A 144179-nucleotide genomic window follows, 5' to 3' on the forward strand; every position below is an offset into this window, starting at 1 on the left:
GTGAGAGTGTGTGCATCATCTGAGTGTATGGAGGCTTATTCTAGGTTCTTCTACTGCTTCTATACATGTCAAGGCCATTGCCGCCTATATGGCAATTCCCAGGAAAGACTTCCAAGTACCCGTCTAAATCCCAGCTTCATTTGATGTGGTTCCCTCTCCTGTTAGAAAAAGGCTTACATCTCTTCAATATTAATGGTGGGTGAAGGGAGGAACCATGGCACTTAATAGAAATATTAATTATTCAAGACCCACATCCTCTGCTAGGCACATGTACTAATATCTATGTATGTATACAAACCAGCTTGTGATTGGAGCTTTGGTGCATGCAGTCACAACACAATGTATGAATACATTCTGGCCACAGGGGAAAAACACATTTTTGAAGAAATTCTCGTAACTTGGGATAGAAGGTTGGGGGGCAGGGCATGCAGGCTAATAGATGCAGAAGAGTACCCAGCAAAGTCAAATAAATGCCAGGAATGCTCTGATTGTATTCTTGCCTCGGGATCTCTCTCTTCCTTGGTATGTGTGCGTAATGCATGTGAGTGCGTGCGTGCGAGTTTGTATGTGTGCGCGTGTGCGCTTGTGTGTTGCACTGGTGCCTCTCTTCTACCCCAGTGGTAAATCAATGCTGTGGGTTTCCAGTGCCAGCTGTGTTGTGTAACAGGCCTGAGCTCTGACACCCCACAGCGGCTTCACGCTCCTCTCCTCCGCTCCTCCTCCACGCTCTCTTCCTCTTCCTCCACTTGGCATTCTCTTCTTCCCCTCCCTTCCCTTCTCCTCCGCCCACCTCACTTCACCTCTCCAAACCTCTCCAAACTTCCCCATCTCGACGTTCCCTCTGTAGCTTCTTTTAGCCGTTTTCATCCCCCTTTCTCTCTCTCCTGCTCTCTGGATGTGTGGAGAGAGGGATGGATGGCTGGACTGACTGTGGCCTGAGTAATCTCATACACTGCTCTCAGCCTTAATGAAAACACTGGACCGAGCGAGATACGGGGCTCAGGATTGCTTGTCAGATATAATGCAACACACACACAAAGACACACACATATACACACACAGACACACACACATACACACACAGACACACACACACCATCCACTGGTTCTCATACCACTAAATGACAAGCCAAAAGAGTAATAGAGTTAAAGAACAACCTAACTCAATTTTCATGGATGACTCAGAGAGTGTAAGGAGAGGGGAGGGAGGGGGGGTAGGAGAGAGAGGAAGAGAGGGAGAGAGAGAGAACAAAAGATAAGAAAGAGTAAAGAAAGAGGACAACCAAGATCCCCAGACTCATCACACCTCCCTTTGTCGGACTAATCAGTGTACAGTCGAGCAAATCAATTAGGCAGGCCGTTAACTTCACTTTTTAATTGGCTGGAGTTAGATTGTGATCAGTGGTGGGGGCACAGGGCCAAATGAATCAATAGTGAGGTAGGATTCTCTGGGAGTTTATTTAGAGAGCACTGGTGCGTTACCCAAGCTAATTACATCCCATGTCCAGGCCTCTCTCCCCAGTGACCCAACACCAGCCAAGCCATGCAGAGAGAACATACCAGGAAAACAAACAAACACTTCCAGGTCTTGACCTCTCTGGGGCCGGCCAGAGGTTTGGTGGCTGTCCATGAGTGTGGTGGCTGTCCATGAGTGTGGTCGCTGCTATGGCAGGAATCAATGAACGCGTATTCCTCTGATGCAGAAATAGGCATGTCGATAAACTGGCCATAATGAGATCACAACTGTCGAGGAACAGCAGGTTGGTCAGTCTGCTACGGGGGGAGGCAGAGCAGTCACACTGTAAACTGTAGGACATGTCCGTCAAAGCTTCATACGTTAGGGATACGACCACTCAATGAGTACAAACACCCCCAGGCATGTGGTGTAGTGAGACAGAGGCAGGGAAGGCCGGTTGCTGTGAAAGGGACATCTATACAGGATGTGTGTGTTACTGTATGTGAATGTGTGTCAGGTCCGTCACCCTTGCAGAGGCCCTGAAGGTGAGCAAAGCTCTCATTGCAAACACACACACGCACTTGCATGGACACATTAGTAAACAAATACCATATGCTCTTCCCTTACATACTGTAGACTCAAATAAAAAGAGAGAGAGAGAGAGAGAGAGAGAAAGAGAGAGAGAGAGAGAGAGAGAGAGAGAGAGAGAGAGAGAGAGAGAGAGAGAGAGAGAGAGAGAGAGACAGAGAGAAAGAGAGAGAGAGAATGTGCATGGCCTGAGTAAGTGGGGTCAGGGCCCAGCGGAGTCTCCTCCTTCTCCATCCTCATTCTTATTCACCCTGCAGGCTCTAGAGGAGCCAAAGCAGATTTTCATGCTAATACCAGCTCTCCCCTCACTCTCAAACACCTAGCTTCTCATGCTAACACCAACTAGCATCAAGATTTCCCATGCTAAAACTATACTGTACGTCCTCTAGTGCAACAAGCACCTCGCGTCTCCATGGCGTGCTACTGCAAAACTAGATCTCTCATGCTCAACTAGCATCCAGCTTCATCTCATGCAAAATATCCTTTCATGCTGAACCAGCATTCAACTTAGCTATGCTAACACCTCTCCTATGACTCTCACCTAGAACATCTTCATCCTGGTATAAACACTGGTGTATACAGGGTCTTCCAAATGTAACTGATGAGCTATGAAAACTGATACCAGCTACTGATTCGGTTTACTTCTTCCCTGCCTGTGTTTATCCATGTACATGTACTGTATACTCAGTAGTTCAGCCATGTATTCTCTGTCATGGTAAGGTAATGTGAAATGAGTGATGAATGATTATTTTGTTGTATGTGGTGGGTGTGAAAGAGAGAGGTAGGGAGGGAAGGAGGGAGGGAGGGAGAGAGAGAAAGAGAGAGTCAATACTGACCTCAGAGATGCGTGGGTTGGTACACTTGACGTTCTTGCTGGACAGGTCAAGCCAGCGTGTGGTGTAGGGGTTGAGGGGGGGGCAGTGGTGGCGCAGGGTGCAGCGACCCTCCCCGGAGCACCACCCACACTGGAACTTCCTCTCCGCCTTCAGGCACACCCCACAGCTGTCCCGCTGTGCTGCACACTTGTACAGGTGCACTGTGGGATAGACATCAGGTGAGTCAGACTCACATAACTACTGATCTCCACACGCTTGGAAGAGCACATTTTCTTCTTTTTTGGGGGTCCGGGAGCAGAACACGTCTGGTTTGTGCTCCTACAGGTGTTGTCTTGATAAATTCAGACAGATGCAGCTGTGTTCTTCATACTCAGTCTGTTTCAGTGAAAGGAAAGGTGAGATACTGTGTGTGTGTGTCGACCACCTGAGATCAGACATTATTAGACAGAAAAGAAGAGCGCGCGCATGAGAGAGACAGCAAGCGAGAGACGGAGTGAGGGAAAGTAAGAGGGAGAGAGAGGGAGAGAGAGAGAGAGAGAGAGAGAGAGAGAGATAAAGAGACAGAGAGAGAGATAGAGAGACAGAGAGAGAGAGCGCAGGGCCCCATCTGCTGAATGTTAGACACCCAGAGTGGAGGGTGTTGACAGGGCCTGGTCTTACCTTGGATGTTCTCAGGGTTATCAATAATGAAGTTGCCGTTCCACACCACTGAGAAATCTACCGGCAGCTCGCTGATCTTCATCCCCTCGTACAGATACTGCAGGCCAGGTAGGGTGAGGAGATGAAAACACGTGAATGGACAGAGAGAGAGCAAGAGAGAGACAGAGCATGGACGAGAAAACGAGAGGGAGGTTCGAATTTCACCAAAAGGCCTAGGAGTCTAAACCCTCCTGGGGGCTGGTGCAGCATGTAAATGTTCCAGAATGTTGCAACAACCTTGCATCAGCTCATGGGAGATGGCTGATCCAGGCAGCAGTCAGTTCACTAGAGAGCTGATTTGACTTTCCTCTCCTTGTCCCAGGGTTGTCTTAAGCCTTATCCCCTGCCCCCAGCTTCCTCCTGACCATGTGTGCATGTGTGTGTAGGGTGTGTATCTGTGTGTGTGCGTGTGTGTATAGCTTCTGGGTTCGGGAATGAAGTCTGGCAGGCTGGAGGACAGAACACCACTGCAGCAGTCCTCTCCTGTGTAATTACTCTGGCTGGTGGAAATAGGCTCCCTAGTTTCCCCGCTGACACCCTCTCATACACACACACACACACACACACACACACGCACGCATAGTAACACATACGCTTACACGCACGGGTTGTAGATTCTCCCGAGTTGACACGCATCTTTCCCAGCGACCCAGACTCACCGAGCTGTTCTGACACTGGACGCTGGAGGAGTTGAAGCGCAGGGCGGTGACACGGTGGCTGACCCCCTGGATGTGGAGCACGCACTCGTAGCCACGCTGGCCAGACTGGGGCTGGGGCAGGTTCCTGGCCTTCATGGTGATGGGCTTCACCTCCCCTGCTGGGATCAGGATCTCCTGGGAGCGCACCAGCTGGGGGCAGTCCTGCAGGGTCGGGGAGAGGGCACCGAGATAAACAACCACAACAGCAGCAACAGCAGTAGTATCAAAATCGACGTATCATACCAGAGATAGCTCGGGGAAAATGCTGCAGTGTATGTTGTGTGTGTGTGTGTGTGTTAGTGTTGCTCCAGCTCCCAGGCCTGATTCCCAGCCTTCCTCATATAATAGGATCACCTCCTGGGGTGAACTGGCTGCCGGTGCTACTCTGTCACTGATGACAGCTGATGCTGATGGGGGGGGTTACAGGATGACATTGCTTTGAGAGGGAGGGGCGGTAATAGAGCTTTGGAGTTTGTGTGTGTCTCTGTGTGTCTCTGTGTGTGTGTGTGTGTGTGTGTGTGTGTGAGTGATCGGGTGTGTGACTGTGTGTGCGCTACTGTGAGTCCCTCAGGAGTGTGTGTATGGGAGTGTGTGGGCACGCTCTGTCCTCTGCAGTAGTGTCTCAGGTGCCTGGCTGGATCAATGTGTTACTTGACACCCTGATAGGCGGCAAACACACTACTTACTGCCTCAAACACCACCTAACAGGATGGGAACAGTCAATATCAGATACACACACATACAATATGCACCCAGCATATAGATCCGACTAGATCTGACAATGCCGTTGTTAACAGGAGCAGCTTCAGCGCTAAACTGAGAGAGATTTGTGTCTTAATTGCTGGTGCAAACTACAATAGGTATGAATAGAGGCTGTCAATACAGAGGATCTTAGGTCTCTTTTCCTGGAGAACAGCCCTGGGGCTAGGAGCAACACACTGACTGGGAGGCAGAGAGAACAAAAGGTGAGTGTGTGTGTGTGTGTGTGTGTGAGCGATAGAGAGTGAGTGTGTACTTGGTGTGTGTGTGTGACCTACCTCGGAGGCGTTGACGCGTCCTTCCTGGAAGGAGCAGCTGGAGGGATCGTGGGTACACAGGTTGCGGTACTTGCACCAGTGGCAGCGGAAGGCACTGTTCACACAGGAGAGACACCTGGACAGGCAGACAGATGGACAGGACACACTCAGGAAAAGGCTGCAGTCCAGTAACGGAGGGGGGGGAGTGGGGGGCTAGAGCCAAGGAGGAAACAAGTTTACGTCCCAAGTGGGCACCTGCTGTTGTGCCCTTGTGGTTGGCACAGCACCTCAGCACTATACTGTGAGCGTGCCAAGATAGACTTGACACACACTAAGACACACACGCACACACAGACACTTTCTAGTGTGCATGTTCTGCACGTATGAGCTGAGGCCGTACAGGCTGAGAGTAGAACGAGAGATAAAAAGAGAGAGAAAGAGAAAGATACACTCAGAGAAAGAGAGAAACGGGAAGAGGGAGAGAGACAGAACAACATTTAGTGAGAGAGAGAGAGAGAGAGAGAGAGAGAGAGAGAGAGAGAGAGAGAGAGAGAGAGAGAGAGAGAGAGATAGAGAGACAGGCAGACAGACAGACAGACAGACAGACAGACAGACAGAGAGAGAGAGAGAGAGAGAGAGAGAGAGAGAGAGAGAGAGAGAGAGAGAGAGAGAGAGAGAGAGAGAGAGAGAGAGAGAGAGAGAGAGAGGTGAGAGTAGGTAACATGAGTAATGAGGACCAATAAGACATTGGCACAGCATGATCCTGCAATTACCATTAGCCCGGTATTGTTGGAGAGCTGCTGTAATTACCGTCTGGTATGGTAGGGGTGTGAGGAAGGGAGGGAGGGAGGGAGATGGGGGGAGGAGGGGGGATGAGGGGGGAGATAAGCACCTCCTGTGCATGTGCCTCCAAATAACCACCCTCTGTGCTTTGTGAGCAGAGAAGATGTCCTCTCAGTAACACACGTCCAGAGACAGCAGCACCATCACACACACACTCACACACACTCACACACACACACACACACACACTCACACACACTCACACACACACACACACTCACTCACTCATTCATTCATTCATACTGATGGACTTCCTGTGTGTTGAGGACACATCAGAGTGGGACAGATATAACATCCAGGGCTTTACTCTCTCTCTCTCTCTCTCTCTCTCTCTCTCTCTCTCTCTCTCTATCTATCTCTCTCTCTCTCTCTCTCTCTCTCTCTCTCTCTAACTCACTCTTTCACGCCAAGAGGCTGAATTATGCACAGTTGTTTGTGCTGAAATATTCATCAGTGCAAAAGCACAGGAGAGATCCTTGGCAAGCACATGGTAATTCAGAAGAATTGAAGCTGATTCACCCATCGGCACACTGGTGTTTGTGTGTACAGTATGTGTTTGTGAGCGTGTGTACAAAAGTGTGCACATGTGTTTTCGTTTGTGTGTGTGTTTGTGTAGGGAGTGTCTCTGTTTACATGTGTGTTTTATTTGTGCATTTCAACAGTATGTGTGCGTTCTCTACATGTCAGCTCAGCTTCGTGATCAGCAGACATGACAACAGCCTGATGAGTTGACTCCTTAATCCTCTAATACACACTCTACACAGTCAACACACACAACCAGTCACCATACACACAAACAGTCATCATGCACGCTGAGGATGACAGAAGGAAGATGAGAAGAAATAGCTGAGGGCAGAAAAAGGGGTGAAAAGGGAGACCTCTAAAAGCTAGGTTTACCCAATCTCCTACTATGACATCATCCCTCATTTGACCTAATCTACCCCAAACCTGGCAACCCTGCATGTTCTTTCAGACTCTGACTGGCCCACATCTGAGAAGCCTCGGCGCCAGACTCTGAGACAGCTCCTCTGCTGCATCGCCTGATCACACACCCCAACGCTGAGATCTGCGCTCCGAGGGATTCAATTCAAGATCACTCAATCAGCACCGACAGGCGTGAAAACAGGGCTGAAATCCCACTCCACTGCGCTCGGTGGGAGCGAGCGTCGGAGAGAGAGCGTGCGTGCGTTACTGTGCGAGCGGCGCAGCGCAGCAGAATTCATTACAACGCTAGGCAGACATTTCCGTTATGCAGCTCTGGGAGTAGGGAGCGATCAGATTGCATTAGTCTTTGTGGGGCTATTTTGGGCTGAGGAGGAGAGACTGGGCAAGGTTAAGGACAAATTGTAACCAATTCCCACAGCATTGATTCAGTGTTGTAGCCTGGCAGGAGGGAGGAGAGGGGAGGTCAAAGATGAGGGATGAGGAGAGGAGGGATGAGAAAGGAGAGATGGAGAAGAGAGGAGAGGAGGGACACTCACAGCTGGTGGACGCTGCAGTTGTAGAATTTGACCTCTGTGCTGATCAACATCTGACCCGTCTCCTTGGAGTTCAGCCTCAGCTCTACCCCCGACCAGTCTGCGAGAGAGAGAGAGAGAGTGAGAGAGAGAGAAAAAGGGGGGAGAGAAGGACAGTGGGAGGGAAGGGAGGGAGAGAGGGAGAGAAAGAGAGAGATGTGAGATTTTCCACATATTCAACATTCCAAAGCGTATGCTAAGCCCTGCGGAAATACCCAAGCTTTTCTTTGTCTCTATCCCTCTGTCCCTCCATCGACCCTGCTCCCCTGTCCCCCTGTTCACCCTCTCTCTCCACCGGTGTCGTGGAAGCGGCCCAGAGAGCAGGCCCTGCCAGCGTGTCCATCCTCCAAAGGTGCCAGTCTCTGTCCTGGGACAGGTGGGTGGGCTGGTGACCAGGATCCTACTGAGTTGACTCATCCGGCACCACCCCAACACAGCCCTGAGTCCTTCTCACATGTGCCTACAGTAGCTCCTCTCTGCTATGGCCTCCAGCATTCTAGAAAACCTCTGAGGTGTTTCTGCAGTTCATGTTGTTTTAATTTGTAACTTGTATAACTGCATGCTCTTATGGGTCTTCCCTTTTGGCACTTGTTTAGCTTTTTCACAATGTATGCTTCATGTTTTTGGCTACTCGCAATGTTTGGGACAATCTCGTTGTTATGTTCAGTGACCTATGCTCTTTTGTAAAGCTCTCTCTTGGAAGTCGCTTTGGATAAAAGCGTCTGCTAAATGAATAAATGTAAATGTAAAATGCAGCCCTTCGCCATGACAGCAACCACTGAAATTACCCATGTAAGTCTATGCATTCTAGACAAAGCTGGGTTATGTATTTTCTTGAGGTGTTCACTGACTGTGGGATCACATAATTATGCCTGCAAGGACCATCGTCATCTCTCAGCACTGTGTGTGTGTGTGTGTGTGTCTGAGAGAGTGAGTGATCGAGTGTGACTGTGTGTAGCGTAGTGCAGGCTTCTGCTCAGATGGCTGGCGGTGCGTGGGAGAGTAGAGTGACCCTGAGCGTCGTGTTCTGCGGGCAGCACCTGTTGGGCGTCAGGCAGCCTTCTCCAGCAGAGTGAACACCACATGGTGAAGAGCAGCTTAGACCACACTCACACACTCCTCCGCCATTTTCCCCTCTTTCCGGACAGATAAAATGGACCTAGACATTTGCCAGTATGTGTATGTGTGTATGTGTGTGTGTGTGTGTGTGTGTGTGTGTGTGTAAGGCTTCTGTGCTTGGGGGAGGACGCAGGGTGGGTTTAGGGGGATGAGCTGACATTTACCTGGGGGGAAATACATATATCAGCCCCCAGACAAGCCCTGTACCAGGAGACTGCTGTGTAAACATGGCTGTCATTTACTATCAGAAGAGGGAGTCAAAAACAGACAGACACACACACACACCGAAACCCTCTATAAACTTATATCTGTGAGTGTGGGAAGGGCGGATCTGTACCAGTCTTTGTCTGACAAACAACAATATTCCAGTTTTGTAAAAAAAAAAGCCAGCCCTCCAGACAGCCGGACCAGGCAGCTGTCCATTAGCCCCATGCAGCCAGCCAGTAATGTGGTCAGTTGTGGGCCAGCCACAGGCCACGGGGGCCTGGGCGCCTCCTCCATCAGGCCTAATAGAGCCAGGCCTGCCGTGGAGCACATCCCCTGTCCTGGGGCCCGGCCTGGGGCAGTGGGAGCTTGTTACAGACCCGGCCTACACCAACCAGGGTGGATCAATGGTTCCTTGAGTGAATGTGAGTGTGTATGTGAGTGAGAGAGTGACTGAGAGTATGTGTATGTGAGTGTGTGTGTGTTGTGTAGATGGACATGGAGAGCAGCTCATTAACTCGGCTCAACGGGGGGGTATAAATAGGAGAGAGAGAAGCGGAGAAACAAAGAGAGGTGTAATGAAGTCGGTGGTGCCAAACACAGCTGCTGGAGGGCTGGGCACTGTGGGGTTCCTCTCCTGCCTCGGCCTGGGCCAGGGCTCAGCCTAACACTCTGCCTGTCAGAGCCTCTCATCTGCAGGGAGATTCACCGAGCACCGCGCCCGGGAGTGGGCATGCTCGTTGTGTGAGCCTGTGTTTGTGTTTGCATGATGATGTGAGTGTGTGCTTGCCGGATGTGTGTGTGTGTGTGTGTGTGTGTGTGTCAGCGTGCTGTTGTGTGTGTGCGTGTGTGTCAGCGTGCTGTTGTGTGTGTGTGTGTTTACCTTGGTCCGTGGGGATGAGGGGGACATCCTTCGCAGCAGGAGACACACAGAGGATCTGGTTCCCGCTGACCTGGCCCTCCACCTCCGTCAGGTTGCCGAAGGAGCAGGTGATCCCAGCGGAAAGGTCCGGCACGTCACTCACCTTCACCAGCAGCTGCACACACAGGGGAGGACACACACGGGCACACATCACAGCTCACACACACAGTGTGCTGACAACACTTTCTTAGCATACGTGTACCTTTTAAGCAAGCTACTCAACATGTTACAGGGTTTGTCGTGGTCTCCTACAACATGCTCCAGCAACTCATGGACACATGAGAACTACTTCAACATGCAGATGATGTTGGGATCTGACTTTTTAGAGGGAAATTGGAAAAATGGCCTCTTGACAAATTCTATTTGTTGTTTCCTCTGTCTCTTCAGTTCATTGGAACACAAACATGAAATACAAACACACACAGACACACGCACACAGACACACACACAGACACACCCACGCAGGCGTTTGAAGTCATTCTCTGGAGAGTGGTGACACAGAGGCTAGAAAGGAGCAGAGCGCTCAGCAGCTCAGCCTATAAATAAATGTATTCTGCACACCAGGGTGTGTGATCTGCCTCTCAAGCCAAGTGAGGGAGTCTGGGTAATAATCAACGTGGCATTTCACAGCCTGGTTCTATTAGCTGTTATTTTGGGCTGGGTCCTTTGAAGTCTCCCTTTGTTTTATCTGCCTAGCGCTAAACACCGTAGTGCTGTAGGGACAGGGAGAGAACAGCGCTGTAGGGACCGGGAGAGACAAGCGTTGCGGCTAAACTGTATATCTTCCCAGAGCTGTTGTCTTACTGATGCTAGTCAGGTTGCAGCCCATGTATTCCCATCCCCAAGCTAAGACTCCCAAAATAGAAGAGAATGATGTTTCCTGTTCAATCTCTGGGTATCAACTCCCCCATACACTCCCTGAAGTTAATTAGCCCCCATATTTCTTGCAAAGAACACACACACTCACTTAATGACCGAGACTTTATGAGTGTAACACATACAAGGGCAAACACAAACACACACACACACAGATGTGCAAGGACAGAGAGTAATGTTTGTTTTTCCGGTTTTCTTCATGCTCTTTTCTCCCCTCTGAGAGACAGAGAGTGATGCGGAGGGTGTTTCAGTAATGGCTGCCCTAATTGGTGCCATTTTTTTATAAAGGTAATTTGATTGTTTTCCTGCTTTTCATGCTCTCCTGGCGCCTGTGCAAGGAAGCACGGTTGTCATGGCGATGGCTCCCGTTATGTGTTTCAGTGCGGGGATGAGGTGACCCTGTTGCTGTCATGATGTCTGCAGAGACGGCCAGCACTGTCATGAGCTAGCACATGGCGTACCTCTTACTTAGGCACACTGTCACCTGTGTGTGTGTGTGTGTGTTATGTAGAAAAATATAGATCTGTCACTTCAACTCTGCCTGAGCTGACAGATCTTCAACATCTGCACCATCATGGACAGCCACACACACACATACTCACAGCTACACACACACACACACACGCACACACTTCTTGGCACACATTTCAAGGCTAAGCACAGAGCAAGCATATGCACACAAACACACCCACTCAGAGCACTTCTTGCACCCCCCAGATGGTTCTGGATGTGTGCACCCCCAGAGTACATGCACTGTAGAGTTGGAAACAGTTTAGAAGTGTGCTCTGCCTTTAAGTGGATTGCAGATAATGGATATCAGTGGGGTGTATTTGTGGAAATGGCAGAATAATGTCAGTCTGTGTGTGTATGTGTCTGTGTGTGTGTGTATGTGTATGTGTGTGTGTGTGTGACACTCACAGGTACGCTGGGTTCTGAAACAGCGATGCTGTCAGGGTACACGGTGGCCTTCACACACTGGGGGAGAGCAGCAGCAAAGCGGTACGGCTCATCCGCCCGCTCGCAACGGTCTCTCTGGGAACACCTACACACACACACACACACACACACACACACACACACACGCACAGGGCAAAGGAAGAAGACGGGAGAGAGACGGGGTTAATCGATGATGAAACAGCAGCCATCAGAACCGTGACTCATCCAGGGTCCCCGGTGCTGAGCACAGCGGTCCAGACGGTCCACAGCGGTCCAGACGGTCCACAGCGGTCCAGACGGTCCACAGCGGTCCAGCGTGGAGCCCACAGCTCCAGCACCTCCAGCACCACAAGAGAGGCACGGCATGGGGATCGTCCCTGCTGCAGCCTCCGCTTGCTCGTTTACAGACCCGGTCTCTCACACTGCCCTGTCACCGGCACAGTGATGTAGACACACTGGGGTTCTGTGTGTGTGTATATATATATATATATATATATATATACATACACACAGAGACATCATGCTAACAAATCGCAGCATGTCTGCTAATAAGGGATCTTAATGGTCAGACTCTGGATGTTGCGCCCGGTGCCCTCCTCCTCCTCCTTCCGATATTTTCTTACTCATTAAAAGCCGCCTCCCTCCTCCCTCACCCTCCATTAGGACTCTTCCTCCTCTGTCCCCTCCACCCTATTACAATCCTGTCTTCTCCTCCTCTGTCTAGTACCTAATGTATGGGTTGTATGTCTTAGTGATGTGTGTGTGTGTGTGTGGCTAGTCCATTGTATTGGGGTTGGCTGTCTAGTCACAGTGCCTCTAATTGGAATCCTGCAGGTCAGGAGCTGTCCGAGGTGCTGAGACAGGCCACCACTATCAGCCAACTGTGAGGGTGGTGTGTGTGTGTGTGTCAGGTGCAGAACATGTTAGAAGCCCGACCCAGCTCCGTAACCACACACTTTCTCATATCAACTCTCAAACTTCGACCACCTCCTCCATACCCTCCCTCATCCTCCACACTAAGACTGCTGTGCAATTATGCTGTCAGGGCTAGGGCTATCTGACTCACAGTATCACACACACGCAAACACAGTCCAGTCCCCGGGCACAGAGTGTGGCACAGAGAGTGTACCTCCCCCCACTAGGCTAGCAGGATTACTGTAGCTCCAATGTGGACCAGGCAGCATCCTGCAGCTCCTCTAACAGACTGGCAGACGCCTACATACAGCCTCTGACATTCTTTTTCTTTCTCCTGTTTCTTTCACTCCTTTTCTCCGCTTGGCACATCTACTCTGCATTTTCTCCCTCCGCCTCTCACTATGCCTCCCTCTCTCTCTCTCTCTCTCTCTCTCTCTCTCTCTCTGTCTCTCTCTCTCTCTCTCCCTCTCTCTCTCTCTCTCTTGCCCGCTCGCCCGCTCACTACCCGACGCTCACAGACAAAATCATCCGGCGCTAGTCTTTCGGCAATTTTGGCGCATCTCTTTTACATCCATAATAGTGGAAGAAAATGATACTGAATGTGCTATCAGATGTGCACGGCTGTGGGGGGAGGGGAGGGGGGGTGAGGGACGTTACTGAACTGAGCGGTCATTAAACTGACAACCCCCCCCCCCCCACACCTAGCCCAGCCCCCCCCCCACCCCCTCCATCCCCATTGATTTTGGGTTTTTGTCAGAGGGGATAAATGGGAAGGTAGGCTGGCGGGGAGGGGGGTGTTCCTGTTGCCATGGTTTCGGGAGACAGCCATTATCAGTGTGTAGGTAGAGTAGCTGACCTCCTGGCTCCCTCATTAGCTGAAGTGCATGCCTCTGAATGTTGACTACCTTCCTGCACCACCCCCCCCCCCCCCCCCCTGCTCCAGGACTGTCACTCAGAGTCTCTCCAAGGCTTTGTGTCAGACCACTCAAATTCCTGGAGGGGCTTGGAAAGATTTCTGGGAGGTGGGGTGGAGGTGGGGTTGAAGCATCGACAAGCATGCAGACACACACGCACACACACACTTCCAGCCCCACACGTAGTAATGAGGTATTGGAAGTGGCTCCCTCGAGGCAGATAGGCAGCCGGTACATAGTTGCCTCTAGACGCTGTCCAAGGTGCTGAAGAAGCGCTGAGCCCAGTCCCTCCTCCCTCCTCAGCTACCCAGAGACAGCTACACTGCAGCGACAGGCACCCCACTTTACAACCACAGAGTGGGATGATGGAAATGAGGGGAGGCTCATTAGACCCAGGCCGTGTGCTTCTCCAGTGTGCGGTGTGGTGATGTCTGTGGTGATGTGTGTGGTGTGTGTGTGTGCTGAAGTGTGTAGTGGGTGGGGTGATGTGTGTGGCATTTGTGGTGATGTGTGTGGTGTGTGTGGTTGTTCAATCAATAAACAAAACAAGACAGAAACACAATACAAGTTGAGAGCACACTTGTTAACAGTGGTGATGTGTGTGGTATTTGTTGTGATGTGTATGGTGATGTGTATGGTATTTGTGGGGAAGTGTGTGATGTGTGTGGTGGTGTGTGTGTGGTATTTGTGGTGAAGTGTGTGGTATTTGTGGGGAAGTGTGTGATGTGTGTGGTGGTGTGTGTGTGGTATTTGTGGTGAAGTGTGTGGTGTGTGTGGTGGTGTGTGTGTGGTATTTGTGGGGAAGTGTGTGATGTGTGTGGTGGTGTGTGTGTGGCATTTGTGGGGAAGTGTGTGATGTGTGTGGTGGTGTGTGTGTGGCATTTGTGGGGAAGTGTGTGATGTGTGTGGTGGTGTGTGTGTGGCATTTGTGGGGAAGTGTGTGGTGATGTGAGCAGATGTTGGGGTGCAGCAGAGCACAGGCAGCGCTCTGTGTGAGAGGACCAGAGGTAACAGGAGCAGCAAGCTAACCTCCGGGTCCCCTACTCAACCATCTCCCTCTCTGATCCACGCTCTAGACAGGCAATTACACTGTCCTCTCTCCTCTGAGGCAGGCTCTGAGGCACACACACACAGACACACACACACACACACACACACACACACAGACACACTAGTCTTGACAGGAGAGACAGGCGACAGCAGAAGATTTCCTCCCTGTAGCCCTCATCCCAGGGGTGTGGTGGAGGTGTGAGGGGAGGATGGTTGATTGCAGTTTCAGCCCTGAACAGCTAACAGGCACAAATTCAGCAGGATGGAGGAGAGGATAGGAGAGGAGAGGAAAGGAGAGAAGAGGAAAAGACAGGAGAGGAGACAATGCCTCCATCCTCACTCTCGAAAGCAAACAAAGAATCAGCTCCTTCAATATGAAAGACTGAATGAAAGAAAAAGAAGGATAGAGAGAAAGTAACAGAGAGAGAGAGAGAGAGAGAGAGAGAGAGAGAAAGAGAGAGAGAGAGAGAGAGGAAGGGAGAGAGAGACAGAGAGAGAGAGAGAGAGAGAGAGAGAGAGAGAGAGAGAGAGAGAGAGAGAGAGAGAGAGAGAGAGAGAGAGAGAGAGAGAGAGAGAGAGAGAGAGAGAGAGAGAGAGAGAGAGAGAGAGAGAGAGAGAGAGAGAGAATGAAGATCTGTGTGTTGCATATCTGATGATGCTTGACAAAGCAGTGTTGAACAGCAGCATGTGGACATGGTATTGGTGTGTAGGGGAGGTTTACGTGGCTGTATGGACACCTGTTAGGGCCCTACGGGCGCTGGTGCAACACATGTTCATGTTAATATGCATAGAGACATTAACCTATATCCTGGAGCAGAACAGCTCTGTACCATACTGCACAGTGGTGTTCTGTACTCCATACTGTTCTATGCTGTTGTCTTGTGTTTTACTATGTTGTGGTGTGGTGTACTGTGGTATCCTGTGCTGTGAGATAAACCACAGTGCTATGGTGTAGTGTAGGATCTTGTACTCTGGCGTATATACATATGTATACTGTCACGCGAGTGGAGTGTCGTACATCAGCGGTCCCCAACCCCCGGGCCGCGGACCGGTACCGGTCCGTGGGTCATTTGGTACCGGTCCGCAGAGAAATAATAAATAATTACATTATTTCAGTTTTATAAAAAAAAAAAGCACTTTAAATATTTGTTTTTGTGTTGCGTCTTATTTTGAAGGCATGTTTAAATGTTACCATAGCGACCAGAGAGTGTTTGGGGCAGAGCGGGGCAGAGCCGCAGAGACATGGACATAATAAGGGCAGAGAGGTTATGTTATGTTATGTTGTTGGCACGATGTTACGAGGCCGCTGCTAATAAAGTTGCATAAGAGTACACAGTGGATTCACGTTTATTATTGTATTTAGAAAATGCCACCGTTTGTATGCCGGTCGTATCATTTTATTTTATGTATTTATGCGCCACGCCTTAAAGGCCGGTCCGTGAAAATATTGCAACATTAAACCGGTCCGTGGCGAAAAAAAGGTTGGGGACCGCTGTCGTACATGGCAAAATGTCTTGTAGTGTAGTATATGATGTCGACCTGGGGTGTCTGTGGAACATTCTAGTGCTGTGGGGTGTGAGTTGTGCTAGGTGTTGTGCTCATTATAGCCGAGTGTTCTACAGCGTGTTGGGCTGTGGTTCCTCACTGCAGTCCTGGTAGTGAGGTGTTTGCTCTCATAGAGAGTTATAGCTGCTTGGCTGCGTGCTGCTGCGCGTCTGATGAGTGAGCACATCCACGGCGACAGCAGGAGAGAGGAAACGAGGCCCTGCCCTGTGTGGCAGAGCCCAGGCTCAAGCTGCTGTGAGGGTTGCTGCTGACGTGAGCGGGAGCACTGAAATCCCGGGGTCAACCTCGGGGGTCAACCGCCGTGTCTCTGAGACCTGCTCCGCTGGCTGGGGGCTTCTGTAGTGTCACCACAGGACAAGCCTCAAAGAGTGCACATACATATCATACACACGTATCATACACACACACACACATCACACACACTCAGACAAACTCAAGTACAGAGAAAAACTAAAAGCACTCATATTCCTGCACACACACACAACCACACAGCCAGGGGAGACTGAGCTTGGCTTCAATGGTAAAATGGCCGATACTAATGTTCTACACTGGGAGCTCGCTTTTGCTCCTTTTCAAAAGATGTGGATGTAGAAAAGAAAAAGAAATAGAGAAAGGGAGAGGGAGGAGGAGAGAGAGAGGGTTCACCTGAGGCCCATGGCTTTTCACTAGCACACACTTTGCTTGTGTGGGCTGAGACATAAAGAGAGAGGTGGAGAGGAAGGGAGAGAAGAACGGAAAGAGAGAGGGGGGTGAGGCTGGGGGAGTGATGGTGGGCTCTCTAACAGGATCCACTAATAGGGAACCAAATGGCTTTCTTATTAATTGGCTTATGAGTAATACAATAATTGCATCCCCTTGCCCTCCCCCCCTCTCTGTCTTCTCCTCCCTCCCCTGTCTGTGGTTTTAAATTAGATGTCAGAGTCAGACTCCACTGGAGGTGAAACCGAGACTATCCACCCCTTCCATATCGAACTCACACAACACACACACACACACACACACACACACACACACACACACGCACACACACACTTAGTATACAAGTTTGTAGTAATAACTGTAGCAGAAGATGGCACAGATACACAGGGCATTGATACACATGCATGTTCCTGATCAATATCTCATTAGAGCTGCCTTACTGGCTGACTGCCTTACTGGCTGACTGACTGGCTGGCTGGCTGACAGACTGGCTGTGTAGAGGGCTCAGGACTAGACCATTAGACACACACAGTGACACGCTAAATGAGAAAACAAGCTATAATCATCCTTAGTCTAATCATTGTTGGTCTTGGCAAATTAGTGGACATTTTATGGTTGGGGCTATCACCTCATTCAGACTACAGTGCTACCTATAGCACCAGCTAAGACTCTAGAGTGGGAAGGTCTGCATTTAAACCATAATGAGACAATTCTAGAATAGGACTTAGCTTGTCTTTGTTGGTTCATTGTATTTTATTTTTTTACTACCTGACTAGGTCCAGGCATGTCTGGATCACCCAGCCTGGCCAGGCCCTGCAGCAGATGGAGCTCATTCACAGCCCCCTCTGGTCTAGGTGATGTAGGGAGGCAGCTTTGTTGGCTTTGCAGAGGCCAGACAAATCATTTGACAGCATTTAAGCTAATCACATTGATTTGTGTGAGTGGAAGTCTGTCCCATTCCTTCTAGCTGCCAGAGCTCAGCGAAGCCACACAAAGTGTGGAGGGGGAGAGGGATGGAGGGGGAGAGGGATGGAGGGGGGAGGGATGGAGGGGGAGAGGGATGGAGGGGGAGAGGGATGGAGGGGGAGAGGGATGGAGGGGGAGAGGGATGGAGGGGGAAAGGGAAAACAAAGAGGAGGGGAGGCCTGCTCTTTGTCCCGCACCCCTGTGGCACCTCGGCTGCGATAGAGAGGCAATTGGTGCCAACTGCTGTGGAGCTGCAGGTCTGTGGTGAGGTGCTGCTGCAAGTTCATCCACTACAACCACACACACACACACGCACACACACACACACACACACACACATGCACACACACGCACACACACACACACGCACACACACACACACACACACACACACACACACACACACTTGGAGGACTAGGAGCATCCACACTAGCCTACAGTTTACTAGTAGCAACACACTCACCCCACCATCTGCAGACGTTAGTTCTGCCTCTTCTCTACAGAAAGCCCTAATGATGGTTGCACACCCTCTCACATGCAGTCATAAAGCTCTTAATGTTCTCAGCCAGTATGACCCCTGACCTCTGATTCCTGGGATTATGCCTATCAGATCAGGTCTCTGGATCAAATGTTGTCGATCCCCAGCTTGGGGCTAATCCTGATCTGGATCTGAGCTGGAGCCTTCACCCAGGAACAAGCTGGTCTTAGAACACACTGAGGTGTGATTAGACAGCTAATCTGGCTGGCAAGGAGAGAGAGAGATACTGATGGAGGGATAGAGTGCTAGAGGAATGGAGGACTCCAGCTTGCAGGGCTTAGTAAGGTGGTGGTCAGTCAGCAGCCAACCACAGTACTGCATTCATGGCTGCAGCTCAAGAGTGCTAGAGATGATGAGCTTCCTTTGAACCGCAATCAAAACGACGCTCGCTTTTGTGGGTCTGAGTATGCGCCATCAAACGCTCTCACTCTTTCTCTCCCTCTCTTCCAATCTCTCTCTCCCTCTCTCTATTCCTCTCTCTCTTCCTCTCTCTTTCTTTCTCTCTCTCTCTCTCTCTCTCTCTCTCTCTCTTCCTCTCTCTCTCTTTCTCTTCCTCTCTCTCTTTCTCTTCCTCTCTCTCTTCCTCTCTCTCTCTTTCTGTTCCTCTCTCTCTTCCTCTCTCTCTCTTTCTCTTCCTCTCTCTCTGCCTCTCTGTTGTTCCCTCCTCCTTGGTGCTTTCAGGAAACGCCTAGCAGCTGCTGGTAATTAAGGGACTTCAGAGGCTTAACTACAGAGATGGGAGGCAGAAGGAACATAAGTTGTCACCTCTGACCAGAATGGTCCAGTTTATCCCAGCCCTAGCCCTAGCCCCAGCCCCAGCCTAGTTCAGAGTAGTCTAGCCCCTCCGTCGAATCTAAATTAGACCAGCCTAGCCTGGTCAAGTATAGACCAGGCCAGCCCAGCCCTGTGTAGTCCAGTCCAGCCCAGCCCAGTCTAGTCCAGTCCAGCCCAGCCCAGTCTAGTCCAGTCTAGTCCAGTCTAGCCCAGCCCAGTGTAGTCCAGTCTAGTGGCCCAGCCCAGTCTAGCCCAATCCCGGTCTAGCCCAGTCTAGCTCAGCCCAGCCCAGCCCTGTGTAGTCCAGTCCAGCCAAGCCCAGCCCAGCCCAGTATAGCCCAGCCCAGCCCAGCCAAGTATAGTCTAGTCTAGTCCAGTCTAGCCCAGCCCAGCCCAGCCCAGCCCAGCCCTGTGTAGTCCAGCCCAGCCCAGTCTAGTCCAGCCCAGCCCAGTCTAGCCCAGCCCAGCCCAGCCAAGTATAGTCTAGTCCAGTCTAGCCCAGCCCAGCCCAGCCCAGCCCAGCCCTGTGTAGTCCAGCCCAGCCCAGTCTAGTCCAGCCCAGCCCAGTCTAGCCCAGCCCAGCCCAGCCCAGCCCAGCCCAGTGTAGCCCAGCCCAGTGTAGTCCAGCCCAGCCCAGCCCAGTCTAGCCCAGCCCAGTGTAGTCCAGCCCAGCCCAGCCCCGCCCAGTCCAGTCCAGTCTAGTCCAGTGTAGCCCAGCTCAGCCCAGCCCAGCTCAGCCCAGTGCCCAGCCTTTTCTCTCCTCACAAGCAACTCAGACAGCGGTGTGCTAATGTCCTGCCATGTTCCTCATTAGGAGCCGTAGCATGCAGAACTTCAATCACCACACACACACACACACACACACACAAACAGAGGGAAGAGGAGAGGACAGTGTTTGTAGGAGACGAAAGGAGAGAGGGAGATTGTAGATGGCAGCAGTGGGAGGAATAGAGAAGGAGGAGGTGATCAAAGACAGGAGTGTTTACGTGTGGCAAGCCAACCATCTCTGATATCTGGAGGAGACGAGAGAGAAGAGAGCCTTCACAAGTGTGTCTGGGAGACTGTGTTTGAGTGTGTATATGTGAGGAGCAGACTAGTGTAGCAGAGATACTTGCCTTGCAGGGAGAAAATCAGGAGGAAGAGAGAGGAGAAAGGGAGAGAAGAAGAGAAGCTAATTACATCAAGTCAACAGTGATGTGTGGATGGGGCCTGTGGTGGACAGCTGTAGACCAGGCAGACAGTAGGCTGTGTGGGGGTCTGGACGTGGGATGCTTCAGTGTAGCTGAGGGGAACCAGCTGCCTTCATCTGGCAGTATTCAAGGGAACCATCATGGTCCCTCTTGGCATATGTGTTCTCTCTCTCTCTCTCTCTCTCTCTCTCTCTGTCTCTCTCTCTCTCTCTCTCTGTATCTCTCTCTCTCTCTCTCTCTCTCACTCTCTCTTTATTCATCCCTCACCATCTTTCTCTCCATGTATCTCACTCCTCCAGGACCCTTCAGATCGCCACCTTTACCTCTATCCATCTCTTAGGAACATCGCCCTTCCACTTTATCTATCTATGTCTTTCTCCCCTGGGTGTCAGGCTGGTTGGACAAGGGGTGCCCCCTGCCGCAGGGCCCCTGCAGAGCTGGGTCCTAGAGGGAGCAGGGTTAACGGCAGGGACAGGTGGCACCGGGGGCCCTGGTGTCAGGCAGCAGATAGATGATCTGACGGGATGCTTCATACATTTACAACTGACCTCTCCAACCCATATACAGTTTAGCTGTCCACACACACTCTCCCGAAACAGCTGCTCATGTTCAGCTGCTTTCCACGTCACAGCAATTAAATCTACCCGTCTTTAAAACAAAATGACGGTATGTAATGTAACAAACACACATACACACACCAGAAGAATGTCATAAGGAACCAGCCAGTCTAGGATTCCACACGGAGCATGTGATCATCACACTAGGACAGAGGCTAGGTAAATGATCTCTGCGGAGGTATGCTCGCGTACAATATAGAGCAGTACTGTCCCAGAATCTCCTGCAAGGACACAAATAATTACCATGTTGGAAGGCAATTATTTGCCCTGTCCCAGCACTGGAGTGATGTAAATTACTTTAAGTGCACTTTGCAGTGGCTGCCATTACAATAATGATGATTGCAGCTAAAATGTGGGTATATGCTCAGAGAGAAGGCTGTGTTTAACAGGTCGAAGCTGGGGATGCAGAAACACACTGGCAGCAAACAAAGCTGCAGGCGGCAAGAGAGAAAAGAAAGAGAGAGAGAGAGAGAGAGAGAGAGAGAGAGAGAGAGAGAGAGAGAGAGAGAGAGAGAAATAAAAGGGCCCCTTGTCTGTACCTCACTCCATCTTTTCACTTGAAACAGACTGAAATACTTTACCTCAAATACTCTTTTGGGAATGTATACGGAATATGTAAGCATGTATCATTAAATATAAAGCTACCTATAAAGGCTCTGCTGTGTGTCGTTGCATTTCACTAAACTCAGCCGATCTTGACGGAGGGGTAGTAAAAGGACACGCAGTACCTGCATGTCACCAGCAGGTGCCACTCACGGCCTCCACGGCTGCTACATGAGGTCTGTGTGTGGGTGAATCAGAGGTCAGGGGCTACGGCCACTCATTTCACAGCAGGACAGCCGTCAGTCAACCCAGCGGGCAGGAGGCGAGAGCCTAGAGAGAGACAGCTCTGTAGCCACGATGCTGGGACGCTCGCTTCCAGGAGTCACTCACATGCCAGCAGATTTCAACTGGCATGTGAAAAGCTGAAATCCCTGGAAAATCTTGACCAGAACATTGGTTCTGTTATAGCTGCGCTCACTGTGGTGGTTATGCAAAAGCTCTGCGTTAGGAGAGTGTTGTTAGAGGGTTGTTAGGGGGTTGGCATTGTATTGGTGGTGTGGTGGCTGTGTGAAGGTTGTATGAAGGTTGTGCGAAGGTTGTGTGCTTGCTGGTTGTAGGTTGTAAGGTGGTTACATGGTGGTTGCGTGGTGTGCTGGTTGTGTGTAGGTTGTCAGGTGGTTACATGGTGGTTGTGTGGTGTGCTGGTTGTGTGTAGGTTGTCAGGTGGTTACATGGTGGTTGCGTGGTGTGCTGGTTGTGTGTAGGTTGTCAGGTGGTTACATGGTGGTTGCGTGGTGTGCTGGTTGTGTGTAGGTTGTCAGGTGGTTACATGGTGGTTGCGTGGTGTGCTGGTTGTGTGTAGGTTGTCAGGTGGTTACATGGTGGTTGCGTGGTGTGCTGGTTGTGTGTAGGTTGTAAGGTGGTTACATGGTGGTTGCGTGGTGTGCTGGTTGTGTGTAGGTTGTAAGGTGGTTACATGGTGGTTGCGTGGTGTGCTGGTGGATACTCACATGTTGTGCAGGACACACCAGCCACAGTGGGGGTCTCCAGAACTCAGACACTCTCCACATGTCCCATACTGCTCACAAGACTCAATGGGGACCTGTGTCACCTGTGAACATATAGAACAAAGTCACTCAGCAGGCCTTTCTAACACCTTAGACAACACACAGGGAACAAACAAATGAACACTTATGTCAGAGGTAAACAGATGTATACTGCAGGGAGCGCAAGACAGACATAGGGAGAGAGAGAGAGATAGGGAGAGAGAGAGAGAGAGAGAGAGAGAGAGAGAGAGAGAGAGAGAGAGAGAGATAGAGAGAGAGAGAGAGAGAGAGAGAGAGAGAGAGAGAGAGAGAGAGAGAGAGAGAGAGAGAGAGAGAGAGAGAGAGAGAGAGAGAGAGAGAGAGAGGGAGAGAGCAGCTGGGAGAGTCTGGTCTTAGAGAACTCTTTAGTGTTGTCATCACTGGCTCTTTGTCTGTCTCTACGCACCTGTCTGGGTAGAGCCTGGTTAAACACACACACACATTTATATTTGCATACAGAACCAAAAGTTCACAAAATAACAATGGCACTAAAGATTTGCATTCAGTATACTGGAGACAGAAACCCTAAAAAAAGAATTAACATGCACACAAATTAACTTAACACGTTTCAGGTGGTGAAATAGTGGTCAATAGTCTGGCCAGTGGCACCCTGGGTGAATTTGCTGCTACACACTCCTGGGCTGGACTATAGAAAACAACTCAGAAGCCTGTGTGTTTGTGTGCTGTTGTGTGTGTGTGTGTGTGTGTGTGAATGCATGCGTGTGTGTATTCAGCTATGGCCCAGAGGATTACTCCTTTCACACCTGCATCTCCCCGGCTCCTGGTGAGCATTAAATGCCTCAGACTTCAAATGGCCCACTCCGGCTCCCACACAGGGGGAGTGGGGAGGGACCTCAGTCCCTCTCTGCTCAGTGTGGATGCAGTATTTAGACCAACAGTAATGGTCTTTTGTTTGACCACTGCAGGCCCAGGTGGAGAATGAGAGAGAGTGGTTCTGACAGGGAGAGCCCGCCTCCCTCTATTCATCCCTCTCTCCGCAGATCGAAGCCCAGTGTGACATAAACCCACTAGGAGGGGGACAATAATAATCTCTATTTGGTGTATTTAAGGGCCCTCTGTGTTCCTCCAACACAGACCTGTTTAATGACATTATCACCACGGTAAGAGCAGAGGCTGGGCTGGGACCCTGATATGCTTACTGGGCTAACGCTAAAGACTTGTTCTGGGTCGAGGAGTCCGGGGTCTGTGTATTTGGGCAGCTTCCCACCTGTCTCAAGCAGAGAGGGGGGGTGCCGGGGAGGGGGGCACAGACAAAGGCAGCCATTGACACGGTGGGGCGTCAACAACTCCTGAGCTGTGAGTAGAGTTCTCCACGGTCACTCCTGCTGAATTATCCCCCCCCCCCGTGCCTAAACACACACACACAACAGTCTCAGATGTGTGTGTGTGTGTGTCAGTGTGTCGGTGTTATTAAATGAGCCCCTATCCCCTGGCTCCCATGCTGCAGGACAAACAGGTGGTAGGCAGTAATGAGTTCCAGACTGGCCAGCCACATCAGCAGGACGGCCCAGCCCGATGACAAACAAGCCCACCAGGAGTGAGCCTCCCCTGGGGAGCAGGGGCCACTGGCAGCCCTGGACCAGGACCGAGCCCTCCAGTTCCAACAAAATACCCCCCCCCCCCCCCAAACTATGGGCAGACAGTGAAACTGGTCTGTCCAACTTTCCCTGAGACAGATCCATTTCTAGGCTGTAAAACTGTTAGAGTGAGACAGCTGTCAAGTGGGGAGGGGCTGTGTGTGTGTGTGTGTGTGTGTGTGGGGGGGGGGGGGTCCCTCATGGACTGATGTCTACATACATGTTTCCCTGCCAGCTGACAGTCAGACAGAACACAGAGAGGGGGTAGAACGGAGGGGGGCAGTATTGATGGTGGGGCAGTGAGGGGATGTGGTGGAGGTGAGTGGGGGTTCAGGGGGAGGGGGGGGCAGTGTTGATGCTGGGGCAGTGAGGGGATGTGGTGGAGGTGAGTGGGGGTTCAGGAGGAGGGGGGGGCAGTATTGATGCTGGGGCAGTGAGGGGATGTGGTGGAGGTGAGTGGGGGTTCAGGAGGAGGGGGGGGCAGGGTTCAGGGGATCACGGCAGCTGTTGCCCAGCACACGCTACAGTCACTCAACACAGCAGGCTTGCACAATGAGGCCCCTTCTCCCACTGAGATGTGTGTGTGTGTGTGTGTGTGTGTACAGTAAGGCAGCATGTCTCCCTCTGCTTGGAGGAAGAAAAGACACAAAGAAGACCCAGAATGTGATCTAATACAGCTCCACTCTTCCAGGTTACCCTCCTTTACCCTGTGCGATTGAGGGCTGAGGCCAGTGTTAAACACACACACACACACACACACACACACACACACACACACACACACACACACACAGTGGGGCTTTGCTCCAGCACCCTGGAGAGAATGACAATGTATGGACATGGGGGAGCAGTAGGACTGCTGGTGTGTTTCTGGAGGTGCAGGATGAATGGTGTCTTCATGTCAGGCCTCGGCCACGCCGGCCTGAGCCCAGCCAAGCACAGCTCTGTGACAGATGGACCCGGGCCGGCAGAGGAAAGAGACAGAGAAGAGGGATAAAGAGAGACAGAGTGGGGTTGAAATGCCCCATCGCTCCGTGTTGCTGAGATCCTGTTTGCTGCCAGATGTGCTTTGGCTCTCTCGCGCCATTCGCAAACGCCGGGGAAATTGTGTTCCACCCGCCTGTCGTCATGGCAACAGGTCAGGCTTTGACCTCAGAGCCCCCCTTCCTGTCTCCTACCCCCCCCCCCCCCCCACACACACACACCCCTCCCCCAGAGTGTACGGTAAACAGCTGGCACCTCTGGGACAGCCTGCCACCTACACTCGACCACACACACATACACACACACACACACACACTCACACACACACCAACTCCCCAACCTCCATACATTTTTAATGAGAGCCAGCCTACCCACACGTCATTGGAATGAGGCCCATCGATCATGTCCACAATATCATTCCCATAGAGAGCGAGAGAGAGAGAGAGAGAGAGAGAGAGAGAGAGAGAGAGAGAGAGAGAGAGAGAGAGAGAGACAGATACAGAGACACAGAGAAAGAGAGACAGATACAGAGACACAGAGAAAGAGAGACAGATACAGAGACACAGAGAAAGAGAGACAGATACAGAGACACAGAGAAAGAGAGACAGATACAGAGACACAGAGAAAGAGAGAAAGAGAGAAAGAGAGACAGAGAGAGAGAGAGAGAGAGATACAGAGACAGAGACACAGAGAAAGAGAGAGAGAGAGATACAGAGACACAGAGAAAGAGAGAGAGAGAGAGAGAGAGAGAGAGAGGGGGGGGGGGGGATGTTGTTAAAACACTGTCTGAATGTCCGAGGGTCCCCTGTGTTCTCTGGCCCTGCCCTCATCCAGAGTCACTCTCTAATCTGCTGTGGTAATCCCACTGAGATTGGCCCTCAAAGCCAGAGGCCTCAGCTCTCACTCTCTCCTCACTCACTAAGACCCCACAAAGTAGATCTGTGCAGCATGCCCTAGTACACCACACACACAAGCACAAAAACATTCTCTTTTGATCATTATACTGCATGTCAGACTAGCTGCAGTTTGCAAGACTGCATATTTGGTCAAATGTTTCAATACATTCAGGAGATTGACCAGTATCTGAACTCCAAGGTAAAATAACAAGTATTTATTACTGTGGGGCTGAGAGGCCAAACCACTTCTGTAGGTCATGCCCCCCCCCCCCATACAGACACGAGTGCAGAGTAACAAACAAACAAACAAAAGGTAGCATTTTTGTTCATGAAAGCATTTGTCATTGTACCCTTTTGCCAATTGCCACATTGTTACACACATGGCAGAGGATTACAACATGTGTTCTCTGGATGCTTTGCCAACTGCTTAGATTAGAGACAAACAGGAGCAGCGGGCTGCAGTGGAAGTGTGTGTGTGTGTGTGTGGGGGGGGGGGGGGGTGGTGGTGGGGATTGGGGGATGGAGGGCACAGACGACGGAGGAGGAGGGGGGGTCTGTTGTCTGTTGCTGTGGTGTGGAGCCAGACTAGCAGTTGTGCTAAACTGGTGAATGAAGCAGGACTGTGTGTGTGTGTATGTGTGTGTGTGTGCGTGTTTGTCAGAGAGGAGAGGGTCTGGCTGCACCGGGGGAATGCTGGAATAATGGAGAGAGGGAATCGACCTGAGAAACAGGATGAAAAATACAAGCAGTCGATAGAGCTGGGAGTCTATCAATTATGTATGACTGAAATCCTCTTTCTGGACAGGAGGACTAGGAGATCCACGGCAGAGGAGCAGAAGGGGAGAGAAGGAGAGGTGGAGAAGGAGAGAAGGAGAGGGAGAAGTGGAGAGGTCGAGAAGGAGAGGTGGAGAGGGAGAGGGGGAGAGAGGGAGAGAGGGAGAGAGGGAGAGAGGGAGAGAAGGAGAGGTGGAGAGGTGGAGAGGGAGAGGGAGAGAGGGAGAGAGGGAGAGAGGGAGAGAAGGAGAGGTGGAGAGGTGGAGAGGTGGAGAGGTGGAGAGGTGGAGAGGGAGATGTAGAGGTAGAGAGGGAGAGAAGGAAAGGGAGAAGTGGAGAGGTGGAGAAGGAGAGGTGGAGAGGTGGAGAGGTGGAGAGGAAGAGGTGGAGAGGTGGAGAGGGAGTGGTGGAGAGGGAGGGTATTGAGGGGGGGAAGTTAGAGTACAGATGGCCTCAGTGTCAGAGTGTGTGTAGGCTGTTGTGCAGCCAGCCTAAAGGCATAGTCACATACATGTTCAATAACTACTAGCGGCAATAGAGACAAACTCACCACATCTATCATTTAAAAAGATGTGGTTACGTTTGCTCTGACTCTCCCCCTCTACTCTCTCTGTACCCCTTGCTTTCATTCATCCGATCTTCCTCTCTCTTTCTCTCTCTCTCTCTCTCTCTCTCTCTCTCTCTCTCTCTCTCTCTCTCTCTCTCTCTCTCTCTCTCTCTCTCTTCTCTTTCTCTCTCCCTCTCTCTTTCTCTCTCTCTCTCTCTCTCTCTCTCTCTCTCTCTCTCTCTCTCTATCTCTATCTCTCTTCCTCTCTCCCTCTCTCTTTCTTTCTCTCTCTCTCTCTCCCCCCTCTCTCTCTCTCTCTCTCTATGCTCTTACCTCACATTCTGTTTGAACGCAACACTGAACCTTAATAAGCTTACAAAAACGCTGACATAAAAACACATTTTCATTTATTTATACATGGATGATTTTGTTTGAATAATGCAGCGGTGCTATTGGTCGATGGCACAGCAAGGTGGAGAGGAGAGCAGTACCACTGCTTGTCAACCTTACAGAGTAACTCTCCTCTTCTTCCTCCTCTCATCCTTTCACTTATACTCCTCGCTCCTCTCCATGAAAAAGGCTAAGAGGAGCAAGTGACATCTCCACGCCCCCTTGTCACTGTGAGCTCCCTCCTCCCTAGACCCCCCCCCCCTCCTTCCTCCATCCCTCCATCCCTCCTCCTCTCTTAGTGGAAACTGGCTTGCAGGCTGCAGCTGACATTTAAGAGGTGGAGAACAAAGAATGGTGTGCATATAGATTCGAGTATCCGCTAGTATGTGTGTCTGGCGTGTGTGTGTGTCTGTGTGTGTGTGTGTATGTGCGTGTGTGTGTGTGTGCGTACGTGTGTGTGTGTGCGTGTGTGTGCGCACACATGTGCATGCTCCTCTGCCACGCTGTGGCCAGTGACAGCAATAGTAGTCTAGTAGCCGTCCCACTGTGTGTAATTGATAGCTGCTGACACACATACGCGCACACACACACACACACACACCTGGTCATAAAGGCCTGTGGCAGGGCTGGCCATGTCTAGTGATTGTAGAAGGAGATCAAGCCAATAGGAATGTTCAGGTGATCCTTGGAGCTGGCTTCAGAGCCTCCGTGCAGTGGGAGTAAGATAGATGGGAGACAGGATTAAAGACTAGGATGCAGGCTAGCAGTGCTACCCAGGGAATGGGATTTAAGACACACATGCCTTGTCTGCTCCTACCAGCTATCCTTTGTCTCTCTGTGGGTCTGTCAGTCGGATTCCCTTCCATTCACTCGTGTGTGTAGTGTGTGTGTGTAGTGTGTGTGTGTAGTGTGTGTGTGTAGTGTGTGTGTGTAGTGTGTGGGTCAGTGGAGTGTGTGTTTCTCTGCGTGAGACCTAGCCTGTCACTGCAGCCAGTAATGAGCCGTTCGCTCCAGTCAGCATGTGAGGAGTTAATAAAGTAGCCACTACACTCCAACAGGCGGTGTGTGTGTGTGTGTGTGTGTGTGTGTGTGTGTGTGTGTGAATGGTCGGCACACTCTGTCTGGCAGCGAGGGGGGTATTGATTTCGAAAAACAACCCAGACAGAGGGGCATTCTGTCCCTCAGAGACACACATCACTGTCTCATAACTGTATGTGTGGATTTCCATAAATTGTATGGCTTTGTTTTCTCCTGTCCATGGTGTAGAAACAGAGGGAGGGTGGACTGGCTACACCCCACTGCTCTGGTGGCTGATCATTGGTGTGTGTGTGTGTGTGTGTGTGTGTGTGAAGGAGGGGAGTAAAGGGGGATTCATAACCAGGCTCAGGTGGCAGAGGGAAGCTTCACTTCTATCCCAAACAATCTCCAGTGTGTCTGTGTGTGTGTGTGTGTATGTGTGTGTATGTATCTGTGTGTGTCTTTGAGCATGTATGTGTTTGCTGGCGGCTAACTGGATGTGTGAAACACTTAATTATCCGGTCTCCATCCAGCACCTGTGTGAGGAGTCACCTGGTCCCTGTCTAGAGGCCTGGGCTTCTACCAGGAGCAGACGAGCACCTTGCCCTGAGCAGGCTCAGGAACACTACCACAGGACCCACCTGAGATTCTGTGCTTGAGGAAAAGACAACACTGATTCAATCTGCAGAGCAGTAATAGCTGGCATGAGAGAGAGGGGAGAGAGGAGGAGAGAGAGTGAGAGACAAACAGGCAAAAAAGAGATTGATAGAAACAGAGAAAGAGAGTCCACTTACTGTGACAGTGGCTCAGTGACTTTGTTTGGCGAGAGAGAGAGAGAGAGAGAGAGAGAGAGAGAGAGAGAGAGAGAGAGAGAGAGAGAGAGAGAGAGATAGAGAGAGAGAGAGAGAGGGAGAGAGAGAGAGAGAGGGAGAGCATAACAAGCTGAAACAGCCTTAGTGTCTCCTCCATCCTCCTCACACAGCGAGCCTTACTACCTGTCCCCTCCATCTTTCATGTTTCCTACTTCACTATAGACCACGCAGAAGGTGGAAACCATTCTGCCGGTTACTAGTATCACATAAATCTGCTCCTGCTCTCCTCTGAATCCATGTCTATCTGATCTGTCTTATGTTAGCCACACTCTTCCTTATAATGATGAATGCTGTGTTTACTTATACTATATACCATACATCCCCTGACAATAGAAGATAATCAGCATTATCCACTTGTGATTGTGAAAGAGAGAGAGAGCGAGCGAAAAGGTGAGAGAAAGTGATCGTGAAAGAGAGCGAGCAAGAGAGAGAGAGCAAGCTCATTATCCATACTCTAGTGCTCCTCTCTTCTCTCAGACAAACTGTGTCTGAGCCCAGAAAGAGCCAAACTACTGTCTCCACCAATTACACCCTCACACTCCCTCTCTTCGCCCTTGACAGAACTCACCCTGATTCCTTCAACTGGCAGTCACTTCTCCCCGACACTCTTTCTGCTTTAATTAGGCTTGTAAATAATTATTGCAATTAAAGCCTACAATTAGGATGGCCTAGTGCTGCCATTAGAGCAACAAAGGATGGTGCAGTGTTCATTGGGAGAGAGAGACAAAGCCAGTGACATTATACTGTCATAGGAAGCCATACGAGGACAGTTGATGAGCTGCTAGGTGCTAATCACAGTGTTGGTTCCTTAGCCTGTCTCAGCTGCCTTGCTCTGCTCATCACACATCCCTCAAACCACACCAGGCACCACATCAAGCCCTCCCCCTAGATCCCAGGTCACAGTTTGTGGTCCCTAAATGCCGCTGTCGGTCCTAGCCCTTGGGCCTATCCCCAATGCCCTAAATCCTAGTCATAGTCCCTTGGTTGTAGCTCAAAAGCCCAAGTATCATCTAGAAACATCACATGGCTGAAACTTGGCCCTGTCCTCTCAGGCTTCTAAAACGGCATTGTGGGTAGGAGAAAGAACTTGGTTTAGAATTCAGTATATTCCATCTCACCAAGAGAGCTAAACTGAAGGAACACTTCAAGCACTTCTAACTCACTCTGCATTCTAATAAACACCAGATGAATACCAAGTACAACAGTAGTCTAGGCTCTTCATCAGAGATAAGGATCTGTTTGCTGAGTAATTGGAGTCTTTTAACACGTTCAAGGACAGTTTGAGTTCAGATGCCTGTGATAGCAGAGTAGCGATGTGACTGAGCGAGAACAGAAGGCCAGTCTCAGTGATCTGTTTCTAATCAGGGTGCTGGACAACAGCATGAATATGCAGAGACAAGCTCGAAACCAATGCAGCATTCATGTTCGGAGGGATTGGCTGAGTAAGGGTAACCTTGAAGCCCTCTGTGTGTGTGTGTGTGTGTGTGTGTGTACGTGTGTGTGGGGGTGTGTGGGAGGTGTTGGAGGGGGCAGCAGGCACAGTAGCGGGCACAGCAGCGGGCACAATAGCGGGCACAGTAGCGGGCAAAGTAGTGGGCACAGCAGCGGGCACAGTAGCGGGCACAGTAGCGGGCACAGCAGCGGGCACAGTAGCGGGCACAGCAGCGGGCACAGTAGCGGGAACAGTAGCGGGCACAGCAGCGGGCACAGTAGCGGGCACAGCAGCGGGCACAGTAGCGGGCACAGTAGCGGGCACAGTAGCGGAAACAGTAGCGGGCACAGTAGCGGAAACAGCAGCGGGAACAGTAGCGGGCACAGTAGCGGGCACAGTAGCGGGCACAGTAGCGGGCACAGCAGCGGGCACAGTAGCGGGCACAGCAGCGGGCACAGTAGCGGGCACAGTAGCGGGCACAGTAGCGGGCACAGCAGCGGGCACAGTAGCGGGCACAGTAGCGGGCACAGCAGCGGGCACAGCAGCGGGCACAGCAGCGGGCACAGTAGCGGGCACAGCAGCGGGCACAGTAGCGGGCACAGTAGCGGGCATGGTGGTGAGGGTGTCAGAGAGAGTGTGAGGATCAGGTATCCTGCTGCTCATTAGGACACATTAAGTCAGCCTGGTGCTGAGGACTCCCAAGGGGCAGGTATACACACACACACATTCACACACACACACACACACACACACACACACACATATACACACACACACACACACAGTAAGTCATCGATTTAGCTCAGTGTAATCCAGGGTCATTCAAGACTAGGACTGTGTACTAACATGACCACCTAATTGTCCTCTCTCCTCCTTCCTTCCCTCTATCTTCCTTCTTTCTATCTGTCCTCAGCCCTCCCTCTTCCTCCCTCCTCCATCTTCAGCCCTCCTTCCCCCTACCCTCCTACAACCCTGCAGCTTCAACTCAGCTGACCAGGAACTGTGCCCTCCTCTGACCTGGGCTGGGGTGATAAAGAAGACTGAGGGGTGGAGGGCGAGAGAGAGAGAGGGGGATACGGAGAGAGGGAGGGGGGGGGAGGGCAGTAGGGACCCCCGTGAGCCTGCTTCTATTAATTAACGACTTGATGAGGACTGACAGGATGTGCGCTATCAAATAATGAGGTTAAGGATTGGCCAACGGTTCCAGGGCACAGAACCTGATTACTTCTAATCCTGGATTAAGTCAATTAACAATAGATGTTCAGGGCCGGATGCAAATGAGGGGTTTTGTTAGCGGGCGAACGCGGTATGACTTCAGACCTCCACATTCATGTGGGACACCCCAGGCTGATGACGCGTGCAGGCCAGGCCTGGGGAGGAGGGTCTCCCCTGACCTCAGAACAGGCTGGTCTGCCAGATGGACCCTGGGTCATCCTCCCTACTGACCAAATAATCTGCCGTATTCAGATGACCTCTGACCCCTCTGTGGTCCGATCTACAACCTCTGACCTTCGACCCTCTATACAGCACACACACACACACGCACACACGTGAAAGCATACACACACGCACACGCGCAGGTCTTGTGTAGCAGAGCAGGAGTGTAGGATTGAGTGGTTTCTCCAGAATGAAAAGCTAAATGGCTCCATCAATAACAATAGACGTGTGTATTGACAGGGGCATTTATCCTGATTTGTCCAAGAGTCAATATCAAGTGAAGCTGTCAGGGACGGGCAGGGGCTCGAGCCAACACACTGAGGGACAGGAAGCAGACAACCTAAGACTGAATCCCTCGCACCCCCCCCCCAATGTTAACATGGCAGATAAAGGATGATGGTCCATCTATCTCCTGTCTCTCTTCTCCTCATCTGTTCTCAGCTCTCCTGGTCTGTCCTCCCTTATCCTCCTTTCCTCCTCTCCCAAAGGGCCCCCACCCCCAGAGTTAGTGGTAAACAGAGGTGACACCAACCCCCTCTCGCTCTTTCCTGTAGGTGGGGGGGTGGGGGAGGGGGGGGTGGCAGATGTGGGGCCTGTACGTTAGCGCGTGGCGTGCGCCATCGCCGCCTCGCGCCTCGCCCGTTGTCCTTGCCTCCTCTTCCATGCACATGCCGCCTGTGTGGATTTCATGGTTGCATGGGATTGTATATATACACGCCGCCGCATCGCCAAATGTGCCGTGTAGCGGAAACCTCATTTGACCCGGATCCAGGCCAGTGACTGCCTGATCCCCCCAGCCCAACCCGGGAGACAATGAGCCATAAGGAGCCCTTCATGGAGCCATCAGAGGAGGAGAGACCCAGAATACCCCCACGGAACACACCGGAACACACTTGACATTCAGAAGAGCACCATAACTGGCTAACGAGTGCATTATTTAGAGTGCAGTCTGAGGAGAACAGAGTTTGAAAAGACTGTGAGTTTAGGGATTTGGTGAGAACACACATTCCAGCAGGTCTAAAGATGTCCTCCTGGGAACTGTGGCCACTAATACCTCCTTCACCCCCACCCCTACCAGCACCCCCACCAGCACCCTCCACCACAACCCCATAAGCTGCCCTGCCGGAGAGAAAGACTCAAGTTAATGGGAGTCTTTGTCCTGGCCGGAAAGGGTGACAGTGATTGGTGGGAACCTCAGAGGTGAGGGTCAAGGGTCAAAGCTCTCAAACTTGTTCCCGTCGTGGAAGGGAGCAGCTACGAGCTAACGGGGCTATTCTGGACGACCAGGGGATCACGAGGGGGGTCGGAGCACCTCCAAGACCAAGGGGGAGGGGTGCGTGGCAGCAGGGAACCCCTCCGCTTAGCAGGGCGGAGACGGATGCAGGGTTAAGCCATACATCACCCCTCTGCTGTGCCTCTGCCATCCTGACTTTGGGCTAGTCATTATTTTTGTTCTGAACTTAAGCTGCACTTCCTCCCTCCAGGTCTTTGGAGTCCTTTGTCTGGGTTTAGAAAGTCCTCCTAGGCCTCAAGTCCCTTCCTGCTGTCTGGGCGAGTGGAGAGGGATAAGATGGTACGGTTGGGGGGGGGGGGGGGGTATGAAGGGAAAGGATCTTAACTAGAGGTCTGGTTAAAGACCAAAGAAGAAACATTGTTCTTAAGAGAATATTAATACAGCTTTGTTCTCATTAATCATATCCTACCTCCATTCCCAGTCACACACACACACACACACACACACAACCCGCTCCCTGCCTCTGTGAGTTTGCTGGCAGAGGGCCAATCCAATCAGCATCTGGTGTGAGGTGTAAAGCTGCTGAAACAAAAGGTGTTTCCAGGAGCAGGGCAGCAGTCCTGTGTCCGAACAGGCCTGAGTTCTGGGCTGCAGCACCATGGTTCTGGACCCGCAGGTCTGGATATCAGGCCCAGACCAGACTTCCTTATTAACACATGAGCTCAGTCTGTCATACACACCCGGTTCCTGCATGCTGATGAGTCAGCCCACCAATGGCGGCACGAGGTGTGAATGAATCCCATTTCCCCCACCTTGATAACCAAGCCATTTCCTCCCAATCTCTCCTCGGCAGTTAAACAAAGGTATGGGAGGAGGTTGGTGTCCGTGTGCGAGGGGGGGAGGGGGGGGGGGTAGTGCGTATGAATATGATAGTGGGTTGGTTGTGGGGGGTTGTTCACGGAGGGTATAGCCCCCCCCCCCCCCCCTCAAAAAAAAAAAAGACAATCCATGCATGGATTTCAAATTTCACAGCTGAGCACTTGGGAGAAATTGCCAGGCTTGAGAAAAAAAGAGAGGGGTTCCATTCTTTTCAAATGTTCTGAGCTGTAATGTTGCATTACTTACACACCAAGTGTAGATGGGGGGGCAGGGAGATTTATGGTCTTTACACGGGGCTGGTCCCCAGCACCTCCCCCCCCCCCACCCACCACCCCCCCACACATGCTAATCAGAGTGACAGCAGCACCTGCCTGTGAAGGCCTACAGGAGGAAGAGAGGCAGTGAACAAGCGGAGTGTTCTAGAAATCTACTCCGTATCCCTGGGTTGGCCTTGCCCGGCGGAATTAAGCAGGTCTCCTGATAAAGAGCTGGACGTTAGAAGGTTAATATTTCACAAGAGGAAATCTACCGGTAACTCATTTTACGGAGTCATAAAACGCTTAGACCGACATTATAAACTCAGCACCTGGTCTAGATCTCAAGTCTGCGCCTGTGCTTGATTTCAACAGCAACAACAAGCTTGTGTCCAGCAGCAACTGAATAACGATGGCTTTCTCAAATGTGCTGTTTTGGATACCAGCCCAAATGATATGCAGCTCCACAGGTACCACTTCAAAAGCCCCTCACACATGAAATCTAGATGATTCTCCATGAATAATGTATGTGCGTGGGCCGGCCCCTCTGGCCAGTGACCAAAGATGCATGGCGCGGTGTGTTGTCCGATTCAGCGCTGTGTGTGATGAACACTGGCCCACAGCTGAGGCGGCGGCCATCTCTGTAACAGCGCAGCACAATGGAGATGAAAGGACCATCGGAACCTTGATAATATCCCCCAAACAGCTATAAGATGGCAGAACGATGGTCCCACTTTATCAGTCTCCAGCGCAGCGCGTCGACAAAGCCACGACAAAGAGAGGCAGCGTGAGTGAGGAGGGGGCTGGAGGTGAGGAGGGGGCTGGAGGTGAGGGGGAGGCTGGAGGGATGGACGCTACTGTGTCTCAGAGTCATTCCAGAGGCTAGGCTAGCAGGGGAGATATGGGACTGGTAGGGGGCAGCCTCACAGCAAGTGGCAGTTTAGACCTGCTGCGTTTTGGCTCTCACACACACACACAAATCACGTGAACTACCTGTCGGACAGGCCTGGAGTGTATCTTGGCCATGGACCCATTCTAGATGATGCTGTCAGACCCTCTGCTTTCTGATTGCTGCCAAAGATGTTCAGTTTGGAGATGCTCTGCTTTTGATGCAATATGAAGGATAGTGAGGTGGTTTAGGAGTGTCAGGGATTTTACTCAATGTCATATGACATTGAGAGAGACAGGCAGAGACAGCAAGAGACAGAAAGAAAGAGGAAGAGAGCAAGAGTGAAAAGAGAAGTAAGGAGAGCGTGAGAGACAGAGACAGATATAGGGAGAGAAAGAGAGAGGGTGACAGAGAGAGAGAGAGAGAGAGAGAGAGAGAGAGAGAGAGAGAGAGAGAGAGAGAGAGAGAGAGAGAGAGAGAGAGAGAGAGAGAGAGAGAGAGAGAGAGAGAGAGAGAGAGAGAGAGAGAGAGAGAGAGAGAGAGAGAGAGAGAGAGAGAGAGAGAGAGACTACGTGTCCGGGAGGCTGCTCAGCTGCATTTGCTAAAACAGCTCTGACCTTTTCTCTCCGTGGCTGAGCTGGCCCTGGGCTCCGGAACCATCTAGCAGCCACATCACTGGTCTATACACCTAGAAATAACCCCATCACCTCCACTACCCTGGGCTCCATACCCACACATGATCCCCGAGACCCAGACAGGGTTCCATGGAGGTGACGAAGTGGGAGCTTGTCTGAAGGGTCGCGTCTTTACTGTGTGGCATGACGTTATGAGAGATCTTTGACTGAAGAACGAGGCAGTGAGTAGCTCTCCAGACACAGGTGTTTCTGGGTAAATGAGTCCAATTGAGAGCGTTTTTTTTTCACTCTGGTCTGACAGTAATGATGTAGTAGCCTGTGGGCAGTCTGCCGTGCGCAGACACGTCTGCACACGCATGGACACGTTTGCACGTCTGGACAGAAACACACACACACATGCACACGGAGCTCCTGGAGACGGGAAAACTCTGACAACTCTTTCATCAGCTCCACTTCTTCTCCCATTGGACCCTGAGCCTGTTTGTCTCTCCGTCTCTGTCTCTCCATCTTATGCAGATTTGGAACCCTAGTGAGTGTTTTGTGGGAGTTTTTCATAATACTGTATATGATGTGGGTAATGAATATGCAATGGAATTACAGTAATCTATATGAGTTTGTGTGCGTGTGTGAGTGCGTGTGTGTTTGTGTGTGTGTGTCCGTGTGAGAGAAAGAGAGATAGAGTAAAAGAGGGAGGATGAAAAGACTTATGTAGACTACATTTGAATACTGAATATATGAGAGCAGTGTTTGCATGTGCGTGTAATTATAGCATTTGTGTGAGAGCATGTGTGAGAATGAGTTCCAGTGTTGCACTAGTCGAGTCCATATGCAAATGAGACCAGCAGCAGAGTGCGTGTATATGTATGTGTGTGTGTGTGTGTGTGTGCATGTGTGTGTATGTGCACGTGTGCAGCAGATATCACGTCCATATGTGTGTGTGTGTCTGTGTGTGTGGGTGTGTGTATGTGTGTGTGTGTGTTTGTTTGTGTGTGTGTGTGTGTGTGTTTGTTTGTGTGTGTGTGTGTGTGTCTGTGTGTGTGTCTGTGTGTCTGTGTTTGTGTGCGTGTGTCTGTGTGTGTCTGTGTGTGTGTGTGTGTGTGTCTGTGTGTGTGTGTGTCTGTGTGTGTGTCTGTGTGTGTGTGTGTGTGTGTGTGTGTCTGTGTGTGTGTCTGTGTGTGTGTGTCTGTGTGTGTGAGGCCCACACGTCCCACATGTTTCTCACCCATGTCACAACACAGGAAGGGGTGTGATGGAAGACTGAAGAGCCCAGATCCTGGAGTGGGCTCACTCAGAGCTCAGCAAACACTGGCATCACAACCCTGCTCTGCTCCCCTCTCTCATTCCCTCCCTTTCTCCCTCTCTCTCCCCCTCTCTCCTTCCCTCTCCCCCTTTCTCATTCCCTCTCCCCCTCTCATTCCCTCTCCCCCTCTCTCATTCCCTCTCCCCCTCTCTCATTCCCTCTCCCCCTCTCTCACTCCCTCTCCCCCTCTCTCACTCATTCTTTCTCCCCCTCTCTCATTCCCTCTCCCCCTCTCTAACTCATTCTCTCTCCCCCTCTCTCATTCTCTCTCCTTCCCCTTCACTCTCCTTCTCCCTCTCCCCCTTCCATCCCTCCCTCTTGCTTTCTTCCAGCCCTGCTACAGGCACAGAGAGCCTCATTGTTATTCCGAGAGGGAAACACAACTGGAGCCAAATCAGTCCTGTCCGTCTACTTCTCTCTCCGCGCCGCATCACGCCCCCTTTGTTCCCTTCATCATGTGTTGGAGAGGACTTGACCTGTCCTGTCTCCAGGAGCGTGGCCGCCACCACAGCTGTGTGGGCTCGTGGAGACAGGACAGGTCTTCCTTGGTGTCATGGTCTCCCCATAAGCACCTGTCCACTTCCAGACTAGGAACGGCCATGTCATGCTCTTCAACTCCTTGTCTGTGCTGAGAGATGGACGGATGTCCATGTTTATACGCAGAGGACAGAGAGACACAACGAGAGAAAAAGAGAGACAAGGACAAAGAGAGAGAGAGAGAGAGTAGAAAAGTCTGTGTGTGTGTGTGTGTGTGTGTGTAAACAGTGTGTTTGATGGAGTGGCATCCTCCTGCAGGTACTCTGAAGTGTGATTAGGGAGAAGCCCCCTTGAACATGTACACAACAATGAGGGTCTCATTCCACCCTTGCCTCTCTCTCACTAGTAGCAGGCCACAGACAAAAAGAGAGGGACAGAGAGAAAGAGAGAGAGAGAGAGAGAGAGAGAGAGAGAGAGAGAGAGAGAGAGAGAGAGAGAGAGAGAGAGAGAGAGAGAGAGAGAGAGAGAGAAAAAGAAAGAAAGAAAGAAAGAAAGAAAGAAAGAAAGAAAGAAAGAAAGAAAGAAAGAAAGAAACGGGTCTGTCTACTGAATACTAATGGCTTTAAAAATGTATACTCAACTACTCAAGCAAAATTCTTGTAACAGCAGGGACATATCTTGCCTGCCTTCCTCGGTCCTCACCAGCGAGGGTCTCTGAGAGGGGGGCTACTGCTGACTGGGCTTGAGGGTGGTATTTAAATACTAATGGTATTTCAAGTCATGCCCCCCACCACCAGCACATTCTCCTCAGAGTCAGATAAGGTGAGAGGACGGCCATCTATCACGTCTCCCTGACATCCCAGCATGCCGTCTGCCTCTGCAGCAGGAGCGCTGCTCCGCTCCCCTGCTGCTCCAACGGTCATGTGACCAGCCAGCCAGCAAACTAGCCAGCAAACTAGCCAGCCAGTCAGCCATGGCTCTCTGCTGCTACACTGGCAGCGCCATCACGCTTTGTCACTTCATTAGAAGTGTGGCGGGGTGACCTTGCACTCTGTCTCTCTCCTCCTCTCTCACTCCTCCAGCTGTCCCTCGTTCCCTCATCACTCTCCTTCTCCTCCTCTGATGGAGACACAGCCAGCCAGCGTCCTGCGTCTTTCTGCCTGTCTTCTTTGTTCTGTCTTCTTCCTTGCCTCTCTCTCTCTCTCTCTCTCTCTCTCTCTCTCTCTCTCTCTCTCTCTCTCTATCTCTATCTCTCTCTCTCTCTCTCTCTCTCTCTCTCTCTCTCTCTCTCTCACTGCCCTCCTTCTTCTTCTTCTTCATTACCAGACTGTCATGTCCTCTGGACCCTGCTGTGCCACCCAGCTTATTTATAGTCACATAGGTAGGTGTCGAGAGTGAGAGGTGGACCATTGATGCACACACACGCGCACACATACACACTCAAACTCAACATCAGGTCGCTGCTTTGACGTGTTAATACCAATGCTGCTTGATATCAGGCATTGATATAAGCAGTCACAATGTTTTTCACTGACCGTGTGTGTGAGTGTGTGTGTGAGTGGGCTGGACTGACCTGTCTCTCAGACATGACGTAGAGGTAGTTGCGGTCCAGGGAGAAGGCCATGTCTCTGAGGATGGGGCTGCCGTCCTTGATGACCGACACGGTCTCATACTGCACCCCACCATGAGGAGGGCCGTCCACGCGGATCTGAGAGAGAACACACACACACACTTGTCAGAACCAGAACTCCTCGGAAGATCAGCTATCTTGGTGGAACCGTGAAGTCTTACAGGAACCCACAGCCAGGAGATTACTGGGGGATCATATGCAGGGCTTCCCTTCACCAGTATGCACCCCATAGCCGCACCCCCCCCCCCCCCCCCCCCGAGCCAGGCAGTCCTGCCCCCACCCTCCCTGCAGCATCAGTTACTGCAGCCTAATAACCCTGACAGAGGGTCCCTGGAGACAGACCCACGCCTCACAACAGCCTGAGAGACCACCCCGTGATGTCACATGTCACAGGGTCTCCTCCACACATGAAAGCTGATGGCTCTATCATCTGTCCATTCCCTCCTCCCTCCATCCATCCATCCTTTCTGAGGGTGACAGCACCAAAGAGCACCCACACCCCCTCTACAAAACCCCAGGGGGGAGCTCAAGGTCATGTGTCTGTCAGGGGGCTCCGCTGGGATAAAGGAAAATATGTGTGTAAAGGGGGGGGGGGGGGGTGTTTTTGCTTAAACAAAGATGAAGGAAGGCCAGAGCTGGAGTTTCCAAACCCCAGGGTTAGACAAGAGCACGACAGGCCAGAGGAGCAGCCCTCACAGACACAACACTGTGTCTGACCTGAGCTCTGACCTGCTGCTGAATGGAAACACGCACTCCACATATGGAAAACACATATGCAGTAAAGGAGGGGAGGGAAAAGGACGGGAAGGAAAGGGGAAAAAAAGAGAAAAGAGAAGAGAACAGAAAAGGGGATCTGCTAACTGACAGAAATAACTGGTAACTGACAGAAATAACTGGTAACTGACAGAAATAACTGGTAACTGACAGAAATAACTGGTAACTGACAGAAATAACTGGTAACTGACATAAATATATGGTAACAGACAGAAATAACTGGTAACTGACAGAAATAACTGGTAACTGACATAAATATATGGTAACAGACAGAAATAACTGGTAACTGACAGAAATTCATAAAAGTAAAATGCTCATCCATAAAGCATGTGGGAGTCGAACCAGGGTCAGAGTGTGTGACAAGATGACCGCATGTGTAAGTGTGTCTGTGTGTGTCTAAAGGGGTGCTCTGTCAGGTGGTGATATGTGTTCACTGGCGTGCTATTGCTGCCACTAGGGATCACTAGATAAGTCTGACCTTACCCCCACACACACACAGTTCATCTGAATCAGATCTTTATCACACACACACACACACACACACACAGACACACACACACACACACTGCTGCCCTGGAGAGCTGCTCTCCCCCCACCAGAGCAGAATAGGTGCTCAGTAAACAAAGTTCACTCGCTTGCTTCTTGACGGTGACCCTGGGAAGGTCAGACTTTCATCCACACACACACACGCACATAAACACTCACTTCAATGGTGACTAAATAGTTAACAGTCCTGTCAGGTAAACACATTTCCTCAGAGGCAGAGACGCATACAACAGAATCAAGTATGAATGCCCTTTCTATCTGTCTGTACTACTACAGTACTACCCCCCTCCTCTCTCTGCCATTGGCTTTTGAGGCACACAGAGATAATGGAATAAACATTAATGACAGTCCACCACACACACAACCTCCATACCTCCCCAGCCCTCTGCAGGCACACACACACACAGCTGCTTTTCACATTAAGGATTCGTGTCAACAGAAGGTCGCTGTTCTACAGAAGTAGCAAAGACTTATTCATAGTATACACACCACTGGGTAGAAAGTGTGTGGTGTGTGTGTGGTGTGTGTGTGTGTGTGTGTGTGTGTGTGTGTGTGTGTGTGTGTGGTGTGTGTGCATGTGTGTGTGCCAGAACATCTCCCGGGGCACTGTTGGACCGTGAAGCCCTCTGCAGAACTGACAGACAGACACAGAGAGAGAGAGAGAGGTACAGTAATGTAGAAAGCAGAGCCCTTGTCCAGGGTCCAGGTTTGACTACAGAGGGGAGCTGAAGCAAGGTTTAGCCAATGGGAATCCATCCTGAAAAGCACCCTGCCATGCCTTTCCCCAGGAAACTGTTCTTTCCCTTAGTGCACTCACACGCACGCACACACACACACACACACATACAGTGTGCACACCCAATCGCACACTGACACTTAACCCCCACGGCCTGCTGGCTCTGCATTATTCATTGTGTGGGTGAGAAAGCTGCTAAAGGGTCCATAACCCCCCCCCCCCTCCCGCCCATCCCCCTAAGAGAGTATGGCCTCACCCCAGCCCCCATTTCAACACCAACACCATCACCTAGCCCCCCCCCCCCCACACCTTCACTGGGGAGTGAGAGCCAAGGGAAGGATGCAGGCAGAGACAGATGAGCGTGGTGACATGCACTGTTCAGGAGGAGGAGACCTACAGGCAGGCTCCCCGTTCCACCACGCTGTTCACCTCGACACTGATGCGAGCATATGAGCGTAGCCCAGGATAGCATGTGCCTGGTGGTCACAGCTCTACTAGGCTAGCAGAGAGCAGCGAGGATGGGAGGCTGTCGAGAGGCTGGGAGGCTGTCGAGAGGCTGGGAGGCTGTCGAGAGGCTGGGAGGCTGTCGAGAGGCTGGGAGGCTGTCGAGAGGCTGGGAGGCTGTCGAGAGGCTGGGAGGCTGTCGAGAGGCTGGGAGGCTGTAGAGAGGCTGGGAGGCTGTAGAGAGGCTGGGAGGCTGTCGAGAGGCTGGGAGGCTGTCGAGAGGCTGGGAGGCTGTCGAGAGGCTGGGAGGCTGTCGAGAGGCTGGGAGGCTGTCGAGAGGCTGGGAGGCTGTAGATGGCTCAAAGGCAGCAGTGCCAGGTGTGGGGGGAGGGGGTGGGGAGGGTGATATTATAGTTTGCACTAATATGTCTCTTCAGACATTTGAATGCATAGATGCCCCTAAAATACATTGTACAAGGACACCAGTTTCTACAATCATAACGGAGAGGGGAGGTGGCAGGAGTAAAGGGTTGGGGGAGGGAGGGAGGGGGGCTGTGCCAAGCTCTTCTAAGGCTCTTGCGTCCTGTTCCTGCTACAAGCCACTGCCAACTGGGTGCTTTTGATCAGAGCGTGTAAGCACCCTGTAAAAGCTTTTGAAGATTGACCAAACTCCAAATCAAATTGCCCTTCGCTCTCTCTCCCCTCTCGCTCTCTCCTTCCTTCCTTCTCTTCCTCTTTCCCACTCTCTTTCTCCCACTCCCTCCCTTTTCCTCTCTCTCTCTCTCTCTCTCTCTCTCTCTCTCTCTCTCTCTCTCTCTCTCTCTTTCTCTTTCTAGTCTCCGCTGGTTTAAGGGAGTGTGCCAGCCATCCCCAAGCGTGTCTGTGTGAAGCAATTTGTCGAGTGAAAATGCTGAATGAATACGGGGTAGGAGTTCAATGTGTGGGTGTGTGTGTACATGTGAGTGTGTGGAGGATGCAGAGTATTTAGAGTATTCCTGCTGTGCTGGAATATGGAGAGGGCTGCAGGCCAAGCATATATACGCTTGGGTTTGAAATGGGCACTATTATGTAACACATTCAAGCAAGAGAAGATTATATCCTCTCACATCTAAACACACCATGTACTATATATCTGTGGCCATGACTGTGACTCTCAGAGTCTATGTCACAAACAAGCCCTGCTTCTCCTGACTACTACTTGAACTGACATCCGCTTTATAGTTTGACTGAAACAATGTTCCAACCTGAACAAGGTTGAGTTGGAACTCTCTCTCTCTCTCTCTCTCTCTCTCTCTCTCTCTCTCTCATACTCTGACCACCAGCTCCTACTATATTCTTCTCAAGGTCACTGAGCTATGGGAAAACACCATCCCTGACTAGAGGAGACAATGGTGGGTCAAGGAGGAAGGGGGGGGGGGGATCAGCAGACTGTGTGTAAGAAGGAGAGAGATGGAGACAGAGATGGTGGTTGTATAAGAGAGAAGTATAGAGATAGAGAGAGAGAGAATGTGTGCATAAGAGAGAGGGAGATAGAGGGAGAGAGAGATCAGACTCCCACAGTAATGTGTCTTACAGCCTATCTCCTATCTTTGCTAATCCATTTCAACAGTGTTCAGTGCTGTGGTGATAGGCACTCTATTCAGCCATTTATCTTCCGGATTCCACACACTGGATTAAATACACACACACACACACACACACACATACACGCACACACTGGATTCAATACACAATCACACAAATACACCCACACCCACAGAATATATCACAGTGGTAGTGTATGTGTGAGACACCTGTGTCTCAGTCACACAGATGAGGCCCAGCCTCATGAGAGGACAGACTCCAGTTCCATGCTGAGGCTCCAGGAGGGTGCTGCAGGGGGAGGCTGGGGTGCCTGGCCTACTGCCAGGGCAGGGTGGCACCCAGGGGGGGGATTCATCACCCACGCACCAGGAGGGTGGTGCCATGGCCGTGCCCCTTGCAGACTCCCCACTCACCTCCGCCTCAAAGACTGCATCCTCACCTCCTACTCTCTCCTAGCACACACACACACACACACACTGAGTTAGTGTACAGCCTGTCTTCCCATGTCTGTCATAAAAAATCCATTTGAAAATGTAGCATACTGCTCTCATATTTCTTTACTACAGGAGGGATGGAGGAGAGGGTGTGCAGCTCTTGCTATCTGCTCTCTCCATCTCTCTCTCTCCCTCCCTCTCTCTGCCTCTCTCCCTCTCTCTCTTCCTCCCTCTCTCTGCCTCTCTCCCTCCCTCCCTCTCTCTGCCTCTCTCCCTCTCTATCTCCCTCCCTCTCTCTGCCTCTCTCCTTCTCTCTCTCCCTCCGTCTCTCTCCCTCTCTCAGACAACTCACAGCCCTTCTCTGCCTCGATAACACATCTAATCCATCACCTGTGTCAGGCTGGAGAATTCTGGTGTCAGCAGCCTGTAGCAGTCGGCTGCATGTGTGTCTGTGTTTGTGTGTGTGTGTTTTGTGTGTATGCGTGTGTGTGTGTGTGTGTGATGACTCCCGTCAATCCAGTGCCCAAACTACTTTGTTCTATTAGCTGTAGAACAATAAGCTCCTATAAGGCCTGTGTTCACCTGCCTGGCTGTAAGCAGACTGTGTCACTTCCTGTAGGCCTGACAGAGCACCAGGACATCCCATGTCCACACCTCAGCAAGGTGTGGGGGGGATACATTGATAGCAGGGGAGGCAGAAGAGAGGGTTTGACAGGAGAGATGGAGAATGCAGATCCTGTGTCCTCTCACCAAGGTGCAGTGCACCATTTCCACCTGACAAGGGTGGTGGCGCTGTGGCCTCCCCTTGAGAGGGCAGTGTAGAGGCCCTGGTCGATGCTGGCCAATTACATCATCCATCTGGCCTGCCTCTATATAGTCTATTGATCTGCTCCCTAACACCTATACCAGTTAACCCTATCTACACACACGCATTTGTTCTAATAAGCCATACTGGGAGGAACTGACAACCAGACTCATCCTGCAAATCAAACTAATAATGAGGACTGAAAACACAATGTGAGGACTGTCAGTTTTTTCAGTACTGTATGTCAGCATATGCAGGCCTTCACATCTCTGTGCTGAAGGACTTCCTAAAGAACATCCACAGTGGACGTCAGAGCAGCCTTCACCACCCCGTCTCCACCCAGCTCAGTTTGAACTGAGGAGCCCATAGATACTGATGCGCTCAGCGTTTTTCTGTGTTTCCCCTCACAATCTAAATAGAATCCAGACTCTACTAGATGGGATGAGATCAGGGCCAACCCTAATCACTCCAAACCACACACACACACACAGACGCACGCGCACACACATACACAGTCCAAGCCCTGCAGCACAATACACGGGCTATATTTAGCATCACATTAAAAAGCTGAGTTGAGGCCAGCATGGTGGACCCAGTCCAACTGAGTTCACAGAGAGCAGGGAAGAGTGGAGGTTTGAGGGAGAGCTGGTTCAGCGTAGCGCTCTAAAACAGGTCAGCCTGCTGGAGAGTAAAGGACACCCTGGAAGACACCGTGGAGGAGACCTGCGGTCACTGTAGCAGCTCTGGTCCTGTTTGGGATGGGTGCAGCTCAGTGGTAAAGCACTTGACTACAGATCAGGAAATCTCAGGTTTGAATCCTCTACATCACTTTGATTAAAAACACATTCATACAAGAGGTAAAGATTTTTAACCAGATGTATCTTACTAACTCATGTGTCGCAGAGACTGTCACGTCTGCTTGTCGTGCAAACAGAGAGATAGGAAGTTGTGGGTTGGGTGGTGTGGACACAGGGGAGCTAGTAGGAGCCTCTTTGATAGAGGACACACACAAAGCAACACACACTGTCACATAACTCACATAACAAACACACACTCAACCACTTGCTCACTCTGTACCGAAATAACAAACAAATGTCAATTTATCTCAAATTAAATTTACTTTCAAGGGAGTGTCTGCATCCAAATTAAAATAAGCGGCAATAAACTTGATCACACTCGGCATCATTCTGTTTATAAAGTAGAGAAACTAGATGTAATGCAGTGAGAAGGATCAAAACCGGAACTGAAATTTAAATAAGCACAGATCAGTAAATCCAATCAATGATGACAGCTCGTAACCCTCAGAACTAGTGAGCACAAAGCGCACCGTCGCTAGACCAATCATTTCTCAACTGTTATCAAAGGAACTTCAAAACCCATCTGCAGCCTTGAAAAGATCCCGCTCTTCAGAATCCCAGTCCCCCAGTGACATACCTGTTTAACGACGACAATAAAGAAACAGAAAGTCACAGCAGCTCGGAGGAGATTCACAGCAGGAAATGTCTCCCCCCTCCCCTGCCCCAAGTGTTTTGACTTTCCCCACTGGAATTACACAACTTTATTGCAGACCTAGATTGTCAGGTGGTGGGAAAGGAGAGACTAGTGAGGAACCCTGAGAGTGGTGTCACGCGCCGAGGCTGGCGTCTCCAGGAGAAGCTGGGATGTGGAGGAGTCTGCTGGGCTGCATGGACCCATATTGAGGCTGACAGGGCGGAGGCCCTGTGTGTCGGAGCTGAACAAGGCTGATATTGATGAATGTATAATGCTGCTATAAAGCCCTGACACTCTTTGCCGTCTTCATCAAAGCCACATTAGAGCGATTCTTGTCTCCCACTCGCTGGGCTTATTAAGTCTGACGGCAGGTTCGTGGAACAGGAGCAGGCTTGCTAGTGCGTGGGGGAAGGAGGAGCGGGCAGAGAGAAAAGGGCAGGAAAGTGGAGCGCAGGGTCAGAGTTCCTGAAAGGGAAGCAGAAGCAAGACCTTCCACATCCCCCCTCCCCAACCCTTCACTAGGGGATCATGGGGCCGAGGAGAGGGTGTGCAAAATGGGAGTCACCACCTCCCAGCTTCTCAGTGTCTGCCCGTATTCAGAATGTTTACACACACAGAGAGAGAGAGATAAAGGGAGAGAGAGAGAGAGAGAGAGAGAGAGAGAGAGAGAAGAGAGAGAGAGCGAGAGAGAGAGAGAGAGAGAGAGAGAGAGAGAGAGAGAGAACGAGGGAGGGAGAGAGAGAGAGATGGTGATAAAGGGAGAGGGGAGGGAGAGGTGCCATTCCAACGTAATGAGATTGCTATCACAGCCCGTTGGACATTACTGTGCACACAAACACAGATACCCAGTCATGTTCTAACACACACATACACACAGTCTAATGAAAGACTTTGACTGCGATCAACAGCCTCATCTCATTACAACACAACTATAAAGGTGGTTAATAGTCAGCAGGACATCAGTGTCATCTTACAGTAGAGCTTTAGAAGAACACGCGTTGGGAGATGGAGGGAAGGGAGAGAGTGGGGGTGGTTAGGACAGAGTGGTGGGGGTAGGACAGAGTGATGGGGTAGAAAAGGGTGGTGGGTTAGGGTTATTGGAGTAATTAGGAGAGAGTGGATGGTGGGGGGGGTGGGAGAGTGGTGTCCACCCTGAGAGTACAGTGAGTGGTCAAAGACCACCCAGCAAACACAGATTGGCGTTGTTTGGGGGGCAGGGGGGGTCGGGGTGAAGGGGGGGTTGACCCCGCTTAATGCTTCTTGAAAAGAAAGGAGGCCACAAGCCCAATGCTGGACATGGGTTGCCATAGCAACCCTCTTCCCCCCTGGCACAAGACCAAGTGAGTGAGTGAGCGAGCGTGTTTGTGCAAGTGAGTGTATGTGCTTCTATGAGTGTATGTGCTTCTATGAGTGTATGTGCTTCTTTGAGTGCCCATGCATACACTTGTGTATGCGTTGAGTGTATGCAAGCATCCATGTGCCAGTCAGCAGCAATGCTGAGAGCAGCTGTAAACAGTGTTATGTCATCCCTGCAGACCAGTGAGGGTCTAAAACACAGGCTACCAGAGACTGAGTAGACAGCAACAAGAGCTAATCAATATTATCTGATCAATTAGCTGATTAATATCTGATCACATGCAGACACGTGCTTCTGGTTGTCATGGACCATTTGTCCATCCATGTTGCATTTCATTGGTGAAGGAACGGTTGGCTGAAGATACCTATTTTAGCTGTAGCACTGTTGAAGAATGAAAACAGGATGTGATTGGTCAGTCGGCCAATTGAGCTTTGTCACATCCCCTCCATGTGTCTCTGTGTGTCTTTATCAATAATGCTAAAATGACCGCATTGCCAAGAACCTACTCTTGGCAACACACATATCCCTGGTATTGACCTGTGTACAGCGAACCACATTACCCAGAGGTAGCATGTTCACATTGATTACTGCATGGATACATGAGTACAGAGCCAGACATGTCCTCTCTCCTGGTGTTGGTTAATACTCCTGCTCGTCAACTTCAGGTCTTAATGGAGGAGGTTATGCAAATAAGGTCCTGATTCATTAAACATAGACCCCCTGTGGGGGGGATTTATGACAGGGTTATTCAGGGAAGCAGCCCCTGGTTCACCCTAAACACACACAACCCCAGCACACGCACACACACGCACACACACAAACACACGCACACACTCACGGGCACACACAGGTACTCAAAGTCACACACACACCCCCACACACACAGTATACACACATGCATAAGTGCGCACACACAGGCACACAAATAAGTCCCCACATACAAACGCACACGCACAAGGCCAACATGGTGTCAGTGACACTCCCCAGTGCTGGGGTCCCTGGGGAGGTGGGCTGAGGACAGCTTTATAACCTGTCACCTCACAGCTTGACTTCACCTACGTCACACACACACACATTTCAGGTCTAATCAAGCACTTGTATGTGACAGCTTCTGTACATACCGCAACAATCAGAAGCTTGTTTTGCTGCATCTCTCCAAACAGCACGGGGCTGCTGAACAAGATCCGGCTTTCTCAGCCTGCTGCAGTCTTGGGATGGATGACACGTGAACATGGGCTGCAGGGGTCTTCCAGCCTGACACAGACTCACACTAATATGGACAGGCGTGTCTTAGCATTCTGCCATTTTAGCCTCCATTTACCAATATGTGTTTTCTCTTAGTCTCTCTCCCTTTTATCTCTCTCTCTCTCCTTCTCTCTCCCTCTCTCTCTCTCTCTCTCTCTGCTTTATGTCTCTCTCTGCTCTCTCCGTTATACTGTACCTCATATGAATGCTCTTGAAGATGCTGTGCATGCAGAATTCATGAGTAGTTTGCATACAGGTCAGGGTACAGGGTAAAGGTGTGTATGTGTGTGTGTGTGTCTCTCTAAAATCGCCTGCTCAAGCGTGGCACCAATCTTCTCAGTGGATTTAATGCCTCCTCTCTCCAAGGAGAATGGCAGTCCCATACAGTATGCTAATTCCATGGCACAAAATATGCTGCTTTAAATGTCAGCCTTACATTACCACACACAAGCCTTGCCTGAGGACCTGGGAAAAGTCATGAAACATCCACACACACTCAGGCTAGTGAAATGATTTATGAACACACATACACACACTTACACACTAGTGGAGACAGAAGGAACAGGAAGACCAATAGATCACAACCACTTTGTAAGATCAATAACTGCATGAACAAAGGACATTTGCAACAAAGGTAGGGACATTATTAAAGAGAGAGAGAATAGCAGGCGGAGAGATAAAGAGGGAAAGAGAGAGAGAAACCAAGATTGAAAGAGAGAGATGCATATAGAAAGAGAGAAAGAGGGAGTGAGAGAGAGCGGATTCTAAAGTTAGAGCTGCATTTACATCATTCCAGGAAGCAATCACCTTGCAAACTGTGTGTGACAAGCACAGTCCCTCTCCTCATCCAAGGATGACAGGACCATCAATTTAATTAACCCCATTAGCATTCTATCCCTATCCCACACTGGGTCAATACACACCTCTGTCACCCTGCTGTACTCTGCTCTCTTCCCATCCACTTCTCCCCTAACCCATATGCAAACAGGGGCGAGACGAAGGAGTTTGGGATCAAGAGACAAACAAACATCCAAAGAGAGAGAGAGAGAGAGAGAGAGAGAGAGAGAGAGAGAGAGAGAGAGAGACAGAGAGAAAGAGAGAGACAGAGAGAGATAGAAAGCTGTGTCATCGGGTTTAACTGTGCAGTACCCCTGGGTGGAGCGGCACAGTCTGGAGGGGTGGGAGCTTCTCCTGAAGCTGAGAGGGCAGGCCAGGAGAGGACAAGTAAGAGTGACAAGCGACAGCTGTCAGATGTGGAGGTGGAGGTGATGCTGGTGGTGAGACAGTGACCGTGAGCTCATAGACCCAGCAGGAGGGAGAAGGAAGAGAGCAGGAATGAGGGAGGGCACACTCGGCTGATACCGCGTGGAAGCAAGCGGGTTTGCCTGTGTTCTCCAACCCTCCCTTCCTCTCCTCTTCGTCTCTCCGCTGCCCTCCTCTTCTCTGCTCTCCATTCCCATACCATCTTCTCCTCCCCTCACCCTCACCCTCCTCCCCTCCCCTCCTCTTCTCCACCTTTCTCCCACCCTGCAGGGGGAGTGTGCGGCGGCTGCTCCTGCAGACACAGTGCCCAATATGTAGGGCAGCACCATTACAGCATTAGTGCCGGTCAGCGGCCAGCCAGAGAAAGAAGGGAGGGACCCTGAATGTCCGGGGGGAGGAGACCCAGCCCGCCGCCTCGCCTGATTGGAGCGCGCTCGGGAGATCACACGACAGACAGGAAGCCCGGTGAAGCGCCCTTCAGCTCATCTGTCACTCTGCCCGAGGGTTGGCGAGGGAGGGGGGCGAGGGAGGGGGGTGAGGCCTACAGTTAAAGGGGGATGGGGGGTTTAACACTAGGGATCCAGCGACCCCCCCTCGCATCAACTCCCTCTGGCCCAGCAGTGAGCCACAGAGAGGGGAGAAGAGGAGCAGAAGCTCTCCATGTCATCTCCACGGTTCTCTCTGCTGAGGACTGGATCTCTCATAAGGATCTCTGGCAGGAACCTGCTGTCTGTCTGTCTGTCTGTCTGTCTGCCTGCTCTGACTGATTATAACTGTATTACCTGGGGGGAACTCCTGTTTCCTGCCTGTAAATCTGCTTTGTGAGCTAGCGTCTGCTAGTCCAGGCGCCGGTTAGTTTCACTACTGTACTGTACGTCTCAGAGCCAAAATTGAAAATCCGTTGAGAGGTCCAGGAGTAGAGTGTCCTGGGTCTTTCTGACCTCCTCCTCACTGTAAACTCGGCCGCTGACATCACTACAGGGCTGCAGCTCATAAGGAAGTGGCTGGGTATCAGGTTCCAGAAGACGGACATATAAGGGGGTTTCAGGAGAGCGTTCTCAAGTAAGGGGGGTGAACTAGAGATCCAAGCCCAGTCTACAAGGAGGCCTAGCCTACACTGGGACATGCAAAGCAAAGATTTGCAAGTCAAACAAGCAGTGCCCTCTCTCTTTCCTTATTTGAACAGCTGGAAAACAAAGAGAAGAGCACACTAGGCTCTTCCTCTTTGCCTCCCTCTACAAGTGTCTTCCTCTCTATCTCTCTCGCTCTCCCTCTCTCTTTGTCTCTGTCTCTCCATCCCCCTCTCTGTCCCTCTCCCTCTCTTTCCCTCCCTCTCTTTTTATCCCGGGCCTTTCATGTGCTGACCACAGACTCCGGTCAGTCGGCTGAATGTTTGGGAACCTCTCTCCAGATCCTCCAGTATGGCACCACACTTTCCTGTTAGTTCAGGAGCGGGCACTTTCTCCCAAAAACATCCCCCCATCCCTCCCCTCTGCTGGACCACAGACGTGTTTGGCCCAACAAACCCAGTGGTTGTTTTCTCTCTTCCAAGGAGACAGGGGGAGGGGGGAGCAGAAGGGAGGGTTATAATGAGTGAATGGAACCTGACTGCCCCCTCCTTCTCTGACCGCTGTTTGCTGCTTATACTCCCTTTGTTCCCTCACAATAAGAGTCTGAATAACTGTGTCCATATGTGAAAGGGAGGGTGTGTGGGGGAGGTTGTTTGGCCAACGGTCTCTGGCCAACACTTGTAGGTGTTTTCACTGTCTCCGAGGGGGCAGACAGTGATTGGACTCCCCCCCTCCCCCTGCAGGGAATGTTCAAGAGGAAGGGTTCATGGTGGAGTGGACCACAGTGCATCATGATGGGCCATGAAACAGCTCTGCCCAGGACTCCTTCTCCCTCTCACTGTGTGAGTGTGTTTGTGTGTGTGTGAAGCAACAAAAATGACCCCCTCCCTCCTTGTCTTGTGTTTCTCCTGCCAAAGGAAGTGGGTTTGGTCTAATTTAAAAGCAGAGAGAGGTTTAGTGTTTAGACAATGACGTGCGACTGAGGAAAGAGAGAGCGAAAGAGAAACAGAGTATAGGAGAAAACCCATAGTGACTGAGTGAGGGGGGGGGCAGCCGACACAGGCCATCATCGTTGTTATATACAACTGTATACTTTCACTATACAGACCCCAAGGTGTGTGTGTGAGTGTGTGTGTGTGTGTGTGTGTGTGTGGGTGCGAGTGTGAACTGTATGCTGGGTGTTTACATGTGCTGCAGATGTCACTTGTGTTTCCTTTATTTGAAGAGTGGAGATCCCTGAGGGGTCAGGGGTCACTTCATCTACTCTCACCCACGTCATGTGACCGGGGAGAGGAGTGTGGCGCCTGTGAGGAAACAGGGCCTGAGTGACTCTGACCTGCCATTCTGCTGAGGATACCACAAGATTCAGCCAAGGAGTGTGTCTCTCTTGGATTACCACAGAATAATCAAGCCAACATCAGCAAACAAGTTGTCTTTTTTTCTACTGTAGCCGCAAGGGTCCCAATTTCAGACAATAACAGTCATTTTAGAATAAAACCCTGGTCTGGAGTCTGTCTAGTCTGTGGGAGGCAGACAGACAAGGAGACATCAGCAAAGCCTGGATCACACCTAGTAATCCCTGGGTGAATCACATTTAGGAAGGTAATCTCATTTCCTTACAAAGGCATAGGGCGAGCCCATCCAGGATCATAGGTGTGTGTGTGTGTGTGTTTAGGGGGAGGTGGGGGGGGGGGTTTGGTATGTGAGTGGATCCCCCCCCCCCTCTCTCTCTCTCTCTCTCTCTGGGGTAAAAGAGGATATGGGGTGTGTGCAAGCTGCTGAGGCCCTTCGCTGAACACGTGTGTGTCTGGGGGTTACCGGGGGGTGGTGGGGTGTTGATGCTGGGGAAGGCAGACAGACCGGGCAGGCAGGCAGTGGGGTGGAACCACATCTCTCCCCCTCTCTCAGTGGCCCACATTTGACCCCCTTTCATATCACCCCATTTTTCCACATCCCTCTGTCTTAACCTCTTCCTCCCCCTTTTCTCTCTCCCTTTTCTTTTGTGAAAACATTAAAGATGCATCTGTGAGTCATAGCCATTCTTCTTCTTCAACAGATGAGCACAGCATGTTGACCAGGAAGAGACTGTGTGAGCCTGCCGCCTCCCTCCATGCTTCAGCAGCACTGACAAGGTCATCATTCTGAGCTTCCTGCTTGTGGGGAGGGGGGGGTAAACCAACCTAATTCAATCCTAAGAATCCCCAGTGAGCGGAGAGTAAAGCAGGCGCTTGGCCTCGCGCTAGGGCGCACCGCGTCTAGGGTGGAACTAACCGTCCGTGGAGAGAAGGGGAGGAAGGGGGGGGGGGGGGGGCTGGGGAATCAGCCCAGCTGACATCCTGCTCGCAGCCAGCCAGCCAGCCAGACAGACACCCCCCCCCCTCTCCCCCTCCCCCTGATCCCCTCTCACCTCCCTGTGCAGAGAGGGAGACAGACCTGAGGAGTCCAGCTGGCACCCATGGTCCCCCGGATGACTGAGCGGCCATGACCGCTAGCCTGGTCTCCGCACACACACACACACACACACCAAGACTAACAAACCATTCTCCTGTTTATAAACAGGCCGGCTGGGGTATGGAGGGGTGCAGGGGCAGGGTGGGAGGTCATCTATCGATCATCCCTCCCTGGTCAGATCAATCACCTGTACTTTAATGTGGTGTGAAGCCTAGTTGACCCCGGCAGCCAGCATCATTATTATTTATGGCCGTCAGGTTCCAGACCCTCGTCCCTCCCTCGTCCCTCCCTCGTCCCTCCCTCGTCCCTCCCCTCAGCCCTGCCCCTAACTTCTCTGCAGGCTTCATGAACCCACCAGGGAGAGTACACATGGTCCCAACACATGTGTGGCTTCCCCTGTCAGCCCTGGGCCACGCTGTTTATGTTTGTGAGTGCATATGTGTCTGTGTGTGTGTGTGTGTGTGTGTGTGCATGTTTTTGAATGTGTGTGCGTGCGCGTGTGTTAACGCATGTGAGTGCATGTGCACACTTGCGTGTGTAATATCTTCATTAGCACCCTCACTGCCTCCACGCGGTATTGTTCCAATTACAATCATGGTGACTGTAGTGACGAGCTTGCATTGTTTGTGTGTCTAGGTTTGGTTACTCAGCCAACCACAGAGTTGTGGAGACCCTGAAAACACACACCTACGTAATGAGTTTAGAGACAGTTAGACAACAATAGCCACACAAAGCCAACTGGAGCTGCAGTAACTAAGCTAAAAGAATGTACTAATTACACCCTATTCAAAGGCCAAAGCGAGTCTAGTTAGCCTCCTGCATCTCCCTGCGTCCTACCTAGGTGCTGAAAGACATTCCTTCATGGGGCTCTGGCGCTGAAAGACAACAGCCAAACAGCATCCTAACAGGAAGCGCCAGGTACTAGGGTGGCCTATCGAGGTAGGAGGTCTCTGTGGTGAAGGGCTTCGGCGGAGCAGGCCAGAGAGGAGCAACAGCTGGTCCTCCTCCAGGGTACACAAAGAGACACTCTGTACAACTTCCTCTCTGATGCTGCCGTTGAGAGGAGCCCTCTCGTTGCAGGAAACGGCCGTGGCGTGCGTCTATCATGGCTAATGTTCCATACATTCCAAAACCAATATAAAAGAAACAGACATGGTCCCCGGGGCTACATCAACTTTGTGTTGCGTGCTACAGGATCTGTGTCTGTGTGTGCGTGTGTGTGTGTGTGTGTGAGCGTCCCTGCTGACAGATGAGGGGGCTCACAGAGGTCTGACAGATCTGTGACAGACTGTGCCTGAGGAGAGGGCCTCCATGTTAATGCACTCGCTTGCGTGTTAACTACACTTCTATGGTCCCAGACTGACACACACACACACACACATTGCATCCTCCTAGTCCTGACTCGTCCTGGTCCAGTCCTTCCCCTCTAAACCCCCCACAGCCCCAAAACAAGGCAGCCAGAACAGAGCCATTCGACATTCATGCAGAGAACCACAAAAATGTGCTAATAAAGACATGCAATTCTTTCTCCCTCTCTCTCTCTCTCTCTCTCTCTCTCTCTCTCTCTCTCTCTCTCTCTCTCTCTCTCTCTCTCTCTCTCTCTCTCTCTCTCTCTCTCTCTCTCTCTCTCTCTTTCTCTCACATACACAAACACACACAGAGAGATACACACACAAACTCTGAAGTCCAAGGGTGTCATTAGCCATGGAGACTGGCGGTACAGTGAAAGTAAGAGAAGGACACCGCTAACAGAGTTGTCTAAAAACATGGCAGCGTGACAAGAGCGGCGGTTTGATAATGTAGGGGAATCTGATGAGTAGAAACACAGAGACGAATGAGAGTCTGCCGTGACATGGGCTCTCATATAGAGAGGAATGTCCAGGCCAGACTCAAAGCCGGCCTGTTAAAATAGAAATGGCTGCCGCCGAAGGGGGGAGAGGAGGGTGGCCTAGCAGGCACAGCTCTGGGAGGTTGGCTGGAGAGCGCATATTTGCACCGTGAGCACACGTCCTCTCCGGCGGTGGGCAGAGCTGAGAGGGAGAGGAAGGGGGCCAGGCTGGGGCCGTGGGCACCTCAGCTGGCACGTGCCAACTGATTCACACAGCCAGAGGTGGAGGTGAGGCCCAGATGTTGCCCTAATCTTGGTCAGGCAGCCATAGCCAACGTGCTTTCATAATGTGTACTGTAGACAGTCTGGAATGAGCTAATCACAGCCTATCTCGAGAAGAGGCTGGCGGAGACAAAGGAGACTGAAATAAGCGCTCCTCAAACAGAGTTAGCCACATGTGAGCACACAGAGAGAAACACTGCAGCCGAGTGTTCCGTGTTAGCAGTGATCCCTGCCGAGCTGTCTGGTACAGTAAAGCTGTCTCTCCCGTGGTTGACGTGAGGAGCAGGAGAGGCTGTCTGGCCTGTCTGGTCCTGCTCCTCTGGGAGCCTGTTTACTGAGCTGGAGATGTGCACGGGCCCCCGCCCGGCCCCCCCACCCACCCGCCCCCCGCCCGGCCCCCCCACCCACCCCCCGCCTCGTCTCCACCTCACCTCAGAGGCCAGGCCGGTGCTCGCCCCCAGTCATGGCTGCAGCTAATTCATGAGTCAGACTGTCTGCGCCACCACATTGATGTTGTAAACACAGGATGTGCTACACACACACACACACACACACTGCTATAGAAGGAGTAGATTAGTGAGGAAAGACAAAGGAGATGAAGGAGAAGCCAGGCCTTGGGCTCTTTAGTCAGAGAGGCCTGACCCTAGTCACTCAGTCAACCAGTCACTAGCAGCAAGGGGACTTGCTAAGACCACATGCCAGGCAAAACAACAGCAAAGCAATATGAGTTTGTGGACTGTCTATTGTGGTCAACTGTACACTGAACTATAGTGACTTAGACTGGCACAGTATCTGGATCAGAGATTTAGCACTCAGCTTCTTCTTATCAATATGAAAACAGGTCAGAACAAAAACCTTGTGATGCGTATGAGCCTGGAACATTCTGTTGGTGTGACTGGACAAAGTGGGTCTTTGTGTGTGTGTCTGTGTCTGTGTGTGTGTGTGTGTAGATGGTCAAGTGGATATACAGTGTGTTAACACGCCTGAAAAGCAAGCATATCTCATTGTTCAGGCACTTACAATTCATCTTGTCTGATGATGTCTTAATTACTTCACATTGGACTGCTAGATATCCATTTCTATCTCTCTCTCTCTCTCTCTCTCTCTCTCTCTCTCTCTCTCTCTCTCTCTCTCTCCTTGTCTCTCTCTCCTTGTCTCTCCCTCCCCTCTCTGTGTCTCTCGTTCTCTCTAATGAAGAACAGAGAAATGTCAGGTGCCTGGGGGATGAGGAAGAGTGTATTTAGGCACATCACATCTTCCAGAGTGGCAGAAAGACTCATTACACAACAACCGACTAATGAACGTGAGGAGAACATAATTACAACGCTGTACACTGAAGCACCACAGAGAGACAAACAAAAACAACATTACCTTGAGTGAATAAGAGGATATTTCTTTAGCACATCTCTGTACAGGAACAATAGGCAATCAGCTGCTAGATCAGACAGTACTGAGGGGACGACAGCACTGAGGGTGGGGCTCATTGATACCCCACAGACAACGCAACAAGCCTCGGAGGAAGACAGACGGCACACAAGCATCTCAATTCACTTCGGGAGTTCGGTCATGAAAGCACTTCTTCAAAAAATGAAAAGCAATTTTCTCCAAAACAATCATATTTTTCAGTCGGGTAACTTTCACACCAGCAACCTGAACAGAATAGGAACTATTCTGAGATGAGTGCTATTCCCTGGAGAGAGGAAGAGAGAGAGAGAGAGAGAGAGACAGGGAGGGAGAGAGAGAGTCAAGAGGGTTTTCGTCTGAATCAGGCTAATTAGCTCATTAGGGTGGCAGTAAATGTCACTCTTCCTCTGGCTGGCCCAAGGCTGGGTGACATCGCTGCAGGCCACTACCTGGGCAGCCTTCCTGGCCCTGCATCAGCACTTTCACACCATCCGTCCTGGCCCACACCCAGTCTGAAGCACACACTACCCTCTGTGGCACACTAAATGTGTCAAATGGGGGGAAAAAGTTGAAGCCGCAGAGACAAGGTCTTTAGCACGGTTTAATCTCTTCTACATCCACACAATAATGAGTCAAGACGTTTTTTGGCTCTCGTCCACTTAGCTTCGAAACGGGGAGCTAGCTCGTCCTTGCTCTGGGTTCAACCTCGGTTGGGTTTAATTACATTTTTTTACTAAAGGTAATTGCTTTAAGGGGCTAACTCGCACGGACGCGACCAGAGGATGTTCAAAGTTAGTTCACGGTCAGATGTGATGGAATCAGAAACACTTTGTTGTAAATCAGTAGTCAACTAGACACTTCCTCTTTTAGGCTATTACTCTACTGGCCTACGAGCAGTACTGTCTATGACTGACATCCAGGTGAACAGTGGCTGAATCACTGGCATTAACGCTGAATATACAAGTTGTGGTATGTTCTACGGCTTCCTGTCTGGTCATGTCTGTATTCATTTGACCATGATTCAGTTAAAACACACACATACCACTTTTGTCCCAGAGCTCCAGTTTAGAAACAATGAGACTGTAACTTCATGCACACGTCTTAACGCTGTCAGCAACTCCTGTTGACTTTCCATCCCAGCCCATGAGCCAATCCCAGCCCCTGAGCTAAACCCTGCCTTTGGGGTGAGACCCTGCCTAGAGCCTGAAGGTCTGGGTGTCATTCCATTTACAGCTGCCTGAAGTCTGTTTCCTCCTCACCTCAATAGTCGTTCTATATACGCACACCCATCTCACACACACACCCATCCACACACACAAATGTTTTCACTAGCATACATGCAAACAAAAACTCTATCTGACACTTAATCCTGCTCTCATAAAATGGCAGAGAACCCTGATATATGGCTACTTTAACCTTTTGGTTCCTCAAACAAATAAAGTTCCCCTTGCTTCAAATAAAGCCCTGAGGTCCCCTGCCTTTTAATACCCTCCCGTCTCCCCTTGTGGTTCCAGTGGCGCCCCCCACCACACACACCTCTGGGCCTGCTGAACGAAGCCTGCTGGCCGCCCATATGGTCCCCCCTGGATTAGACTGAGAAGGCCAGGCACATAATGGTGCTGCAAGGGGAACCATTAAAAACCCATTAATTGTGAAGTTGAAGTCTCTCTATGGCAATGATATGCTAATATTACTCAGCATTGGGAATGAGAGGAAGTGAGGGACAGGAGGAACAAAAGAGAGACAGAGGTGGGAACGGAGGGAGGGAGAAAGAGGAAAGGAAAACTGTTAAGGAGGGAGTGAGAGAGGAGGAGAGATTCTCCACACGCCATTTCCATTCCAGGTCGATGTGACTCCCTGGCACTCGCTTGTCAGTTTTACACACACACACACACACACACACACACCAAACAGAGGGTAAGAGGGGAGAGAAAGGAGAGGCCGGAGGGCGAAAAAAGCTGCAGGCAGCTCAAAATAAAATTGTTGTGGAAAACATGGAATCTGACATTTAAGTGATACAGCTCAACCACCTCCCTCTAGAACCACAACTACAAGTGTGGTCAGCTCAGGGAGCAAGGACGACACAACAAAGAGGACAACAGGAAAACAGGAGTGAGGAAGACAGAGAGGAAGAGAGAGAGATAAATGAAGATCAATAGACAGAGAGAGAGAGAGATAGATTAAAGAGAGAAAGAGGAGTGAGACAGAGGAGTGAGATAGAGGAGTGAGATAGAGGAGAGAAAGAGAGAGAGTGAGAAAGAGAGAGAGAGAGAGAGGGGGAGAGGGAGAGAGAGGGAGAGAGAGAGAGAGAGAGAGAGAGAGAGAGAGCGAGGGAGAGAGAGAGAGAGAGAGAGGGAGAGAGAAGGACACGCTCTCCTCACACTCTTTCATCCTTGAATGTAAAGTATTTGTTTGTTCTGTGGCCGGCCCATTCAGAGAGTGGTGCTTATCGGCCTTCCTCTAAGGCCAGGCTTGGGGAACATCACAGGGGCTAAGTCCCCACCAAGCAGATTAACACACACAGACCCAGCCACAGACCCTACCATACTCCCAGCTCCAGCCTGGGAACACAGCACGGATTTGGGATGCATCACCCAGACCAGATTTAGGCTTTTCACTGGCAATTACTCACAGTTCAGTCTACATTTCAATGCCTACTGTACCCATCATGCATTTGAACCTACCCCGTCCTTGAGAGTGACTAGGCTGGTATCTGCTATAGAGCGGAAGTTTAGAGACATTACTCATATTTTAAGATGTTCTGGATCCAGTGACGATGTATTTACATAAAGCATTGCTCCTCCTTTGAAGGTGTGTTTGTGTGATGTACACGGTGAACCAGCCATGTGCTGTCACACGTACATGGCACAGCAGTTTGCTGTGTGCCTGTTAGCTTCGGCTTCATCACCACCTTGGAGTGCTGTGATCAGCAGGGCAGGTGTGTGGGGAGACCCAAGAGGGGAACTCCCATCGACTCCTCTGTGAGGTGGAGGAGGGGAGAGGAGACCCGCCAGAACTTGTTATTCCCTCGGGGCCGAGCTGGTCCCTCTTCCTCCTCCTCCTCCACCTTCTCCTCCACCTCACATCCCCCTCCTCTTCCTCTCGCTGGCGGAGGTAGGTCCTGTACATCTAGACTGGAGCAGGTTAATGAGCTCTTTAGGACCCAGAAGAGCTGGGCTTTTAATATGAGCTGTTCTCATCCCTCCATTCCTGTCAGACCCACGGAGAGAGGGAGAGAAGAACGGGTGAACGGAGACATGAAAAAGGGAGAGGTACAAAGGGAGCAACCAGAGACCCGGGACTGCCAGCCTCTTGAAACAATTATGGGCTGGATGAGAAACATTACCAGTGCCAGCCTGGCCCCAAATGTGGCAGCGAGGGAAAGCTATGGGGGAGAGCTAAGCTAATCAAAACCAGATCCTCAACGACAACAAACCAAACCACACACACACAGGAAAGTGGAGACTTTGCATATTAAAGCTAGCAGGGGAAAAAAAGCCTGTAGAAACATGAAAATGTAATGAGGAACAGACCCAGTGAGCACATGAGAGAGAGAGAGAGAGAGAGAGAGAGAGAGAGAGAGAGAGAGAGAAAGCGAGAAAGAGATAGAAAAGAAAGAATACAATAGACTTAGCAGTGGAAAGAGTGCTTTTAAAAACTTAATGGACCTGTTAAGCGAAGCGCAGCTGTCTTATGTGTCTGTTTTACATGGTTTTGTTCATGGAGTTGTTCAGCCTGGATGTATGGGTTCCCCAGCTCTCCCTTGTCCTCCTCTCAAATGTGGCCCAGCTGTTTGTCAGGATGTCTGCAGCTACACCAGAACAGTATATGCATAATGCGTACATAAAAAGTGCTCTCCTGACACCATGGAGGAAGCGGACGGAAAGATAGAATGGAGAGAGAGACCAGAGTCAGTGAGGAGCTGATAAAAAGGGGGAGGCCAGAGGAGGGAGGGAGGGGGGGATGGGGGCTGGATGTGGGAAGGCTAACCTGTGTGAACAGTGTGTCCGGTGGAGCGCCCCAGCATTCCTCTGTTGATTATGTGGATCAACAGAGCCCCTGTCTGCTAGCCTGGCTAGCTACACATCTGATATGGAGATGCTGATCCAGATGGAGGCTCTGCTGGCCTTATATGGGATTGTGGCTCTGCCTGGACGGATTACACACCACAATCCTCAGATCACAGAATGTGTGTGTGTGTGTGTGTGTATGTAAGAGTGACAGCAAGAGAGAGAGAGAGAGAGAGAGAGAGAGAGAGAGAGAGAGAGAGAGAGAGAGAGAGAGAGAGAGAGAGAGAGAAAGAGAGAGAGAGAGAAAGAGAGAGAGAGAAAGAAAGAAAGAAAAATACATTAAACAAATGAGAAGTGCATGGACAGAGAGAGAGCTAAACAGATAGAAAGACAGAACGAGACAGAGAGACTGAATATAAGTGAAAGATTCAGATTCCACGCACAAGAAGAGAGAGAAATAGAGAGAGAGATTGAGAGGGGACAGAGACAGATAGGTACATGCAGCAGCAAACCAGGAGGGAGGGTACCCAAGCTTCGTAGAGAAGCAAAGACAGAAGAGAGAGATAGATACCCGAGGAGAAAAAAATGAGCAAAAAAGCATGAGAGAGAGAGAAATTGAGAGAGAGCGTGAGAGGAAGCGAGAGAGAGACAGAGAGAGCAAAAAACAGCAAGACTGCATTCCTGGTATAATATTGTATTTTCCTCCAACTGTTTTTTTTCCAACGACTTCTGTTCTTTGATGAAGGAAGTCATCAGGGTCTGAGAACAGGAACAATTTCCTTTCCGTCACACAATCCCAGCCCCGACACCAGCAACCAGCTGAAACCTCCCCACCTCCATTGTTCCACACTCACTCCCACAGGAGAGCATGTTTTATTTTAGGATTTTATACCACTGTCATAGTGACTCTATTTGCCCCTAAATCTGCGCTTGAGAAGACAGGACACGCAGCACAAATAAAGGATATATGACTTGTGACAATGTAAAACAGGATAGAAGATCACAATGCCCAAGGCCTACATTTAAATAGAAATTGAAAAAAACAAAGCTGCTGCATGAGGAGCACAGTAACACAATCAGACCCTCTGTAGCATGGAAGCAAGGGAGTGTGTGAGGCGTCGGTACGGAGCACGCTGCAACAAGGAGCTCCGTCAGGCAGCAGACACACAGAAACCTGAGAGCAATCAGCTCATCTGATCAGCTGCTCTTTGACTGGGTGTCCTATGAAGAGGACAGCACTCCATCTCCCCAGTCTAGACCCAACATCAGGCCTATCCCTTTACAGCCCAGGAGCCTCTGGGGCCAGGGCCGACACCCAATCCTCGCTACGCCTTCCTCCCTCACCAGGCTGCAGTCACAACACCGCCTAACTACACACACACACACACACACACATCTACCTAGAGCAGATTCTTTGTATTTGTGTCCCTTCCTGTCGGTCCCACTGTGTGATGAAATGAGCAGCAAACTAAGTGAAACATGCGTGTAAACTGTCTATGGAGGATGTGATTAGGTTGGTTTTCCTGTCTGTCTGTCAACAGTTACCAGTCAGGGGCCGCGCACACACACACACACACACAAGCACAATCAAACACCATCAGTTAGCTAAACCAGCAGAGCCACAGGCAGCAATCTAAACCTATCAGGTGTGTTATCCAGCCTTTGGGAGCACTGGTTCAACCTTTATCAGGGGAACAGTCAACAAAGCAACCAAGATAAGACCCCACTATACACATGCAAGCCCCCCGACACACACACACACACACACTTGTCCCTCTATCCCAGCAGAGCCTATGGGCCCTCCACCCTGCTGAGCCAACAGCTGCTTCCAGCCCCAAATCGAGTGAGCCTTATGCACTACAACCCACGCCATGACTGACTCTGGCTCTCCCAGGGTTCAACTTCCCCAAGGAGGCGGAGAGGAACAGCCTCAGCGCCGTCTTTCAGAGGCTCCACAACCTCCCTGTCTGCTGTGCTCGTTCTGACATGACCCCCAGGTCACCAGCACGCACGCACTCTAATGTCTAACCTCAGCCTGGAGGGGAGGGGGAGGGGGTAGTGTGATGTTTCTCCAACGGTTCCCCATTAGAGTGTAATGAGTGACAGCGGTGGCTAAGCTGACCTGCAACAGCTAGACCAGCCCCTGATCCTACCTCTCGCACCACAACCTTCCCATGGCCTGGCAACCGTTCCTGCTTGTCTACCCTGCCTACCTGCCTGCCTGCCCTGGCCTAGGCTGTGTGGTGAGAGAGCTGAGCTCCACTCATAAACACATCCCTGTCTGCCCTCTTTCACTCCACTCCACTACCCCGCCCCACCCCGCCCTATCCCTCCACCTCCCTCACTCTCTCTGGCCCCGTGTGATTGTGTAATGCTATTATCCGGCCCCGACCTTGTGCTCTGCGTTAGTGATCTTGTCGACCCCGCACACAAACTCTCTCAGGAGGAACACAATGACAGGGCTACGCTGCCTGCAGACAGACTAGGCTGGGTGTGATTAGGCTGGCAGACCGACAGACAGGCAGGGCTTTAAGCAGTGTCTAGGCTCAGGCGGCCTGCCTCAGCTGGACCTTTCTCTGACCCTGGGGTCAGAGGTGGTCTGTGTTTCCTCCAGGAAGAGGGGAATGGACAGGACCTCACACGCCACCCTAGTTACACACACACCACTCTATCATCAGCAGTACAGCTAACAGGGCCCTAGAGGGGTCAACACAGCAGCTAGCTAGTATACACACTCCATGCGGCTCTCTAGAAAGGCAGTCCAAAACTGTCCAATCCCAATAGGCCCAGTGTTGCCCAAAAATTGCTACCGCCAGAAGTCACTACTGGCTCTCTGAAAAGTCACTGAAAGTTACTATATTACATCATGACATAAATCCACCCGAATTTGGGGGGGGGGGGGGAGCAGATTTGTCGCTGGATACAATAGTTTGTGTCGCTAAGTAAGGTGAAAGGTTTCTACATCTAGCAACAGAGTGGCAACCCTGATTAAGCCGCTGTTTCTCCTCAGCCATTGGTCCAGCAGGGCATGGGGGAGGGGCAGTGCTCTGTGGATGGGGCTAGGTGCAGGAAGTGATAAGCAGGTAATGAGGTGGTGAAGGTAGATGTTATTAGTGTTCAGGGATATCATCACACACTATTAGCACTGGATCACAGTTCATTAGACTGACGCTTGCTCTTCTCTCTGGGGCCCAGGAAGGGAGAGGGATGAAGGAGGGATCAGAAAGAGGGAAGGAAAGACTGACGAGGGGCAGAAGAGAGAGAGTGTCAAAGCTCCTTAGAAATGTTTCTATGAATCAAGCCAGCATTTAAGTGCAACAATGCAGATGGCAACAAATGACTGCCATTCCTCATCAACCACATTAGCCCAGCAGAATAACTGAGCATTTCTCGACAGAGCAGTGGGAACGCTGATATGAATCCTATCAAATGCTGGCTGTAAACATGCAGTGATGAGGGAACTGAAGAGCCTTTCAGGAGAGGCTGTGAGGCAGGCTGTGAGGCAGACACCCTGGGAGGCCAGCGTATGGCTGCCTGTGTGAGACAGGAGGCAGGAGGCAGGAGGCAGGAGGCAGGAGGCAGGAGGCAGGAGGCAGGAGGCAGGAGGCAGGAGGCAGGAGGCAGGAGGCAGGAGGCAGGAGGCAGGAGGCAGGAGGCAGGAGGCAGGAGGCAGGAGAAGTGTCCTGCCGGCACACACAGGAACATCAGTCCCATTGTCTTTCTGAGCACTCAGCTTCCGAGGAACGACACGTCTGGATTTCATCAAACCAGACTCTTCAACTTTTACATCTCCACGACGCTAGGCAGCTCGACAAAGTGACAGTTTGCAAATGAGAACATTTGTTTTGGATGTGCTTTTGTTCTGAGATGAGAGGGCGATGGTTTTGCCTTCTCAAGGAATCTTGAGGTGTTAAGCGCTCGGGCTATTACGTAAACGCACTTGTGATACCCTCTCATCTTCATGACTGTTCCCAGTGTGTATCAGCACACAGCATGGGTAGTGTGGCGCTGTTTCCACAGTCTTGTATCAGAGAGCTGTCTTCACAGCAGGCCACGCTGGAGGAGTCATTGCCCACACACTCAAGTCTGCCAGTTGGTCCTCTCTCTCCATCCTATCATTGTTTTATCTCATTTCTGGCCACTCTGAAAGCCCACAGTAATGAATTGGGTGATCAGAGTAATCTGGCTCATTCAAGTGCTTTGTAAATCTGATCAATATTGTCTGGCATCGTGCCAACCACCCACTCTGATAGCCAGAACTAATCTATTTGTGGAATTTATGTGTCCTAATGATGTTTTCTCTCTGTTTTTCTCCTTTGTGCCTGAGGTCACAGAGAAGCCAGAATGTAACTGCTCTGCTTCCCTGAACGTGCAGCCTGCACACTGCAACCCCCACCATCCTCAGGATAGCCATGCCCGGCTCTGGCTGCTGCTTATGCTAACTGTGCTAACAGATGTTTGTGTTTCACCTATGCTATAGTATTCTATGCTGTGATTGGTTGGCCATTGGGAAGTAAGGGTGATTTGTACACAGTACTTCAGGCTAGTGTCAGAGATTGTCTTACCCTCCGCACCAGGCTGTTTTCAAAGCATCAGATCAATAGGCCCGACAACACAACAGATAAGAATTTCAATGAATTTCAAATGTTTTCCCTGCAGTGCTTCCATTGGCTGGGAATGAAACAGGAATATTGATAGGCTGAGATCTAGGCACCCTGAGCTGCTCCGTTGCATAATGTCCTGGACACATTTCAGCTGTGTTTAATTAAACACCCCAAATAAAAAATAAAATAACTGCTAGAATGCTGTTTTTTACAGTTGAAAAGCTGTGTATCATAAAAGCATTTTGGGGAAACCAAGTGCTTCATTCTCACATGGCTAATCTCCCTGCGTCAGCAGAGGGACATGGGATGTGGAGAGCCGGTGGTGTCTGATGTGGTTCCCCAGTACTGAGGACACTGAGCTCCACATCAGGGCAGACCACAGCACCATGAGCTCCAGGCACCAGGGTGGCAGACAGGCCCCCAGAGGAGCAGCGTGGGAGCTGCGCGGCCCTGCCACCACCTCCACCGCCGTCCAGCACTCCTACTGGATCGCATTTATCTGACACATTGGGTTTGCTCAAGCCTCGACAAACGACGACGGCGTCAACGGAATTTGAGGCTAAGTTCATGCAAACGTGTTGGATGTTACATTCACTCCAAGATTCTTAGGTGATCAAAACCAATAATCAGAGGGTTCATTGATCTATCCTAACCTTATGCCATGTCCAATTACATTACACTGTCAACATACAGTAATCTGTTTCACAACAATAACCTGTGCCCTGCTGATAATGAATAAGAGGATAAAGTGGTTTATTCTGGGAGACGTGGCTATGCTGGCCAGATAAATAATTCTGTCGTCAGCAGCAGCACACATTGTGCTTGCTGTCTCATGTGATCCAGTCTTCAGGGGGTTGGTATGGTACAAACAAATACCTAATAGCCTACTGTAGCTCTACAAGCTCATTTAGGACTGAATCCTTCTGCAGTCATGTTTATGAGTATTTCTCTCTTCTTGATAGATAATGAAACACTTGCTCTGCAAGTCATTTGCAGACAAAAGGGAAGGCTAGGAGAAGGGAGCAAGAAGCAGGCCAACGGGAGGCGAGAGCGAGCAGTTTGAATGTGAGTAATGAGATCACTGCAGGGAGGGCAGTGTCATGGTAATGGAGAGAGTTTGGGAGAGACGGAGGGAGAGGAAGGGAGAGAGGGGGAGAGAAAGAGACAGCTGGCTGACCAGACCTCCACACACACTCTCTCTCTCACACACACACACACACACACACACACCCACACACAGGACAGAGCTAAAGTAGGGAATATCCATGAGGACAGAGATGAGAGAGTGAGAGTGGACAGCCGTCCAAGCCGAGGGGGATGTGACGGAGGTTTGTGAAGAGAAGGGGAGCGGTGCTGATGTGAGGGAGTAGGGGTGAAGGGTGGGGGAGGTGAGGTGACAGGGGAGTAGGGGTGGGGGGTGGGGGAGGTGAGGTGACAGGGGAGTAGGGGTGGGGGGTGGTCGAGGTGACAGGGGAGTAGGGGTGGGGGGTGGGGGAGGTGAGGTGACAGGGGAGTAGGGGTGGGGGGTGGGGGAGGTGAGGTGACAGGGGAGTAGGGGTGGGGGGTGGTCGAGGTGACAGGGGAGTAGGGGTGGGGGGTGGGGGAGGTGAGGTGACAGGGCTTTGAATGGAACAGCAGGGGCTCTCCATCTTCTGTTCAACCTGGCCCTTTAACACTGGAGGCTGCAGGGAGGTTCCTGGCCAGAGCTGGGGGATGAGGGGCTTCTCCTCAGAGCCGGACAGGACACACCACGGAAGGAGAGAGGGTGGGAAAGCTGAGGAGAGTGTGAAGGCTGTGGAGGGTGGGGAGGGTGTGGAGGGTGGGAGGGTGTGGAGGCTGGGGAGAGTGTGGACGGTGGGAGGGTGTGGAGGCTGGGGAGAGTGTGGAGGGTGGGAGGGTGTGGAGGCTGGGGAGAGTGTGGAGGGTGGGAGGGTGTGGAGGCTGGGGAGAGTGTGGAGGGTGGGAGGGTGTGGAGGCTGGGGAGGGTTAAGCACTAAGCAGGTTAGGGTCAGGTAGGGGCCTGGACCTCCTACAGGCTTTCTTCAAACACACACACACACACAGACACAATAAACTAGTGGTTAGCCAGAAAGCAATTGACTCATACTGTACACACAAACAAATAAGAACAGTGACTTCCAGCAAGCACACCCACTCAACCCTTCAGTACGTTCACACAGTGAACACAGTGTAAAGTGCTACCTTTTCTAAAACACGACACTCTCTTTGTAGTCTTGTGGCGTTTCTCCTGTACTAACTAAGCAGCTTAGCCTATGTCCTCAGTGTGGCCGGCTCCTATAGCTAACAGTTTCTGCGCCTGGTCTCGCTGCTTCCTCTGATGCCGTCTCTAGGGCTCTGAGGAGTCCAGCCTGTCTGAGGATCTGAGGCCCTCCTCTACAAAGCAGCTCCTTCCCTCCATCCCTCCCTCCGTCCGTCTGTCCGTCCGTCTGTCTGTCTGTCTGTCTGTCTGTCTGTCTGTCTGTCTGTCCGTCTCTGTGCACCTGTCTGTCTGTCCATCCGTCCGTCCGTCCGTCCGTCCGTCCGTCCGTCCGTCTGTCTGTCTGTCTGTCTGTCTGTCTGTCTGTCCGTCTGTCTGCCCGTCTGTCCTTTCATCCCAAACAGCTGTAGAGGATAATGCTGATGGGCTATTCTCTAACAGCAGGGGGAAACTGTTTGCTGGTATCCTGAAAGCTGAGGGCAAAATAAACCGCTCCATGATTCATCTGTGTTTGTCCCTGGGTGTCATTCCAGGGCCTTCCATTATGACTCTTTTCACAGAGAAATGGGGTTTGGGTCGATGTGCTGGAGACTACAGCTGCCTATTTCCACAGGCAATCCTAGAGTCCAGTTATGACCACGGGACAAATTGAATCTGAATTGCTTAGTATGACGAGCCTAGGAAGATTGCTGCCAATCTCACTGTGAAACTGTTAGATATGTCGTTTCTGGAGAAATACTGACAGCTGTCACATATTATAAATGGTTCCCTTTGTCCTGTTCATTTTGTTATCACTTTTTACATTAATAGTGTGATAAACAGTTTTATACCTAATGAGATTGTGTCCTTTCATAAACACAGAAAGAAACAAACAAAAGCCAATGATTCCACAAAAGGATGCAATTATTTGTTCAGCAGGACTTAATTGAACCCCACCATTCAATTTGAATGAAAAGTGATGCAGCTGTCATTGTGAATGGGGAAAGACAAATGATTAGGATGATTGGAAACAAACTGTACCTGTAAGCAATTATGGCACAGCCAGGGAATGTCACTGTCTCTCACAAACACAACTGTACTGTACTCAAGGTAAACTCTGCTTGATACTCACTATGAAATTCAATGATCAAATCACAATTTAATGGGATTCGTTTGTAGCAGTACCGTGTTCTGTGGTGTGTGTATGTGTGTGTGTGTGTGTGTGTCAGACAGGTTGCATGGCCCCTCCTGCTGTGTTCAGAGGACAGCGTTCTCCTGGGGGGGGCAGGATGGGCCTCGTTTCAGCTGTTGCCATGGGCCTCAGCTGTTGCCAGGGACACCATCCTCCAAGCTGGTTTGACTGCAGCCCCATCCTACTTCTTCCCTTCTCTTCTTTCTCTCTCCCTGGCTCTATCTCTCCCTCTCTCCCTCTCTCCCTCTCTCTCTCTCTCTCTCTCTCTCTCTCTCAACACCTTCCCCACCCTAATCTCTCTCTCTTTCTCTCTCTCTGTGAGTGTCTCTGCTTGGCAGGGCTCAGTGTCCTGGTCATTAGGGTGACAGTGCAGGACAGTCACACAAGAGAGGAAGGGGCCAGAGATCAGAGAGAACAGCAACAATAGACACACCTCAACACACACCCAGAAAAAGACCCAGAGGCACACACGCACACACGCACAGCCCCACAGAGAGAGCAGGTTCAGTGTGTGACCAGGAGGGAGGGCTGACCAACGGGACCTCAGGAGCAGCTGCCTGTCTACACGGCTGTTTCATCTCCACGGTTCTTTATGTGCTACATTCAGCTGCTTCCCACCGCTGAGCCTCATCCCCTCTCCTCCCCCCTCCTCTCCTCCCCCCTCCTCCCCCCCCCCCCCTTCCTCCCTCACCACACAGACACGTGTCACAGAGATGATGGAGCGGCCGGGCGAGAAGGTGGCATTGCCCTGTGCAGCTTACCAGGTCACTGGGATATCTGTCTGGCTCTGCCAGGACACTGAGAGGACACAGCTGAACCAGACTGACCCGCCCACTGAGGCAAGAGGACCGATCAAAGGGGGACTGGGGGGCAGGAGGACTGGGGGGCAGGAGGACTGAGGGGCAGGAGGACTGAGGGGCAGGAGGACTAGGGGGCAGGAGGACTGGGGGGCAGGAGGACTGGGGGGCAGGAGGACTGAGGGGCAGGAGGACTGGGGGGCAGGAGGACTGGGGGGCAGGAGGACTGGGGGGCAGGAGGACTGGGGGGCAGGAGGACTGGGGGGCAGGAGGACTGGGGGGCAGGAGGACTGGAGGGCAGGAGGACTATATAACTGGTGGGCTGATGTAACTGAGGACACTGTGGAAGAAATTTAGATTTCCTGTGTGCTTATATTACATCATCAAGAGAACTAGTCATTGGATACTAGTTAGTATGTTCTCATATAAGCTTGCTATTAATAAGAGTAGATTGTGTCTATGTGTCAGGGTTAATAGATGTTTGAGATCAGGAGAAAGTACTGGCTAAATGTTCCTTGTCATGACTACAAGGAGAGCTCCAACTATGAACTCTTTCGTCTGAGTGGTCATGTGTTGGGAGCTGTGAATCTCTTTCTCTGAGACTGTTGTAACGTCTTTACTGCCTGACTGTCACTATCTATGTTTACATTCTTGTGCCCTGTATAAGATGGTCCTCCAGCCTTCAGAGCAGAGAGAGACATGATTGAGACTTAAGCCTGGTGTTGTGTTGTCATTTATTGTCAGAGGTCTGGTTTTCTCTCCCAATCTGCAGATTGATAAATACTTAAAATCCAGAACTTAAGTGAACTTAGTCACTCCGTTTATGAAGAGGGGACACTGAGGGGCTTAGGGGCAGCTAGGTCTTTGGAGGAATGTCCAAAGACAAAAAAAAATACTCTTAGAGTATGGCCTACAGTTAGGACATCCCTACATTACCAGACATATCTACTAATCTGATAGCTTCAGTCTGCTGGTGGTGGGAAGCAGGAGGCCAGCAGGGAGGGCAGCTCAGCGTCAGGTCCTCGGGAGCCTGGCTCCAGAGAGGAGCTCCATGGCTGCTGTTAGGACAGTTCTGTTCTCTCACCAGAGGAACCTCTGGAGGAACGCCTGCTAGGGGCATTTTAACCCACTATTCATCTACTGTGCACATCTCTCTTTACATCCACGTTTACATGAGCTCCCATCCCAGCTGAATCAAAGGCAGCACTCCCCCCCGGCTCACTTACCACTTAATACAGCCAAGCTGGCTGCTCTCCCCTCCTGTCCTACCCCTCCTCTCTTCTCCTCTCCCCTCCTACCCCCCCTCTCCCCTCCCCTTCTCCCCCTCCTCTTCTCCCCACCTCATCCCCTGTGTAGAATCAGTGCTTGAGCAAAGACCTGAAACACACAGTGCCAATCTGAATGAAACGATGCAATCGTTATGTAACCTGCATCCAGAAGAGACCACAATATGTACCCCTCTAGAACAATCAGTATTGAAACATGAGGTGTGATACACAACCATATATCTACACCAAGCACCCTGCCCTCTGCTGCTCCCTGAAAGAGGTGTCAGGGCTACGGACGGGGGCGGGGCTATCGATTGGCCCCCGCCAGCTTTCTGCTGAGGTGAACATCCACAGCCCCCAAACCACCTCCGCCCCCCCACCCCCCCACGCCATCCATCACTACCTTCAGGGGGCCACCCAGGACACTGGGCTTACATACAGCTGGCTACATCTAATACACACACACACACAAGTCCTCTGAGCCAACCATGACAGGTATGTAACAAACACAGGTGTAATGTACTGTGCCAGTGTCTTCCATCACCTCATATTTGCATTCTTCACCCCTCAGTGTATGTGCTCTCCTCCCTCTTAACCCCATGTTCCTCAATCAGTCCCTTTACAGAAAGCTGCCACAAGCAGAGCCATCCGCCGGCGCTACGAGGCTTCGCCATGCTCCAGCAGAGCCCATGGAACAGCAACACAGACAGAAGGGAGAGATGGAGCCAGGGAGAGGGGGAGCAGCGAGCTGGGGGAGTGTGGATTGAATGGGGATGCGGTAGGGGGATGGGAGTGTGTGAGAGTTGGGGGGGGGGGGGGGGGAGTGGTTTTCGGGAAGGGAGCCAATCCAATTACAGGCAGCGGTGCAGGCCTGGTTTCTTCGGCTGCACTAAATTCACATTTCAACAGTCTCTTCCTCCCTATGCTTTTTCTATATTTTTTCTTCCTTTTTCTGTCTGTCTCCCTCTTCCTATGTCTCTCTCTCTCTCTTTCCTGGTCTCATTCCCTCTGTGTCCCTCTCCCTCGCTCTACCGTGAGGAAGCTCCAGTGACATCTCTGCGCCATGTCACCTGCTGTTCCAAGCGTCAGATCCTACAGGCTCCTGTCTGTCACCATATAGCCCTCCCTGTCACCATATAGCCCTCCCTGTCACCATATAGCCCTCCCTGTCACGCTCTGCTCCAGCCCATTGCTGCTCCTCTGACACAGACAGACGGACAGACAGACAGACGGACGGACAGACAGACATGGCTAACCTGACATGTCCTGGCGCACACACCCCCACACACACACACACACCCACAGCCACCCCCACCCCACACACACACACACACAAACACACACACCCACCCACACACACACACCCCCACACCCAAGCAAGGACAAAACAGCATCATCCTCTCCTCTGTCATTGTCCTGTATGGATCAGCTCCTCAGCTGAGTGGACTTCCGGACTTTTCTTCCAGGGCTTGGCGCCGGGGCTGGGCGCTGTGAGCCGGGCGCTGGAGCGTGGCGCCGTGTCTCTCGGTGCGCTCCTGATATCCGGGTTAATTCCTCCCCCATGCTAGCGTTACTGTGGTTACAGGCGCGGCCCATGAGCAGGAGGCAGGGAGGAGGCGCCAGCACACAGGGACACTTTGCATGGGATTTTCATGCATGGAGCAGGAGATTGGAGACGGAGGTAGGGAATGTAACAGGCAGAGTGTGAGGGTAGGAGGCTGGAGATAAGAGATATGTGCATGCTGAGGCTGCAGAGTGGGGAGAATGATGTTCTCTGTCTCATTTCATTCAACCAATTAGAGACGTGCACTAAATTATTAACTGGCTCAAACAAGAAGATCACGCGGAATGAACCTCCCCTGTTCCTGTGCAACGTTCTGATTATGGAGAAATGAATGCAAGAGAGCCTAAATAAATGAGGACCGCTTGTGTTGTTTCCCACAGGGTGGAAAAAACTCAAGCTTGGTCTTACCAGCTCTGGGTACTTGTGTGCATGCGTGTGTGTGTGTGCAGGGAAAAGGATCAAATGACAACCAACAGCTGTCAAAAACCAACAAACAGTCAAAATATCCAATAGTTGGAGGCACAAATCAGCCTTGTTGAACGTGATTGCTGATTTTGTCAGGTGATCCCTTCCTGACATTCCCTAGTAACTTCCCCTGCAAGGCACCCTGCTCAGCGAGCCAATCAGACTACTCTAGACTGGCTCTAATGACCTCCTCATAGGTGCTTTCATGCCACCTTGTTTTTGTGGCGGAGCTGTGAAATCTGTCATTATGAGCTGGCTGGCAGCCCTTAACCCAGCATTGGTGCTCCCCAGCTCTGCTCTGCAACAGCTTCACGTGGGCCTGCTTTCTCCAGCCCCTCACTCTGCGCCAGGTAGAAAGGTGCCCATTAAAACTAATGGGCCAGCGAAGGTGATTCAGCACTGCGACACTGGGGCACTCAACACAGGTTACATATAACAACCACTCCAGAGACAGCACCCTGCTGACCACCCCCACCACAAGCATTAAACACAGAGACATGACGTTGATCGCCATGACTGTGGTCTATACTTCCAGGAATAGGAGTGTTTTAACACGGTATAGCCCCTGGGGGGGCATGTGGACAGCCCACACTGTCTGCACGGCTCCAGAAGCGCTGAGCGGACCTCTACCAGAGCAGCAAGATGGACGACGTTACTGAAGTGCTGTGTTCTAGTTGTGGCGCTGTCGACTGACCTTCTTGAGGCGGCCGCTCTTGGTCCCCACAAAGGCCACGCAGTAGCCGTTGTAGACGTAGGAGGTGACGGAGGTCATGCGGTCGCGGGTCTCCGTGTAGAGGGGGTGGCCCGTGACCAGCTGGGAGCCCCCGAGGGGCTGGTTGATGTCCAGCCCACAGAAGGAGTCATCGATGGGTACGGGCTGGAGAGAGAGAACGGGAGTAGGGTTAACGACAGAGGAGGACATATATAGAGACAGAGAGAGTGATAGAAGAGAGAGAGAGAGAGAGAGAGAGAGAGAGAGAGAGAGAGAGAGAGAGAGAGAGAGAGAGAGAGAGAGAGAGAGAGAGAGAGAGAGAGAGAGAGAGAGAGAGAATGAGTACACTCAGTCCACAAGATTAGATTAGCAGACAGTGGGGAAAGTGTGAGAAGAGACAATGAGCCGGAAAATAGAAGATGGATAAGAAAGGGTGAGGGAGGTCAACAAAAGGGAAGGAGAGGGATATTAAAGGGTGAGACTGGTGAGGCAAGAGGATAGGAAGAGGACAGGTGAAATGGGCTGGGCGAGAGAGAGAGAGAGAGAGAGAGAGAGAGAGAGAGAGAGAGAGAGAGAGAGAGAGAGAGAGAGAGAGAGAGAGAGAGAGAGGCTGTGAGAGGAGGTGGAGGTGTGCTAGAGGGAGCGCTCCTGCCAGACGCTGGTCTCTCTGTTCCGCTTGGCAGACATGTTTCTGCTGTGCCTGGCTGAGCCCCACCTTGCACTCCCCCCGCCTCATTACCCAGGGCTATGATCACTGCAGCGCAGGAGGACACGCGCAGCATGCTAACGACCGCTCTCACACACACACGTACACACACACCTACATACACACTACAGAGACACACACACTCTCCGTCACACACACACACACACACTCACTTTGACACATAAAAACAGACTACAAAGACAAAGTACATACGCAGTACAACCCCAGAGAACAGAGAAGCACCACTAGCTAACTTAAGCGTTGGCCTGCTTTTGCCCTTCCAATAGAAAAATGACCTGCCAAGATGTCAGATCAAATCTACTGCCTAGCCTAAAGATATCAGCAAAATAACAGACAGACTGTTCTTTTTCTTCTTCCAGTTGTAAATGTATAAGGACACCCTGCACAGTGAGATGCGGAGACTGCTGGGACGCTGGGTGGAGCTGGGATTCAGGTCAGCTCAGACAGAGCCGGGGTGAGTGGCAGTGACGGTGGCCTCAAAGTGCCATGAAGAGTAAGAGAGATGGTCGCCCGACTGGGGCGGGCTGGGACTTCACTCTCTGGGGCAAGGGGACATACAGACGGCTGCCATGGCTGACATCCCCGGCCCTGAGACACACACACATACCACACACACCACACACACACACACACACACACATCAATTGACCATAAAGGCTGTGCAAGCGCCCCCCCCCCCCCCTCCTCTTGTTGAGGAGAGCAGGACTAATAGCAACAACAGCTGAGTTGACAGTCCTGCTAGGCTAGCAGGCTACAACCAAACCATGAGAGCAGAAGGAGTCACCTACCTAAGAGCCTCCATCTAACTGGGCTTGCATCCTCATCAATGGACGTTCACATTCAAGCCTGTTTGGTCATATTTACTGTGTGGTGATGTGACACAGAGAAAGACTGGAGAGTGAAGGAGAGGTCCAGCTGCAGGCAGAGCCTGGGAAACTGTTCTGGATATCTACACCTCCTCTAACTACTCTATCCATACTTCCCCTCACTTACATCTCCTTGGGGCCTGCACTGCATATGCTACAGCTGTTCGACGTCCATTCAGATGAGCCCAGGTCCACACCATTTGGTTCTGATTAGATAGAGATTGTTTGCATGATGTGCGCTTTGCGGTCTTGGCAGCAGAGCCCGGAACTCATTGGTTCTCATGTGGTCGAGTTTTCCCATCCACCTCCCACTGGTCCTTTAGAAAAAGAAATCTAGGATATTCTCCATCCAGTAGCTCTACCCGTGCTAACCACATTGATTATCTTTACCAGAACTGAGGTCGTTCCTAAAATAGACTGCACTGCTTAAGCCATTACTCCTTATTGAGTAACATGGAACGCAGAGAGAATGGCTGCTTATCCATGTCTGAACGTCACACCATCTCCTCACTCGTGTAGGAGGACCGTTGTATAACTACAGTATCCACTTCAAATTTCCTATCAACAAGATCAGGAAACAGATATGTTTGTTGTCAGTCAAGACTAAGTTGATATGAAACAACTGAAAATATAACTACTGTTGAACTGTGTGTGTGTGTGTGTCTGTGTTGGTGCGCAGACTGCAGTGAGAGTCCAACCCCAACCTCCTGACCTGACCTACAAGTGGCCATCGATGACCGCAGCTTTGGAAAACATGACTGTGAGTGACAGGTTAGAACTAGACAAAGAGCTCAGGATCAACGATCCGACGAGGATCCGACGAGGATGAGTGAGAGAGAAAGAAAGGGGGAGTCATTCCCGAGCACACAGCAAGTTGGTAGGGGAGTGTGTGAATCTCTAGACAGCAGGCCGGCTGATAAATCTTTGATTGTCTGTGTCTGTCTCCCCATCCTCAACCCCAGACTCAGCCTCAAGCTGTCCCGGTCCAAACCACACCGTGTACTCTGAGAGGAATGTCTGCAGTTGCCAGGGATTCACAGTTAGGAGAACATACAGTCAGGCAGGTGAAGGACAACTTGCTCAGAGTAAACCTTCATACACTGTCCTTCAGTGACAGGTTAGCTATGAATGTCAGATTTGATTTAAAAGAAGGTCATTTTCTTGACAAAGGCAACCGTGTCGTAAATCATCAGCCTCCAGCCAAAGCCCAGCCAGCTGTGTGGACAGATTTAAGATCACCCATCCAGGTTAGCATTCCTGACACATCCAGCTGTTGGAGGTCATTTGGATTGCATTGAGAGTTCTTCATCCACTTGCTTAAATCTGCATAATCCATTAAACACCATTGATCTATCCACCTCGCATTGACCACGAGGCAGGGCCAGGGTCCTTCCAGTCAACCCCTCCTTATCTATGGAGACTGATGGGTGTTTATCATGGCTAGCACGGCACAGAGAGAAGGGCATAGCTAGGTTCATCAGCAGAGCCCTAGCCATTCTAATTAGACTGAGGGAATGCAGTGGGAGGTGTGGTTAGCTAGCGAGCGTTGGGCCAGGCGTGTGATGACCACGAGGGAGGATGAAGGGGATTCTCCAGGGGGCTGGGAGGGTTATGGCTCCGACTCCCACAGTTAGAGAAGCATTAGAGCGGCCACTGCCTCTCCCTCTGTGGTGCTAATGAAACCTAACAGCGCCCGCCTCAGATAACGTCTTCCTCCGCCTGACAATCACCTCTGACATGGTGCTAATGGGGAATTTACTGATGTTAATAAAGGCGGTCAATAAAGAGCCCTAGGGGGATTAGCACACAGACACAGCTACGGAGCTCATCCCGGTGGGGAGATATCATTAAAGATATCAAACTCTCCCACCCATCACACACACACACAGTCATTAACAAGCAGTCAGAAAATGACGAATACATCCACACACACACACACAACATTAACATACACACAGTGACACACACACACATTTAAGATGCACCATTCAAGCCAGTCACCAAGTGATTCACAAGGACCATATAAGACACATACAGTTATCCATTCATTAGTGCTCATAATTCCCTTTTTAGTTCATATTAGCAGTTAAAGAACAAAGACAGAGAGGACTTCCGCCTTCTGGGACTGAAGTCAAACAAAGCCAGCTAACTGGGCCTGACAAGATGCTGCAGATATGTGGCCTCCATTAAAGACACTGAAGACTGGTGTGTGATCTAGCACCAACATCAGCCTGTCTGCATTCTCTCCCCCCTCTCTCTCTCCCTCTCTCTCCCTCTCTCTATCCCCCCCCCCTCTCTCTCTCTCTCTCTCTCTCTCTCTCTCTCTCCCTCTCTCTCTCTCTCCATCTCTCGCTGCTCTCTCCATATTTATTTGGATTCTGCTGGAGGAGAACAGTATCACTTTGATGGTTGCCAAGAAAAATAAATCCCCTCCTAATTTGTGAATATCTCTCATTGAGATAGGCTTTCATGTGGCTGTTCCACATATCAGAGCAGCAAAACAATTAGCCATAATTACATGTAGTGTAAGAAGTACTTGATAAGGGGAAGTTTAGCAGTCAAAGTCGTTTACATCTTGATGGCTGTGTTTACTATTGGTGAGAGCATGCAGCCTTGTGGTTTCTGGGGTCAGTGGAGATCTCGGGTCACAACTCTGCCTGATGCTGACAGAAGGAAACATGAGTGCTCTGGTCTGTTCTGTGAGCCATTACTTTGAATTCAACCTCAGAAGGATGCTAAAGTATCACATGTGAATGAAGGATACCACTGGGCCTTGGTGGTGAAGGAAAGGCTGATGCAAGCTCCCAGCGTGAGAGGGAAACATTTAAGTATTCAATGTGGCCACCGTGTGTGTCTGTGTGTGTGTGTGTGTGTGTGTGTCAACTCACCGCCTTAGTGCACTGCACATCCTTCCCCAGCAGCCAGTTGAGCTCCAGGTTGCCCTCGCCCTGGTAGCAGGACTGCAGGCGCTCCTTGATGCGGGCGTTGATGTCGCGAATGGTGAGGACGCAGAGCGCCGAGTCATCGGGCGGGCGGTGGTACTGCTTCTGGCCCTTGGAGAAGACGGTGAACAGCACGTCGTCCTGGGCGCTGATGTTGAGCGCGGCGGCCAGCACGCTGCCGGGCTTGGCCAGGTAGGCGGCCTGCAGCAGCCGGTACTCCACGCCGTTCTTGACGCAGCCCACCGGCAGCGACACGTACGAGTGGAACTTCCTGTCGTCCTTGCAGAGCCGCACGATGCGCGAGGTGTAGAAGAGGTCGGCGGAGGAGCCGCCCGACGACATGCTGTTCTCGGGCGTCTCGGGCTGCACGGTCAGGAAGTAGACGAAGGCGCCGCTGGCGAAGCCGTAGACGTAGTAGATGTCAAAGTGGGAGACGAGCGCCAGCGTGTCGGACGGGATCTTGATGAGCGACGACACAAAGTCCGTGTGCAGCTCGTAGTCCAGCATGGAGGACGACTCGGGGTCGCGGGGGAGCTTGCGGCTGGAGATGGTGGGGAAGTAGTCCTGTTTCCCGTCCACGGCCGTCCCGATGAACAGGGTCCCGTCCTGGCCCTGGGTGGAGGGCACGATCACCCCGTACATGGTGCCCGTCTGGTTGACGCTGGAGAGGTAGTGCTCCTTCTTGTGGGACGGCTCCACCAGGATGAACAGGTCGTCCAGCCTCAGCAGCTTGCACACGCCCTGGTACAGACTCCCGCACGCCAGCAGCCGGTTCTGGGAGTAGTCGATGAGCAGCAGCTTGTTGACGTTGTTGGTGGAGACCAGGGGCTCGGAGCAGGGCTGGACGATCAGCGGGGGGTAGCAGGCCTTGTTGTCGTCCTCGGGGCCCGTGTCGTGGGACACCAGCAGGGTGAGGTTACCTGACAGCTTGTAGACGCGGTTGACAGCGCCGATGTACAGCGCCCCGGTATTCTGATGGACGGTCAGGTGGTTAAAGGCCCATTCCCGCCTCTCGGGGTGGAAGCTGGTGAAGGTCTGGCTGCTGCACACAGCGGAGAACGCTAGGAGCCAGCAGGCCAGCAGCCCCAGCATGGCGCCCCCTGCAGGGCCTGGTGAAAATGTCCTGCGTGCGACCCGCCAGCCTTCCATGGCTCACGGGGCCTGCAAGGCAACTGCAGACGAAACAGAGAGATGGGAGGAGGAGAGGGAGGAGGGCAGGAGGGCGGCTACCTTCCCCTTTGCGTTGCTGAAGGCTAACTTTCCGTTTGATGCTTCACCAGGGTCTTCACATGTTTCTGAAAGAGGGAGAGGGAGGAAGAAATGAATTAGTGACTCACATTCTATCAAAGGGAAGCAGATTAACGCTGATGGAAAACATCGCTTCATTCACTGGCTCCTGCTGTTAGCAGAGGGTCAGAGGTCCCCCTCAGTAGGGCGATGAGCAATGGAGCAGGGGGATGGAGACCGCCTGAGACAATAGCAGGAAAGCTTTATCGCCACATTCCAAAGGAGTAGCAGGGCAGGACAAGACAATGCAGGAAAGTGAGCAGGTTACAGCAACGGATATTTGCCTGACCTGAGTCATAGTACCTCGTCAAACAGTGAGGCGGAGGTTTCTAAGAACAGCACCCAGCAGCCTGTCCAGAGCATCACATTTCACAGACCTACCCGGGTACAATGTGCTGGATGTCAAGCTGTGAGTCATCTGAATCGTCAGAATAACTCATTCTAACAGTACTAAAGCTCACTCAAGGCTAGAGGAGCCACAACATTCCCAGATTCCAGTAAAACAGCCATGTATAAAACGTTGAGAAGCGTGGTCTGAAAAGACAATGAATAAGCAGGAGGTTCATAAAAATGTAGCAGTCATGGAAAGCAGTTGGTTCAATTGTTTTCAGAAATTTTTAACGACCAAACAACCGCGTAGAGCATCATAATTAAAAGACCCGTTAATGAGATGTTGATTTGGCATTTGGCGTTAACGGCTCCAAACCAAAGATATGACGCTGAAATGAGCTGACATTCCACTTCCTTCATATCTTACAATTCTCCTGATTACTGTGGTCTCCCCCTCTGTGCAGCAGCTCCTGCCTCCAGACCTACTCCTCTTCTCCATCTATCTGGGAAAACATACATCAAGGAAACTCTGCAATTTGTGTAACTATTCTTTACCCAAGCAGCAGAGAATCCCAACCCTCATCTCTGACATAAATCAGGAGAGGGAGAGCCCCCTCTTCAACGTTTTTCCTCGGGAGTTCATTATCTCTTCCACTGGTAGGGGAGGTCTAGATCTTATTACTGGAACAAAGTGAGAACAAATTGGGATCCCTGTTCTTCGCACCCCTCCCTCATTCTATCCCTCCCTCACACCATTTCCTTCATCCCCCCCATCACTCCCTCCCATACTCTCTGCTCTTTAAGAGTCCTGTTATACAGGATTTAAATCCATAAATTATTCCTCTCAACATTCCTCCTCTTTCTCGTCTTACTTATGTGATGTTCCTTGCTGCATGATCAGATGCAGCAAGGATTAATCACAGGCTCTGGTACAATCACACCTGAATGAAGCAGGCCAACATTTGGCATGCACAGATCCCCCAATACACCATCCAACACTGTGTGTGTGTGTGTGTGTGTGTGTGCTGCCCTCTCTGACAGTGTGTGTTTTATCAGTGGCTCCTATCAGTGTAGAACGAGGAGCTAACAAGTGGAGACAATGGTGCCGCATCCCAAAATCAAGTATGATTAGGCGTAGCGATCCAACAAGGGTAATTAGTGGTGAGAAGCGGGGGGGTGGGGGGGGGGAGCTGGGGAGCGTGGCGGGAACGCCAGGGGGCTGAACGTGTCGAAGACGGCCCTACGGCGTTCGTTACGCTCCGCATTTGCATGTTGAGCAGCGAGGGCAGAGAGAAACAAGGGTGAGATATGTGGCTAGAATAATCAGTCGCACCATCAATTTGCATGTGTAAGTAACTAGGGAGAAGGGGGGGGGGACATGAGACGAAATTCACAGTACAGCGTTAGTCAAGTTCTGACTGAGTCCCTCTGAACAGCGACTGCCGTTTTCAAGTCTCTCTTGTTTCTCATCGTGGTGGCGGCCACCTCAGGCCCCCTCCCCCCTGGGTGATGGAGGGGTGCTCTCTCCGACCCTGACGTTAATAAACCCTCCTGGGGAGGCTATTGATCCACAGGCCCATAAAGCTGGCTCTGAGGCCCAGCGGGCCGCTCAGCCCGCTGGAGGCGTGTGTGCAGGCGGAGGTGTGGGAGGTGCCCGCTCCCACAAGCACTACATTAGCATGGCCATAAAACCCAAGCAGCCTGGGCAGTAAAGCCGGGCCAGGGCCCTTAACCGCTCCCCCCACCTCCCCCCCTCCCTCCGCTACGCTCCTTTGTTTGAGTTTGCCCATGCTGGAGGAGCAGAGCACATCCCTCTGGAGGTATAATCAGCCTCCTGCTGAGCCAGCTCTTTCCCCCCCCAGCCCCTCAGCCTTATGCCCTCTGGGGCTTTAGAAGCACCGAGGAACCCTACCCCACCCCCCTCCTCCCTGCTAGATATATTACTCCCATCCATCTCTCCTTCCTCTCTCCCTCTCTCTCTCTCTCTCTCTCTCTCTCTCTCTCTCTCTCTCTTCCCCTTCCCCCCCCCAGGCCTTGGGAGGAATATATATGCATCAATCCTTTCTTTCTCTTTTCATGTTGTGGCGGCAGCTGCATTGAGGAAGGCACCCTCCACAATAAATGACTTCTGAAAGGTTAGCTGTTAATATTGCTTTTGGGAGGAGAGGCGACGGAGCTTTGTTTACGTTGATTGTCCCCCTCTGTCCCCCTCTCTACACAGAGACGTTCCTCATTATACTGCCAAGCAGGAGCTTTTAGAAAAGCAGAACCGCATCCACCTTCTTTTGTTGTTGTCTGACGCTATATTCTCGCTCTCGGCTAGGAGTCAGAAATAACGGCACACGATTTACATAATGTTAGTAGTGACTCACAACACAGTCACCCAATAACCCCGACAAGTGAAGTGGCTCGAGGGGCTCACGAGGGCTCTAGGTGGAGTTAGCCGTTGGTCATGTTCATGTGGTTGTCGCGGTTGCATGAGTGAGACATTCTCATTCTCAGTCAGGCAGACGGCATTTGGATATGCAAAGGGTTTGTATGAAAGGCCGGCACCTCTATACTGACTAACCATACTTTCTCATGGTGGAGGATGGAGACCAGTGTGGAGCTTCTGCTTAGCTTACCGCCCTGGAAACAGGGACTGCACGCAACAGGGAGCTGTCTATCCCGGCATGGCCACACTGAACCATCTGTTTTCTAAACAAGCCCTGTGTGTGCAGAAGCTCTGATCTGTTGACACATGACAACAGCGTAAGTTGTAGTGAAGCAGAAAGAGATATTGGCATACCAACAAAATGTCAGCTACTCTGGGAATTACATCACACAAGCTAACTAAGGGGAAAAAAAGCTCTTTACAAACCTGAAAGCACTCAGCGCACTAAACACATTTATCTCTTCCTCAATGATTCCTTTGATGCAGCCTGGTTTTGCAACATCTGAGGTACACAACAGCAAGGCCTGCTGGACCTCCACACTGACCAGCACACCAGAGCACAGCAGCCTGTGCTGGACCTCCACACTGACCAGCACACCAGAGCACAGCAGCCTGTGCTGGACCTCCACACTGACCAGCACACCAGAGCACAGCAGCCTGTGCTGGACCTCCACACTGACCAGCACACCAGAGCACAGCAGCCTGTGCTGGACCTCCACACTGACCAGCACACCAGAGCACAGCAGCTTGTGCTGGACCTCCACACTGACCAGCACACCAGAGCACAGCAGCTTGTGCTGGACCACGGTTCTCACTCCGAGGCTGAAGAAGAATTGCACACACCAGTAGATTTCCAGTCATCTGATCACCCAACAACCCCAAAGCCAGCCGTGTGAGAAAAGAAGAACAAACTACTGAGTAGACAGTCAATGAAGACAAAATAACCCACAACATTCCACTATGCACAGAAGCTGTGATCATGGTTTGGAGTAAAGCATAGCATTGCATAGCTCCATAATGAATAGTGAGGAGCTGAGACCATTGGCAAGCTCTGCTGTTGTCTCAGAACGGGCGCCTGGGCACCCGTGCCTGAACGCTGGCAATGCTCACAGCCAGTGGGCAAGCTACAGGGGCAGTGCCAACAGTGGGCACAGAGGACGGCATTGTGGCAGATAATCTATGGAAGTGAAGGGTCTGTCACACTGGAGAGCAGGCAAAAGAGGGAGAGGAAGAGAAGAATATGGGGGACTGTAAAAAAGGAGTGAGAAACCAGGGATGGTTGTAGACAGTGCAGAGGCTACAGAGATAGAGAGGAGCATGAGCCCCTCTCACCCTGCAACCTAGCAGCATCTCCTCATCCCCCTCCCTCCACGTTTTATCATGTGCTAAGCTCCTTAACAATGCCGCCAAAGTTTGTTTGATCTCCTAAATTCATATTTACTGCAATTGTATTCCAGGAGATAAAGGACATCAACTGGAATCCGGTTACGCTGTTAAATCCAATTAATTGTTGTGGAATAGGAAAATAAATGACATATCGGAATTTCATGCCTTGGATTAAGTCGTTATTCCCTAAATGATTAATGTATAAAGCAAAAACATTTAATGTTTAATAATCTTGGACGCGCTACAACAACCAAGGAGAAAAAAATAAATTAACAAACAAATAATTAAAGGTATAATTATCATAAAATAAGAGGTTTAAAAAGTGTATCCAAGTTTGGGAACTGACTGGAAGTTGATCAGTCAGCACTGGTTAGCACTCTAGAAATAGAAAGTTTAATCTAGTCTAAAGGGAGGTTCTTTTCTATAGGAGACCGTAAAAAAGCGATTAGCAGGAGGGGTTAGTCCATTAGTCTTTATTTCTTAACTGACATCCTCTGTGGAGATAATGAGAGCCTTTCTGTGTCTCGTGTCAAGGAGTTAGAGTAGCTAGCTATATTTATACTTCCTTTGTCTCCCTGGGAGCTAGCGTCACACTGCAGCGTCTCTCTCTCTCTCTCTCTCTCTCTCTCTCTCTCTCTCTCTCTCTCTCTCTCTCTCTCTCTCTCTCTCTCTCTCTCTCTCTCTCTCTCTCTCTCTCTCTCTCTCTCTCTCTCTCTCTCTCTCTCTCTCTCTCTCTCTCTCTCTCTCTCTCTCTCTCTCCCTCTCTGCTCTACATGTCTGTCTGTCTGTCTGTCTATGTCTCTCAAAATGATACTCAACACTTTGTGCCCCCCTGCCATACACACATTGTCCAACCTCAGAGGGAAAAGGACCTGCTAGTGGAGAGGGGGGATAACAAAAAGGGAAACCACAAGGTTTATCATCTAACTAGCATGGCTTTCCTGAGCTGTATGCTGGGGGAAATTATGCTAGCTGGATATTACCCTGAATAACAGCCTTTATGCTCCAACGCCTGCTGCTGTCAGACCACATTAAGGCCTAAAGCCAATACTTGGATACTTGCTACTAAACTGTACTGCGATGGCACAAACCATATCATCATTTATATTTCTGTAAAACAACAACAGTCGTGAGACTGCCACAGAGCACGGCCTATTGGGTTTCAGACGCTACAGCTACAAACAAAGATCTGGTGTTTAAATCGGGCTTTCGACATGCTCTGAACGGTGACTAAAATGGAACAGGAGTTTAGCATAGTTAATGGATATGCACACTTCTCCATGATTACGCATACACTCCAGGGCCCTCCCAGGGCACTCTCACAGCCCTCTGCCTGCAGTGTTTCAACCACTTCTAGCTTTACTAGTGACCATGTCACTGCACCTCCCTGGGGCTGTCTCCCTAAGGGCCCTGGAGCTGGATGGGGCTGGAGATGTCATTCACACACTGAACCGTTGAAGCCAGTCACTATAGGAGGGATTAATACAGCAGCATCCTCTCTGAATTATTACCCAAATGAAGCATATCAAAGTCTATTAAATCCCCTCACACACAGAGATATTCCATAAAAAAGCCATGTCAATACAACACTAGAATTAGCGGGTGTCAGCATCTCCGTTTATCCTTGAATGCAAACAAGGGCGTGAGGATCTAATCTCCTCAGTTAACCCCCGGAGCGCCCGAACCCCCCCCGCCTGCCTCACACACTTCAGCTGTTTGAAGAAGTGCTCAGTGGCATTACGCCTCACACCTATGACATCCGCTGAAGGAGATTACAATATCATTGTTATTCTAATGTCTTTTGTTCACTCCACCCACTGTCAGCACCTCCTACACAAAACTCACACTCATGCGCACACACACTCACACATGCACACGCACACACACACACACACACACACACACACACACACAAACAGATAACAAACTCACCCCGGTTACACAACTAACATCTTACTAGTAACAATTGTGTTCTTTGTGTATCTTTAATATGCTCTGCAAAGCCATACTGACAGACAGACAGACAGACAATATAAACAGCCAACCAGCCGCTCAGCCAGCAAGCCGGTCAACCAGCCAGCCAGGGAGGCAGACAGAGCACCGGTCCTCTGGTGGAAGTAACTCTCATCAGAGCTGTCTGTCAGGAGCTGAGCAGGCTCCTATTAGCTTCATTTCCATAAATCTGAATTGTAAAGGGCGACAGGCAGGAGAGAGAATCCTCCACAGAGGTGCAGAACAAACAGGCAGCGCGCCACCCGAGGCCACCAGATCAGATAGGGCTCCTCAGCCGCCAGGACGCCAATCGAATTAGGCACTTTGATTGACACCATACACACTTAAGCAACTGAGAAGCCTTTAACCACTCCTGAAGCACACAGCCGGCACTGTATAATCCTGTCACTATGAAAGTCAATATCATGCTATAATGAAAACAGGGACTGAAGGACGATGCTACGGTATGCAAGAGGTAAAAGGCCAAACACAGCTTGTTGCGTTTTAACATTCACAGTACAGGCTTATATGGATGACCTGAATTCAATACAGAATATTATAAATGTAGCTGTATTACAAATGTAACACTTTTGAAGGTGATTATTTAAGGACATGTTCCTGGAGTGAGCCATGGGTTAGGCTAACACTGGGCTGTGAGCAGCTAGCAGAACCAGCCCACAGAGAGCTGGCCCTGTGAAAGACCAGCTGCAGCACAAGCAGCCGTTTTCACAGCTATGACATCACCACAAACTGTAGATACGGGGCCGTGTTCAAACGGACGTGAGGCTCTTTGTCTGAGCCTGTTTGCCCCATCGGGAGACCCTCCCAGTGGAAGGGTTATGTGAGGTCAGCTGGCTCAACCAGAGGGACGAGGACCTGTGTGTACAGCTGGCCGGTCATGCACAGGGCCAAGGCAAGCTGAACCCAACCCTCTGTCAAATAATCAGACCAAATCCCTACGTAGGAGCCAGCGTCGCAAGCTGCTGGTGAGCAGAATGTGTGAGAGGAGGTTCTCACTTCAGGAGACGGGAGCTGGACCCAGAGCAGCAGCAGCAGCAGCAGCAGGAGCAGAGAGGCTCGTGAGCCAGGAGCTAACGAGAAGTCCAGTCAGATGCAGCCATATGTGACCTGCTGAATTAGCTGCCTCTTCAGAACAAGAAGCAGTTGGAGAGGGAGATAGAGAGGAGGGTGAGATAGAGAGAAGTGAAAGAGACAAAGCGAGAGGGAGGGGCAGGAGGGAGGGAGAGTGAGAACAGGGGAGATGGTGAGCAAGTGAGAGAGAGAGAGAGAGAGAGAGAGAGAGAGAGAGAGAGAGAGAGAGAGAGAGAGAGAGAGAGAGAGATAGAGAGAGAGAGAGAGAGAGAGAGAGAGAGCCATGCCATTCATTAGTCCAGCTGGACACCAGGCAGTTTGTAGCGGCAGCCACAACTCCAGCAGCTGGCAGCAGCTCCATGCTATCTGGTGCCACAGGCGGGCAGCCACCGAGGAGAGAGGGGGCGAGGGGGGGGGGAGTCTGAAGAGTAAGAGAAAGAAAATAGTGTGCAGCTACTAGTACTTCTATCATTTTGGTCTAAATTCACTCTGTCTTAGCCCATACCATATCACAATGAAGCGAGCACACTTCTGACTGTTATTTCTCTCAGCGGGGACCAAAATCCAATAGGCTTACATAAGAGTTCCAGGGAAATGGGAGCCAGCCAGCCAGTCACAGTAATCCCTGTCATTCCCTCTGCTAGTGTTTCAAATATGGACTGAGAGATAGAGAGAGGCTCCCCCTGTAATCACACTGACAGACAGCTCTGAGTTAAGGAGCAGGCCACTCAGCGCTGGACTAGGCTATCTGCTCTATGGAAGTCCCACAGAACACAGTCACGACAGCTACAGGGATGCTCTGTACAGCCTTGATAGACAGTGTGTGGAATACCCACACTGTCCTGGCTCTGAGGAGATGCCCTGGGCGTGGGCGGCACTGGCCACACACACACACACACACACACACAAACATACACACACACACACATACACATACACCCATCCACACACATAGATACACATACTCACACACACACTCATACATGCACACATAAACACACACATGCCCTCTGGGCCCACTACAGCTCTCTCCCCATGCCATAATCAATTAGCTGCCAATCCAATTAGCACGAGTGTGCGTCTGATGGCTGCTGTCTGTGTCCTGCATGGCTGGGACACCGAGACACCGGGACCGTCACAGCTGCCCTGCTGTGACCCGGGGAGCCAGGGCTGGGACCCAGGGAGCCAGGGCTGGGACCCAGGGACCCAGGGAGCCAGGGGACCCAGGGAGCCAGGGGACCCAGGGAGCCAGGGGACCCAGGGAGCCAGGGCTGTGACCTGGGGAACCAGGGGACCCAGGGAGCCAGGGCTGGGACCTGGGGAGCCAGGGGTGTGACCCGGGGAACCAGGGGACCCAGGGAGCCAGGGCTGGGACCTGGGGAACCAGGGGACCCAGGGAGCCAGGGCTGGGACCCAGGGAGACAGGGGACAGCACCGGCACTCAAAACACATCACGGGCATGTTGCTGTAAACTGTTCCTCATCTCAAACCTTCCCTTTATCAAGTTCATTTAAATGCATTTGTTCTTGTTCCATTGTTCTCTGTGTCAGATAAACATTTTTTAAATACCTGACAAATGTCCATGTGTCACTTCACGCAAATAGTTCCGTGTTTACTGAACAAATAATTGGAATTGAATGAAGTATTTAAATCAGTTCTGTGGAAAGATCGGTGCCTGTTTGTACAGTGTTTGGTGTGTTGGTCTACAGTGCTGTGTGTACAGTATGCATGTCTAAGGTGGCCTGTTCAGTCAGGCTCTTCAAACCCTGGTTTGAACAGAAGTATGAGTCCACTTGTCTGTTGGGATTCCTGGCTGGGTTAGGCTAATTCTGTTTACACTGGGCCACACTCCTCTGAACACATACAGGATATCCTTCAGAGCCACGGGGCGGGAGGTCTGGAGGCTGGGTGGGTAGGGGGCTTGGAGGAATAGTAGCCTCACACCAGAGAGACTAAAGCCCAGTGGGCAGGGGCCCAATGGCCAGAGAGGCAGGCTTAAAGTTTGTTTGAGACCATGGCTGCCTGCTCTCACAACAGCTCCTCCCCCTCACCGTGTCTCTGTGCGAGGTCAGTGATAGGTCAGGCAGGACAGTGCTGTGACTCTGTGACACAGGCCAGACATTGACATCTCACAACAACAACAGTGATAAACGCCAGCCTCCTGAGAACACAACAACACTACACACTCTGGGAGCTGGGATCATGCAGGATCATACAGGATTATACAGAGCAGAAAGAGCTCTAGAAAAAAGCAATATACACTCAACAGTATATGATGTTTAAAAGTACTCTTGTAGTCCGCTACCTGCAAAGACATGAATTTCCTTTCTTGTTGAGATGTGGTGCTCAGTGGGAAGTGCAACCTTGACTAACGTGAGTCTCAACATCAAATAGAATTCTTCAGATATCTACTGTATAAATGTAACACTGGCTACCTCCTGGGACTTCATTGATACCACACTAGTCTGGCTTACAACGTGCTGGATCATTTGGTGATAGAACGGCTAGTTGTGAACCAGTGCTAGTAGTAAAGATGCTACCTGGGAGCTGTGAATGAACCTTTCTAGACTCTCTCTCTCTCTCTCTCTCTCTCTCTCTCTCTCTCTCTCTCTCTCTCTCTCTCTCTCTCTCTCTCTCTCTCTCTCTCTCTCTCTCTCTCTCTCTCTCTCTCTCTCTCTCTCTCTCTCTCTCTCTCTCTCTCCCCCCTCTCTCTCTCTCTCTCCCCCCCCCTCTCTCTCTCTCCTGGTCACTAGAACACTGTAACACAAATCAAGGCCTTTATGAGAGGCTCTATCTGCAGACACACATAACAGACCCATTAGCACTGACACACAGGCACAGGACTCAATCTTCTGTCTCCCTCATGTTCTCTCTCCCTCCTTCCCTCTCCCTCTCTCTGAACTGCACACTTCATACACACACGCAAACACACGCTGACCGCACAATAAAGGCCTCTAATTTCATCAGAGGTGATGAAACACAATGGAATTGTTGTCGGCTGGTTACATAGTCCAGTCTGTGTCTGGGTGGGGTAATAGCAGTGTATGGCATCAAGGCTGATGCTGTATCAGTCATGCAGGGGGAGGACCCAGCCAGCACACTGGGTGAGGGGCTCTTGTTTCTGTATGCACACAACAAGTCCAGTCCAAGCCAATGAATAAGTGCCAAACATGGCAGTGAAGGTCAGGCTGGGCCAGGCCAGGGCCTCCCCAGTCGTCGACATATCATGACAGAGTACAAACCTCTTCCCCTCACAGATGGAGTCTAGGAAGACAGTAGTAGACCAGTGGGAATGGGACTACTCAAATAAATAAATGAAGACAATTAGTGGTTATATTTTCTAATCGGTTAAGAGTTTGTGAGTGACACAGAAGTAGGTCAAAAGCACAGTCCCAAAAGCAGCCAAGGAGATCCAGAAGGGAGTGCAGAGATAAAGGGTGTGGGATTATGGCATGTTTAAATTGTGCTCTTTCAGAAGAGTAGCTATTTAATTCAAAGTTTGAAAGTGGGGGATCCCTATGTTATGCAGTAGCATATCCGCCTACATGTAGTTTTTGTTAGATATGTTGTTCAATACTGTTTTGTTGTTTGTACTGCTGTGTGGCAAGCTCACCTAAATGACCTCGGGACTAGAGAGCAGGCTGACTCCAGGATGACTGCTGAAGTGCACATTTATACCTTCCGGCCTGTTCCATCTGAGCCCCACAGGATGGAGGTCTGGCTGGCTGTTTGGCTGCTTGGCAAAGACTGGGGGAAAATCAGAGCTGGTTTCCTGTAAACCAACATCCTCAGAGCAGCATCACGTAAAGCAGTGCCAGGTATAGTCGGACACTATCACTATGGCAGGCAACTTCCCTCATTTTGCAAACACAAACACACACTCATACACATATACACACACAGTCACACAAGGTTGCTGTTATGTATCCTCCACACACACAATACACTACCCTCAGTCTAAAATATGCCAGTAGAGTAAATTGTATGTTTGTTGGATGTATGCAATACAATTCAACGCAAAATAACAATCTCAGCAAATACAAAGCTCCTAGCGGTGGACAGTGACCTCATACACGTACCCTCAAAATCCACACATGCACAGCATATCTGAGAGAACATTCATTATGTGGGCTATTGTACCACTGTCCTCCACCTGCTCAGGAGAGAGGAGAGAAGAGGAGAGAGGAATGTCACAGTGACCTACAAGCCCCAAGATGAAAAATAGCATGTCGCCGAAGCAATAGCAGAGCTCTGCGTTATTCACTTTGCTACGAAGGTTGACCCTGGTGCGATACGGCAGGGCACAAGGCGGTCTCCGTGGTTACACTCACCTGAAAAGGGGATGGTGGGCAGCTACTTATTGGCTCAAAGACAATTGGCCCGGTGCACCTCTTCGAATCCCATTTTTGTGCTCTCTAGCCAGGTCCTGTTGAAAGGCCTTGAGCACGGCAGGCTATTACCAGACTGCTCTCTCCTCCCCCTCCTCCATCTCCTCCCTCTCGCCCGTCTCTCCTCCAGTTATTACACCTGCTGGACTTCCCTGTGCCTTGGGTCAGACAGAGTCAAGCAGCCACCAGTCACGGGGGTGTGGATAGAGGCGAGGGAAGGACTAGGCCCTGGGCAGATATGCCAGCCCAGGGCTGTCGAACCTGCTCTGGGCATGGCTGCGGGACTAGCAGAAGAGCCCAGGGCTACACCAGCAGGCCAACCTGGTCTCTCACTCTCCGCTACAGCTCCAGTCGCCCCCCCCCCCCCCTCCTCCTGCGAGTCCTTCCTTACATTGAAGTAGAATCAATAGAGAAACCTCCTTCCCTGCCTGTATACCAGCGGGGCTTCTCATGTAGAGCAGGGATTCAGTGTTTTACAAATGTCCACCAGCACTGCTCCTACACTCCATCTTGACTGAGTCACACAGGAGAGACGGGGCCTAGTGGATTGCTGTCACTGATGTAATCACACAAAAGCATGTGCGTAAGGAAGTCCTAGGGGAAAAGTCATTGAAATTCTGATCAGGGCCATTCTAAATCCCAGCTCAACATGTGAACGGCACAGCAATCCCTCAGAGGCGCTACTCTGCAGGAAACACAACAGCAGAAGCCCGCATCTCTGGCTGGACCCAAACCAGGAGGGCTTTAGGACCCTGACTGGTGTATGGCTGGAGGCCTGGATGTGGAGCGCTCCACTGTGCAACCCCTCCACTCCATTGAAGTAGCAGCAGCATGGCTTCAGTGGCCAGGCTCCAGTCACAAGCCTGCCGCTTTCTTCTCTCCCTCCCAGCCTGAATGCAACAGCAGACACTCTCCGGGCATTAAGATTGATCAAAGACAAATCTGCGCTAGAGAGATGATTAAAATTAGCATCTGTTTCACTGTATGTGTCGGGGGAGCTGCTGGGACAAGATCCCTCAGAGAGAGAGAGAGAGAGGGAGGGAGGGTAACGAAGAAAGGAAGAGTGAAATAGCGAATGTTAAAGGACAATTAATACATGATTGGGAAATGTGATGAAACTAGCACACAGGTTTGAATTCCTCTGGTGTTTTGCCCCATATGAACTCTCTGACCTGGCTGAGCACACACATAGAGGAGTAGAATAAGTATGATAAGGATGATAAGGATGAGGATGATGAGGATGTCTAGTCCAGACTCTAATTTGAGACACTAACCTTGGATATGTTTTAACATTGCTGGAACAGAGGACTAAGTCTTGGTAAAGTCTGGGAAACTCTAGACTGGGAGTATGCTGTGGTACAGGATGTGAGGATATAAATGCCCACTTTAGAGCGAGTGCACAAGAATACAGCTCCAGCACACGATACACTAGCAACAAGCCCCAGCATGACCTATTGTCCCCAAATCCAAGTGTTGGGGGGGGGGGGGGGGTTATATGAGGTTGGTGAGACTGTGTGCCAAACAAAATGGCGTATCTACGTAAACGTAACCCTAGCAGAATGTATTCAGCAGCCAGGAAGGCACAACATATAATCATAGACTTAAAAAAAACTGCAAAAACTAACTGCAATAACAGGAAAGAGGAGGGCGATAAAAATCGACTGTTTCTTACCCTAGAGAATTGGCCCGAAAAGCCCTATTCAGCATTTCATCAGAAACACAAATAGGGGCAGCCAGCCGGAGGAGACGAGCATGCAGCACTGAGCTCATTAGCGGGTTAGTGGTGGTGGCTGAGACTGGCTAGGAGACTGGGAGGGAGAGAGGGCTAAAGGCTGAGACTGGCTAGGAGACAGGGAGGGAGAGAGGGCTAAAGGCTGAGACTGGCTAGGAGACAGGGAGGGAGAGAGGGCTAAAGGCTGAGACTGGCTAGGAGACAGGGAGGGAGAGAGGGCTAAAGGCTGAGACTAGCTAGGAGACAGGGAGGGAGAGTGGGCTAAAGCCTGAGACTGGCTGTGAGACTGGGAGGGAGAGAGGGCTAAAGGCTGAGACTGGCTAGGAGACTGGGAGGGAGAGAGGGCTAAAGGCTGACACTGGCTAGGAGACTGGGAGGGAGAGAGGGCTAAAGGCTGAGACTGGCTAGGAGACAGGGAGGGAGAGAGGGCTAAAGGCTGAGACTGGCTGTGAGACTGGGAGGGAGAGAGGGCTAAAGGCTGAGACTGGCTAGGAGACAGGGAGGGAGAGAGGGCTAAAGGCTGAGACTGGCTGTGAGACTGGGAGGGAGAGAGGGCTAAAGGCTGAGACTGGCTGTGAGACTGGGAGGGAGAGAGGGCTAAAGGCTGAGACTGGCTAGGAGACAGGGAGGGAGAGAGGGCTAAAGGCTGAGACTGGCTGTGAGACTGGGAGGGAGAGAGGGCTAAAGGCTGAGACTGGCTAGGAGACAGGGAGGGAGAGAGGGCTAAAGGCTGAGACTGGCTAGGAGACTGGGAGGGAGAGAGGGCTAAAGGCTGAGACTGGCTAGGAGACTGGGAGGGAGAGAGGGCTAAAGGCTGAGACTGGCTGTGAGACTGGGAGGGAGAGAGGGCTAAAGGCTGAGACTGGCTAGGAGACTGGGAGGGAGAGAGGGCTAAAGGCTGAGACTGGCTAGGAGACAGGGAGGGAGAGAGGGCTAAAGGCTGAGACTGGCTAGGAGACAGGGAGGGAGAGAGGGCTAAAGGCTGAGACTGGCTAGGAGACAGGGAGGGAGAGAGGGCTAAAGGCTGAGACTGGCTAGGAGACAGGGAGGGAGAGAGGGCTAAAGGCTGAGACTGTGTACGTGTGCATTTGTGTGTATTTCCACGACCCAATACCTGCCTCCCCCTTTGGCTGGCTGTCTCTCAACACTTGCCTGACTCAGGTCTGACTCCTCTTGTCCATGAGAATAGTCTGCTAGATCAGGGGTTGCATTTCCACATCTTCCCAGACTACCTTGAATACCCCCCCCCCCCTTCCTACACACACACACTCCCAGGCCCTACCAGGCTGTTTGATACACACACGCACACACAGCCTGAGTCTAATACAACATTCCCTTTCAGAGCAGCTTCCTCTCCTCTTCCTGTCTGACTCACAGTCAGCAGAAACATTCCCAGGCCTCCTTTTGCTTCCTCTTCCCACTGCTTCTCATAGGTTGCGGAAGTTGTCTGTCAACAAGGGTCCGGCCTACCCCATACACCCATGCTTTGATCTGAGCAAAGCCTGATCAGGACCTCCAGCAGTCAGTCAGTGAGGCTCGCGCCGTATGTCTGAGGGTAGATATGCAGATGGTAGTCTTTTCCCATGTGCTCAACTCATGATTGGATTTGACAGTCAAATGGCCAAGGTGCCAAATGTCATCATCTCGTCATCATCTCAACCTTGTTGTTCTATGACTGTCCACCATCCTTCCTCACGTGCTTGCAGAGGACAAGAGCTCAGGCTGTTCGTGGTCCCTCATGGTGGGAACTGGTCTACACTGTGGCTGTGCCATCCGTGTCAGCAGCTAAGATCAATCCTTCCTGCTCTGACAGTCTATCCAGGCTGGAGAACCATCCGCTGCTAGAGGTTAGAGCCAGGGACTACACCACCCCTGTATATCCAGAAAGAAAAACACTAGTATTGAGGACCAGAGCACATGGAGCCACTGAACAGCAATCATCCAATCCCGTGTGTTTGCCTAGTCACAGTGTACAGATGGAGGGGTGTGTTTACCTTGACACAGTGCTACATGCAGAGTCCCCCGGGCTGCGGGTGAAAGGCAGACCGCATTTCAGCCGTTTCAGGAGTGAAGCCATTCAAGCTGCTGCTGCTGCTTTGTGGCGAGGAGCCGACAGCTACAGTAACCGTGGAGAAACAAACAAAAGACTAGGTGTCCTTTATGAGGCCGTCCAACGCTCTGGACGAGGTTGTGTCTCACTCAAACTGAATGGAGTAAGCTTTACAAGGCAGCGAGGAGGCGTTGGGCACATGAAACTGGTAAGGAGCGGTGTGTGAACATGCACTCACATAGCCCAACAGCATCATCCCTCCTCCTCTGGCACCTCTCCACCCAGCACGCTCTCCCTCGTTCTCATTCCTCCGCCCTCCCAAGTAAACAAGGGAGAGAACAGAGAGAGGAAGCGGGAGGGAGGGAGGGAGGGAGGGAGGGAGGGAGGGAGGGAGGGAGGGAGGGAGGGAGGGAGGGAGGGAGGGAGGGAGGGAGGGAGGGAGGGAGGGAGGGAGGGAGGGAGGGAGGGAGGGAGGGAGGGAGGGAGGGAGGGAGGGAGGGAGGGAGGGAGGGAGGGAGGGAGGGAGGGAGGGAGGGAGGGAGGGAGGGAGGGAGCAATGCTGTAAGCTGTTAATTGTCAGCTTTGAAAAGACAGAGAAGAACTGTATACACAAAAGCACACAAGAATGAATGCTTAATTCTCTTGATCAACAATGGCACTGTCAAGGCTTATTTTGCTTAATAGTTAACACAACTTCTTCAATGATACATGGGACTTTAGTCCTGTGTGAACAGTGAACAATGAAATATTCATATTGGACTTGAAACACAACAACTGCCATGTTCCATGTTAAATCTGCATAATAACAATACCTGAAAGAGGGTGTTTTGTAATCAAATGCAAATGCATCCCACCTCTTCACCTGTGTTTAGTGGAACACACTGTTCTCCAGCTAAGCGAGAACAGCCTGGACTCACATGTGCAGCAGCGGTAAGGTTGCAGCCAGACGTCCAGTAAACGTTGTCTCCCCAAGCTTCCCAAAGCTCTCAGTAATAAGAACATTCATCTAAACTTATTAGATGAGGGGTATTAGTGTTGGGCTCCCTCCATAGGCCGTGAGCCAGACAGGGGATAATGGTCTGGCCATGCCATGGCTAGGAGGGCGAGGAGGGGAGGGAAGGTATCTGTGGCAGAAATCCCATTTACTCACCTTCTGTGTGTCACCCACTTAATGGCATTAGGTCTTAGATCCCTAAGTATTGCAGATTAAGACATAAGAAGATGTTCGCTCACTGCTGTCGGAGTACAATCCTGTCCGGTCCACCCCCCCTCCCCCCCATCTCTCCCTCTTTCCTCCAGGCAGGCAAGCAGACAGGCAGGCAGGCAGGCAGGCAGGCAGGCAGGCCTGTGCTTCAGAACAGTCATATTTGATCAGCATCTTTATGGACAACACAAGGATCTCCAGTCCTGCCGCTACAGTCTAGCCTGTCACACTCAGGATAATTGTCTTAGATACTGTAATTCTCCCGCCGTTCTCCCTAAACGCAGCAGAAAGGAAACACTGTTGACCTACATTGCTGCGGATCTGTGAATTATACATGATGCCATAATTTGATTCTTTATTTTGGCCCGTGTTATTTCAGATCTGGGCGCATGATCATAATTGTGTCTCTCTTTTTTGCCTCAGACATGAGAGGCGGTGTAGAGAGACACGCCACAGCCACGTCTCACATTTCATTGCTTATGACATGGGCAGAGCAGCTAGCACTAGCCTAGCCGTGCTGCTAACGTCTGGTGCCTGACACTGCCCTGGTAGAGGGAACAGAACGAGGAAGTAAAGGCAGGGGGAAAAAACGACATCCAGCTTCCAACTCAGATCAGTTTATCTTGATCATGCTTCCTACTGCAGGAAGAAACCGAGGGCCTTCTGGAATGCATGCTGTTGGATTGTTATGGTTTGCACATAAATCACAATGACCATATTGTTGACATCGTTTGATAGGAGGGCACAAAAGCAGGGGAGGAAAACCAGTGCTTCTTGTTCTCTTTCAGCTCGACGCCAATGAACCCACAGAGGTCCTGCTGCTGTTGCTAGGGGGTGCATTCCACAGCCTTGTCATTAAAGGTCAAGGGCAGGCCAAAATCAATAACAACACAGTGGAGAATGGCTCCAGGTCAGTTCAAACCCAGAGAGGAGTTACACTGCTGTAATATACTTCATCACAAGGTAGCTCCACTACTCCCCATTTCCCACGGATCTCTCATGGCTGAAACTGACAGAGTAAAAAACGCCAGTCTTCCTCTCCAACTGCCCTCTCTCTCTCTCAATGGGTCAGTCAGAGTAGTGTGTTTGTGCATCAACATACTGCAGTATTCCCAGGGGGGCGGTCCCCCTCCTTGACCGGGAGCCTGCAGGCCTCTCTGGGCCAAAGTAAAGAGCCCAGAGCCTCAGGAATGGAGAGAGGAGACTCAGACTGGCCTTTCAAAAACACGACCTCCCATAAGCACCTTTTCCAATTTCCCCCGAGACTGAGACATGACCCCAAGTCCAGTTTCTAAGAATGGAGTTGCCGTGTTTGTAAAGGAGTGTGTCCAATCAGGCTGGCAGTGGCAGGCCCACTCTGATTGTTTGGGCCAGAGCAGGCTTTCTCCAACCCATACCAAGAGGAAAACGGATGCCAGGCTTGGCTGCTTCTCAGTTTGAAGTTGTGGAGTTTCGCCGTCTTTCATCATTACTGTAGTCGGGTTTGTTTTGGTTCGCACAGTGGAAAGACTTTATCTGCATCGGAAGAGTGTGCGAGTAAGCGAGACACAGAGAGAGAGAGAGAGAGAGAGAGAGACAGACAGAGAGAGTGAGAGAGAGAGAGAGAGAGAGAGAGAGAGAGAGAGAGAGAGAGAGAGAGAGAGAGAGAGAGAGAGGGGGGACAGAGAGAGGGACAGAGGGAGTGTGTTTGGGAAAAGAAAAGGGAAGGGGGGTTTCTTTCATTTGAGGTATTCTGTTTGTTATCTGACTCAGGAATGAGTTTGGTAGGTGTTATCTCTTCTTGTGGTGGCTGCTGAAGGTGGAGGGGGTGTGAAGCCTTCCGCCTCCCGAAGGAGCGCTGGAGCTAGCTTCACTGATAAGACCACGGCTGGCTGGAGAATAGTAACACAGCAGCCGGCAGGGATGCAGGTGGCTACATGTCACACAGTTCAACAGGACCAGGCAAGGGGGACATAACTCATGAGTAGGGCTACTCATTCAGCAGCCAGTGGTGTCACATTAAGCTAATGCAAGTGCATTAACCATGTGGATGGTACATTTCCGGAGTGATGAACAAGCTTGAGTCAGTCTTGTAAAAAACTCAGTCATTGCCTTTGGAACAGATGAAAAAGAGCTAATGATGGTGATATAGCTGAGCTGCAGGTTGTAAATGGTCTGACTGTAATTAGGCAGCAGAGAAATAGGGACAAAGCTGTCGTTGGTCTCTCACTCTCTCACTCGCTCTCTGTCCCCCCACCCCCCCCACCCCCCCCCCATCTCTTTCCCGCTTTCGTTCACGAACAAACTAGACATGCAATGCCTCTGCCCTGTCTTCTGTAACCATGGCGACGATGGCAGACGGGGCGTCCTCATCACCAGGGGGCAGTGTGGGCTTTGCCTTGTGTGCCCACCCCGGTGCCCTGCATCTCATACACACACACACGCACACACGCACAAACACACAGAAACACACAGTCGTCTGCTACTGACAGCTGCCCCTTGGCGTCTGTGTGGAGCCCACGTCACCTCACCCCCCCCGTCCCTCCTCGGCCGCCTCTCACCCGCTCTCTTTTGTTGCTCACTTATTGTCAACTTCCACACTAAACAAAAACGCACATCCTCCCATGACACAAGCTAATTGATTATTGATGCTGCCAGCCCAAACTGACTTATATTCAACGACTGTGAAAAGGGAAAATAGTTCAGAGACAATGCATTCAGAGCTTTCATGAAACTAAAATAAGTCAAGGCATTTGCATGGGGAGTTCAAGGTTTTTGCAGCGGTGATGAGGCTGTCCTGTGTGCTGTGCCGCCTTGGTAACAGTCAGAGGTCTGAGGTGGAGAGACGCAAGCTGAGTGGATGGTTCTGGAACAAACAGCCACATAACTTCTTCAGCCATGTTGTTGGCCTGACAGGCTGCCTGGGACCGAGTGTGAAGTTCAGTGACAAACAAACAGCCAGACTTGTTATTCTCCGGCTCCCGCTGCCATGATTGCTGTTCTTATCACCAAGATCGGGTGATTTCGTTACACACGGTGAAAATATAGCATGGCCGGTGACAGCATGGATCAGATAGAGAGTGTGAGAGTGCCTGGGTAGAGGCATGTGGAGATGGGCCTGCATGCCTGAAGAGCCTGTTGTGTGTGTGTGAGAGCCTGATGGATTGAGAGTGGCGGGGAGATTGAGGCTCTGCAGAATGGCGGTGAAGAGGGATGCAGTCCCATGGAAATGTGTCATGAAGGCAGTTCCATTAACATCTTAATAAAGGCTGCGCGGCCCTGGAGAGCCCTCCTAGACTGATGTCTCTCTCTCTCTTTCTCTCTCTTTCTCTCTCTCTCTTTCTCTCTCTCTCTCTCAGTCTCTCTCTCTCCTTTCTCAGACGCACACACACACACAGTCACTGTAGCACTGCCTCCGTGGGGGAAAACTTCACCAATGTTCTGCCAATGTTGCATTGTGAGGGTATTATGCTTCCCTAAGGACCGGCCTAAATGCATAGCCACCACCATGCTCCACTAAATTCCCTTTCTCTCCTTTCTCCCTGCTCTCATTTACTGTCCATTTCTCCATCTGTTAGATTCAGCGGTCAGACAAAAGGCTTTGTTTCTGCAAGCTGGCCGGCCTCTGAGACCAGAGAGAGGAGAGGAGAGGGCACACTGGGGTCCGTGCAGAGCCCAGTCCCTCTGGCGTGGGTAGAGAGAGGAGGGGAAGCGTGCTGGGGTCTGGAGGGCTGGCTCGCTTCTTCTGGCGGAAGGAGGATGCTACTTACTGCTTCAAACCCTCTCCTCTCTCCACAGAGACTAGTTAGCTGGAGCCTGCTCAACAGCCAGCCCCATCTGGCTCGGCCAGCCCTCCATCCCTCCAGTCCATGGCAGAGCCTCCACCAATGATGTGGTCAAGCACATTCCTCGACAGGCACATGACAGGGGTGACAGAAGGAACACCTCCCACCCTGGCCTCTCCAACCACTAAGAGCTGGGAAGATGCTCGGATTTTAGCCTGGCCAAACACCACTTGGAAGTCCTGTTGTAAAGCGTACCTGGGGAAGGTATTGGAAAATGTAATGCAGAGCTGAGACATTGATTTCTGCCCTCTGTGCTGTGTTGCTCATACTGAGTCAGTCGCTGCTTAACAATGTAGTGGCCTATGGCCATCAATTCCAAATGGTCTCAACGATTCAGTAAGTCACTGTAGGCCACACACACACACACACACTCCAGATAAACTAACAACTGCAAGAGTAAGCCATTAAGCGCAGCATTAATGGTAACTATTGTAGACCCTGTCTTTTCAAATGTTGACTTGGCTTGTTGGCTACATTACCAGTGAACATACCAATCACAGACAATATGATACGTGATACTAGAGAAGGGAAGGAACTAACAATCTGCATTAGGGGATGTGCATGTTTCAGCTCATTCATATCAGTTTGTAGCTCATTTACATCTATTTCCAAAGCCAGACCGTTCAAATCTCCAGCTCTATAGATGCCTATCTAACTAAGCTATGCTGAAAGCCTCTAGTCTGGGATAAACGTAGCCAACAAAGGACAAGTCTAAATACAGTCCTGCTGAACAGAACGCTTAAAAGCAGCCACTCACCAGTAAAAGTCTAGTGTTTACTGCCATTACTAGGGTTAGGAGAAGGCAGTCAGGCTGTCTGTCTGGCTGGCTGACTGATTGGCTGGCTGGCTGGCTGTGGGTAAAGGGCCAGTGGTGTCAGAAACAGACCGAGAGAAGAGATAGTTCTGCTTTCTACCAGACCACAACTTCACTCCAAATGTTCTCCCTGGACACCCTCCACTTCATCAATGTCACGGCTGATTCAAATCTCTCGTGTGTCAACCTTCACATGGAAGCACACACAGGCTGACACAGGACAGCACGCACACACGCACACACACAGACATGCGAGCACACGGGCACACATGTATATAACATGCTTCACTGAGCGGAGTGCGTGTGGGTCAGACAGATAGAGATCTGTGTTTTGACAGCTGGACAGTCGAGAGGTTCTGATAAACAGCCCACAGTGAGCAGGACGGGAGGCCAAGAGCATTAAAACAAACAGTGCTTGTACAAACATCAGATGGGATGTAGTAGACCTAGCTATATATCTGCCATGAACAACTCAGTGAACACACAGCAGTAGCCGTAAGGCATGTGTGCGTGTGTGTGTGTGTTTGCGTGTGTGTATCAGACAGACAGCGAGTGTGTGTACATGGGGGGAGGGTGCTTTAAGGGGAGGGAAACCTAACCTACTACACCACCACTGAGCGCATTTTGCACTGTTCACTCATTAAGAAATAGGTCAAGGATTCCGCCTGCATGCATAGCAACTTGTCAAAATCTCTCAAGCTAAAGAGGGGCAAATCTGGCTGCCGCGGGGGGGGGGGGGGGGGGGGGGAGCGGGCGGCAGAGAGGAGCAGGAGAGGAGCCGAGTGTGAGCAGGCTGGTGACACAGCAAATCATAAAGAAGCCAGCGTGTCTTCACACCATGTATCTCTGTCACCTAACATGCAACTCAGTTAGTCCTGCCGTATAAGTAGTTTATGAAGAGGGGAGGGGGGGTATCATGCCCTGGACCCCAGTACCTGAAGCTGTTTGGTTAGTGATCTAAGCTCTGAGGCGTCAACCATCGGCGTCAGCCATAGAGAACGCTCTTGAGTTGCATGCAGCAGTCGTTGTGTGGATGGAGACACGTTGAATGAGGGCGGTGTGACAGGGTGGGGAGGGAGGGTGGTTAGAACAGGGTTAATATGACACTCCTCTCACTGAGGACGGCATGTGAACCAGTGTAGACAACACCTCCAGGACTAGGCTGAAACAACTAATACCCAACAGCAGTGTTGAAACCAGAGCAGTAAAACAGTGCATCAACAACAAACACAACTCAACAAAACAGAATAAGAGAGCAGAGCATGTGGATTCCCTTCATGGAGTGGTTAGAAAGTGGTCCATAGAGAAACATCCTCCAACTTGAGAACTGACATTATCTAAACTGAGGTGCACAAACCAGAGTTAAGCACATAAGACCTTGTTACCCTTAAGTTTCCTCTAGATATAAACTGGCATAAGCAAATCGATAGTCTGAGATCAACACAGAGCAGTGTAGAGAGGCTGTCTGCCCAGACCAGCCCGGAAACATGCAGTCAGACAACTGGAGCTTGTGTTGAGAGCGAGAGGAGAGAGAAAGAGAGAGAGACAGGAAAGGACTACGGCAGAGCGAGAATAACCAGCATACAGCCCGTCTTATTTGATGGTTTGCTCAATGGAAGCAATTTCTGTGCGTGTGTATATGATTAAATCTTATTGATTACCAAGTGTGTGATGTGGGGGGTTTGCAACAGCTTTCTTGGACTGCCCCCTCTTGAAATACATTTCTTGAAAGTGCTACACTGAGACTAAATGGAATTGGACAAGCAACATACATTGAAGTAGGGTTTTTATGAGATGTGGTTGGATGGTTCTGTAATTTTGTGAGGGTGATTTTGGATATGCCAATTTTGTTAGTGTCTGTGTTCTTACTTTGAATTCAAAACTGAAGCATATCTAGCACGACTGGACGTACTTAGATTACAACAATCAACAAATAGCACTGCTAAAACATTTCAAAAAAAATCACATCATCTAAGCAACCAGATCAGGAATATTCCAAAGCTGTCTTCACACCAACGTTCAACAGACAAGGCTTTGGAGGCTATTGAGAGCTGATATGATTGTGTGTAACATCCTTAGCCCATGAGTGGTAGACTGGTCAAACGCACTGTTTTCCGTGCAGTAGCTCCAGACTATCAGTGCATGCTTTTCCATCAGATTGGAGTTAATTAGGTGAATGTAATCAGCATGTGATAATCAACCCATGACTGAGTGTTTGTTCTTCCAAGGCAGCAATTTCTACCCTGGTGTTGCTTTTGGGGTCAAACTGCTGTTTCGCTTTGAGATGGATATTAAAATAATGATGTGAGTAGGTCATGCTTCAGATATAGGCCTACAAACTTTTTACGAAGAAGAAATAGGGTTTGATTGCATGGTCAGAGGGATTAATATGCTCTCCATCACTCATGGCAGATGCCAGTCATTTTCATGCAAATGTAAAGCAATTTTCTACTTAAAACAACATTCATTTTCTTTAGACACTGTCATGAGTGCTTGCCGGAGCGCTGAGAGTGTGACGGAAAATGAAGATTTGTGAGTGCATCTGCTCCGGAGTCATACAACAGATGAGCGGTAGAGTCTATCTTGAATTCCAAATTACAGCCAGTTGGCAACAATGCATCAGATTGTAGAGGTTTCCAAGCTTGGGGGGATATGGGGAGTTATTCAATTATGCGGCACACCACATTGTAATAAGAAGCCTTATCATAAATCAACTATGTGGTGATTCTAGTCTATACAGAGGTAAAAATAACGTCTCAGTCAGGGCAGCGAATATAACTTGCAACCACAAACAATGTGTCTGTCGGGTAGTTCTGTAAAGCAGAGTAACAGCGTAACATTATAAGTGTGAACATGTTACATCCAGACCGCATTCATTAATTGGCGTCATTAAAGTCCACTAAAGGTTCAAGTAGCCTACAGTAGCTGTGTAAGAACGTAGGCTGCTCTGCCTATGGAGCAGATTAGATTACATGGGAGTTCGGATTCAAGGTCAGCACAACTGAATTGTTATGTTAATTAAACCACGATTGTACAGACAAACATTGGAGTAAACTAAATTGCTATGTTTTTCATCATCTTTTTTCATCGTCTTTTATTTACAGTTATAATTAGTTTATTGGCCTAATAATAATAGAAATCAACAGTGTCGATCAGACAGTCTACTTACACCATGCGTTATAATTTCACGTAGGCTAGTGCAGGTTATTTCAAATGTTAATATCGATTTAGTTTCCCTTGTCATCTGGCTATAGGTGAACATAAATTGTTCAGAGTGCTATGTGATAACATTATGCCCACTCTTCAGGTTGATACAATTTTTACGCATGAATAAACATAGGTAAGTGCACCTACGTTTTGTTTGTGGGTGACACATCTTCTGTTATGCTTTCTTATTTTCCTGAAAATTGCTAATTAATGCTCTTTAAACAATTACGATGTACCACCACTTCACTAAACCGTGGAATAAAATATCCCAGATCTTACTGTCAGTTGACTTGCATTGACTGTAAAATTACCCTGCGTCGGAAAACAGGAGTCTGAAATAATTGTTTTACGATTGGCCACTTTAGACTATGACATTAATTCAACCAGGCTTTTTTGTTTTACCGTTAAAATGAATATGATCGATGTCACCCACCTCTAGGTTTCAACGAGGTCTCCGGTTTTCGGCTATTTTATAGCCTCGCAGCGTTCGTCGTCTTGTGGTAATGGACTGAACAACTTAAATCCACGGAATGTTTCGAGTACCAAAAGTCTGACACGGCACCTCTCAATGATGTTCGCGTAATTAAAGATTGCTAGCTAGATCCCTCTAGTTTCCTAGAAAATGACATAGGATAGGGCACTCTAACCCGTCTCTCATTCATACACATCCATTGCGCTGTGCTGCACGGCTGCAATGCTGGCTCAAAACTGATCTCTACAATTTAGCGCGTAACTTCGTAAGCTTTCGTTGACACTTTCTACGAATTTATAGAGACATGCCTGCGATATGGCACATTCCTTCAGTTTAAAATGGAATGTCCTCTAGCCTACCCTAGACACGGTTTGGCTCGCCATCGTCCGGTATCGTCAGCATGGGCTACAATTTCGCAGCATTTGATTCACTACTCGCACTGCCTTTCTTGTAGGGTTGTGCTAGGACTGGCACGAATCGGTGGCTCTAGCCAAAGCCAGTCAACGCACGATACTGTACCACTTGCACACCACAGCGTTTAAACCCAACCCCCCTGTACAATTCGGCATCACGGGCTCATTTTGTGATTGTGTTAACTGTTTGAGCGCAGAGTCCCATAGCATGGCCATATGTTGTGATCAATCTGTATCGGGACAAATTAAGATAGACACGTTATTCTTGGAAATGTATTGATAAAGACACATTTACCCGTATCATTCCGACGTCTCTCAATGGCCATTGGCCACCCAAATATCCGAGGAGGCGGATACGAATGCCATGAAATTGGTTACTGTACTTTAGCCGCAATTAGTTTGTTCCCTTTTCACTCCTAAGCCAATTGAGGATACATTTGAAGATCAATTTTCTTAAACACGTGAAAATCGATGTCGTTTTTATTACACGTTTTATGAGCCTAATGTGCTTGTATTTAAAATTGGAATACAACGTTAAACTCATTTGATTAACAAAAGCATTATCACATGAACATAATCTAAGTCTTCTCAACATACTGCGACGCGGTCTTCCCAGCTCCAGTGCGCACTGACACTAAAGAGGTATCAACTCCTGTCCTCGCCAAGTCCGTTTGAATACTGCCATCTATAGGCAAAAGTCACGAGCTACGTACGGCCCAGCGTCTTAGGTAATAGACTGTTTAAAATCTATTCTTTCTTTTATTACGTAATGTCTCCCTTTTATCCCTTTTTTCTAATTTCCTTTGTTAACTTCTTTCTTTCTTAACTTTTTTCTTTTCTTGACTCTTTGACTTCTAGACATGACTTTTAATTATCCGTTGTTGTAATGGCCATTGCAGATTGCAGTAACAAACCATTAAAGCACTCAAAGGTACTGTTGATTGACAGTTTGATGCTTGTTCTGCTTCTGATATAATGATCCAGTCTACAGCAACTTCCTAGCTTTCCTGAGTCCCAATGCTTTCATAAGATGACAGAACAATGTCCTTTAAGTAATGAGATTTATTAAATGCTGCATCAGCACAAACACCTTCAGCACTGCTGATCTTTTTGATAAAACTACATATTTTTGAGGGGTTGGTATATCGTTGAACTGCATTAATCCCAATAAATTGACTTGAATGTCTCAAACACTGTGGATACTTTCAGCCTCTGGGAAGTTGGCCACCTCTATGTATTTCACTTTTGAGGTAGTCAGATCATTACAGTCAGATCAAATGGCCATTATCCTTCTCTACTTTCTGGTCATAGTCGAGTAAAGCTTTTCTCACGGCCCTATCCAAAAGAGGTAGAGTTCTGATCATCTTATCTAACCATCCCCCACTTTCTGTCTTTAAAAGTCTGTCATGGCATAATAAAAGTAGGCTAACTGCATTCTCTGATCTATCAATAATTCAGAGTGGGAAAAGGCCCGGTGTCTGCCATCAAAAGTATTGCAAAGCTGCCAAAAGGGAGAAGATGCAGACCAACTTGTGTGTAAGTACACTAAAAGCACAGCATCCACTTAAAGATGGGGTCAATATCTGGAGGCCGTCCATAAGTCCCACCACACTACAGTACCTCTCAAATGGATCTTAGTGGAGCCGCCCACGGCAGAATGGTAATCAAATACAAGGTTCTTCAATCCATTACTCACAGGCATCCCTGTTTGGAACAAGAAGCGGTTTGTTTGATTGGAATATAACCCAATTCATATTGAGGCAGAGGGTGCAGAGTATTGCCCATGTGCATGGTTTGACCAGTCTTGTCGGAAGGATGTGATGTATAGCTTTTAGTAACTGTAGCAATCATTCTCAACTGGGTCTCTTTTCTTCTGCATCGAGACTGTATTCCTCAGTGTCAAGTTTCTGAGCAACCATGGACAAGTGAATTATTGAAAAGGCTACACTGCGCACTTTGTCCAAGTAAATACTAGGACACTTGAATAGTAAACATTTCATGGACAAATGTGAAGGCTTTTACTCTGCTGCATTGCTGAAGTAGTAGTGCATTGCTGGATTTAGAATTGAGAATTCTTCAAGGTTGACTTCAACCGGAACTGAAGTGACAATCGGAGAATTACATGGAACAGGTCAAGGCTTGACCTTGAACCTCTTAATGTGGTCACAACTAAACTGATGACATCTATGACAAACCCAGAAGAGGCAGACATGCAGTCATAATGGCCTTCTTGTTAAAATTGGAGTTTATGGGTTAGGGTTCTATGTCATCTGAAAGAATTAACAGTGATAAAATATCTTAGCAGACATTTATGCATACATGAGTAAACTATATTTAATTCTCCTTGCAGTACACAACAGAGACATCCAAACTGTACATCCACAAAGCAATACATGTGGGTTTCAAACCAGTAATATGATGTGATTTGACATGGCTAGGGGGCATAGTTGTTAATTACCCCAATGTCCTCACATCACCTCCTCTTCGTCCCTCTGCCAGCAGAGATGGAGATGGATCACTCCTCTGTCCTTGGCACTGGGCATCTCCAATCGGGCTGTATCCATCTCACCACACCTCTATGCTACACTCCAATCCTCATCTGTCTCCAGACCCTCAAGCTCCTTAATGGCATGCAAAGATGCAGCGAATGCTAATCGATCGGCCCATAACTCACAGACGCACAGCCCTGTCACACGCCTCCATTAAACCCCTGGGTCTCTGCCACCGAGGAGGCTGCAGAAAGGCTGGCCACGGGTTATGGCCTGTGGGAACACACTCCTAGAGTGCCACGTCTGGCACTCTCCACTGTGGACTGGTACACAAAACAGTGAGACAACTGCTAGACAGGCAGACAGACAGACAGACAGACAGACAGACAGACAGACAGACAGACAGACAGAGGGATCATGATCCACCTCTCCTGCAAGACCTTTTTGGGAGGATCCGGAGGAAGTTTGCTTGGGGAAGTCAAGCCCAGGTGAGGCCTTTAATTGTGGGGATTATGAGTCTGTGAAGCGTTGGCCCAAGAGTTTATCTCAGGAAGGAGATGGGATGGGGGGGGGGGGGGGAAGTGTCTGAGGACGGGGGTGGATGCAGGAAGGGGAGTGTGAAGGGAGATAGAGATGGAATTCTTGGTAAAGCACAGAGCTGATTTGTTGGGTGATCAGTTCAGTGAACAAATCAAACAGGGGTTGGAGACTGGGTGGTGTGGGTCGGGGCAGCAGGGGTGCGAGGCTCACAAACAGTAATGTGGAGAGATGGCGGGCTGGAAAGACGTTGCTCAACCACTGGCTGATCAAAGTGCTCACACGCTGCAATTTCATGCTAAGTTGGAAGGTTTCAAAGAGGTTTCCTGTGATGCCTTATTTATTTTTTTAATTCTCCAGCCATGTTTGAAGATATCACGAGGGAATGGGGCAACCTGTCGACTCTGCTGGAATCCCATTCCTTTTCTCTTCTGACCCATGTCAGCAGTCTGTCTGGTTAGAGACAGAGAGAAGGGGAAATATTTCTGAAAATAATCACAGAAAAACAGACTGTCAGTCTGAGGACATGATGCATTGAACGGAAGGCAAGATCCATGAAGAAAAGGTTTAGACACGTTAAAAACGATTTTTTTGTGAACACGGACACTGGTGGACATCAGCCTTCTTTCAAGAAGTCACCAGTTAGGTCCCGTCTCTCAGGAGGACAGCGACAAGGTCAGTCGTTCAGCTAGGGCGTGTCAGGGGGGGGATATTTCTGTGTCTTGCAGTTGCTGTTCATTATGGGTCGCCCCCTACATCCCACCCCATCCACAGCCAACCTGTCTACCACACACAGAGTCGAGAGGCATCAGGGACTAAAGTAGGGATCATTGCCGTGTACAACAATGCCACCACAAAACACACACTCTCAAACACACACATACACACACTCAGCGGCAGTCTTACAGGTGGCCCATCACTAATGGCCCACCCACGGAGCCACAGCGGTGTGCCGCCACTAACACGAGCTGATGAACGACCAGCCCTGCCACTCAACACTGGCATGCCCTCCCTCCTCATAGGACTGTGGGCTCAGAGAGGGAGACTGAAGAGCTCAGCAAGGAAATGCACAGGAGAGAAAACAATGTCTGGTGCCTTGCCTTAAAAACGGTTGGAAAGATTTAGCCCACAGAAACATTCTACAAGGTGTTTTACTGCATGATTTAGCTGGTACAGTCTCCCTCCAGTTGTGGCTTTCCCAGCTGTGCTCCATTCCTCGCCACCTGGTTCTCTCCTCAAATACACAAACCACCCTCCAAAGCAAGGTTACAAATATAATGTCTCTTCTGTTGGCCAAAAACTCAACTCTAGAATTTTTTTTGTGGTTTAACAAAACAAACCACAACAAGAACAAAAAGAGACAAGCCGTTCATTTCCTCAGAAGTAATCAGAAGCATGACGGTGACGGTGAGCTGCTCCTCACAGTGTGTGGCGTCGTGGTGAAGTGTTGGTTGTTGTTTTGTCCTTGCTTGGAGGCATTCCCAACACGGGGCATCGGGACAACCTCACACCTCAGATGTACCCAAACAAGTCACTGACTACAACGTCATCGTCGAGTAAAAGCCACGCTTCAGAAATAGCAACGAGAGATGGGAGAAGTGCAGATGGCGCAGCATCCAACACATCAGTGGCACCATCATGCCGTCAGGGGCGGATGAATAATGAAGGGAAAAAATACAACAATTAAGCACTTTGCGCCCCCAGCAGCAAGTCATTTACATTCATATGAGGAGAGCAATATCCAAAATACTCCACACAAGTTGGATTGGCTTCCAATTACTCTCCCTCACACTTTATTTCCTCCCCCTCTGTTTCTTCCTCTCTCTGTCTCTCCCTGTTTTTTCCCTCTCTGTCTCAAACAAACACACACAGTAACTCACAGACAAACACAAAAACAGCCACAGGCTACAAGGAAGAAAAAGTACCTGAAGTCCTCTCACAATATGTTTAATTAGATAGTGGGTGTTTTAATACATTGCTCATCTAAAGATAAATCTCAGGAAATTGTTGCCTATTTATTTTTTTGCTAGGGCTGTTCACTTGTCTGGGTTCTTGATAAAGCATTTAGTTTTAATTAGACACATTTCCACACTCCACCAGGGATGACCTCTTATTATGGTGGAGAGGGCCCGCTCAGAGACACAGACAGGCAGGAACAAGACATTGAGCATCCCAATCATTTCTCATCCACGCTCATCTCACAGCCCCAACCAAATCAAACGAGCCACTATTAAGCAGAACCAAATTGCTTAATGGTGTAATCTCCAGCAGATTTCCCCCCCCCCTTTGCAATTGGAAATGAGGCATGGTGAATAAAGTGATGCATTGTTTTGCATACTAACAAGACACCTTGAGTCCTGATCCTTAACGGTTATGGAGGACAGGTTTCAGAACAATGAAAATCCCTTTGAGTTCTGACAGTTGTCGGCCAGTGGAACACAGCAATGAGACATTGACACACTGTGGGTGTTTGCAGAAGACAGCAGCAAACCCAACACAATGACAACAGTGAGACGGTTCACTGTTCTAGCTGGCTGACCAAGAACTTCAGGTCTCTCAGAGCAGGGTCATGGAACAGTTTTACATCAGCAGGAACATGAAAGGAGGCTTTTGGGGCCTATCGAACACCGTAGCGGAGTCTGTAGAGTCTTGCTAAGCTACAGGCTATATGTGGGTGTATGTGTTTTTAAGCAAAAACCATTGCCAGGTACACCAACAAAAACACTGTCTCCCAAAGAGACAAAAGGCTGTGGAGAGTACACCAATATAGAAGATGAACACACACCTGGCAGTGAAGTGTGTTTTTGAGCGTTTTTCTTATTCTGTATGTACAGACCAACCGTTGAGTCGGAGAATCAACTAGCTGCCATCCTGTTGTTCTGACTGGGGTCTCTGGTGTCTGAACGAATCAACGCAAATCTGAACGGAGTGATGTTCCTCGCAGACATGAGTTATCACAGCACTCTGTGTCTCTGTTTCATTTGTCTAATAGGACTCAAAATCAGAGAGAGGGAACAAATAGAGGACGAAGCAATTACATCCACCATTACATGCCAGCGCCTCTCATCTCCTGGGGAGGGGAGGAGACCAAAGGACAGAGAAGGAGGCTAGAGGGGAGGAGAAGAGAGGAGGTGAGAAGGAAGGGTAGAAGATTAGAGGAGAGAAGAGAAGAGAGGAAAGGAGAGGAGTGCTGTCTGCGAGGCAGAGGGTGAGACTGATGAGGGCTTACCAGCAGCTTGTGTCCTGCTCAGCTTCAGACAGGGATTTAGGGCTCCTGCCTGTCTGTCAATGAGGCTGCTCGGGTCCATGGTGATACCTTAATCCTGCCTGGCCTTTTCCACTGGGCCCAGCCAGCAGCCCATGCAGATAGGAGATGTAAATGGGGGATTGGAGGTGTCAATGGGGAAATGCCAGGATCAGAATCTGACGTTGTCATTAACTCCCCTTTGTTCTTCGCTTCGTCACAGGCAGGAGCCTGGAGACGTGAGCATAGAGGAGACGTGACCAAAGGAAATCCAGGGGGACCTTTACAACCCCTACCAGGACTGGAGTAATTGAATCACACACATTTACTTGTTACATGTACACACACACGTACACACACCTGCACAGACATTCTATACCTGTGAGTAAATTAATTGCAACTTTCACATTTTCTGACATTGGGATCAACCATTATATTTCCAGATGGAAGAACAGGCCTTATGCTGTTAGGTGCTAGTGCGGACTGGATTTCACTGGAATGTGCCGGAATTGTGTTCAAGTTAGAAGCTGCTGTGGTGGTCTGGTGGGGAGTGTGTGTCAGGGTTACCTCTCTAGAGCTGCCAGGCGAGGGCTGTCAGCCCCCAGCATCAGCCTGCTGACTCGGCCCTTCACAGTTCTCTCCTCTGCCAAGCCCACTGAAATTTAAATTAGATTCATTCAGAATTTCATTTTTTAATCATGTATTATTCACCAAATCCCTCAGCAGCATCACCAAATATATCATGCAGGCAATCATTAGAATGATAATATCAGACGCGTGTCCCTGGGGATAGCCTCACCAATCCCTCAGCCTCTATTTACCAGAAACATGTTTGAGAATATGCTATTAACGTTGACTGAACATATGCAAATTTTGGTTGGTTATAGCGCTTGTATGAAAGTAGTCAAACGTGTATCAAACTCAGATAAGCAGTGGATATACAAGGTGAAAACTCATGTATGAATTGATTTAATAATCACCCAGAGGATTGTTTTATCAAAGTTGTGTTGTTAAATATAAATGACATGATAAACAATGCATGGGATTGAGAGAAGTAGATATGCTTCACTTGCTCTCCTTGTTAGAACTCCCACATTAGCATGATTCCTTACTTCTAAGGAATTTGTTTATCACCTCCACAAGAGAAGAATCTATTTTGATTCATATAAATGCAAACCTCAATAATATTGAAGTTACAAATGAACTCCAGCAACACATAAACAAACATGGTGTTAGAACACAAATATGTGTTGTGTGGTGCCCTAAAGCTCGTCAGGCTCCAATAGATTCCAACAAAAATAGCAATGACAACACAGTGCTGCGTCAGCCTCAGTGTGACCATGTGACCATGGCTGTGACCCTGCATGTAGTCTCTCACCCCCCGCTCAGATCCTCTGTGTTCCGTCGCCCCCTGCCTGAGTCCTGGGTCTCTGTGGGGCACAGGAAACCAGGCTCCTTACATCCCCCTGCCATACTCCTGACACTGACACATCTCTCTCAGGTTCTGCCAGCTCTGATGTGTGTGCGTGTGTTCTCTTGTGTGCGTGTGTGTGTGTGTTTGTGTGTTTGAGCATCAGAGCTCCCAGTGGAGCACCAACCAGCTGAACCTCTAAGACCCGTAATATCCCGGCTATTTTTGTCCACCCAGGCCCTGCAAGAGCCCACAGCACCACAAACACCACTGATGGGAGAGAGGCTTTGACATCATGTCCACAGACAACCCCAGGAGCTGTACCCCCATGAAACCTTTAAGTTCCTAGTGTGTCAGCACCCCTCCTGTTAGACAGACATCTTGTCGTAGGTTGTTGTGGTCACTGTAAAATGTCAGGTACTGCAGAACTTCTTTTATTTTTAACTGGGTAAACAGCTGAACAAATTCTACTATTTATGTGGCTACTTTGCAAAATGGAACCAAATGTTAAGAATCTAATGTCTGGACCACAAAAATACGTATAGAGTTTTTGGCATGTCTCAACTATTTCCATTCCACTTTCCAGTTTGGGCAACAATGAGTCCAAAATTAGAGCCTTTCTGCTGCTCCTTTCTTCTGCAACTCCACATGCCTAAAACACATAATCTGACTACTTGGAAAACATGTATAAACTGTCAGTTATAAGAAAAATTCACTACCATCAAGTCTCGAGCCATTCACTATGTCTGTCCAGGAAAATAATACATTTGGAGCTTGGGGATAGGGGTGTCCATTTCTTGTCATTTCAGCCTGCCCTGAGAACCTGGGCCTGAACACATTGTATTTAGTTTTGGGTGTGTTATGGTGATGGATCCCTAGGGGGGTTGTGGGGCTGTAGGAGCAACAGGACCATCACTCTTTGACCACAACCCAGACCGTGTGCCCGTGTGACCGATGGCTTGGACCTAGCTGTGCTATATTACAGTCGGTTCCATTACTGCCATTACAGACCCCAGACCTCCAAAAGCTAATGAAATATGGCTGAACTCCATTTACCATTTAGAAAAATGTCTGAAGCAAAACATAACTTATGGTTTTCAGGGACTTTCAGGGACCTGAAATAAGGAAATACGTACTGTAGGTTTTTCTCAACTTTAAGTTTGTTACTGTTGTTGCTGTATGATTGCTGTTGATGTTATTGTTGTTGTTTAGACCTAATTACAAAATTCATTCTCTGCAGTAAATTACAATGCTGGGGATTTCTAAAGAGGGGGCTGTTAAGGACACCCGGTGTGTCTGTGCTTGACTTGTTACAGCTCTATAAAATGGCAGTTAAGCTTTTATGAAGCAGGGCCAATGAGGGGCCCTGATCCCCAGAAGCAGATGAGACAATGGGCCAGCTCAGCTGGATGGCAGAGTGGCCAGGCCGCCTCCCCCCTCACCTCCCCCTTGCCTCCACACCACACATTACCAGGCAGCCATTACCAGGAAACAAGGAAAATGGCCTCTAATTGGCCTTTTAATTGCAATGTAAATTCAAGTTGCAGAGCCTGTAATCAAAGCATCATTTTGGTCCTGAACAGCACTGTCTCTCCAACGGGCTGGCTCTCAGTTTGAAGACGTGTTTTCTGTGGGAGCAGATGGAGATGAACACTGGACCAGGTCCCAAAGACCAATACAATTTCCCCTACAATACAAACCCATTATGGCACTCAGTAAGTAACTCAGTGAGGCCACAGTGAATCCCAAGATACAGAGGAGTCACCATCTGCTCTCTATTGTCCTATCCTTTGCTCTCAATTCTCAATCTAACAACTATAGATTTGTTTTTCAGCACCAAAAGGTAACCACCACCATTTTCAGTCAGAGCTCTAAATCATTGACATACACAACAGGAAAACATATACTGTATGTGCCAAAACATTAAGAGACACCCCCTCCTTCATCCTGACAAATCATCTACACACAATCTCTCCCTGCAGACAGAACGGTAGATTTCTCCTCGGCAGTGACAGACTAAGCTGCCAGTCAGCCCATCCACCTGTACTGGTCCTGATTGGTCTGTGAGCCTCCGGATGGTGATTGATCCCTGGCTAAAAGCTTAAGCACATGATTGACACCCCATGATTACAGTTCACACATGACTGCAGTCTGGCCTTCTGTCTTCATGCTCTATCATCCATGGGGATGGATATAGATGAGCTGTACCCTGAGACATACAGTAGGCTACATTCTCTCAAATACATCCTGCTGCACATCCTTAATACACCACCATATGTAGAGTTCCCTGCTGACATTGATTTGAGTTTTCTCGTTTTTATACTTGATTATTGATGCCAGGTGACCTATAGATGTTATTGGCATCGGAGCCATTCGAAAACTACAGAATGCTGCGCATGCTATCCACGCCCAAGGCTGTGGGACTGAGGATGAACCACCTTGCCTTACCTTAACAGTATCCCTCTTGAAGGGTTATACTGTATCCACTACCAAACCTGGCAACCCAAATGCATACCATTAGTCCAAGAAAGTGTAACTGATGAGAGGGTGAAGCGTATTGAATAAGTCGCATTCGTCTATTTCATCATGAGCGTTTGGTTCCAAACCATCCCCGCTAACGGTACATGTGATATTGACCTGGGCACTCACACTAAAACCCTGTGTTAATGTGAAATCCATGGGGCCATATTACTAATGTAGCATGCAGATAGCCTCTGTCTGAGATTGATAAAGCCAGTGGATCAATGACCCAATGAGCCACCACAGAGGCACAAACAAACACAGAGTTCACTTGAGTATTGTAAGGGAAGGCCTCTGTCTAGCGAGGCATCTTAGAGAGGAATGCTCAGTGTTTGGAGATAAAAATCCCTAAATCTAGTAGAACTGGTGTGACCTTGGGCTACAGCGCTGAAGTTCTCTTCATCAAAGCAATGTAGGTATTTCTAAAGATGACTCAAATATGATCTCTCTGTAGGACTGTCATGGAGCCTAATAAAGTGTCATTCTCGGATCCTTCTTGTCCCACGTGTCATTGCCTAGGTATAAAAAAGAGCAGATCCCAGCCCCTGACAGCACAGAGAATTACCTTCAAGTCCTGCACTCACCGTCCCATCTCTCTTCTCTGTAGGGAACAGGGAATGGGATCATAATTGAATCACTCTGAGCAATTATGATGACATGTCCTTGGTTGTGGGGACTCTTCATGAGGCCTGGTATACTCTCCTGATCATACCGCTGTCCCCACCTGAGGGAGAGCACTGCTAATCTTCTATTCTGACCTACAGCATGAGGAAGAAAGCTGCATTGAAGATAACGATTAGATGATAACAGGACAACTGAATATCCACTGGCCATGAGACCAAAGCAAACCAGAACATGAAAATACAGAACGAGCCAAGACAGAGACAACAAAGATGTCGACTGATTCTACATCTTCACCATGTCCAGATACTCTCTATTAAGTGAGAGAGATACATGGCAGATAATGATGCTTCACACGCTGAGACAACTTCAGACTCTTCTCCAGAAGCTCTCCACCTCCGTCATTTAACCCCTAACCTGCCTTCCTGCCTCTACCCACCCAATCAGCCAGGGTTTTGGGGGTTGCCAAGCAACTGTGGTTGCTGTGTGGCCTGCCTTGCTGTGTTGTTTGGCTGCATGTGCCTGTTTTGCTGCGCCACACAGATGTGGCCAGCTGGTCCAGGTCCTGTGCTGGCTGGGGTTTGGCTAAGACTGGCAGAGGCTGGCTGAGGCTGGCAGAGGCTGGCTAAGACTGGCAGAGGCTGGCTAAGACTGGCAGAGGCTGGCTGAGACTGGCTGAGGCTGGCAGAGGCTGGCGGAGGCTTAGCTGAGAGCCGCTGCTGCAGATTTTAAGGCTCGCTATCCCTCACAGCATATTGTATCAGATTCCAGGACTCATTGTGACAGAAGTATGAGTGATCCACGATGTTAGTTGATGGATTATGCCACTCCTTCTTGTGTTGATAAGAAACGTAAAGTAGATCGGATCATTGGAAGGTTTTATTGAAAATGTTTGTTATCTAATACATCTCAGACCTTCATGTCGATGTTTTGATCATTGGTCCAACAGGAAGTGTTTGGACAGAATGCAAAGAATTCATAATCAAACCAAGGTCTGAACAGGAGTCTATTAGGCTCTCACAGAATGGCAAGCTTTCATTTAGCTCATGTCTATGATACCACATGACCTTTTCTATCTGACAGCAATGCTTTCAGTTACTGTTTAAACTAGTGAGAAATCCATCTGAGCTTTTATCTTCACAGAGAAACTAATGTATTTATACATTTGGAAGGGCCTGAGCAGAGAACAAACATGGGAGTGCATTAAGTCCAGAGCTTCTAAATTACCATGATTGTGTGGGCAATTACATTAAAAGTGAGGAGTGAGTCTTTTTAGAAGTGAAAGCCTGATCCTGTTTTAATGGATTGGATTTGCTAATGTGGTTATAAGCCACTATCCTGGGCTGTGGCATTGACCCCTGGCGGTGCCCACTTCCTCTGGGCCTCAGGAGAGGCTGACAGAGGGGGGTAGATTGAATGTAAAGACTCTGGGTAAACACTCATCCATTTAACACAGCGGACGTCTCTTGACACCCCGGGGCCTCTGAGAAACTGCACAGCATTGAGGAATAATGAACAGGTCTGTGTTGCAGATACTGTATCTGAACCTTCTTGACTTTACTGATTGGGACATTAGCTTCAAACCACGTGGTTTCAATTGAAGGTGTCTGATATGTAAATTAGAATAATAATTACAACAACAAAAAAACGAGTCACTCACCATCTTATAGTACTATGGGTCCACTCTCACAACCCTCCTGATTTAAAGACGTTTACCATGCTCATGTTCCCCTGACCATGACCATTGAACATGTGTGACTGACTACATGTAGGTCTGATGTTTACATAAGCCATGGGACTTGTTCAAGGTCAACGTCTAAGCTCACCAGTTATTCCTTGAACTGTGTTTTGGCTGGATATGGTTTCACTCCAGTGGAAAAGAGCAAACAAAACGTCCCTCACCACAGATGTGTTTGATGATTGAGTTTTCTGTGTGTGTGTCTGAATCTATATGCCTGTGTGTGTGTGTGTGTGTGTGTGAGTGTGCGCGCCTGTATTCAAGAAGCTGAAACGTTTATTTGTCTTTGCTGGCCTCTGGCTGTGGCCCTGGATCTCTCTTGGGCTCATTCAGTGTGAAACCAAATCCCTTAATTAATCGTCAGAATGGCCTCCACCTTCTAAACCATTCAGCAATTACACCATTAGAGGCTACCAGGTCTGCGAGCTGATAATGGTTGTGTGTGAGTGAGCCGCACCCTGACAGTGTTGTTTCAGCCTCCCTGGAACCATGACACCCAGGTCTACCGAGGTCTGCCACAAAGGAAGCACACAGGAGACGGCGTCACTGAGCTGAAGCACATGTTCCAGGACGTCTGGAGAGGATGAGGGGACGAGAGAACGTGTTCGAAAGCCTCTAGCTGTCCTGCTTGGAGCACTATTCACATCCACTTACGCATGCGTGCATGTCACTGTATGGTATAAATGTCTGTTGTTCTGTCCCTCTTCTGGTAATTGACTTCCTGAGTAGTTGTTTGTGTAAAGAATCAATGAAGGAGTAGATCCATTTAGATTTAACAGTTATGCTTTCAAATCCAAAATGTCAGTGGGAAACTTAAACCAGCATGCCAAATGTGAATAAAAGGCATATGGTAGAATGTTTATTTAAATTCCCCTCCGTCCCCAGTGAAACCCACAGGAAGAGCTCTGCCATTAGAGACACAGGAGTGTGCCTGCTGCCTGTGTGGGAGAGTGTTGTTACAGCAGTCAACTCCCTAGGTTGGTAACCACTTCACACACTCACATAGGGCACTATCCAACCAATGGAGAAGACTACTGTGGATAAGTGAAATGAGAAGTTAAATGTACTGTTGGTAATATGATTTCTTAGACAAATGTTGAGGCTTACAGTGTGTGTATGAGTGTGTGTATCTGTGACTGTGTGTGTGGTACCTTTGTAATTTGCTCTACTGTCTCCCAGTAAAGTACTTTGGGCTTTGAATACAGTAGACCTACTACGTTTGCTTCAAGTTTTTGAAATACTTCTGAAATGTTGTCCTTACTGACCATCTACTTATTCATCTGCCTTTTTCTATATCTGTGCCAGCAGCCTTGAAATAACTCTAGTTAAAAAAAATAACTCTGGACTTCAAAAGAATTATGTCCCAAATACCAGAATGCAAAAGAATATCAGCATGTTCCAAGAGCCACTGAGGATTTAACGTTCATCCCAACCTCAACCAGCATTCATTTCAGAGGATTTCATGTGTGCCACTTTTCTCCTTGAGGTCTGACCTCCTCTGACCTGTGGCCTTTACAGTTCACCCTGCTCAGCTTCCCCTCTCAGGGAGTGCCAACTGAGCATTAGTGTGTCCCCTCACTTACAAAGTCTGTCTGGGTAACTCGTTGTCAGAAGTGTTGGTTGTTTCAGACTGCTATCCATTTCCCTGGCCGTCGTGAGTCTCCCATGCCATCTCCTGACTGCAGCTTTTCCACCTCATTTCCTGTCAGATGGCCATGTCGCCTGGCAGGCCAGGACAGCTCTTCTGTGGCCCTCCCTCAATCACGGGGCCTGATTTGATTGAGCCCCAAGCTTTTTGAATTAAGGGGAGTGGATCCCATTGTGCCTAGATAAATAGATGCTGAGGAGACAGTGTGCGGAGGCAGTGGGGTTTAAAGGGGACACCAAGGAGAAGGGAAGCGGCTGGCCAGCTCCGAGGTGTCAGCCAGAGTCCAACACTCCTGAAAGGCTCATTTAACCCCGGCCCTCCCTCTGGAATGGGAATTTGATTTGCTCGCTGGTTAATGTACTAGGGGTCCCTTAATGAAATTTGAAGGCACGGTGGGAGGGGGTGAGGCAGAAGGGGTGAAAGAATGAGGGGGAGAGGGGACACGAGCGGAAATGGTTATTTCTCGAAAGTCTTTAAAAGAGAATGCGGTGGTTTTAATTCTCCCCCACCTGTCTGGCTGGTTGTGGAAGGACCGGGGCATCTCAGGCCGATCACAGCAGCCTCTGATGGGACTAACAAAGAGCAACAGTCCTTGGCTTTATCTCTGAGAGCAGGAGGACTTTGTTAGCCCCTTTATAATAAAGTGAATGCAGGCAGGCGGCGGGCTCTAATTGAATTTCCTGGGCCTGCGACTGGGCTGCTCACCTGCTACCATTGTTACCCTACAGGTTCAACCATCCCTGGCCCAGATGCAGCCTCCCTGCCTCCCCCCTCCCCTTCTGTCCTCCTCTCAGCCAGATAAAGCCACTGCTTTTCTATTAGAGTTGGAGAGACGATGACAATGAGAAAGAAGAAAGAGGGGGAGAGAGAGAGAGAGAGAGAGAGAGAGAGAGAGAGAGAGAGAGAGAGAGAGAGAGAGGAAGTGTGTGAATGTCAGTGTATTAGTAAGTTAATTTGTCAGCATGTCTGTTTGTGTTGGCTGTGTGTGTGTGTGCGTGTGTGTAACATGAGGAGAAACAAACGCAGTTGTGAACAGTTCTTGACCTTCAGGCAGCCAAGGTTACATTCCTGTGCACAGCTGGCGAGAGAGAGAGAGAGAGCGAGAGAGAGAGAGAGAGAGAGAGCTGACAGGTTACTCCCTGAATTAATGATATGAGTCAAGGTCAAGTACTAGCTGATTATGCGCCAGATATTCAGACAGACACTTTCTTAAAACTGGTACATCAGGAGACATGAGCAAGCTCTGTCGCCCCAGTCCCATGGCTTCCCTCTGAGGAACCCAAGAGAAAGGCAATGAAGGGATTGAAAAACAAGAAGCCATGCATTCTTCCTGCTTGTCTCTCTTTTGCCCCCTTCCATCAACGGAGCTCAGCCCAGCCGAGTGTGAGGATATCGGTCTCGGAGACAGAGCAACATCCTGAAAACATGTAATCAGTATCTGGCTGCTGTTAATTGAAGATGTTAGTGCAGCGGAGTGGGTAATGACATGGGCCCCTGCCTGCTTCCTATGCTGCAGATGGAGATCTCTTCACACCACCCCCCAACCTGCCCCCCACCACAACCAGCCCCCCAACCACATTCTCACGCTGGAGTCACTCCACAACAGCTTTCCACCATGAACAAATTGAAGAAGGAGGGATGCACTGAAAGGTGCTCATTACCCCGTTCAGTTGGGGATTATCTCTGTTACAGTGTCATGAACATCAGACTGATGCCTGAATCTGTACACACAGAGGGATGGATAGACAGACAGACAGTGGTGAAAGACAGACAGACAGACAGACAGACAAGACAGACATGCAGGCAGGCAGGTAAACAGACAGACAGACAGACAGGCTGCCATCATACTTAAACCTTGAGTGGTTTGCTGCGGATAAAGATCATTTCAACCATTACTGTATCTATCAAGAGTATGTTAATATAGAGTAGGCTGAATTGAAATATTATAGTATTGTTGGAGTGAGAAGAGGTGAGTGGGGTAGGAAGAACTTATTTCTCACATTGCTCTAACAACACTGTTAGAGCGACTGGTCTCTTTCATTCCTGACATCTCTAAACCAGATTCCCACACTGCCCCCCAGAGGTCAGACCTGAAATACAGAGAGTTGTGTTAGGATGAAGCTTTGGATGAAGCCAAAAACCAGTTTGACTTACCATCATTGCATGGAGGTATTTTTAAAAAAAATATATATATATATATATATAATGTAAATTTAAAAAACACTCTCTGTGGTTCATTCAGGTTTAGAAGGTTGTGTGGATGATGTGAGGTAATTGAGTCACAAACAGCTTTGATCCAATTGGATCTACTTACGTCTTTAGGCCTTCATCCAGGGTTGTCCTGACGACATCCATATCAACAGAGAACAGCAAGGAGCATGGGAAAACAAACCTGATAGGATGCACACAGGAGAATCACTTTGTGTAATTCATTTCCCTGCAGCAGTGAGTGCTGAGGCATCGTGCTGGTCTGGGAGTGTGCAGCATCAGTGGAGCAGTGTGCTGATCCTTCCAGCACTCAGTCCCCTCCAGGGCATGGCAGGCCTGGGCTTGAAAGAGCCAGGCCATGGGGCAGATCCACCTCCTCCTGGATTCCAGTAAACAGATATAGAAGGTCTGTGTCCAAAACCAGGCAGATTGATCTCCCCTTGCAGCTCCAGTGTGTTGACCCCAGCAGGCCCAGTGCAGCTGGACCAGACCCCTGAGCCCTGCTGGGGGGGGTGGACCCTGCACCTGCACATGAGCTTGGTTAAAGATGTCTGGCACTCTGGGTTTTATCTCTTTCGACAAAGCAGTGTGAAGTTTCATGGATGTCTTTCTGTGAGGTGTGACTGTTGGTGACTACAGGTGGTGGGAATATGCTTTTATTCAACACAGGAGAGGAAGGAAGTGATGCAGATGTAACTCACCCGTTTAGGGCCACACAGCCACAAGTGGTGGTGTGTGTGTGTGTGTGTGTGTGAGCGGGGGGGTTGGGCACTAAGAGGTAGAAAAATGGACGCGAGAGCGATGGAGGAGTGGAGGGGAGACAGACATGAACAGACAACAGTCAGGAGGCATGACAGGCCATCTTTAGGCTGTAATGAAGCAAAGAGGAGAGTAATGAACTCATAACAATACTGACAGATGCAGAGGGGGTCACATTGTTGTCCTTGTTTTGGTTTCCTGTCCGGTTGACGGACCTGGCTGGGGGTGGAGGAGAGAGTTGGGCCACGACAGCCTTTTCTTGTTTTCCATGTGGCCCTGCTGGCCTAGCAGTGTGGCGTGAGAGAAATGACCCTCTCACAAGACTCCAGTGGATTGCCCTTCTTAATCAGAAAGCTCATTACTGCACATGCAGGCAGCCTGTCCTTTACGTCCTGAAGAATTGTGATAGGGCTACCTCTGGAAGCCAATGAATTTTATACTGTTTTTTGCACAGTGAACAGCAAAGGATCTGGCTGCACATAATCACCAGCTAACCTCAAACATTGGTTCAAAGGTTTTCATGCAGTTTCATGCAGCATTTGATTTCTCATTACCTCCAGGTGAGACACAGTGAGAGTCACTGCAACCATTATGAAAGCTCTTTGTTGTGGCCTGCAGCCTCCATGGTCATTTCATCCCGTTCCTAAAGAAAGCCATTCCATACTGGGCCACATTCTGCAAAATGGAGCCATCCTAGAGATCCAATATGTAACCTCTGACCCAAAGCTCTCTCATTCAGCCTCCTAAAGTCAGACTGGGGTGCATTGTGATCACACAGTCCCTGGAGGCAGGGATGATGCTCCTAATGTACAGGATTGTTGGGGCTCCAGCCTGGCGGAAAGCCACTCAAGAGGACCAGGAGAGACGAACAATGACATTTTGAGAAAATAACTTTGTAATTGAGGCATATGCCTTGGACATGACAGATAAATTAGCCACTGTCAAGGCACTCGGCAGACAAGCATCGCTTGCAGCATGTGTTTTGAGAGCAGGAGCGTGTGAGCTGATCACGCCATGTCCATGGTGGGTTGTGCTTCTCGGAGATGCTCGTACTTGGATCCTGTGTTCATAATTTGTACTCTCCTGACTCCAACGCACTCACCATTCTTATCAACCTTTATTAGTGTCATAAAAACATCTCTGAAAGTCTGTAAACTAGTGTCAAGACAGATACAACTTCAACCGTTCATTATTGAGACATTGATGAATAGGGAGAGGAAGGATGTGCCCCCGTCACAACGGAAAAGAATCTCCTCACCCCCTCATCCCACACACACACAAACACATGCACACACACACAAACACGCACACACACAAACAGATGGCCGCACACGTTGAGCTGTGTGTAAACCCAACAGTACTCTAAGCAGCTGGGCTGGGTTCACGGTGGTACCGACAGCCTTGGAAGAAGTTGAAGAACAAACAAAAGATGAAACAACAAAAGCCTTGTGAACGTGAGCCAGACTGACTGAATAGATGCAGCTGTTAGAGTGTGTGTTTACTTTGTATTCACTGTGGTGGTTCTGTGTTCGGTTTGGAGGACTTGAACATTGTTAAACATGCCAGGCATACTTCATTGTTCCTGTTCACATTTTTGCCAAACAAGGATCTCTGCAAGATGGCATTTTTGTACATCAATAGTTTGCCATCGTAGAGGATGCTGCCGTGTTAGAATAAAGACACTCTCCGAGAGAACTCCTTCTTCATCATAAGATCTCTAGTTCAGACGTCAAGCCTGATTTGACGAATGCAAAGACTGAGGCAAAATGAGACACAACAAACGACTTAAGCTTGTGCACTCGGTCAAACTCAATGATAAAACTCAACAGAAGGCCCCCCCCCCCTCCTGAGTCCCCGGTTTGCCCGCCCCCAGGTGCCACGCTGTGGGATCAGTCCTAGGCCGGCGCTCAGTCAGACACACCACCTCTCCCGGAGGCATGTGTCTGTAAATGGCAGTGAGTGTAATTATGAGATGGAGAAGGTAGCAGGTAGCAGGCAATCAGTTTCTCCTGATTGAGATGGAACGTTAAGGTCTGAAAGGCCATGGACTGTGAGCTGACGGCAGGTGCAATCTGACGCCTGGATAAGCAGGATGGAATTAGTCCTTGCTGTTGTACATGCCTGTGGGGCCGGAGGTGGGCGGATCTCTCCGTCTGAGCTAATGGCAGGAGCAGAGCACTTCCTTCTAGAATGTGAATTTTTATGTCAATAAGGCTCTTTCAAGTCTCAGGGAGTCTGCTTCTGCTGACAGAAGTAAGCCCAAAAGGCTCGACGCTAAATGCAATTCATTCACAATCATTTCTCTTGAAAGCCAATATCAGAATGATTTTCCAGACGAGGCAGAAATGATTACGCCAACACATATCTCTTACATTCAGGAACGCTTAACTTCATTCAGAGATTTTACTGTAGGTGGTGGCATCACGATAATGATGCCACGTTGTAATAACATCCAATTATTTATTGTCTCAACCTCTGAGGCAGACACACCCAGGGTGGTATTCTGTGCTTTCAGGAGATTGACATCACACTAATCCCTCTATTTGTATGTATTCATCAATTAATCTGAACCCAGCCAATTACGTCCCCCACTGACACTGTACAATCAGGGGTTTAAAGATGAACAACATGATCTGTAGCTAATTAAAATGCCGGTGGAGAATTGTGTTTTCCCAGGCTCCTAGCATATTCCAGTGCCATGGTATGAGATGTTTATGAACCAGCAAGGTCAAGTGATCCTGGAGGTGAAGACAGGTGGATAGGGTGGGTTCAGCACCAAGGACAGCGCTGCAGACCGCTAACGGCCAGTTGAGACACTTTCCCCTGATAAACATCTATGCTAACAGAATGTAGGTTTCAGACTGGTCTCTGTTCCTCCGCAGTCCAGTCAGGTGTGCAGACAGAAATCCGTTAGACCATCTAAACCGGCACATGGAAAGCTTAGCTATAATCCTAAATGTGCAATCTAACGTGAAGACCATAACCAAAACACATTTTCAGTGAAAGCTTCAGTGCACTGAAAACAAAGCCTGGCTTTCACCACTGAACACCATTACTGGGGACTTACATAGAAATTAGTCAGGCTAATGGGGTTTCTGCCAGTCAGCAGGTGATGGAGAGTGAGAGAAAGCAAAAGGATCCAGCAGTGTCTGTCCATTGTTAGATGGAGCAGGTAAATAGAATTCCCTTGGAAATATTTCTGCTGCTTAGCAGAGTCCTGTAAGCAGATTAAGAGACACACTTAGTGTCGTGCGGGTGGCATGAGCGTGGGCTCAGGAGCCCAGCAGGACGGCAAGGACTGGGGCCGAGATGGGGGGTGGGTGAGGTGGCAGTGGGCCGGCCTCTGCAGGCAACATCTCTATCTGTGCATTAGCCCCATGCTGGGAGCTGTGGCGTCGACACCAAGGAGGTTATTAATGACGATAAAGAGAAGTGGGGAGGGAGGGAGGGAGGGAGGGAGGGAGGGAGGGAGGGAGGGAGGGAGGGAGGGAGGGAGGGAGGGAGGGAGGGAGGGAGGGAGGGAGGGAGGGAGGGAGGGAGGGAGGGAGGGAGGGAGGGAGGGAGGGAGGGAGGGAGGGAGGGAGGGAGGGAGTACTTCTCTGACTGAATATTTAAAATGCCTCCTTCTGAAGGAAGTGGTAGGAGCCTTTATCATGGAATGCCCTCCGGGGAGTGTCAGAGAGAGGGATGGTGTGTGGAGCCACACCAGCAGCGCTGGGTCAAACTTCATTGAGCATTAGCATATGGTTTAGAAAGGCAGAAGCATCATCATGAACACACTAATCATTTTTGACATCACTGCTAACACAATGATAGCTCACGTCTCCAACAACGGCACCCTCAAACTGTGTAGCACCTTCAGTTTGAGTCCTCACCAGGTGCGGAACATGGGAGGCCTGCAAAGCAGCGAAGAGAAGGTTTGAAAAATGTAAAGCAAAATGTCACCAAGTGGCATGTCTTGGCAATTGTTCTTGGGTTCGATAACTGTCGTTCCCCAAGGGGCAGAGAAGTCTTACAAGCCCTTTAATGGGGGAGTAGAGAAAGATTAAGTTTTAAAAACCAGGAGAGACCAGGCAGACCCTGAGACCCATCAAATCAATCTAGCCTGACGACGGCAGGGGAAATGGGTGCAGAGCGTAGCAGGTCTTTGATTGCTATCTGGAGAGGAGCGTGCTCTTTCCGCACGCTGATCGATACTGATCTATAAGAAATGAGAAGTCAAATGCACTTACATGGTATATCAAGAGATCAACATCCCAGACATACAGGATAATGGTGTGCATCTGGCTTCTTTTCCAAAAATATGTTATTTCTGTCTAGCAATTTGGATGTACCTCTTAATTTCCTAAAATTGAAACATTTTAGACTCCTATTAAATTCCCTGCCCCACAGCTTCAGCAGTAATCCTCCATTCCAAAACACATGTGACCCCTTGAACTTCCTGTTGTGCTCAGCTCTGGAGATCAATGAGGCCTTTTCCAGATGATCACCTGCAAGTACCATATCTCGGGCTGACACTGAGAGGTTCTGGTTGGCCAGGCCATCAAAGAACATTAAGCAGCGGAAATACAACATGTTTGATATGACTATGTGGCTGTTAAAGGCCAAGGTCAAGCGGACAAATGAGCATTCAGGTTTTTTTCAATATAGGAAGAATGGGCTGATGAGGAATCTGTGCCCTACAGGCCATCCTACGTATATTTACAAATGTGAAGAGGCAGAGCTGAAGTGAACTGGCCAGAAAGATTATGCTACAAACAGAGGCTGAGCAGTGCAGATTCAATTTGTCACCTCCATGCCACACTTCCAAGTCAAGCGAGTGAAAACAGCATAATGAAGCAACATTTTTCTCTCCTTTATCTGCACTGTCTCCTCCTATCCAGCTGTCATCAGTGTGGACAGCCAGGCATGAAGGACCATGACAGCCCATAGGAGAGGCTCCCTCTGACGAGCTTTATTGAATTTCACATCAACAGGAGGGACAATTAAGATGATGAGTTTGCGTGGGCGGACAGTTGAGGGAAGAGCGCCCATCACACAGTCAGTACCTAAACAGTCCCTGTCACGGTAGGCGGGGCTGGGACAGCCGTGTGTGGGTCTGCTACTGACACGTCGCTCCCACCCCCAGAACAGGTGAAGAGTTCGATCAGTCGTCCTGTCAGGGGATTGGTTATGTGAGGTAAGTTGCTAAAGGTGATTGGCTGCATGGTTGTACTCCCAAATAGTAGTGGAGGCACACAGATGTAGTGCCATCTATGTTCACTGATGAGACTTTGTTTCATTCCGCCTCTGTATAAAAGTCTGCTGCCTGTTTCAGGAACACCCAGTCAATGAGACGGGGCTGTGTCGGCTTGTAATGACGGCAGCTCACAGAGATCAGCTGAAGGAGAGTGTCAGGAGAGGATGTGATGGCTTTCCATCTTCTCCTGAACTGGAGTACCAAGGCAGCAGGGTGAATAGTCAGCACTCATTTCCCCGCAGTCAGCCTCTTCTTGGTCTCTTCCTCACACTCAGAGCTTTTTGGGTACGAATTCTATCATCTGGAGTAAAGTGAGAGAGAGAGCCATTTGCATGATATAGCATTCAGAGCTGCAGCTCCACAGAACGTGTGTCCAAACACAGTAAACAACAACAGGAATAAATACATGGGAAATGAGAACAAGAGCGTTTGCAGTCTGAAAACACACACAAAGTCATTACATAAGAAATTGTTTCATTTGAATGTAAGCGGGCACAGTGAGTTTAAAATGTTGAACATGGTTGCAGCGGGGGAAAAAGGGTTTGTCTCCAAATTATCTCTATTCAGATAACACCAAAGCCTGACCACTCGGAACCACAGCCGTTACAGTAAGAGAATGCGTCATGCAAAAGTGTTTTAGAATTAGGTGTTTTAGACTCAGACGTGGGCTTACGATTATCCTTCTCTTCTGTCTCTTCCCATGTCCCAACAGGAGAGGTCCTGTTTGTTCCGTGTGACAGGACAGCAGGACATGAGGTTCAGGAAAGGGAGACATGGTGGAGGAAGAGGGGGAACAAGTGCAGTGACACCAACCCAAAAACCTGGCCTTGGTTCACGTAATGGTGTGCCCATGAATGGCCGTCAAAAAAGGCAACAACAACAGGCAGCTAAGTGACTCCCCCCCCCCCCCCCCCATGGGCAGAGACATAGAGACTCACAGAGAGAGAGAGAGAGAGAGAGAGAGAGAGAGAGAGAGAGAGAGAGAGAGAGAGAGAGAGAGAGAGAGAGAGAGAGAGAGAGAGAGAGAGAGAGAGAGAGAGAGAGAAGGAGAGAAAGAGACAGCTCCTGTCCTCGGGGCGAGTAATTTAACTCTATCAGGTGAAGTGACCTGGAGAAGATCAGGACAAACACAGTGAAAGGGCAAAGTGAAAGAGAAAAGAACCGAAGAAAAGAGCATCTCTTCTATCTGTGTCGGGGACAATCATCGCTCTCTGATGGGTGCAGTCTCAGGGAGGGGCCAGGAGGACTGTTTCTGTGTGTGTCATTTTGTGTGTGCGCACATATGTACAACAGTTTCCAATAACCTGCCTGCAGACACATGTATGACAAAACCTCAAATGACCCAAAAGTGATGGTCATGTTTGACATGACAGTCTGAAAGGTAGTCTGCTGAAGAGAGTATCTTGAGGTCTCAATGGTACACTGGAACCATACCAGCTCCAGAAAGCTTTCTTTTACACTTCATCAACTATTCATATAGTGTGTGTGTGTGTGTGTGTGTTTGTGTGTATGTGTGTGTGCTTGCATGTGCATGTGTGTGTAAACCTGTGTGTGAATGTACATGTGTCTGTTTGTGAGTGTGTGTTGAGTGTTAAAACAATTATTTGAATTACTGCAGCCTCTCTTGTTCTCTGTGTTGATGAGTGGCCAAGTGTGACAGGCCCAGCTGAGAGCATGTCTTTGAGTGCCTGGGTCAGTGGGAGAGGGTCGGGCACTCTCTACGACCCTGAACTACCCTCTCCCCCTCTCTCCTTCTTTCTTGGTCTTCTCTCGCGGCCTCCCTCCCTCTCCTGCTATGCTTCCCTCCAGCCTCTCCCAACACTGATTAATGGATCTCGTCAGGTAGCGTCCGCTGCCACTCACGCCAATTAAGACACGAGGCATTTCAACTCGACTTCCTGCTCGTACACAAACAGCGGGACTGCTGTGTCACCCCCCCACACACACACACACTCCCCCTCTTTCTGTCTCTCTCGCCCAATCAGCCCCCTGCTTATCCCGAGGAGGGGTTGTCGTGGAAGGACAAAGGGAGACCACAGAGGTGACTGGGCCTGTTAGCCTCTCACGGTGGGGTTCAGCGCTACCAATGGAGCAATCACAACCAAGTGTCACACTGCCTGTGTGACACTGCAAGGCATGGAGACTAACCCAGACAAGGCATGCAGACTAACCCAGACAAGGCACGGAGACTAACCCAGACAAGGCATGCAGACTAACCCAGACAAGGCATGCAGACTAACCCAGACAAGGCATGCAGACTAACCCAGACAAGGCATGCAGACTAACCCAGACAAGGCATGCAGGCTAACCCAGACAAGGCACGGACACTAACCCAGACAAGGCACGGAGACTAACCCAGACAAGCTTTCCTCCCAGCTGTCTGGACGACACTGGGAAGATGGACTCCACTTATTATAACTCAAGTCTTAATTAGATCGGCAGCTAACTGGCTAGTGTGTTGCACCCTGGAAAGTGAATCCAAGTGGCCTCCTTTGATTAGTGGCTTTTAACCCCAATTCTCATCAGAGAGATATCAAGTTAATCGTCTCCATGCCCTTTCGAGACCCATGTCCAAAAACTTGCTTGGGCAAATTGAATATGTTATTTCTACTTTTGAAGTGCCCAATCAAACGTCACTTTCATTGCCAGTGGGTCCCGAGCATTGCATTATCATAGAAAGATAATACCTCCTCTCTACAGCTTCAATGGCAGCCGCCTCCAGCCCAGTGAAGACCCTAATGAGATTAGCCATGGATATCAGTCACTGTTATCAGGCGCTGGGAGAGAGATAGCGAGGTCCTAATGTTCAGCGATTTATTCAACGTGTCTGGGCTTGTTCCTTTGTGTCAGGGACAGGGCTGCACGCTCCTGGCCTCCACGTGGTTCTGCCCATGGCGAGCGTGGGCGTCGCCTCACGTTAGCACGCCACTCAATCACTGGGCCCGCCGCCTGTCACTCATCAAGGTGCTCTGCATGATTGCCAACGCTGGGATATGGACAGATTTACACCTCCCCCGGAGTGGGCCCTCATGGACGGGCCGAGGCTGGGGTGTGAGATGGGCTGCCGGTCTGATCCACTGTGACAGTTGTGCTCTGTGACACACCGGCCTGCCCGCCACCACCTAGCTGGGCTTCCTACAGACGTGCTCTGCTGCTGTGGATGCACACGCACTGAGGGCATGACAGGCCGTCATTCACTGCGGGGTTGTGTCATGTGGACGACCAGGGAACATCAGACCAAGTCACTCGTGAGGAGGAGAAAATGCAACATCCCTCAGACCTGACTAATGTAGTCTTCTTCAGGCTTTCTGAAGAGTTACAGCATTCATCTACGTTCAGGGTCGTGTGTATGGGGGTTCTTGTAACATACTGGTTACTAGAAAGCTCAAATAAAATACATCTGCTCAAGATCATTCAGGTGTTTCTGTTCTTTGGAAGCTTAAAAGTATATTGACGTTGTGCTTAAACCTTTTCTTTTTGCATTTCATCGTGCTTGCTCAGGAAGAAATACTCAAAGAGATTTTGTTCCTAAAGAACATTCGATGGTGCTGTGCTTTTTTTTGTCTGCAATCATTTTCCTTTGTGGAATCCAATCATATTTTCTTTCTTTCTCTTCCCTGCCACCAGGCTTTTGGAACTTTATCAAGTTTCTTGACCTGTAACAGAATGAGAAGATAGAAAGCAGTCGCTGCAGCACTCAACACAGAGGAAATTAGTGGAGGGAGGGCAAGAGTGAGCTGGCAGAGAAACAGCACACAACTGCAGAGTGTCTTGGGGAAAGAATGTTTTCTATGTCACTGCAGTCCCACATTGTCCCCGGAAAATGTCAGTGTGCCCTTGGGAGGTGGAGCCGGGAGGTGAGCCTCATCTGTCTGACCGCATTTACAGAGACGCTCCGTGACCAGACCCACAGGAGCCTGAGGAGGCAGAGAGGAGGCCCTCACCACTCTGCTTGGCCACAAACACAAACTCAGTGATTGTCTCACACTTCTGTGACCCCGACCCAAATGACTCCAAGACCTCGGACCTGCTCAGAATACATTACAGGTACAGCTCGGTTGAAACGCTCCTCTCTTTACTTTTGGGAATGAGGGCCATTTGGTAGGTCTTCATGTTTTCTTGCTGGACTGACTTTCTGATATTGCCACATCATTTGGAGAAAAAAATTGTGGTGAATAAAACAGAAATGAACCTTCAATATCTCTGAGAAAATGTATGAATCAATCAAGCAATGAAATGGCTTCTAAAGTACGTACACTGTCATTACCCGTCAGTCATTTATGATAAGTGCTTCACTCTCAAATAATGTTCAGCATCAAGCCTGTCATGATTCTCTAATAAAATGCAAATCTATGCCGATATCAAAAGTTTCCAGAACTGTGGGAAAAGTAAAGGACTGGCTCTGAGTGAGAGGAAGGGAACTGCCTTCAAGACTTATAATCAACATTCACTGGTAGACAGGAGGTGTTGACCTAGGTCTGACCTCAGGCCAACCTGGATGAACTGCCATGTTTCTAATCCATTCAAACTGAAACAGTTGAAGAAAAGAAAAATACCAAGTAATGAAGACCGATCCCCGCACTCGGGCACACGATAATGTTCACTACTTACTCCCCCCGCTATGAACGATCTACGTTGCCTCTTTCCTTTGTCTGGCTGTCATATGTTTTCAGTTAGATTAGCACTCCTGTTTATCAATTAACGCTGTCAAAGGATCACATGATCGTGCGTTTACATACGATTCTCTCCTTGTGTAGTTTGTCCATGCTGTCAAGTGCGCGAACCCCCACCTCCCCATCGCCAGCCGGTGCCTTGTCGCTGTTCTTCAGCTCCCCTGCCTGGGTCGTCCGCTTCCGCCACCACCGGCAGTGTCTGTACTCCATGCGGGATTCTTCTCGGATGTCGGGCATGCGCCCTCTGATCTATGATTCCCCATGGGGTCTAAGCTCCAAATACTTGTAGTACAATTATCATTCTGTAATAAACATCACTTTACTCATACCAGGTCTCTCCTGATTGAAATTAAATCAAAAGGCTGAATTGCCATTTATAACTGAAAACATTCACAAGGAATGTTCATAAACATAATCTGTCGCTGGCTGTAGTTCTGATTGTCTCTTTGAATCATGGCTGGACAGATTTATAGGCCCAGTTCAGGATTTTAGGGTGATGTAGCAAGAAAGAGGAGGGAGATGAGAGACAGCCAGTCCAATATGAAGTTATTCTGATGTGTCTTTGATATCAGCTTTATTCCAATGCCAGAAAATGTCTGCTTGAATGGAGTTACTTTCAACGAATTCCTCACCAACTATCTCCCTTTCGTTCTATATTCCTATCCCTCTCTTTCTCCGTACCTTTCAATCTTACTCACACTTAGTCTATCATAATCAAATACCTGTCAATCAAGCTTGTTGTGATTTACTGTAAAACGAAAATGCAAATAATATGCTGCGTAAATCAATGAATGGAATGTGCAATGAAATTCTAAACAGTTTTACGAAAACCAATGCAATGTAACAAAAAATCCCTTGTCGTTCAATAAGATTGTGACGTGTTTGAAAGCCATCAGCTTTTGTACAGTGGTAGTGGAACCATACGTGTTAGTAAATTGGAGTCTGAATACAGAAACGTTAGTAATCCTCTAATTGAGTACATTTCTGAGTGGCTGGAGGCTGTCAGCTAGCGGGGTGCGTCTGCTGCCCAGGATTATTGCAGCTCATTAAAGAGAGAAGCGTCCATGATTGAACAAGGCCCAGGGCTTTTCGCTCCTAAACAGACCCAAGACAAAGACTGGAAGGAAACAGGGCTTTATCAGGCTCGGGCAGAGCTCTCAGCCGCTGGAAGTCCTGGACACAGCATCGGCCACATCGACTGGGCCCACAACCAGGATGAAATGGCTTATTGACTGGCTAGAGGGACATCAAAGGAGAGGGCTTGTAGAGGCACTCACCTTCAGATGTCATCCATCCCCCAGTAAAGAGGCCGAGAAGCAGAGCAGAATATATGTGCTGCATAAAGCATGTGCGTGTATGTGTGTGTGTGAGAGCTGACACTTGATGTATGTTGTTTACTGAGACAAAGAGCTCACACAGTGCTGGCAGGAGTCCCCATGGGCTGTCATCTAGAATCCCCCTGTTCTCTGGGATGTTGCTTACTTTCAATATAATGTTTATTTCAGAACAGTGTCTTTGTCTGTTGTCTTTATTGAATTGGGTTTTTACTTCTTGACGCTGGGACATGACAAAGGTTTTGTACCACATCACACTATCTGTTTGAGAGGAACAGACATTACTGGAACTGTATTACCTGGCCAAATAAAATGCAGTTTCTCTGTGCCACTCTTCTGAAATATTCATAAAGGCCAGTTAGTGATGCAGTCACCGGCGAGAGTAGGCCGAGCTGGCTGAAATGCGATGTGGGAATTGTGGTTTGTCGTTCCGACAATTGCACATGGCCCTTCAAATCATTGACCAGATCCTCAAGTAGGACTTTTTTTGCCACACTTTATTTGAGGGCAGGAGGTTTAATAATTTATGAGTACTCAGGGGCATTCATGGAAAGGCAAGATTGAATTTTTCACATACAGTTTATCTGGTGCCTGCAGCTGGGGGGCTTCTTGAAGGTGTATTCAGGACCTTGTCAATACGCTTTGCCAGTATTGGCTGTGACATTAAATTAAATAGGTTATTGACTGGCCGGTGAGATGACAATGAGGCTGCTAGAATGCACGCTCACTGGCTCCCTGACCTTACCTGCTGTGGGTCAGTGCTCCATAAATCAAGGCCTAATAGATCCTGATCTCTGGCCACAGCTCCTCTCTGTTTCCTCTATTTGTTTTTAATTTGTATCGATGTTAATCCCATGGCCCCCTCCATAGATATGCAGGAGCAATAACACAGACACATGCCATTGCTTAGCTCTCTCCCTCCCTCGCTTCCGCTCTCTCTTTCTCTCTTTCTCCTGGCAGAAGCTATCTGCAGCTTCCACTGTGTGCTTTTCTCATCAGGCAGCGCGGTGAAACAGTTGGCTGACGAGAGAGAGGGTGCTGTTAACATCAGGTGATCTGTCCTTAATGGTGATCGTGGAGAGACACTCAATGAGATTTCAATTTCATTCTCACTCTCTCTTTGTCTCTGTCTGTCTCACTCTTTTTACTTATCTGTCTTTTTTTTATATCCAAGGAAAACAGAGGAGATAAACATCAACTATTTGGAGTCAATTTAGAAATAGTGTTGAGATTATTGGGGGGGGAAAGCAATCAATAAAATGCATTGATTTTGTCCATAGATCTGTAATGACAGCAGACACGGCTAGAAGATGCTCCCTCTCTGAGCTCTCCATCTTATGAAACACTCCAGTGCAGCAAAAACACACTACACATTTCCAGTGCCTGTGGAGGTCCAATTGTTTTCTGTATCGGCATACAGTCCTATTGAATGCGTCCAGGGTTTATGAAACAAAATGTTCCATTCTGTCCTAGAAAAGTGGTGGCTGGATGTACACCTGTAGAAGCTGCGAGCATAGCACTTAAGTTTTAAAATAAAAAGACCAGTTTTTCCATTTCCCATGCACCCCAGAGCACCAAGCTATTTGTGTGGCAATGCTGCCCTGCTGCATGTAACTGAGGTACGGAGCGAACGCAGGGAGAGAAACACAATTACAGCAAACAGCCATTTCCCCGACTCTGCTGGGCCTGGCTGGCTGTCTGACTGCCTGGTGGGGCCTGATTGATGCGAGGCCACCTGCCATGCCGTGAGGCGCGCTCAGACGCTGGAACGTGTCGCTGGCCAGATGTAATTTGGTTAATGTTGTGTAGATGTTGCCTCGATAATGATAAAATATCACTTTGCAGGTTTGGCTGTTGTGCAGCTGAGAGGTGGGAGGGAGGGATATGCCAGGAGCATGTGATGGAGTGGGCAGGTGGAGAGGATGAGGGTGGGAGGAGGGGATGAGGGGAGGAGAGGACAGGAGAGGATGGGGGTTACTGAGATTGTGGTATAAATCAGGATGGTGTAGTGGTGGGCCTCATTGCACACAATGAGGAACAAATGTGGCGTGTGTCTGAAACACACGGGGCTTCCTCCTCCGTGACACGGTGACCAGGCAAGACACAGCTGGCAGGATGAAGCTTCACACCACGCTGGAGAAAACCATCACTCCACCTATCAGGAGCCTCCTTGCCTGTGACATCAGTAAGTGTTTGTCTCACTCAGGCTTTATTGTTGACCAAAATATTAGGCTTAGCGTGCTACAACCTTTGCAAATACTGGGAAGTATTTGGATGTTGACTAGATTGAATTGAACTAGTTTTGATTAAGTATGAGGTCAAAATTGTAAAATGTGCTTAAAAGGGATTAAGAAATAATGATGGTGCAACACCTCCAATCCTGTGCTTCTTTCTTTTCTGATAGATGTGTGTTTAGAAGTTTCAAAGAGTTAAAAGTATGTCATTGAAAGTCCTCACTTTTTAACTTTTTAATTCCGCCTCCATCTTCTTCAACCTCCTAGACAAACAAAGGCTTGAGGATAAGGAAAGTCACAGAAAGCCAATGGATTTCCTAACCCTATAATGTCTTTTTTTCCCTCACTGCCGTTTTTGTATTTGCTTTTAATTTGTATCGATCGTTTCCTCGCGCCTCAATTTTGCTGATGTCAAAGAGGTGAGGGAGCATTACAATATACAATGTTTTTTCTCCTGCCTTATCGAAAGGGGGCATAGAAAGCAAATGGCACCTTTGTCCGGGACGTGTGGCCGCCAGGGTGGAAGGGCTTTGAAGCACTGGCTGAAATTGAAAAGGTTGTGGGTTCACATCCCTGGACAATGACAGGCTGCTGCCTCCACCCCTACAACTCACAGGAGATTAAAAAAGCCAGGGAGATAAGCAGAGGCTCCGGACAGACGTTTGTCTGCCGCTCTCCGATCGAAAGGCAGAAGTGGCCCCTTTAGCCAAGAGACAGACAGGAGGCAGGAGATAGAGTGAGTCATTCAGAACCGACCTTGGTTTGATCTTTGGCCAAGCACAGGTCTGTGGTTCTGAGAGGAAAACGCAGGGCGGACCACACAAATCAATAACGCGACAGCACAGCATCAATGAGTGGCTCTGAAAATGATATGATATCAGGGTCAGTGAGTCTCAATAAAATCTTTCTTTTGCAAAAGTACATGGATGGCCTGTCTAAAGCATCAAACTCACACACTAATCAAACACACACACACACACACACTCTCACGCACACTCACACACATTGTGTGTTCAATAAAACGTTTTTCTGAAGCCCATCTATAGCCTTTCATGACGAGCTAAAATGTGAAAATGCATTCATGTGGCCTGTTAAATATTCTACCCCATGGGGCAGTGAAAACCCCCCAACGGCACAACTCTCTCCTGTTCCTTCTGTAGGCACTCTTTCTCTCCATCTATTTCTCTCTTGGATACTGCGGAGACTCAGTAAATAGGTCTGTAATGGTTTGTAATGGTTTACAAAGTTTCAAAGATTCACCTAAATAACCATTCTGCCACTTTTACTTTTAAGAATGGAACCTTTGAATCTGTTCTAAGCAATAGGAGTCAATGCTTTGCTCATCTAAAGGCTCAGTTGAAGCTCAGGCTTCTGCTAGTCTGGGTATTCTGCATCCCACATTATTACCATATTTTCAGTCAAAGATAAAGCCTTAGTACTGATCTCATCATTCCTCTGGCCAGACCAGACACTGAGTTGGGATGAAAACTACCCACACATCTCCCATCTCCCAGCTGGAGATCAATCCTCAGCCCAGGTTCAGAACGAGGCGATGGTTGAAAAGAGAGACTGCACAACAACAAAAAAATCCTGGCTGTATTTTGATTTGCCTTTAAAGAGAATTTTTTAAGTTCAGCTGCCTCACCGGGCTGTCGGTTCCTGCCTCCCTCCCTCCCCCAGCCTGCCAGTGGGGCAGTGTGCCCTCCCCTCCGTGCTCTCTGGCCCACCTGATGTTTGAATTAGCAGGTGTAAATGACAGGGCCTCCTTGCAGTGCGCCCACGGGCCCCGCTGTCCCAGGGTTTCAAAGGCCCTACGCCCAGCCTGCTGTCGGCTGTCAGGGGGGAGACAGGAACGTGTGGCAGAGAGATAACCTGTATGGGACAGAGCCCACGGCCGCCGTGCCCTCTTTGACAGGCTTATTAACGGGAACCCGGCGAGGAAAAAGGCCCTATCGGCAGAGAGATCAGGAGAGAAGAAACCTTCCCTTATCACCAGGACACCAGGGATTAGAGTCTGGCCTGCTCTGATAAATTAATTATTCTCTCTTATCTGTCACTTTTAAAGGCTGTCAGACAGACCCACCTAAAGCAGAGGCTGGACAGCTTCCCACAGTCATTGCGGGCTGATTGGATGACAGTCATAAACAATACATACAGTACTGTGTACAGTGCAACAGTTTCATGTGTGGCCTCTCCTGGTATCCTGTGCTTCTGTTTGATCTGGTCAGTCTGCTATCTTTTGCTGTTTGCTGTCTCTCTGAAGCAGCTGGAGAGAGCCAGGCTTACTGCAGGGAAAGGCTGTCAAGTTGCCCAGAGACACTGAGCTTGGACAAAATAACAAGCAGAAACAAAAATATATTTGTGAATATTGTGAATAATGTCTACGGGAGATGGAAACACAAACAAGATCAAGTGTTTTTGTGGGGGTTTTTTGTAGTGGGGAGTTCTCAACATAAAAATGTATTTGTGATTCTGACAGACTGTGTAAAGATGGTGTAAAAATAAAGAGGTGTGAGGTTTTAAAAACAATGGAATCATAGGCAGGACATTTATGTGAAGAATCTAAAAGCGCTTTCATTAAGGTGAGTCATTGGAAGAATAATCCAAGAATAGACACCAAAGACCATTCTCACTTAACTGTCTTTGACAAAGAGACTCAAAAGAAGTATTCATTGGAAAAAATAAATCAGTGCCTTAAATTTCAGATTAGCTTTCTTGCCACTACGGTGATATCATGAATATATATTGTACAGTTGTAATTATACAGTTGTAAGCAAATCTCCAAATCTCAATTTTCCAACTAAAAGCAGTGAGAACATAGCAAAACACATCAACGAAACAACAGACCTCCCCATATCCCTCCATCCTCCACCCTCGTCCTCTCTACTCATATCCACTCTGATCCACAGAGGTTTTCAAACACATGTCCTGGCCATGCAATAATGGATACATCAATGTTACTTTTGTCATGCAAAATAGATTGAGAAAAAAAAAGATCACAAAGGCACGAGGCATGTCCTCTTCTTAAAGGGTTAAAGAAGGTCCAGATTGAGACAAGGGGCTCCTAAATGCAGAAACATGCTCCACCAGTGTCATTCCATGCCCTTTGATGTCCTTGAGGGCTCTGTCTGAGGTGTGTGAGCCAAGCTACACAGTGTACCTGCCAGGTGATTGACAGACGGACTGAGCCCAAGGCTTCACCAGCCCCTCTGTAATAACAGCAGAGCAGGGAATGCTCGGGAATATTAATGTCCTTCATATTTTATTAATCCCAAATCCATGGGATATCAGCCTGGTGCTTTATGAAAAGAAAACATCAATTCTGGGTAGGTAATGAGCGTTGGAACGAGGGAGAGGGGGGGAGTGGTGGAAACGGAGAACCCCCTCCAGTTATTGGGGGAAGAAGAGAGGAGAAAACCAATATTTGACTGTGTACTGTCGGGGCCCGTCCGTTAAATGACTGTGCCGCAGGGGTGGAGGCTGAGCGAGTTGCCTGTTGTTGTTGTGTCTTGTCTGCCTAAACGTGATGATGTTTGTTTGACACCCCCACCTCTCTGTGTGTGTTTCTGGAGCTGAAACAGGAGCGCTTTGTTGTTCCCGAAGCCTGTCACATATCATCAAGTGTCAAAGCGATACACGGCGCCAGCTGCATTATCGGTGACACCAGGTTTCATAAAAGCATGCATATGTAGGAGGGGAAACTCAACCAAGGTCGTGACAAGGGAAAACAAAAAGACACCACACATTCCGTCTCATCATAGTAGAATGAAGTCACCGCTTCCGTGTTTGGGGAGGAGCTCACCCAATGGGTTGAATGTTCCCCGAGGGCGCAAGTTTGATGGATCGGAAACAAAATTGTCTGTTGTTTGTGGATCCCTCAATCGGTCGTCAATCAAATGTGGACATTGATCTGACACCTGGTCCTACAGAGAGGCTGCTGGTACTGAGACACATTCAAAGAGCCATGCAACTACCAGACATCTGTCTCAGGGGCCTGGCGTTTCTTTGGACCACAGTGTGGGCCTTTAGCAGTACCTAACAGTGTGTGAGCTGTGAGCAGGTGGTTATGTGTGTGTGTCATTGTTAGCAGGCCAGCCTCTGATGTGATTATGGGAGGAGAACAGATGGACGACATGCATAATGGCCAGCGTCGTTTAGCAGCCATCCACCATCATCTCGTCTGTGGGGGAATGCAGAGAGAGTGTGTTTTACATATGGTGTGCAGGACCTGCTATTGTATGATGGATGTGGAGCAATCCCAGAACAGCACATTATTCTAGCCGGGTGTAAATAGTGAGGTGAAGGTAGCGGTGATTGCTGTCTTTAGAAGGCCGTTAAGTCTAATCATAAAACATCTGGAATCTATGGAACTGGAGCTCTGTCATCACTGTTAGGGGCATAGCTCTGTGACCAGCCCTGCTCTCTAGCGTGTTTGGGAGATCGCTTCAGACATTTTTAATCCAACCAGGCAGGTGGTTTCCATGTTCTAATCATTACTCGTTCCCCTACAAACCACTTCCTGTTTGAGAGAGCTGCAAGAGCTCATATTTTGAAAAGCCCTGTCAACTAGTTTGCAATTAAGGATTAAAAAATGACCAGTCCCACAACATGGCTTCACTGTAACATGAATCCTTATGTCTGGCAAATACATAAATGGTTCAAGGTGTTATAGTAAATTAAACAATCTCCACACAAAAAGAACCACTACTACTCTGTTGTCCTTTCCTGACATCGGCTTTAGACGTTCCACCCGGGTTCAGGTTCTTACCCCCCGCCCCGCCCCGCCCCTCACACTCATACATACAGACACGTCCACCCCTGCCATCCCCCACCTCCACACATGCTAACCATTACAATACATTTAATGAGCTATGGAATCCATTAGTGTCACAGACCTGAAGCCCAGGCATTAGTAGGTCCATTACGTCTAACAACATAAGAACTGTCAGAGGGAAAGGCCATGAGTGAGCTCAGCCCAGTCCAGACCAGCCCAGCCTAGACTAGTCTTGTCCTTCCAAGTATGTCAGTCTGGAGAACCTGAAACCAAAGTGTGTGTGGTGTTTCTCTAATTCTCCTAAAGGTCATACCAATATTGGTGTGACAGGTCTTTCCCAGTGTTGACTAGGACCTGTGACAGCAACACGTCTACACTGGCTAATTTGATTCACCACCCCTGTCCTCCTGTCCCTTCCAGTCACTGTGTGTGTGTTAGCGAGCAGGACAGGCTCCTTATATCATTTTAGGGTTAATCAGTGTGGTCATCGCCTTGTCAGGATGCATTTACTTCTCACCAGACAGTTGTGTAACAACATCATAAGCAACTCCACCTGTAGTTTTTAAAGAGTTGGGGCTTTAAAGCTTTGGATGGTAAAATAATTTGATGTTTGTTTTGTATAAAACTAGCCATCTGTTTCTCGGTGGTGTCGGTACAAACCGTAACGACAATTAAAGTCCACAATGCCATTATGGTTCTTTAGCTGCCTTGTCACACGTCAATAATGACTAGAGATGACAAGGTCAGATCAATTGTGCTCATTCTACCTAAACTGTGCATTGTTCTTGTATGTCAATAGGTAATTAACTGACATCCACAACTGTACCTGTCTGTGTAAGAGGCCTGGAGCTAAGGGTGCACTGCTGGATGGAGGGCAGGCCATTTCCTCTCCATGATATATTCATGTGGGGGAATACATTTTGAGCCAAGGAATAGGTCAAATGGGCTCAACTGCATGGTGAATAATTAAAGTTTCTATTAACATTTAAATGTGACATTGATTTGAGACAGTTAAGCCTCTGAGAAGTGACAAAGAGGAAGTGGGGAGGGAGAAGCTATGCTAGGATAATTGTCCAGATGGCGTTTTTTGTCATCTTCCTCAGGTCTATTATTTTACTCATTAAGTGGTAATGCTCTCTTAGTGTGCAAGCTATTGAGCTTCACATTTCCAATTAAAACCCTTTAGTAACAGGTGAATACATTTATTGTAACAATTACCAGCAGTGTGATTCTCTTTCTCTTGTTCCTCTTTATCCTCTGAAACTTTGTATGGAGCTGAAGGGAATAAAACTGTATGAAAAGAGGCAGAAAGATTGAGCTAAAAATGTATCCGTCTGTGTGTGTGTGTGTGTTTTCGGGTTTGTGAGATGATCCCAAATCAATACCCTGGGGTCATCTACTCCAGACATTCATGACCTCCAAGATAAAGAAGAGCCGGTCAGAAGACCGCATCGCCTTTTAAAGATCTGTTTTCACAGAGAGAAGCACAGGGCAGAGACCTTTTAATAGGACAGGCCTGCAACTTGCATCTGGGTCATCTGAATATGGTGCTCACAAGCTCAAGTTTAAGCTTGATTGCCATTTGTAACAAGTAATGGTATAGATATTTAGGATTTAATTCTGCTGCTCTTGACAATATGTCTAAATAAATCTTAAAATCTTTGACTATATGAGCTATTACACACACATATATATATATATATATATATATATATATACTGTGTATATATATATACTGTATATATATATATATATATACTGTATATATATATATATATATATATATATATATATATATATATATATATATACTGTATATATATATATATATATATATATATATATATATATATATATATATATATATATATATATACTGTATATATATATATATACTGTATATATATATATACTGTATATATATATATTACATTCAATGTCATATACATTTTCTGGACAGACGTCTCAGCAAGCTTAATGTAGAACGCACTCCACTTCTCACAGGCAAAAACCTGGTGTTGCTGGATGGAGTTTCTGGGAAGTGAATATTAATACACTGTTCAGTTTACCCCTCTTCCTTTAAACCAAAACATAGTTTGGGTTGTTTGGCCAATAATTAAACCCCCTACATTAGCTCTATTTTCGACACAAAAAAATTGAGCAGCTGCTTCATACACTGCATCAATGCTAGGCAGATTACAAGATGAGTTGTCATTTATCAACGTAAAATATTTGTCTTGACGTCACAGCTTCATTCATCCAACATGATGGAAATGATGCATTTGATGGGGGAGGAAAAACTGGATCCTCGATGCACCATTGAACTTCTGAAGCTTTTATCTAACTTGATATAACGCCTTGATTTGGAATCTGTGAATGTCCGTCTTAGAGCACTGTCCCCCAGAATACTACTCTGCATTCAGTAGCAGAACAGAGAGCACTGAACGCTGCAAGGATAGTCTCTACCTGTCTACCTCTCTACCATACCAGGTGGCATTCTGCTTCTTCAGCAGTGAAGGAACACACAAACACAGGTGCCATATTTCTGTGTATTTGTGAGTGTATGTGTGAACCACCAAGAGGAAGAGACAGAGGGACAAAAACAACCAACTACATAAACAGGCTCTACGTACAATAAAGATTACACAAAGTGACTAAACGGAAAGCATTAGTGTACCAGGTAACTGTTTCTACAGAGCACACACTTTGCATTTTCAATGACCCGTTTACAGAGCAGAGAGAGAGATGTGCTCCTCTCACACAGTCTGACATAAGTGAAGGATAGTCTCAGCCTCCAAGTAGTCCATCACTCTCTTTATTGGATTAAACACTCCAGCCATTTGCTGCACTCAGCAGCACTGCACGCTAATGACACAATCCAAGGCAGAATCGCTGCATAAATACCACTAAGCACCATCCATGCCTCTCCTCCATCTACAGACTAATTACTTTCCCAGCCCAGGATTCCTGCCATCTATTCTTCAGACAAGTCTTAATAAGTACATCCAAACACTCCAAAGTCATTAGCAAGGGATCGTCAACTGCAAAGGTTCAGTTGTTACTGCTGGGGGAAAAGAAAAAAGACAGGCATCTTAAAAACTGCTCGTTAAGATATAGAATAGGGAACTGAAAACAAGTTAGTAGACCTCTCTTCAAAATCGAACAATCTTCAGAACCAGTAATTGCCTTTAAATGGGAATTACACGTAAATGGTATGCTTAATGTTATGGAAGTATACAACTGTGGATTAAGGAC

The 144179-nt window shown here is 49.4% G+C and overlaps 2 protein-coding genes across 2 annotated transcripts in view; both read right to left on the reverse strand.

The window, feature by feature from the left end:
* Positions 1–31740, reverse strand: part of LOC146251882 (plexin-A2-like) — a 77831-nt gene extending 46091 nt beyond the window's left edge. Inside the window, exons 1-9 of the mRNA XM_084681393.1 lie at positions 31186–31740; positions 22493–22593; positions 11693–11816; positions 9860–10013; positions 7618–7714; positions 5315–5429; positions 4239–4439; positions 3541–3637; positions 2881–3080 (exon numbers count right to left, since the gene is read on the reverse strand). Coding sequence (XP_084537519.1) covers positions 2881–3080; positions 3541–3637; positions 4239–4439; positions 5315–5429; positions 7618–7714; positions 9860–10013; positions 11693–11816; positions 22493–22593; positions 31186–31740 — 1644 coding nt within the window. The remainder of the gene's footprint in view (positions 1–2880; positions 3081–3540; positions 3638–4238; positions 4440–5314; positions 5430–7617; positions 7715–9859; positions 10014–11692; positions 11817–22492; positions 22594–31185) is intronic.
* Positions 31741–38135: 6395 nt separating this feature from the next.
* On the reverse strand, positions 38136–105549 carry LOC146251883 (plexin-A2-like). The gene is made up of 5 exons (XM_084681405.1): positions 105044–105549; positions 78817–80165; positions 74318–74500; positions 39756–39890; positions 38136–38333 (listed from the first exon to the last, which is right to left on the reverse strand). Exons 2-5 carry the CDS (start codon positions 80017–80019, stop codon positions 38136–38138), a joined length of 1719 nt encoding a protein of 572 aa, XP_084537531.1. The 5' UTR covers positions 80020–80165; positions 105044–105549.
* Between the last annotated feature and the right edge of the window lie 38630 nt (positions 105550–144179).

Source organism: Hypomesus nipponensis, chromosome 18 (genome assembly GCF_054491055.1).
Source record: "Hypomesus nipponensis isolate SF chromosome 18, ASM5449105v1, whole genome shotgun sequence".
In the NCBI taxonomy this organism is placed as follows: Eukaryota; Metazoa; Chordata; class Actinopteri; order Osmeriformes; family Osmeridae; genus Hypomesus; species Hypomesus nipponensis.

Excerpts from the sequence above, each read along its gene's own strand:
- LOC146251883 (XM_084681405.1), bottom strand. The coding sequence starts at position 80,019 with ATGGAAGGCTGGCGGGTCGCACGCAGGACATTTTCACCAGGCCCTGCA. Across the intron at positions 74,501-78,816 it reads ATGTGCAGTGCACTAAGGCG|CCCGTACCCATCGATGACTC; the intron begins GTGAGTTGACAC and ends CTCTCTCTCCAG. Across the intron at positions 39,891-74,317 it reads AGAGCGGCCGCCTCAAGAAG|ATCCGCGTGGACGGCCCTCC; the intron begins GTCAGTCGACAG and ends GTTCTCTCTCAG.